This window comes from Eretmochelys imbricata, chromosome 4 (genome assembly GCF_965152235.1).
Source record: "Eretmochelys imbricata isolate rEreImb1 chromosome 4, rEreImb1.hap1, whole genome shotgun sequence".
Lineage (NCBI taxonomy): Eukaryota > Metazoa > Chordata > Testudines > Cheloniidae > Eretmochelys > Eretmochelys imbricata.
The window spans coordinates 96,739,408-96,883,586 of NC_135575.1; the positions used below are offsets into that span (position 1 = coordinate 96,739,408).

General features: G+C 42.1%; 1 protein-coding gene across 2 annotated transcripts; it reads left to right on the forward strand.

Moving 5' to 3' along the window:
• Positions 1 to 36,191: 36,191 nt before the first annotated feature.
• GABRG1 (gamma-aminobutyric acid type A receptor subunit gamma1) lies at positions 36,192 to 111,153 on the forward strand. 2 transcript variants are annotated; one of them, XM_077814587.1, is made up of 9 exons: positions 36,192 to 36,292; positions 64,983 to 65,131; positions 74,506 to 74,573; positions 88,491 to 88,711; positions 91,715 to 91,797; positions 98,468 to 98,605; positions 98,921 to 99,073; positions 102,008 to 102,219; positions 110,875 to 111,153. In XM_077814587.1, the coding sequence occupies exons 1-9, from the start codon at positions 36,192 to 36,194 to the stop codon at positions 111,151 to 111,153; spliced, it is 1,404 nt and encodes a 467-aa protein (XP_077670713.1). The 2 variants fall into 2 exon arrangements, with proteins under 2 accessions (XP_077670713.1, XP_077670715.1); XM_077814589.1 differs by lacking the exons at positions 36,192 to 36,292; positions 64,983 to 65,131; positions 74,506 to 74,573 and adding an exon at positions 102,287 to 102,300 and having other exon boundaries at positions 88,584 to 88,711; positions 102,008 to 102,223.
• The last annotated feature ends 33,026 nt before the right edge of the window (positions 111,154 to 144,179 follow it).

The window sequence follows — 144,179 nt, forward strand, 5'->3', positions numbered from 1 at the left end:
GACCCCAGTCATCGGTGGACAGGATTGAACCAGGGATCTCTGGAGCTTAGTGCATGAGCCTCTACTGCATGAGCTAAAAGCCAACTACTTGTTAGCTAAGGCTGTAGAGCAGACTCATTTTATCTCTCTCTCTATGTGGTCTTGGTGCCACTAGATGGGACAGAACACCACACCCCGAGGTGTGTAGGTTACAATAGCATATAACCATGGAGTTAGACTGCATTCTAATGCACGCACACACACAAAGGCCAAATTCAGGTTGCCATACATAAGCATTTCCTAACGCTTGAATGCTTAACTTTGCAACCTAAATAATATCTGTTTAACATAATTTTTTTATATAATTTCCTAAGGTTATTTTTTAAAGGAAAAAGGTAAAAACAAATTATATTATGTGCAACTGTAGCAAACCCCAACAACATGCATCATCAGGGGGGCTTTAACCCTAACCCTTCAGCACAGACATCTACCCCTTACTTACAGGACTAGCTGCATTAGCTAGCAGGAAAAATGGGTATGAGCTGCTGGTACTGTGTACTGGGACAGAGGATGATCAAGGGGAGCTGCCTTCTCCTTGCCAAACTTCAAAGGCCTGCAAGCAATGGAGTTCTTAGAGCTTCTCAGAAGAATGTAGCAAGCATCCTTTATAATGGAAACTGTTGGGTGAGCAAAAATAGGGGTTCACTGTTAGCTGCCCCTATACCTTTTTGAGGTGCTGTTCCAAGAACTTTTTCTTTACTCAGTTGGGGTCAGATTTTGTCACCCTTATTCTTGTTGAGCTGTACCTTATTGTGCAAGGAACTCCAATGAAATCAGTGGAACTTCTCACAGAGCAACATACTGTCCGGAATGAATAACGAGGGCAGAATTGGAACCTGTATTTTTTTCTAAACTTAGTTTTTGCAACTCTCCTTCTGTTCCTGTGGTTAACATTAACAGGACGACTCACAGAGTAAGGTACTATTCAATGTGAGTAAGAGAGACAGAATTGATCCCTAAGGTTGCAGTAGCAGATCACGAATCTTAGCTTTTAAGGCCAGAAGGAACCACCAGGTCTTCTAGTCCAACCCTTATGTCCAACCTAAACTGCCCTTACTGCAATTTAAGCCCATTGCTTCTTCTTCTATCCTCAGAGGTTAACAAGAACATTTTTTAAAAACCTTTTAGGTACTTGAAAACTGGTATCATGTCCCCCCTAGGTCTTCTCTTCTCCAGACTAAACAAACCAATTTTTTTCAGTCTTCCCTCATAGGTCATGTTTTCTAGACCATCAATCATTTTTGTTGCTCTTCTCTTTTACTTACTCCAATTTGTCCACATCTTTCCAGAACTGAACACAATTCTCCAGTTGAGGCCTAATCAGCGCAGAGTAGAGCGGAAGAATTACTTCTTGTGTCCTACTTACACCCTCCTGCTAATACATCCCAGAATGATGTTTGCTTTTTTTGCAACCAGTGTTACACTGTTGACTCATATTTAGCTTGTGATCCGCTCTGACCCCCAGATCTCTTTCCGCAGTTCTCCTTCCTAGGCAGTCATTTCCCATTTTGTATGTGTGCAACTGATTGTGCCTTTCTAAGTGGAGTACTTTGTATTTGTCCTTCTTGAATTCCCTCCTTTTTACTTCAGGCCCTTCCTCCAGTTTGTCCAGATCATTTTGAATTTTAAGCCTAGCCTCCAAAGCACTTGCAACCTCTCCCAGCTTGGTATCATCTGCAAAGTTTCTAAATATACTCTCTATGCAATTATTTAAATAATTGATGAAGATATGGAATAGAACAGAACCAGACCCAGAACTGATTCCTGCGGGACCCCACTTGATATGCCAGCTTGACTGTGAATCACTAATAAAAACTCTCTGAGAACAGTTTTGCAACCGGTTATGCACTCACTTTATATTAGCTCTATCTAGGTTGTATTTCCCTAGTTTGTTTTTGACCCGTAGCACAAGAAAGTGTATCAGGGTAGCTAGTCCCTGAGGATAGATGAAACTCAGTATCTCTGGACCAGGGCAGGTGAGTTCAATCTAGCCAACATAAAGGGCTGCTTTTGGTTTGGTGTGGGGGACTGATTGGGACAGGCTGTGTCTGGGGAGGGAAAGCCAGAGGGGAGCTAACTAGTGTGGTGGGTCACCTGGAGCAAGGAGGTTAAGTGCTGCCCCAGAGAGGAAGCAGAGCTGGTCAGAACTAGGAACCAGCCACAAGTCTCTGAGAGGGGTAGAGCTGAAACCTGAAGGTAAGGATTGAGTAAAAAAAACCTTTTTCTGTTTGTTTGCTTGCTTCTATTAAGAGAATGAATCTCCTTGCCAGGGACTGGGCATGGCAGTGTATGTTTTGAAGCTAGGGAGTGTCCCTGCCTAGGGACAGAAGATTAGAAAAAAATCATTCAACACCTGAATTAATGGGGAAAAATTATCTTGAAGCAGAAACTCAAAAGAACTCCCTTCCCTTTTAATTTAATAGCAATTTCTAAATAAGTTGTTTGGAAACCCTTGAAATGAATTCAGCATTTAAAATCCACTTAAAAATATTGAACATAATTTAGAAAGTCTCTTTCATCTTAAACTCCCTCCCCCACCCATGATCTACATTTAAAGATACCAATGGTGTTCCTGTTCCTTTGAATTTCAGAAATGATGACTAACTGAAAGAAATGGTTTTTTTTAAACCTCAGTAATAGTTACAACAGATATTTCTCTAACTCTTTTAAACAACTGACCCAAGAGTATGACCAATTTAATGAAATGTTAAAATGGAGTTTTTTGAAACCATGTTCAGTACACACCCATGAAAGAAAAGATCTGCATTTACAAGAAGCACCTATAAGTGAAATATAGAAAAGCCTCAATGAAATAGATTACTGATGCTTTGAGGATCTTTCTGTCATGTATGCTTAATGTTACAGAATATATGAAAACAATCCTGCATTTCTTCTTGATAATCTGACCAACTCAAACAAACGTTCAAAGCATTTAAATATTAAATAAATGTTCAATAAATGTAATGTGGGATCAAGCAAATTTGCATTTCATGATGCATGCTGCTTATTCAGAATGACACGTGTTCAACCTATTGCTAACTAGTGAGTTTTCATTAGACTGGTAATTAGTAGGTGATTTTAAAGTATCCTTGATGCTATAGCTAGAACAATGTTAATATCTATATTTGTCTTCTTTGGGAATAGTTTCAAGAACCAATGATTTAATAATTAAAAAACATGTGGCTAAATTCTGTGTTGTTTTACACCCCATTGACGTTTGCTGGAAGTCTGAAGTCAGCACAAAGTCTGTCTCACATACTCTAATATCTTTGGGCTAAATTGTGACTTAAGGCTCACCACTGAGCACTGTGATTCAGAGACACACCTCATAGTCATAGGTACTCCCCTGCTGGCCTATACCAGCAGCCAATTATAACAACGCTTCCCCAGCTCAGCTGTGCTTAGCCATCAAACTGAGGGGATGGGGAATGGGTGGTATGTTGGCTCTACTTTTCCCAAGGTGGGCAGTAGACAGACAGGCGCACACCAGCTGCTTACTTATACTGCATGATGACCCAAGGTCTGGGAAGTGCTCACTAAGGTGCATAGGTGCTGGAACTGCTGCACCCCCTGGCTTGAAGTGTTTTCCATCATATACAGGGTTTACAGTTTGGTTCAATGGCTCTTACCTCCCCCACTATATAAATTGTTCCAGCATCCTTGCCAGGATGTAAAGCCAAGGATGTGCTGGCTTACTTTGTACTGGCTGGTTGTGCAAGTCACAGACTAGCTAGCTCTTTGTGGTTTGGTCTCCGTGGCAATGCCAATCTGCTAAAGTGTAATATTAAACCCCTTTGGATTCTTATAGCTGTCAAGTATCCAACCCAGAGACGTCCATATAGATGTTCATTATGCATTCTCCTAGTCACTTCAAGTCAATCAGTGGAACACAAGTGGCCCCCAGATGTGCGCTATGTGTAACACTCCAGTGGTTAAGGCAGCTGTCTGTCATTTCAGGAGTTATCAGTAAGATGAGAAGCTGGGCGAATACTGTTTTTTGATTATATGACCTTGTACTGAAAAAAGGGGACTTTGAGCTGAGGGACACGGACATCTTACCTTGAGCTAAAGCACAGAAATGTGGCTACCCTTCTACTGAGCAGAGAGAGAGGGAGATACCAGTATGTGGATAGGGCAGAGACCCCTTTCTGAAGTGATGTTTCACCAGTGAAGTACAGTCTGACCTGTCGTGTGTTAGGAAATGAAATATCCTAGGAAAGGTATCATGTCATGGCTCTGTGAAATGACAGCCCTGCTCAAAAAGGCACTGGCTAAGTTTCCTGAAAACTTGCTATACCTCCACAGTGGGGTAGTCTGTTCTCTCAGCGCAGTGAGCCTAGCCAGCTGCAGGGGTGAGAGGGGGGAGGCTGGTATTGCTACTAGCAGTGTTAGCCCTCCCCAGGTTTCTCTGTGTTGTGAGGCTGAATGTTCTATGCTGTGCTCGGATATAGTGAATGGGGAAGGGTGCAAACTCACTGATGTCAGCAGGGTTACAAAGGTGTAAATAATTCCCTAATAATGAGTTTATTTTTTTTTTTCAAAGATCAAAACCCAGCCCTTTATTTGTACCATTTTAACTGGAAGCTACAATGCTGAAATGCTGGAGAAGTTGGTCAGACGTTATAGCTAGTACTGACCTTGTGATGCACTTTCTGTTTAGAAGACCTCACTCTCACATATAACTTGTCTCACTTTCAGGGCTTGCAAGAGTGCAATTGCTCTCATAGTATCATGAGTGCTAAAGTAAATGGAAGGTTAGCTAACAATTTTGTTGTTTCAACCAAAATGTATTTCATGTTAATTCAGCATTCACATCGCACTCCCCATTAGCTTCCCTGGCCCAAGTCTGGTACCGATGCTCCACCAGTGGATCAAATTCGGTGATGACTCCTCATCACGTACCACCTGAGGCATGTTGTACATACACTAAGACTTCAGTATAGTATATCTTTGTCATATTAGGCACCTAGTAACTGAGGACGGGGGGGCTAAGATCCACAAATTCATAGATTGTGACCTGCATAGGAAATGTAACTGAGTTTCTCTCTTCATCCCCCTCTCCCCCGCTTCTCTGTGATGTATAAAGAAAGCATAGAGGGATTTGTGGAAAGAAAAATATTCAGCTTATTTTACACTAGTGTCATAAATATAAAGGGAAGGGTAAACCCCTTTGAAATCCCTCCTGGCCAGGGGAAAGCTCCTCTCACCTGTAAAGGGTTAAGAAGCTAAAGGTAACCTCGCTGGCACCTGACCAAAATGACCAATGAGGAGACAAGATACTTTCAAAAGCTGGGAGGAGGGAGAGAAACAAAGGGTCTGTGTCTGTCTGTATGCTGGTCTTTGCCAGGGATAGACCAGGAATGGAGTCTTAGAACTTTTAGTAAGTAATCTAGCTAGGTATGTGTTAGATTATGATTTCTTTAAATGGCTGAGAAAAGAATTGTGCTGAATAGAATAACTATTTCTGTCTGTGTATCTTTTTTGTAACTTAAGGTTTTGCCTAGAGGGGTTCTCTGTGTTTGAATCTAATTACCCTGCAAGATATCTACCATCCTGATTTTACAGGGGGGATTTCTTTATTTCTATTTACTTCTATTTTTATTAAAAGTCTTCTTGTAAGAAAACTGAATGCTTTTTCATTGTTCTCAGATCCAAGGGTTTGGGTCTGTGGTCACCTATGCAAATTGGTGAGGCTTTTTATCCAACATTTCCCAGGAAAGGGGGGGTGCAAGTGTTGGGAAGATTGTTCATTGTTCTTAAGATCCAAGGGTCTGGGTCTGTAGTCACCTAGGCAAATTGGTGAGGCTTTTTACCAAACCTTGTCCAGGAAGTGGGGTGCAAGGTTTTGGGAAGTATTTTGGGGGGAAGGACGCGTCCAAACAGCTCTTCCCCAGTAACCAGTATTAGTTTGGTGGTGGTAGCGGCCAGTCCAAGGACAACGGGGGGAATATTTTGTACCTTGGGGAAGTTTTTGACCTAAGCTGGTAAAGATAAGCTTAGGAGGTTTTTCATGCAGGTCCCCACATCTGTACCCTAGAGTTCAGAGTGGGGGAGGAACCTTGACAACTAGAAATTCAGATATCAACTACTCTAGAAAACACCATAGTGATTGGAGAACTTATGGTATCTCAAAGAATAAAACTTGAGTAACTGAGAGGGAAAAGGAGTTTGAATTAATGTATTTAAGCTTTATTTGTTTTGTTACGATTTATTTAATTCAAATGTCTAAAGTACGTTTAGGAGACAGGAAGTATCTGTTAAAGTTTCCACTGTCAACCCCTTTACTCCTTCAGGGAAAGTGTGAGAGCTCACAACAAACATTTGAGGCATTCAAACATCCTCCAAGCAAAGAGACTTGACATTCCTAAGGTGAAGAACAGTCAGAAAGAAAAGAAGTTTTTTTTGGAAAAACAACAACAACAAAAAAACCCTTTCAGTCCTTTTTCATAGAGCGCTTTTACCCTGAACTAGCTATGGAATCAGAATCAGTCTGGAAGGAGTGGGTGGGATGGGAGCAGATCCAGACCAATATTCATCCCCAGTAAACCCCGTGTGAGCATCCTAGAATAAACATGATTTGGTACAGTTTAGATGCCAAAATGATAGGTGCCTTAGAAATGCCTATGAATGTAAAATACCCTCTAATCAGACATTTGCAGTCCTCTTACACTCTGTATTTAGAGATTTAGCATGTTGCTTTTTTTCCATTCAGAAGCAAATGGTTGTTGAAATATTGAGATAACATGGGAGACCACCAGTAATTGTAACAAGCATTAAACAGCCCTAACAGAGCTTCTTGGGTCATAAACTTATGATATTCAGGCCTCAAAACATCTACCATGGGATATTTAACTTACTTTCATTTAATACATTCTCCACCTCCCCCAGATTGCCTGGTGCCTCAAATCATTTCTGAAATCTTGAGTAATGACTAGAATATTAATTCTTGCACTTGAATGCCTTGAACTGGTGTTCAGGGAATTCTCCTTAAGAAGAACATATTGTAATTTTTGATAAACTATAGCTCATACCTTTACCATTTCCTTTATTTTTACCATTTCCCTAAACTGTTCTGAGTCGCTGGAACATAACTGTATTCTTCTTTCCTCTTAACTTGTCTCCAAGGAATTCTTCTCACTTTATTTGCTTGCACAAAATACCTATACTTGTCATAAAGCATCATGAGAAAGTTAAGTGTTCCCCTGTTTTCTCTTTGGGAAATTACAGTAGAGCGAGGATTCTTTTTAAAAATTTCTAATAAATGTTTACCTTTATATCAAAGTATTAATCTGTAGTTTAACCAATACAACTGTAAAATAAGTCAATAAAAAACCTCCTCTAATATTTCTATCTCCTACTCAGAATACATAAAGTTACTATACTGAGTTTTGCCAGTTTCCAAATAATTCAAGTTATTCTTCTAGTGAGACTAACACTTCAAATTATTTTATTTGAAGAGGAGACAATTTCCTCACCTTATATCCTAGTTTCCTCAAATTACATTCTGATTTCAGCAGTGCTGAAGAATGCTTGGAGATAGCACATTCTCAATTCCATTTTATTTTATTTTTTATTTTTTTTCTAAAATGTACTCAAGGCACATACAATCCGATCTGTAGGATTTGAGGGGCTCCCATAGCCTTTTATTCATGATTCCTCTGCTTCAATATTACCTCTAATAGAAGGTTTTGGAGAAAACTCAGCTAAAAGGAACCCCACAAAGTTTGTTGTGTTTTTTTTTTCCTTCCCTGGGCCCTCTCCTAGGAGTTTTAACTCTGGAAGTCAAGATCTATTCCATAGCCATGCACGCCTAGCAGAAGTGATCTAGAATGAATATTTACTTCCTGGGGTTGTATATAGAGTTGTGGGAAAATGATCACATTTTACAAATTTTGTGTGTCCAAATCCATGTTTTCATAATTGGTTTTCATCAAACTCATGGATTCATAATGAAAATGGGAAATCATCACCCTAAACAAATATATGATAATTTGCTGAAATTGACCAACTTGCACTAAGCCAAAATGTTACAGCAGAAATATGGTGAAATTTCATTTTCCCCTATGTCCCATTCCCACCTAGTCAAACAAAGGCAAGACCCATAACAAATATAAGACCCATAGATAACTCCGCAGGGCTCATGCTCCCCTAGCAGCATGCTGCTGATCCTGACCATTACTCATAATCCTTGTTAAAATCCTCCATGCCCTGGTGGAATGGATAAGCAACACAGAGCATCCTTTCAGCTGCTTCCCTCCACACCAGCACCATTAAAAAACAGAAATAGCTTGTCTGCTGTCTTGACCTGTCCTTGCCTGAGCCTTTCATGGGGATAAAACTAATAGGTATACAGAAAATGAGTAGAACTCTATAGAAATTACTTAAAAAAAAAACTATAGAATTTGAGAGAGTTCAAAACATGAATGACTATCTTGTACTGTTCTATAGAAGGGATAGACTTTTTATTAAATTCTACAGCACTTACCCCTGCCTCCTGTACAAGCCTTGTCTTGGCAGCCTATAAAAAGCCCCTGCTCCCTTGGAAGGAACTTCCAGCAGCAAGGCCACATCTCCACCGCTTATAGCAGCGTCTTGCCCATATCTCCAGTTTTGTTCACCTCCCTTCCCCACATCTGCCTCCCGCTCTTCTCACCAGGAGTGCAAGGATTCCAGACAGTTAATGGTCTATAACTGCTTTGACATTACTCTCTCCTTGGGAATTAAGAGCTGTCTTCATTGCCGCTCACTGATGATCTGTAGCGTCATCACCATTAATTGGCTGTATTTCCCTTCGGTTTGCCATTGTTTATTTCCTCCTCTCCATCCTTTCACCTATGTTTTCCTCCTCTTCACCCCTAGTCACCATCACCCTATGTCTCCTTCCCTCCCTCCTTCCTTTTCCTTATCACCTCAGTTCACTGCAAAAAGGAATAAATAAGCAGCAAAGAAAATGACTTTTAAAAAGGACTCATTGAGATAAGCATATAACAAATCAAAATCCCTCTCTTTAATGTTATCAGTAAAATTTTTGTCTCCACTTTAATGTCATGCTGTTTGGCAGAGACAATGTGTTTGTATTGTTTGTAAAGTGACATGAACCCTTCTGGTGCTTTATAAGTAATAATTGTTTGTCCACAGTTGCTAAGTCCCTCCAGCGGCCACCACATCTTCAGAATATTGAAGAATCATATTTTGTGAATTTGCATTCAATTTTAAGTGAAAGAGGGATAGCTTGTTTGCTGCTAAAGCAGTAGTTACAACTATTTGAATAACTCATAGACTCGGGCCATGTCTACGCTACCCACCTGATCGGCGGGTAGTGATCGATCTATCGGGGATCGATTTATCATGTCTAGTGTAGATGCGATAAATCGATCCCTGATCGCTCTGCCGTCGACTCCGGAACTCCACCATGGCAAGAGGTGGAAGCAGGGTCAATGGGGGAGCGGTGGCCATTGATCCCGCGCCGCAAGGACGCGAAGTAAGTGATTCTAAGTCAATCTGAGATGCGTCGACTTCAGCTATGCTATTCTCATAGCTGAAGTTGCATATCTTAGATCGATATTCCCCCCCCAGCCTCAGTGTAGACCAGGCCTCACAAACGTTAAGGTCAGAAGGGACCATCATAATAACCTAGTCTGACCTCTGGCACGTTGCAGGCCACAGAATCTCATCCACCCACTCCTGTAATAGACCCGGAACCTCTGGTTGAGTTACTGAAGTCCTCAAATCATGGTTTAAAGATTTACAGAGAATTCACCATTTACACTAGTTTCAACCTGCAAGTTACCCGTGCCCCATGCTGCAAAGGAAGGCAAAAAACTCCCAAGGTCTCGGACAGTCTGACTCAAGGGAAAATTCCTTCCTGACCCCAAATATGGCAATCAGTTAGACCCTGAGCATGTGGGCAAGACCTCCCCTGCAGCCAGACACCTGGGAAAGAATTCTCTGTAGTAACTTAGAACCTTCCCCAACTAGCGTCCTGTCTCCAGCTGTTGGGGTTTTTGGCTACTGGCAATCACCGATGGGCCACATGCCATTGTAGGCAGTCCCATCATACCATCCCCTCCATAAACTTATCAAGCTCAGTATTGAAGCCAAGTGAGGCACAAGCCAAATAGACCTTGTCAGCTGCTATAGCTTGAAGATAATTCTGCCAAAAGAATTTCTGTTCTGAAACCAGATACTGTGTTCTACCAGATAGTTGTGGTCTATAAGCCTTTAAGTGCTTGGAGGGCTACTATGGTATCCAGCAGGGATTTCTCCTCCCCTCTCCTCTGAGGTGGATTTGCACCTGCACACTCAGAAGCCAATTCAGTCACAAAGAACTTTGTTTAACCTACTACTTTAAACCGTCATTTTTGAATGGTCCCCAAGGGATTTTAGGAACCACGTAAAGTCCTCTTTTATAGCTCTCCTGTGCTTTATGACCAACATAGATACTTTAAAGTGGGCAGAATGTGTGCAAAGGAACTAAAGGGCAAAAAGAAAATAACTATGCGTTGGCAATTTAGAACAGATGCAGGATTAAAGTAAATACATCAGATAAGTATTTGCTAGATCTAATCAAAAGCTACAGTATAGTTCTTTAAAGGAGAATTCTCTGAAGACATTCAGCTCAAGAATTAATCTCCCATTCCAGCCTAACTCAATATTTGAGAACTCTTGTAGACAAGAGACTTCATACACTCTGGGTAAGGTGGAGGATGCACTAACACCCAGCAACATGCTTTGTGGTGCTGTATATTTAGGGATGCTTTGTTTAAAAAAAAAAAAAGTGCTGTGGTGTGTAAAGAACAGATCAAAGTGCCCTCCCCGTAATCGTTCATTGGCCTGACTGCTAATTTTTATGAAGGAATCTAACAACTTCTTCTAAAGGTGTTTAATGCTTTTTGTGAACATTAGCTATCCACAAACTATCTCCAATAGTGCTACATTGTGATTTATCCCAAAATACATGTACAAGTTATGGGGCTTTGTCCATCAGGCCCTTCCATTTGTCTCAGATTCTCCATCTTTGGGATAATAAACTTATTCTTGATCTTCATTCAAATCATTCTCTGGTTGGGAAGGAGATGATCCTCTTGTGCAAAGAGAAGAATTTGACCTTATGGGGGATTACCAATATCACCTGGAAGCATACTTTGGCTGGTGGGAAGTTGGATGCCTGCGACCCTCAGCCATGCTGTTGCAATTTGAGGTACTGGCCCACAGCAACAATGGCACACCCAGCAGAGTGCACATGAACCTTTCAGAAAAGTTACGCAGACTCCAATTTGTGTGTGTGTGTACACATACCTGATCCACTGAGGATCTGATCTGGTACAGCTCCAAGTGCAGCTACTGATACTCTTTGTTCTTGAGGTCCCTACTGTGTCAGTCAAGATATCAGCCATCATGCATGCTCTTCCACAAACTTATTTTCACTTTCACTGTACACAACTTGTGGATGTTTGCAAACAGGGCTCCCTTTGTAAAGACACACAACTATGCACTTAAGCCCTCTGATATGCATGATGATTATTCAATTTAAAAAAAAAATCTGTCTCAGTATATGCCTTTTTCCTCTCAAGAAAATATATGGTTACATAGGATATCTGTATTATGAGCTAAAAAAATGGAAAACACTTAAGCATGGAGATATGCCATATCTGTATGGAAGGATATCAAGTTGCTAGGATGGGAGTACCTATACAAAAACAACTTTATGGCATGTTAGGTTGTGAGAAACTATGCTAATGCCTGTTTCTAGCCTCTGAGTATGTCTAGTGCGAATTAACTCTTTCCCAAGATCATAGCAGATTCACAGAGAGCTGAACGTTTGTGCAGTTAATTAACAGCATTTTGCATTCTCTCCTGACAAACCCAACTCCCGAGTGCTTCTTAAATGTTAGATGGCGTCAAAAGTTATATTGAAATAACAATGGAGCAATTATGTCTAAGTCCACTGGATTTGCAAAATTCCTCACAGAAAATAATGCCAACAGTTAAAACATTTTCTGATCACTCTGCAGGCTTGTAACAGAGTTCACAAGTGCAGTAGAGCAGGAATGGCCCAGTATGCCTCTTACTGGACCTCCGCTTCAAGGTTCAGGTATCCTGGGAGTTGTAAGTGCAATAGGGATCACATGTTGGCAGACTGGAAGCTGGGCCTTCTGGGAAAGGGGCCAAGATTAGAAGAGGTAGCCTCCATCTCAGTAGGGGAGAGACTGGACAGACCCATGCCAGGTTTTGATTCCTGGCAGGGAGAGTGGACAGGAGCAGAAGTAGTAGCTTACTGGTGGGAGCTCTGGGACCAGCAGTGGGGTTCCCTGAGGACGGGTAATTGGAAGAGGAATCCAAGTATAGTGGAGGACTGCTGAGAAGAATGCTCTAAATAAAATGATCCTAGAAAGCTGTGAAGCAAGGTAGATTAGAGTTGAGGATGGGAGCTGAGCCGAGAGTAGAGGTCTGGGTTCCTATTTTGTGCCACCTAGAGGCAGTGATAAAATTCCCAGAGATGAGAATGAAGGACTTATTCCCCATTGTGTAGGGGTAAAGGGAGTGTAAAAACATCTGTGGGACAAGGACTTAACCTGGGGAGGGCAGGAAGAACAGTGAAAGCCCTAGAGACACTACAGGACTGATTAGCTCAGGGAGGGCCATGGTCCACTGAGCCCTGCTGCATGGACTGGTACACGGGGGAAAGGGAAGCCTTTATATTGAAGGGTGAGGGCTTTTTCAGCTTAAGGAGAGCAAAATACTATTGAGCCCCTGTAATAAGGGGATCCCGAGGTCTCTGCAACTACAGGGGAAGGACCTAACAGTCAGACAGACTAGGCAGAGAGCTGTGACCCAAAGAGGGTGACAGATATTGGTGTGCTATTTGAACTTTAACTCAGAAGGAGAGAACTTTGGTTTTGGCTGGAGGTCCAGCACACCAAATCCCCTACCAGTGTGGAAAACTGAGACATTGCCATCACCAGTTGCATGCCTATGAGTAACGCCTATCCCCTAACACTAACCAAGAGAAAGCACAGATGGTGCGGACAATGTCACTTCACCCCATGGCAGGACTAGCAGCGTTTCATCTATGTGATGAAAGATTTTCAGAGAGCAGCCTGGAGCATGAAGCAATAAAGTGGTGGGCTCTCTTTTGGCTGCTTTTGGGAATCAGAGGAATTTTTCAAAGTTTAGGACAGGCAGTACTACAGACTCAACAGGAAGCCATGCTGAATCTATGTGATAAATGCTGGGTGATAGGCAGAACCCACAGAGATCCAGGAGCCCTGCAAGATGATGACAAAGGTGCTCAGATGAATGTTGGCAATTCCTCTCTTCATTTTTAATTGCCTTGCCTACAGTGCCTGCAGGATAAGGGGCTGCTATACTACATGTTCACTCAAGATAGATATATTTATAAATTTGAAAAACCATGACAGGAAATATCTTTTGCCATCAGCATCTCAGAACACTAAACATCCCACTGACTGGGGAACTCAGTAACACACTGTACAGATCTCCAGATGTGATCTCTTAATGAGATATGGGACAGAGGATGAGGATATGGGCAGGAAGGTCTGACTGTGAAATTGCCAGGAACTGAGATACTCTCCTGATTTTATTTCATTTTTAGATACACCGGGGTGGAGGAGGGGAGAACAGTTAATAGGATTGCCATCTGCAGAAAAATAAACTCATCAGAGCCCCACCAAAAATCAATTACATATCACATTCAACCAGTCACCTGCCAAATTTGGCCTCAGATTATTCAATACCCGAGTGCTGAACCATTAAAATATCCAGAGCACTTGAATTACATCTGCTTTGGTGAAAAAATAAAGGGAAAGTTTAAAAATAATTTTATAGGTGATGGGTCATAATACGATTGCATGAGAGGAAGGCTCAGAGGACTCTTGATGAAATATTGAACCTTTTACTTCTGGGTCATCAGGCTGGCCATGACTAAAAGGCATCACTATTGTCATGAAATGAGAAGGTGGTTCTCAGACCACTTCCTAAAGTCTGCAACAGAGGAACCAACATCACATTCAGCATAGCTTTGTCAGCTTGAGAAAAGAAGGCAAGATTGATTAGGCCTAAGGAATGAACTACTTTTTCACCTGTACAGGTAGTCTCTTCACTTCTGGGTTAAGGCACCTACATGGGACAATGTGTAGAACTGTTGCTTGTGCTTCACCAATTCTGTGGATAAATAGAAGAATTCAGTCCCCTGGGCTGTCAGCTAGGCATCTATCGTGAACGCTACATTCACACCGAAAACAAAGGTTTTGCAGCTATACTAGAGCACCTGAGTTTCTTACCTGGCTTTCTTAAAGCATTTTAAAAACATCAAAAGGGATTGGATTAACTGCTACATCTTTAGGAAACTACATGAAGCCAACCCCCATGATTTTTACTGGTTCTAATGGGAGTTTCGCTACTAAAAACCACTGGTACACTTTTTAAAAAATGTACCGATAAGTGCTTATGTTGCTTCTTGTTTGACCTGTGGATTCCTGACCTATTTTAAAACTGCAGTAGGAATGCCATAGTTATAGTTGAGAAGACAGGACCAATGCAGCATAGTACTATTAAGGCAGATGTGTTAATGTAGGAGTGTAGAAGCTTAAATAATTTAGCCAAATAAATCAGGTTGGTTTTAACTCAGTATTTGGTTATTTGTGTAATTTTACCCATTCAGTAGTATCCTTTCACTTGCAGGCGTTGCTGTTTAATGAAATTGAGTTGTCTTACTGAAGACGAGTTATGCCTTGAACAAAGTCAACTTTGATTTTTAGCAATACATTCTAGCAGAGCACAGGGATTGCTCTTAAAAACTTGTCAATTGTTCCTTGGAGTATACGGAAATAAAACAATTTTATTTAGAGTATTTCTCTAAGGAACAATTGGCAAGTTTTAAGGGCAACCATTCTAACAAGGTAAAAGTATACTGAGCTTCCTTGAAATCCTATAAACAAATATAAAACTCAATGAAAACAACATAAATTAGGTAAGAATTTGATAGTAAAAGCCGTACTGTTTTATAGCCCTGGACTTTGTTGCATTTTAGTCTGTAAACTCTTTTTTAATATATAAATACTGTCATGGGCTCAACTAAGATGGTGCTAATGGCACCAATTTTATGACTCCTCGGCAGATACAGCAAATGTTATAAGGATGTTACTGTCCCCCGAAAGAGATAAGCATAAGGATGAAGAACTGGACTTGAACCCAAAATAATAGACCCATTATTAATCTCTCTCACACATACACAGACACACACAAAAGTCATAAGGAAGGCTTTTGATAATCTCTATTTGGCCAAGGGACCACACCCATTCTTTCTTGACAACTATATGGGAACTGTACTATATGCGTTTATCACCTTTAGCTTGACTTCTGTGATTCTCTCTGCCTGGGGTTTATGACCTAGGCTATAGTTCATGCATAATGTGCCAGCATTCCTTGCTGAGAGACGGTCTGAATGCTTCCCTTAAACCTGTGCTCTGCTCTCCCCCCGTTTCATCCTCATTCTATTCTGGGTCCAAGTCATGGTGTCGGTGTTGACTGACAAGGCTTGAAGCTGACTGGGGCCAGACTAACTCAAGAACTGTATTCACATCCACGACTCACTGAGAATACGTTGGGGCTGATGCAAATAACAAGATCCAGAGTGAAGGTATCAAGAACTGGAGGCACAGAATTCTCACCATACGGCCTCGTAGACTATGGAACGAATTATCAGAAGAGAACAACCTGAGCCTAACCCAAGCAATGTTCAGGACAGACATGTCTGTGCACTGGCCTTCCCAGAAAGATGAGCCTTCAGAGTATTGGCACCTCTTTGTTTCTCACAGATTTTTATGTATCCAGTACCCTTTCAGTAATAGCATCCTACAGAGTGCTGAACTCCTTTGTGGAATTTCCTATAACCTTATGCCAAAATTAGTGGTTCTGTTATAGATAGGGACACAGAGAAAATGTAATTAGAGGGAGAGGGAAGTTGGAGAATGGAGCTGTGAAGGTGCAGTGTCAATGTTAAGTAAACTACTTTGAGGCGGAGAGTGTAATAGAGTTTGTATTGCTTTGTAAATCAACACCAGGACCTTGATTTGCATCTGTAACAGGATGAGGAGCCAGGGATGTGGAGTACGGATGTGAGAGAGATCTCCAGCTAGGGTATGTGCTCCTGCATTATGCATGAGCCTCTCTGTGTCCACCCCATCATAAGCCAATAATGGAGTGACACCATCAGAATGGTTGATGTTAATACACTCCAGTCTTTGCACTGCTTTTTTGGGGGCAGTTCATTGTCCTTGTTTGTTGTTTGATGCCAACACCTAATGAACGCTGACTAGTGCAAGAAACCAAAGAGAGAACCATTTAGAACAAATATATGGAAGCAATTAAAGGAGCTCTGAAGTGTTACATAAATCATTACTTCTTGCAAAGTATTTATTATCTAGCTGTGACAGGTGTCCTTCAACCATGGCAGTAGGTGTTTCCATGATTTGTACTTCATTGACTTAATAGCATGTCTTTCATAAATCATAGCAAGTTATGATTAACTTCCGTCTTCTGTTGAAAAGTTGGAGTGTAAATGCCCTGGTGACCACTTACTGTGAAATATTAGAAAATCAGTATCCATTTTTAAATTCTATTTTATTTAACAGAAAATGATAGTTTATATTTTTATCCCAGGGGGAGAATCTGTATTACACAGTTAGTACAGCACACCAACTATAGTATGCAAAGACTAGATTTTGCTAGTTGTTCTGTATCATGCAGCGGGGGATTAGGCACTGGGATGATGTGGCCCATGCCCATGGGCCCCAGCCAATTAGAGGGCTCCAGAAAAATGGGCGCCCCAACCCTATTTCCCAGCAGGAGTGCTGGGCAGATGGAGTAGGGCAAGCCCCTGTGCCTTGACCCTGATCCCCGGCACTCCTGCAGGCAGAAGGGGTCGGGAGGGGCCCCCACTCGCTCTGGCCCAGGCCCCACAAAAGCTTAATCCACCTCTGGTACCATGAATTGACATGTGTGAAAATAAAAACTGATACTTGAGACGTACACAGGGGTGATGGTAAAGTTCAGGGAATAATTTACAAAGAATAATTATTCACAAATGTTACCTTTTCCCTCTTTATAAATGGTTCATGAACAGTTCATAAAATTCTCAAGTGAGTTCATTATGTGGAATTGCACATTTCTTCAGCAAATAATTATTGATCTGCAGATCATTTGCATAGAGTTTATTGAAAATATTTGCAATTTGTGCTGTTATTCTCGTAAGTTGTGTGATACTGAGTGATGACTTAGGCAACCAATGAAAATAGCACAAATTGTGAATTTTAAGATCAGCACACACATAATCTTATCTGGAAAGTTAAGTTTTAGTATAACTACTGACAGAAGAATATTTTAGCATTGTCACACATCATGACAATAAATGTATTACTCTTTAACAGACACACAGATCAATGCACATCCATATAGTGACTGGTTATTATGGGCTAGATAAAAATTCAACTGAAACTGAGTATACACATTGCTAGTTAACTTGTGCTTGGCAATTGATCTACAACCATCTACCCAAAGATCTAAAAAGAAAACTAACAGGATTTGATAAAAGATATATGCTTAATTGGTCAGAGAAAGTCCAGTAGTTTTCCCCAAAAAACATTCTCACATCAGCTGTCTTCAAACATGAAGAAAACAAACTTTACAAAGGAGTTTATCAGTGTAGTAATGACTGAAGTAAGGTTTGTTAAGAATTCTATCTACAACCCAGTAAATCAGGGTTCACGTAGGCCAATGTTGTGGGTGAAGCTTCATGAAAATACACAGCACTTTTAACAGTTATTACTCTTGATTTTTTTCATATTGTAGCATCCAGTATAGGATTAGCTAGACTGCTGAAAGGTAGGATAGTGTGAGTATCACCAATCTTGTCAACAAGATAATTTAAGGAGATGCTCTCAAGACAATGGACAAATAACTGCTGGGGAATGGTTGTATTCCATGACAAAATAGAATGGTTGGTTTGTTGGCCCCAAATTAAATGAGACAATGATAATGAAATCTGGCCCTCTTGAGAGCATACCATAAACTATCAGACATGTGTCAGTCCAGATATGTGACTGAATAGTTGCATTTCTACAACTCTCTGGCCTATGCAGAGCAACAACTTTCAGCATTCTAGCACGATGAATTTTCATCATGCATAGATGCTTGACTTCCAAAGCCAATGATTAAAGAGATCTGCAGTGCGCCTGGTGATAAGATCAGATGAACTAAGACTTAGGTTGTCTACACTTGGAGCTATGGGTCTGATTCTCAGCTGTTGTTGATATACTAGCACTAGCTGTCATCAAGCTAAAGCACTAAACATAGTACTTTGGCTGTGGTAGCAGGGGCAATATTGAGCGGTGGCATGGGTTAGCAGCCCCAAGTACAAACCCACCCCTGACCCCATGGGTACATATTCAGGACAGCTAGCCCATGCCACTGCTTATTGCTGCCTAGGCTATCAGGGCTACACTACTATTTGGGGTACTGGAACCATTTTTATAGTTGGGGTTCTGAGAGCCGTTGAATCAAACTGTAAATCCTATACATAATGGAAACCGCTTCAAGCCAGGGAGTGCAGCGGCACCCGCATCACCATTACTTTCAGCTACTATTTTTAGCATGCTAGCTCAATGTTAGTTAGCTTGAGTAAGTCTATGTGAGTTGGGAATCACAGCTTTAACGGCAAGTATAGACATAGCCGTAGGGTCTTCTGTTCCTAGCTTTAAGAAGCTACAAAACTAATAGTACTTGAAAGACCAAAATGTTTTTATTTGTATTGCCTTGAGAGCATATATAAAAATTCAAAGCACTGGCAATTGTGAGGAATTAGAAAGTAAGGGGGATATAAAGTACAATTAGCTTTTAAAAAGTGAACAGTATTACTGCTTCATATACAATGAAATAGGGGGAAAAGGGAACATTCCTAATTTAATTTTTGTATTCTTTAAGCTTCCATCTTCCTTAATGTTCCTTAAAAACAGCCAAATATGAGAGAGTCAACAAATGTGGCTTAACGGTTAACTGTTTAATAAATTGATCTGTATTTTCTTTCCAAAATCCAAACGTGAGCTATAATGATATACTACTTTTCTTTTCAGTAATTAATCTTGAAGTTATACTAGCTTTCCATATTAAGCTTTGGTTTTGACCCATCTCCTCTAACTTAAGCAAAACCTTCTGAAACCATTTTCCATATGTGATCAAATATCACATTACAAGGAAAGTCAAAGATCTGAACAATTTTAATAAAAATATTTTTTTCACTACTTGAAAACTTTTCCAACTTTTTGCGGCTTATTGATTTGGCCTAGAAACTCAAGGGACTGGACAGCCTCTCCCATAGAAAAACTCACAGAAGGTTGCTCTGGTGAAGGAAATCTCTGCAATAGTCTCCTCAGAATTCTGATAATTCATTTGGGTCATGGGAAGACTGCTGGTTGCAACTCCTGTGGATTAGACAAAGTGGCTAGCCTGGAATCCATGGAGATCTTGGAGTACCCGTGAGATTCCAGAGTCATATCTGCAAAATCCCTCTGTCTCTGAAGCTGTTTTAGCCTCTGGCACTGCCTCCTAAGCACTCCCCTATTGGCAATATATCTCCATGTTTAAATGAACATAAATGCAGTTAAGGTTATCCAAACAATAGTAACTGTCCCCCCATAACTATAGCCGAATACCACACAAATACTATAATCACAATATGCAGTAACCCAGTTTGCATTTGCAAGAGCGACACAGAAATCTAGCGCCCGATACTTAATTTCATACCAACACCAAAGAAATAGGCAAAGACCTTTTCACACTGCAAACGGAAGACAGAGCTACCATAAACGGAGACTGTAAATACCTTTTCAACCCTCTAGAAACAGTGGCTGTTTGGGTACGTGCAGATGCAGTTAATTTACAAATGTATAGTTTTCTGGATTTGCTACATACATCGTGCTATGAGCTGAGCTTTAGATGATTCTAAACGTATGTTCCAGCCTTCATTATGTCCATTTGTGAATGATTTACAAATAATGTTTGGGGGATTTTTTTAACGCCCTCAGGAGATATAACACAAAATAATTGGTGGAATGGCAGTGGATTCAGCAAATGACATAGTATACCACAGTGTTCTTCATTGCAAAGCCCGCGAGCCAGTGGCGGCTCCCATCGATCCTAAGTGCCGCTCCTTAAGTTCCTGCTAAGCTGCACAGCCACACAGCAGGCTATAAATAGCTGTGTGTCAGCTCTGAAGGGCCACGCAGCAGGGACCTGGAGAGAAGAGAGATAGGGGGTGGGTGGGAATTGGGGAGGGGAGCAAGCTGGGACTTGCAGGGCTGCTGTGGGCCTCTTCCCTGGCCCTGGAGCTCCCTGCTGCCAGCAGGGGGCAGAGAGGGCCCCTTCCCCTGGAACTCCTGTGCTGCCTGCCAGCAGGGAGCAAGCTGCAGGGAGTCCTCTGGCCCCAGCCCTGGGGCAGCCTGCCTGCACTCCAAACTCCTCATCCCGAGCCCACACACCCAGCCAGAGCCCTCACCCACTCCCTGCATCCCAACCCTCTCCCCAGCTCTGAGCCCCCTCGTGCCCAGCTCCACCCTAGAGCCCTCACCCCCAGCCAGAGCTCTCACCCCTGCACCCCACCCTTTACCCTATCCTGGGCCACCTCTCACACTCCAAACTCCTTGGCCCCACCCCACGTGGTTCTCATATTGAAGGTTTTTTGCCAAAGTGGCCCTCACTTCAAAAATAGTGAAGCACCAGATGAGGTGGTGGACATGTGTTGGATAGCAACAATAACATCCTTCGTTTACACTTGCTTAGTGTGTCAGTTCACTAACTGACTCTCTGGTTTAATCAGAACAGCAATTCTCGAGAGAGTATATTGTCATTCATTAGGCAGACTTCATTCTTATCAAGATACTAGTAAGTTAATCTTTTTTAGAAGTCTGTGATAATGCAGTCTATTTACATGATAAGGAAGGCTAAATAGGTTGGGATAAAATTAAAAAGCAATTAAACTTCCATTCAAAGCTTAACCCAAGTATGAACTGAATCTTTTTTGATGTTGAAAAAAGTTCAGCTCACAATCTTTCCCTGCACCATTATTTTTCTTTTTCTCATGTCTCTATCCTTACTGATTCTGGCTGGAACAGTAAGTGCCCATAGTATTCAGACAGAACAACTGCCCTGTTAGCCCCTAATGAAATAAGGCCAGAAAGCTAATCAAATATTAGCCTCTTGAGAGCATCTTTAAACCATGAAACAATTTTTACTTCTATCCTCTCATGACATTTTCCATCAAGAATGGAAGCGGGAAACATCAACCAAGGTGGTAATCTCTTTAGGGCAAGCACTGTCTCTTTACGAGATATATGCAGTGTTTTTGTAGCCTTGTTAGTCTCAGGATATTAGACACAAAGTGGATGAGATAATATCTTTTACTAGACCAATTTCTGTTGGTGAGAGAGACAAGCTTTCAAGCTTACACAGAGAGATGGTTTTTACAGCACATAACAAATGGAGCCAGATGCCTTACAGAGGCCTCTATGTGCTACAATTATTAATTACAAATCTCCTTAGAAGTCTGTTGTCATGACACTTTTAGCCCTGTTTTGCAGACTCAAGATTCTGAGGTGCTTTTCCAAAACTGATCCAAACTATCTGAACTTTTATGTGCTTAGTCAGGCAAAATCTTTGAATCTCATGTGGTTTGCTCCATTCTAGTCTCTACCTTTTTCTTATTTGAAAATACAAATCTTTGAATAGATGTTGCCTCTGCTATAGGCAGTGTTGGTAAGAATGCTCATATTTCAGGTTGCCTGACATGTTCCATTACAAGACTATTTTCTCAGTTGTTTATACCTTTGCCAGATTTTAAACATTTGGGCTGAAAATTTCCCTTCACTGTGTGTCTCAGGCTGAATTGTTCAGAAAATTTCTGCCATAATGGGTCAGCCACTTCTCAGAATGAGGTTGGGGGGGAAAAATGTCTTGTTTTGACCCCTTAAATTCTCTTAATTGAGAAGCTCTAGCATCTCCACATTTTGGAGAATTTACTTGAAATTTGGCAGGGGTGTGTCTCCCTGGTGTCAGGGATGAGCCTTTTTCGGTTCCCATGAAACAGTGTCCAAATGTGGCCAAGAGCCTCTGAAAAATGTCGATTCACACATGCTCAGTAGAGATTTGATACAGTTTGGTAACTGAATTCTCCAACAATTCCATCTGATTTGCTCCTTCTGGCTGAGAGGGCTGTTGTGGTGCTGGCACAGAAATTGAGAGCAGGGAGACTGTGTCATCTATGCTGTCAATTCTCCCTCTACTAGCACCCCGGCATTGTGGTTGAGAAGGAGAAAACAACCTAACTGGCATACAAAGGCATGATGTGTCAGGGAAGGAGACTGGGATGTGGGAGTGGGAAAAGGCGGGGATGCGAATCTGGACCATGGGGGTATAGATTAGATTAAGACATGAATAGGTTGAATGGGTGGGGGTAGAAAGCGTCAGACTTGAGGCAGACAGGGGCAGCATGGTCTGTAACTACTAGAGTACGCTCTCCTCATAACCTGGATTAAAAGTTGGAATTCATGAGTCTCAACTTTTCTTTACTGTCAGCAAATAGGTGTAACAACCAGTGGGCAAAATGTGTGCCTTATCTCTCATTAGCGGCTGGTCCACAGAGAAGATGGCAATCTACTACTGGTACCAGTTACTCTGATAGTAGCTCAGTGACAGAGGTCTATGCTGTGGATCTAAACATTTTAACTCTGCTAATGAACCAGGGAGAATGAACACTGGTCCGCATGTTGGAATTTGATGGGGAGTGTTGAGTTTCCTTTTCTCAAAACCTAGGAAATTGAATTCTACAAAACCGTGCATCTAAAGAAATGTTAAAATTGTAAAGTCAAGCACTCAAAAGTTAGAAAACACCAAAATTAAGTTTGCTTGGGCCACCTTAATTCAGCCCTCTTGTGTGTATGCATTATGGTACAGACTTTAATTACCTATCGTATACTGTGTTTTTTTTTTTCCACAATGCAGTGCTGTCCTGGAAAGTTGAATTCTATCCCTGTCTCAGCCACAGAGTTCCTACGTGATGCTAGGCAAGTCACTTAAACCAAACTTTTCACAGGTGATCACTAATATTTTTGGACAAATAGGTTATTTGCTGAAAAATGCAGTTTTGGTTGACCAGAAACTATTTGTGAATTTGACCCAATTAGGTTTGATTGGGGAGAAAGCTTTCTAGGGCCAGCTTCTGGAAACCATGTGCATGTCTTAGTTTAGTGGTTATGACATTTGCCTTGGAGATGGGAGACCTAAGTTTGTATCCCCACTCTGGAGCAGGGACTTAAACTAATAAATCCCCACTCCAGGGTGAGCATCCTAATCAGTAGGCTATGCAGGAGTATGAGTGCTGTGCTCAGTCTTTCCTGTTGAAGCTGTTCCACTTTGGCCCAATGATTGATTATGCATTTATACAAAGAGAGAGACTTTATAGCCTGATGATTAAAGCACTCACCTAGGAGGTAGATGTGGATTCAAATCTTATTTAGGGCTGATTCAGAGGAGGGAAGTGAAATAGACTTTTGTGTGACTCAGAATGGTCTTCTCCAACTTGATGACAAATTCTAAAAATAAAAATCAGAAATGAACTGAATATTTTTTCTGATTTGTTTGCTGGCTGAACTAAAAAACTGCCGTTCACTACAGGCCTCCTAAATATATTAAACTAACTCTATACAGTCTGCTGTTCAACTGCTTCATACCTTGTATAGCCTTTTGCACTTGTACAAGTGGAAGTAAAACGCAACCATTTTGATTTGGCAGGGTTTTACACCCACTTTGCATAAGTGTAAATGCCTTCATGTGATGCAAGGCAATGGTTAGTCAGGTCCATAATATGACTTTCCCACTGCAAGTCAGAATTACTAATAATTTAGATGTTTGATATTACAGTATTTGTAGATATCTCATTCCTAATTGAAATATAAAACCATTGTAGAAGAGTGTACTAGCCGCTTTAAGAGCAGGCACCACTAGCCCTCTTTTTTCTGGTATTGGCTATTTAAAAAGAGAAACTCTGGACAGTATAATTCTCCAAGAAAGCCCAGAAATCAGCTAAACAAGAGGCAGCACGTGACTTCTAGGCTATATAAAGAGAAGCCTGTGGCTCAGTTGGAAGAAAAGACTTCCACAAGGTGAAGCTTAGAGACACACAGAGGAAAAGTGTGGGAAAGGGGCTGTGGGAGAAGGCCAAGAGGAGGTAGGAAATTGAATGGCCACAAGAAGGAAAAAATGCCAGGGGCCTAGATTTTCAAAGGTGCTCATTCTTGCCCTGTTTAATGTACTCAGATGAATGTACCTAAGGCCTCATGGCATTGTCATAGCTGACTCTATCTGTTCCTTACACCCCTATGCCACATGTAGTGAATGGTGATACTTGTCAGTGCCTTTTGACTGTATATTAGGCACACATGAGTGGTGAGTAGTCTAAGTGCCCAGTGAGCCAGCTCCAAAGGGCAAGGGAAGAAGCCAGGGAAAGCAAGACTACCTTATACACCTGCGTCCATTTCAAACAAATTTCTTCCGTTTTGGCATCATCTACAAATATTGCAGCTGTGACATGCACAAGGCTAGTCTCATTAGACAGGATGATGGGCAAAATAAGCTTGTTAAACAGCTTCCCTTTGAAAATCACCTTTATCACGGATTTCCCCCAGGCCGCTGGATTGTATGCACTCTGGATCCCTGGTCCCAGATAGCTGAGGCAACATCCAACTCACATAATAGTGAGTCAGTCTTTCTCTTTCAGTTAAGGCTGACCAGTAGTTGGCAAGGGCAGGGGGAGTGGACAAGAACAGGTTGTGGGAGAAACTGACATAGTCGACCATATGCAGACTAAATCCAGCCCTTAATTCTCAGGCACAAAGGCTCCCTGGAGAGCAGCAGCTTGATCCTCAGAGGAGAGTTTCACTGTTTGGGGCAACTGCACCTGTATTCTCCCTCTACAGTCCAACAAGGGCATCCACTCTCAGGCTTCTAGCTCCTCAGCTGTCACCACTTTTGGGCAGAGATCCATATCTCTCCTCCTTCTGACTAGGATATTTCCAGGCTGCAGATTGTGAGCCTAATCAGCCCTGCTTTGCCTTCTCTTTCTTAGAGGCTATGAACTGTTGTAATTGCCATAATTAAGTTACCATCCAGCTCTGTCTAAGCAAGCACATTTATTCTTAAGGTAAAAGCATTACAAAAATATTTTAAAACGATAAAAGAGCCTACCGATGCTAATAAGCTTACCAGAGATCACCTCACCTCCAACAAGGGATCTGGCAGTTGATGATCAAGGGGTTTTTCTGTTCTTACACGATCATAACAGTTTTGGCTCAGAACAGCGAATCATCAAATGTGTGTGTTTCTAGTGGGGTCCCCCAGGGAGCTGTTTTTGGCCCTATGCTATTTAAGATCTTTATTAATAACCTAGAAGAAAACATAAAATCATCACTGATAAAGTTTGCAGGTGACACACAAATTGGGGGAGTGGTAAATAAGGACTGGTCAATGATACAGAGCAATCTGGATTGGTTGGTAAACTAGGCACAAGCAATCAATGTTGTTGTTTTTTTTAATATAGCTAAATGTAAATGTGCCATCTAAGAACAAAGAATGTAGGTTATAGTTACAGGATGGGGGACTCTATCCTAAGAAGCAGTGACTTTGAAAAAGATTTGGGGTTTGTGGTGGAGAATCAGCTGAATATGAGCTCCCAGTGTGATGCTGTGGCCAAAAAAACAAATACAATCCTTGGGTGCATACAGAGGGAAATCGCTAGTACAAGTAGAGAGGTTATTTTACCTCTGTATTTGGCAATAGTGTGATCACTGCTGGAATACCATGTCTACTTGTGGTGTCCACGATTCAAGGAGGATGGTGATTGATTGGAGAGGATTTAGAGAAGAGCCATGAGAATGATGGAAGGATTCAAAAACATGCCTTTATAGTGACAAACTCAACAAGCTCAATCTATGTAGCTTAACAAAGAGAAGGTTAAGGGTTGACATGTGTACTGAGGGGTGTGGCCTCCCTCTGAGATTGACAGGAAGGAGCCATTCTCCCCACCCCCCCAGTGGGCAGAGCCAGGCAAGCCAGACCCACCCGACCAGAAGCAAAGGGTTGGGAATGGAAGTTTAAAAGGTGGGCCCTGCTGCTCGATTGTGTGAGAGTCAGAGAAGGAAGCAGATATCTCTCTCCTGCTGCCAAGCCCTGCTCTTGAGATGGAGCTCTGCTGCACCAAGGACCCAGAGGAGGTGCTGGGACTCCTGTTGGACCAGAACCTGGAGGAGCTACTAGGACTATTGCTGAACATGTACCCCGGGGAAACAGAGGAATCCCAGGAGACAGAGGTACACTCCAAAGGGGTAGTAGGAAATTAGTCCAGTTGAATTGCCAGAATTCAGGTCAACGTGTTTTGACAGGATCCCAGCTGACCAAGTCATGGAACCATCCACCACTGTTAGAGCCCTGGGCTGGGATCCAGTGGGTAGGGTGGGCCTGGGTCCTCCTACCTCTGTGGCAGGCTACCCACTTTATTACCCTTCGTTTGTCTGCTATCTGCCTGAGCCAGAGGGCCAGGCCCCCCGGGGTTGCCAGTTGCTTGGCCCTGGCCAGAGGGCCAGGCATCCCGGGATTGCTAATTCCCCATTGAGCCTTGCCTTTATAGATATGTGGTAGCAAGGGGGCCTGGCTTCCCACCGAGACTGACTGGGAGGAATGGTTACAGACCCTACAACATCCGTACAGTCTGTAAGGACCTACATGGTGAACAGATATCTAATAACAGGCTGTTCAGTCTAGCAGAGAAAGGTATAACATGATCCAATGGCTGGAAGTTGAAGATAGACAAATTCAAACTGGAAATAAGGCATAATCTTTAATGGTGAGAGTAATTAAATATTGGAACAACTCACCAAGGACTGTGGTGGATTTTCCATCACTGACAATTTTTAAATCCGGGTTGGATGTTCTCCTAAAAGATATGCTCTAGGAATTATTTTGGGAAAGTTCTACTGCTTATGTTATACAAGAGGTCAGACTTGATTGATCACAATGGTCCCTTCTGGCCATGGATATATGCCTCTGTGAATATAACTCATGGGAAATAATATAGGAGGGCGCATGCAATGGCAATCGTTAATGTGTTGAGATGCATCGCTGATACCAGGGAAGTGGCCCACATGAGCTTGAATGAGCTAAATGCATATAAAGAGTACTTAATTTGGCAATTATGGGTCTTATGAGGCTTGTAGTTTTACTCATTTTTTGTTTTCTGGAGCTTGGAGTAGTTCTTAATGCCTCCTGCAGCAGTCTGTCCCTTGCAACTTGTTTCAGTGCTACTTTGGCTGAGCTTCTGCACCACCTCCTCCTGGGTTCATCACCACTACTCTCCTTTGTACTTCTGCTATTTGACCCTGAAGGTGAAGATATTCCTTTTTGTGCGGCTGTGTTGTGGAATATAGAGTGTGCAAGGAATATCTTTCCCAAACCTAGTGGGTCAATGCTGTGATGTCCCACATGTGGAAAAAGGGAACTGAAACATATTTTTAGGATATCAGAGGCTCTCGTGGTGACCATTTTTGATTTGTGGTCATAGATAAACCATCTTTCGCAGACAGAGGCGAGATAATGGCGATCAGGAGTTGTGGTCAGACAGAGTGTCCTCTGTCTCTTGTGAGGATAAGAAATCATATGAGATCAGCTGTCAGGATAATGAAGCCCATGGTTTAGTATGTGAAATAGACAGTGTAGGAATAGGGGCTGGGGGCAGAATGGGAGCTGCTGATAGTGGGATAGTAGTCCAGTGGCAGGTGGTGGGAAGGCAGGGAAAAACCCCATGCATCACTTCTTATGTAACAACTAGCCCTCCAAAAATTCTCCATTGAAGACAGACCTGAGCTGGACCGATTATATATGTTGAGGAGACAGCCTGGATAGCTGGTTACCACTTCCACGAATACCAGGCAAGCATTGTACACAGCCATCATAATTACAGAACAGGTCCTTTTTCTGTTTCTGTAGAAGCCTGTCAGCTGGGGGTCCTAGGATTAATGTGAGTCTCATCCATTGCTCCAGATACTGATGAGGAAACTAGTGATCTCACACAATCTCATGGGGAAATCAACAAAAGTCCAAGGATTGACTGACACCTGTGGTTTGGGTAATGGCCCACCGAAAGGATCCTGGTCTCAGGATCTGGTGACTCTGACAGACACTGATTCCTTTGTCATGGTGAGAAATAATGGAAACCCAATTGAGAGATGCTTCTGGATACAGACCTGCTTGACAAGGCCAAGGAAATTCTGAAGGGGCTGATGCATGTGAGGGGGAGAGGGTTGCCTCCTTGCTTGTGCCTGACATACACACCTATGTATCTCTCCTCTCTCTGCCAGCTGCTGTATGACTAAATTGTTGAACATGTCTCCTTGCTCTCTGGTTGATCCTTGTTCTCTCTGCCACCTGCAGACAACCCTCCCTCACCCTGTCCCAGCCCTCACCACCAAGTTATATGTTCCTTACCGTGATACTGCAGGATTGACGAGGGGGTGGGGAACACAGACTGCCAATGGCTCTCAAAGCCATTAAATAAAAACGGGTCCCAGTACTGAGACTCCAACCTACTAGTGCTATGTTGCCCCAGAGTTAGATTTTTTCAAAGTTATCTGCACCAAAAGCAGCACATAGCTCGCAGTCCAGGTGCATGTCATTTTCAGAAGGCCAGTTATATCCCATACAAACACACACTAGATGCACAATGTTTTCCACAACCAGGAGGCAGTGCTTGGGCAACAATGGCATTTTCAATGCACAGGAGGTGCGACTGCCATTACTTGGCCTATGACTATTCCTATTCCGTTTCAGCTTTGCAAACAGTAGTATTTTCAGCATGAACTAGCAAAATGGCAGCAGTGCAATACTCTGGCATTAGGTGCAGACCCAAAGGCCTCTATGAGCCATTGCCATTTTCAGAATGGGCATGGGGAAGAGAAGAATGAGGCATGGTGATGCATCTAAGAGGGTTTCATATGTTTGACAACTGTTACAGCCATATTTTCAAAAGTTAAGTCTGTGCCATTCTGTAAACATATCCTGGTGAAGTGACACACACAGATTTCCAGTGTGAATGTACATAGCAAGTATTTTCATATCCCTACCCCGCTAGCTGGCAAAATGTGTCTGCAGGAACCTAACATACATGTGTATTGTGCTCATAGGTTGGGCAGGCACAAATGCATATGAAGTAGTGTGTTTTTTGAAAACGTGGTGCACAAATAAGCTGTTGGATGGATCCAGCAAAGTGGCATTAAATATATAATTCATGTTCAAACCTACATGAACATTTATTGTATATGAAATATTAAAAAAATAATGCATTGTGGTGGCCCTAATACTGCTTTAATAGCTGTAAAAAAAAACCTCTGAAGAATATTGACCTTTCTTATTAAAATATGGCACTGACATTTTGAAGTGTAATTGTAAAAATGAGGTGGGCAGAATTTGGGTATGAAGGGCATAGAAAATAGATTGTAAAAACCACATCACTTTGACGCAGCATTCATATTATGATCAAAACATGAAACAATTATGTTCAGCCAAATAGTCAACATTTTAATAGAAAATAATTTATATAAAACTTTCATTTCCCAGAGCTAAATACCCTTTTTAATTAAGATTCCATCTGATACATTAATTGCCTCACTCACGTTAATCATTAAATGATTACCAACAGTATGATTATAGCAACACTTACTAATTTTAAAAGAGATAAACAATACCAAGGAGAGAGGCGTGTATGCATGTAGGGGAAATGAAACAAAACAGCCCTCATGATCCCTGACTTTTAAAAAGCACTTAAGAGACGATCCTTTTCAAGAGTAGCTAGGATAAAAAGTGAATCATATGCAGTATGAGAAGGCAGACATAAAGGTGACATGAGAGACAAGACAAAATAATTACCTAAACTAGGAGGAGTGGACAGTGTCCATAGTACCATTTCCCTGGAAGCCTGTGGGGAGGCACTATGTAAAATAATGCTGAGCCTAAATATGGATTTATTTATCTCCCTTTGATGTAAACAGGTTTCAGGAGCAATGGTTTATGGATCAATGCTGCTATGGATTGTGGAAAAATCAGGTTACACTGCAGAGGAATTAGGCCATCCGGTGGGTGGCCCTGGACTCCACAGATCTTGGGGAATCTGATTTTGGGCACCCAAAACACTTGCCCATTCTATGGTATGAGGATGCAAACATCTCCCAGCAACAGAGCTATCTGGTGTGAACCAAGTTTCCTCTCAACCTCCTTGGGTTCTTGCTTGGAACTGCCAACTTGCCCTCTGTGACATTGCATTCCAAGTTTTATGGAAATATGTTCATGAGTGTGAATATGATGTAACTGGAATATGCTTTATGCAAAAGGTCTCTTGTCAGGTATTACAACAAAGGTTATAACCTACTTAATATATTCGTCCTATTTGTATGCATGTATCATTCTTTTATCTGAAGCTAGAAACACGAAGTATAACTCTGAGGTCCTATTATAATTATGCAAAGTGTGGGCCATTAATGGTGATTTAGAATCTTGATGGCTCCCATTGACTAGGACAATTCGTTGTAAATGGTTTATTTACCTGCACATCTTCCTGTATACGTGTGGGCTTACATTGACATGTGGCCGTGTCATATGATGCTGGAATCCATCTTAATCCTTGTACTTTTTCCATTGATGGGGCGAGGGTGGGGACAAGCAGAGACAAGATTCTCCCTTGTGCCAAAGCTATAAAAGGGGGTGGATCAGGACAAAAGGGGCTGCCAGTCATGAGAACTCCTGCTTATCACCTGAGATGTCTGCTGGATCTAACAAAGACTGTACAAGGGTAAAGGATTGGGACCAGACTAGGACGGGGTCTAGTCTGTGAAAGAACCTTATTGGAACATCTTTGAGGGTGAGATTACCTGTAATCAGTTTCTTAATGTATTAGCCTTAGATTTGCATGTTTTGTTTTATTTTACTTTGTGACTTACCTTGTCTTGGCTGTTATTACTTGAAACTACTTAAATCCTACTTTTTATATTTAATAAAATCACTTTTGTTTATTAATAAACTCATCGTAAGTTATTAATACCTGGGAGAGTGAACAGAGACAGATGCACAGCTATCAGTGATATAGAGGGCGAACAATTTACGAATTTACCCTGTATACGCTTTATACAGAGTTGTCATAAATATAAAGGGAAGGGTAAACCCCTTTAAAATCCCTCCTGGCCAGAGGAAAAATCCTCTCACCTGTAAAGGGTTAAGAAGCTAAAGGTAACCTCGCTGGCACCTGACCAAAATGACCAATGAGGAGACAAGATACTTTCAAAAGCTGGGAGGAGGGAGAGAAACAAAGGGTCTGGGTCTGTCTGTATGCTGCTTTTGCCGGGGATAGAGCAGGAATGGAGTCTTAGAACTTTTAGTAAGTAATCTAGCTACGTATGTGTTAGATTATGATTTCTTTAAATGGCTGAGAAAAGAACTGTGCTGAATAGAATGACTATTCCTGTCTGTGTGTCTTAAGGTTTTGCCTAGAGGGATTCTCTATGTTTTGAATCTAATTACCCTGTAAGGTATCTACCATCTTGATTTTATAGAGGTGATTCCTTTACTTCTATTAAATGTCTTCTTGTAAGAAAACTGAATGTTTTTTCGTTGTTCTAAGATCCAAGGGTTTGGGTCTGTGGTCACCTATGCAAATTGGTGAGGATTTTTACCTAACCTTCCCCAGGAAGTGGGGTGCAAGGGTTGGGGGGATTTTGGGGGGAAAGACATGTCCAAACTACGTTTCCTAGTAAACCTAGTTAAAGTTTGGTGGTGGCAGTGGATCCAGGGGCAAAGGATAAAATTAATTTGTACCTTGGGGAAATTTTAACCTAAGCTGGTGAAAGTAAGCTTAGGAGGTTTTCAGGCAGGTCCCTAGATCTGTACCCTACAGTTCAGAGTGGGGAAGGAAACTTGACAAGAGTAAAACGGATTTATTTGGGGTTTGGCTCCCATTGGGAGCTGGGTGTCTGGGTGCTGGAGACAGGTAAACTGCTGAGCTATTTTTAGTTAGTCTGTAACTTTGCGGGTGTGGCCCAGATCCTGGGTCTGTGTTGCAGCAGGCTAGAGTGTCTGGCTCAACAAAGCAGGGTTCTGGAGTCCCAAGCTGGCAGGGAAAACAGGCTCAGAGGTAATTTCAGCACAGCAGGCGACAGTCCCAAGGGGATCTCTGTGACAGAACCCGTCACATCCATAATATTTTGGACTTGACTTTCTGTTTTTGTTTTAGTAAAAGACGTTTGACATCTTACACTGGCCAGCATGGAACTTCATCTGCCATTTTGCTGTCCCTTTACCTCATTTTTGTTAGCCTTCTCTGAAATTCCTCACTTTCTTCTCAGTTTTGACTGACCTATATAGCTTTGTGTCTCCCACTAATTTTGCCACATCACTGCTAATCCCCGTTTTCCTTGCCAATGAGAAATAGATTAACTGACACCCATCCTAGTACAGAACCTTGGGACACCACACCGTTAACTTTAGCTATGCTAACCTTTGACCATTTATTCCTATCCTTTGTGTCTTAGCCACTTTCTAATTCATAACAATATTTTACCTTTCATCCTATGACTGTGTAATTTCCTTAATAGACTTTTGTGATGGACTTTTTGAAAGACTTCTTCTTTATCCATTACTTTATTGACATGACTGAAGAATTCTAACAGATTAGAAGCCATGCTGGTTTGTCCCCAGTACACCATCTGGGGGTCTTAGAATTCTAGGTTTCAGTTGACATAATCAGTTTTCCTGTTTCTGAGGCAATGCTCTTTGGCCTAAAATTCTAAGGATCACCCCTAAAACCTCCATATTTTTTTAGTTCTGGAATAAGTATTTTCCCAACAACCTCTCTTATTTCCTTATTCTTCTCTATGGTTTCTTTTGCTCACTTGTACTCCAGTACATTTTGTCAATCTCTCAGGATTCCTGTTTCTGATAAGCAGCAAGACATTTTTAGGATTTTTTTTAAAAATGTCTTTAGCTACTTACTCTTCAAAACCCCTCTTTGCCCTCTTAATCTTTCACTTTTCACTTAATTTACCATAGATTGTCCTCCTTTCTGGTGTTTCCATGAAGGATTAGTTTCTACTTTTTCAAAGACAGTACAAGGAAGGAAGGCTAAGGCTTGGAGCTACCTTGATCTACATTTATCTCTGTGACAAACTGAGCACATATCAAGTTTGCTTGCTTGCCTTTTTGGCGTGATCTCATTGGTTTTGGTTTCAACTTTTTCTTCCCTTAGATACCATTTTAAAATTACAAATCAGATGAAAATGAAACCTGTGCTAAGTACATTTTTTTTTTTTTTTTTTTTTACTGTCAACTTTAGTTGTTTGTTCTTGGTACATACTACAGTAGTGTAGTCCTAATCTTTGCCTGAGCTTGGCATTTCTTGAGTATGCACAAACTGCTATGCCTTCAGGGAGCTGCACTGAAGTCCATGGGCCTCAGCACAGGTACAGCAGTCTCTTCATATTTATCTATTTACACTTCATACAAATTTTCTCCACTAACAATGTGTCTCTGTTTCCTGTTATGACAGCATGGGCGTAGGATAACATTTTTATGGATTAGCAAGAGCCTTAATGGTCCAAGTCAAATGATTGAATGTAGGCCCCTTGGAAAACAGTGTGTGTGTGCATCAGTGCTATCCATAGACAAGCCTAGCTGGGAAATGAGAGCGGGTGTACTGTACATGCTGCACAGGGCAAAATTGTCTTTGAAGTCAACACAACCAAGAGGGGAGCTTCTCTGTATCCATTTTCATTAACAAATACATGTTTTGTGGTGACTGAGCTCATGCTAGTCAGTGTCATCGTTCCCTGGAGGCTCTACTTTCTGCCATCACCTGCCTGTCCAGCTACTTATCTTCAAGTCTTTGAATTTTTCACTTGATATACTGCATCTGTCTGAAGTGTATTGTAAAAATTCTTATCCTTTCAAGAAGATATAGTTCTCAAAATACAGTAACACCACCCCACAGAAGGAGACAAGAATGAAGAACCCACTACTAGCCAATATTGAAATAAGCAGTAGCAAGAAGATTGAACTACACTTCAATATATTTTCCATCTTTTGAGTAATATTTAACTTAGATTATCAAGATTAAAATGGGTCACTCTAATGAAGTAGGGCAACTTTTAAAAAAAATTAAATAAAATAACCCTATGTTGACCTGGAAGCTGGTGCAACTACACTGATTTCAAAGCTGTTTCAAATTTAAGCTCTACCGTGTAAAGCTCTGTACTGTGTAAAACTAATCTAGATTGGAGCTTCTGAACATGAAAACAATGCAAATAAATAATAAAGTACACCAACACGTGCTGTAACATAATTTATTTTTTATTTAGACTTTTCCTGCAAATACTTACCATCTCATTAAAGTCAGGGGGACTAATCACTGTATAAAGTGAAGCCAATGTGTAAATCTTTGCAGGAGTGAGCCTTCATCTCCAATCTGTTTAATCACTCATAGCCCACCCTACTTGTTTAAAAAAAAAAAAAAAAAAAAGCAACCCCCCCAGCCTTATATTTTCCTTGTGCTATATTCAACACATTGAATATCCCTAGTCACTTTCATACACCTGCATCCTGGAATACTTTAATACTTTCCATCCCAAAGCTCTTCACTGATTCATATTTGTAAAGGCCCACAATATTCCAGCCAGGTAAATAATATGGTCCCCCTTCATTAAAGGAGGTGGAGAGGTGTTGGGGAAAGGGAAGCAAAGAGAGGGCGATGGCGAGATGCCAGCACTCCCCTCTCTTCAGCAACTTGGCCAGGCTTCTTCCTCTAAATCATACAGCTCGAATCAATAGCAGCAGCAGGAGAGATGAAGAGAGACGTTTGCAGATGAGATCAAAGGCGATGGAGCCTCCTGGGCGGGGGATCACTCACTTGGTGGTGGGAGGGGGCGCAGCCTGAGCGGGGACCGTCCCGCATCTTCCAAACTCCTGCAGGAAGGGCCGGGCCAGCCACATCCCCATCACGCAGCCGGACCTGCCCTGAGTCGCGCCCCCAGAGGCGGGGCGGATGAGGAACTGCAGGTGCCCGCGTTGTGGGGCGGCAGCAGCCAGCAGCGCAACCCCCGCCCCGGCCGGCTGCAGGGACTGAGCGCGCAGGGCAGAGCCAGAGCGGCGGCAACCCGCGCGCTCCGCCGCCGCTGGGGCCCGGCTTTCCCCATCCCCATGGCAACCGCCCGGGCAACAGGCGCTCGAGCTCCGCGCCCCTCGGCTAGCACGGCGGGCCGGGGGAGGGGGGAGCAGCCTCGTCGCCGCAAGGGGCCTGCAAAGGGCGCGCGCGGGGGGCTGGATGCAGCGAGCAGGGGCGGCAGGTGGGCGCAGGGGGAGCCACGCAGGGCGCAGCCGGAGGCGGCTCGCTGCGCTAGCCGGGCGCTGAAAGCAACTGGCTTCCTTGCGCTCTGCCTTTGGGGGAGCGCATTCAGCCCCCGCGCCGCGGGTGGGCACGAGCTGGCACTCTGCCCCCGGGAGCGCTGCCCTCGGCAACGGACAGCCCCATGCCGCCCCCGTCCCGTTTTGCTTTAAATCCTTATCATTAAGCAGTTGCAACTTCCTCCCTCTGCGGCGGTGCCGAGCTCTGCGAGGAGCTCCTAGCTCCCCCCGTCCCCGGCTCTCAATCAAGCAGCGCCGAAGGGACCCTTCTCCTCGTGCGAGGCCCTCTGTGGGTGGCTTCTTTTTATTTCGCCTCCCGTTTAAAAAGACGCCAACCTGTCTGCTGAGCATGTTTCCCTTCTAGTAAGGAAGCTCCACCTCTGCGAGGACTTGATTCGTCCAGCACTTTTTAAGATAATTTATGGAGCAACCTGAGGAGCTTATTGGCCAAGTTGCATGGTCCTTTTAGAGTCGGATCCTACCTGGCTGGGGGGTTCTCTCCCTCTCGCTCCTACGCGCTGGGGGGATGCCGAAATTGCAGAGTAACTACTAGAGAGTGACTTGTAAGAAAACCAGAGAAGAGAGACTTAAAGCCAATGGATTCATGGAGGCGTCCCTCCTTCCCGTGGCCTCTGTGCAGTCCCCGCAGCAGGATGAGGCTTCTGCTCCTGCTGTTGACCGTGCGATTGGGGAACTGGTAAGTACAAGTGACAAGGGGACCTGAAGTGGCTCTGCTTAGCAGCCTCTCTCCCTCCTTTATTGATCGCTTTGGGTTGGGGACGTTGCATAGTAGCAGCCCATTGTAAGTCTGTCCAACTCCCCTCCGCCCCCATCACCCAACTCCTCCTTTACGTTTGTTGTCGGATCACTTTCTGCTTGGACTTGCATCACTTTCACCTGCCCGAGAGCACTGTGTTCTCTAGGAAGGGGAGTGCCCTATTGTTGTTACAAACCTTAACCTAAATTGTAGCTCTTTTGCAAATGACTCTCTGCAACCACCTCTAGTGAATCCGACATTGATAAAGTAAAACTTTACTTGATATGTTCGTCATTTGAGTAAGAAGCGTTTGTGGAGCCCCTGCTTCAGTTTAGCTGCAGTAAGTGATCTTCAACTTACCCTTCCTTTAAAATAATGCATTTTTCTTACCACCCGATATTCACTGTATGGGGGCTGTGGAAGTCAGTACAGTTGGGAATTTATCAGAGCTTGTACATATTTGCCAGCATCGGTTTCCCAAGAGGACCTTAATACTCAACAATAAAAATTGTTCCATGCAGGCTGCAAGTTATCAGAGTTTCATCTTAGGCAATTAGTTTTATGCATTTTTTTATTTGGTTTAGTTTATAAAAAATAAATCTTCGTCATCTGACAAGTGGCAGGTTGCTGTTCCTGTACCTGAAAAGTACTCTGATGTAAATAAATAATACAAATAATTTGGCAAATAACTTAGTTTGATCATTTATTTGCAAAAGAAATAAACCAATATATTTCAACTGCATATCGTATTTTAGTTTTCCACCAAACTCTGGTACTATCTGCATGGCTTTAGGACATAGGTCCTGATCCTGCACAATTGAAGTCAATGGGAGTTTTGCCTTTGTCTGTAATGGGATCAGGATCAGGTCCATTGTGCACATGTGGAACAGCTGGGTAGGTTCTGAGGTGCTGTTGAAGTTGTGAAGCTGAAAATGCAAGCTTTAACAGGAATTTACTAGACTGATCATACAGGCTCTGAAGAAGACATTATTTTCTACCTTGTCAATATGCCATTTATAAATGTCCATGAAAGATGTAACAATGATTTTGTTTTCTTTTTATCTTTCAACTCCTTTAATAATTCAGAGGTAACATTTTTTATTCCTTACTTTATGCATTAATAAAAATATTAAGTAGCTATAATAGTACAATAGAATATTGCCCTGTGTGCCTATCTTTAACTATATGCATCAAATGATCATTCATAGATATAGCAGATGTGCAGTATCTAGGATGGTAAGAAATCCATTAAAAGTTAGACCCCCCGACGCTGAACATTTTAGTCTGTATGAAGATCTTTAGCTTATCTCTCATCTTCAGAGGACTGCTGTGTGATCCCAGTTAGAAACACCACTGATTACCCTTTTCTTAGGCATGTATTAGTGTCCGTTTCTTTTAAAATTCTTGTCAGATTAAGGTAACATTTTTCAAAGGCATTGATGGAAATGATACCAGCACAGCTGTGCATCTGCAGAATGTTTTTTAATGAACACGTTACGCCTCAGGTGTGAAGGAAATTACCAAGCGGTTTGAGAGAAAAGAATACATATGCTCATTTTATCTGTTCAAAGACTAAGTTTCAAAGACAGGAAAAGCCATCTTAAAAATAGTTGCAGATGTTATTTCATTTTTCACTTATTAAAAATAAAGTATGATAGGTTTAGAGGACTAGGTATGGATTTTTAATCATATATGTAATTAGCAATAGATTTATAAATAAGTTCATGAAGAACCCTCCAATAAGAGGAAGAAATGCACTTGGATGAATTATTTTATTCTGGGCTGCACCATCTCTTCCCAGATAAAATGGAACCTTCAATATAAATATGTATGATATCAGCTGTTTTCAGGCTTGCTTTTCATTCATTCATTGTTGAGAGCTTTTTCAAGTGACCACAAATGGATGTTTTCCAGAGACTGAATCTCTGATGTGTAGTTTGTTACAGCTCACTGATGTTCTACAGGGAGCTTTGTGGGACTTTCCAGAGCCCCTTCTTAACATTCTGCCACTCAGTTGAAAGAAAGTTGGGAGGAAATTTTCTGCTTCTCTGCATTCTGTTCTAATCTCTGTCAGAAATGGCTTTTCCTTTAAGTAAAAAACATTCTAAAATGCAACATTTGCCTCCAGAATAGACCACAATGCCCCAAACTGCAGATACTTTCCAAAAATTGCTCAGGATGGGAGATCCCCAAACTCCAATACAAGGTCCCCACCTCTCACACCACTCAGACTTCAAAGGACCTAAATTGGACATTCTCTGTTATATGTGTATGCTCGTATGTGTAAACACCCACAACCCCCACTCTTAATAAAGGCTGCTCTAAGTAACATACTTAATGCAAACCTAAAAGCAAGGAAATGAAAAGTTGAGTACCAGTAGAACATACCTTTTAATCTAGACAACCACCTAGAGATGCACATGCATCACAACCTTAACTCTGCCTACAGATACCAACCTTCCAACATCCGATCCCCAAATCTTATGCAACTCCAGCCACTGTGTTTAACTGCAGCATATGTATACCCAAACAGACCATACCTCCCTCCCCTGCTGTCCTTTCTGCACAGTCCTCTGAAATTACACATGCTCAGGTTTGAAGAAAGGGGTGTTGAATGGTTGATACCTTTACTGGGGTGAAGATAAGGTTGTGGTGCTTTTTCTATGCTGTATGGTGGTTGTGCTGGAACAATGTACAGTAGAACCTCAGGGTTACAAGCACCAGAGAGTTATGAACTAATCAGTCAATCACACACCTCATTTGGAACCAGAAATACACAATTAAGCAGCAGAGATGCCTCCACCCCCCCAAAAAAAGAAGGAAATACAGTACTGTAAATGTAAGCTATTAAAAAAGTAAGGGAAATCAGCATTTTTCTTCTGCATAGTAAAGTTTCAAAGATGTATTAAGTCAGTGCTCAGTTGTAAACTTCTGAAACAGCCATAACATTTTTTTCAGAGTTACAAACATTTCAGAGTTATGAACAATCTCTGCCAAGGTGTTTGTAACTCTGAGGCTCTACTGTAGTTACCTATCAGTCACTTACTTTTAAATGCTTGTGTTTTGTAATAAGATCAAAATTATTATGCTGTCTAAATATAAAAACACAGTAGTTATAAACTAATGCATATCACCATGACACAAAAACCTTGACTATAACCCAATAAAACTAATTTTCTTTTATTAGTAATCTCTAAATACACACACAATATAAAACCCTTATGGAAAAGAAACATAAGTTTTTACTACACGTAAGCAATATATGTTGATCAGCCTCCAATGCACATAGTTAGTGTGGCAGAGCTCCGACCTTGTCCCCATGGGTCCCGCACTTCTAGGCGGTTTATGCTAGCCTCAGTGGCTCACCGTGACCTTCCACATAGCCCTTCTCTCTCTCGGGCCAGGGTTACAGTCTACTGAGCCCTTTTCGTCATAAGCCAGCAAGGAGGTTGGTGAGAGAAGTCCCACAGTCTCTGTTGTCCCTAGGGGCTTATTTCAGAACAGTTTAGACTCCTGTCCTGACAGAGGCCTGTCTTCCCCTCCCAGGAGGTGTTTCTGAAGTGGCAGGTTGGGGGGAACTCAGGCCCACCCTCTACCCCAGGTTCCGGTTCAGGGACCCTAATGGTGACAGCTGTTGGTTGCTGACCATTCACTGCCAGAGTTGCTACATTTCCCTGAGCCAGTTCCCCACAGTTCTCCCGCTTCTCTCTTCTTCACCCATACCTTAGGGCTCCCTTACTGATGGCTTGAGGGTGCCTTCATTAACCAGCCCTTCAGCCACACTTTCTCTCCCCTGGCTCTCCTCAGCCTGACTGGAGTGAGCCCTTTTATAGTATCAGAGGGGCCTTAATTAGAGTCAGGTGTTCACATTACCTTAATAGCCTCACCTGACTCTTTGCAAGTTAATTGGAGTCGGGTGTTCTCATTAGCCTGGAGCAGTCCCTGCTCAAGTCACTCAGGGAACAGAAACCTGTTCATCCAGTGGCCAGTATATTTGCCTCTACCAGACTCCTGTACCCCACGTGCCCCTCCGCCCCATCCTGGACTGACCCCCTGTAACAGCCTGATCGAGAGGGGCCATTTTCCAACAGCTTGGCTCCTGGGGCCCAGGATCCTACCTATGCTCCTCTCCCTGGCTCTGCACCCAACCCCTGCCTTGCCCTTATTCTGAATCCCTGCCCTGCCCCTGATGTCAACCCCGCCCCTGTTCCCCCCACCTCCCGTGTTGTCACTGCCGCCCCTGGGGCCATCATCTCCTCACTCCTAGAGGATAGCCCCCAGGGAGCGGCTTCTGTTTTCCCCAGTCCCGACTCACTAGGGGCTACTACCTTCCCTCCGCTGCCCCCACTCGAGCCAGGGATTGAGGGGGGCCGCGTGGCGCCAGCCCATCGGGCGCTACGTCGGGGGTCTGCCCCTTGCCTGCCCGTTTCGGTGGGCCATGGGGCTGTGTCAGTAGTCCCTCCGGAGGACAGCCAGGGGCTAGTGGCCCCGGCCCCCCCTACGCTGCAGGAGGAGCTGCGGGAGTTCCTTGAGGACGTCCGGGGCTCCCATAATAAAGTGCAGCTCGCCCTGCAGCGATGGGGGGATTTCCATCTCATCCTCCAGGCCGCGAGGGGAGGGTAAAAGGACCGGGAAGCAGGCTGCCGCGACTTACCAGCGGGTCCGCCTCTTCCGTGACTCCCTAATTACCTACGGGGTAGGTCACGGATTGTTGCGCGGCCCGTTGGGTGAGGATCCCCCTCCAGCCCTCCTTATGGAACCTCTGACCATCATCATGTTAAACACCCGGGGCTGTAGGATGGGTCTCCGCAGGTGCCAGGTGGTCTCCTTCCTTCGGGAGGGGGGGAACTCTGTGATTTTCCTGCAGGAGACCCATACGGATCCGGCTGCCGAAGCTAGCTGGCGGCTGGAATGGGGGGACAGGGTCTACTTTAGCCATCTCACAGTTCGTACGGCTGGAGTGGCAACCCTGTTCTCCCCTGACCTACGGCCCGAGGTGCTGGGGGTCGCCGAGGCTGTGCCGGGCTGCCTGCTGCACCTCCGGGTCCGTTTAGAAGGGCTCGTGGTCAATCTTGTCAACGTCTATGCCCCGACATTGGGCCCAGAGCGGCTACGCTTCTTTCAGCAGGCGTCCGCCTTCCTCGGCACTTTGGATCCTCATGAGTGCCTGGTCCTGGGCGGGGACTTCAATACGACCCTCGAGGAGCGGGACCGCTTGGGGACCGAGCAGTGCCTGGCCGCCGCGGACATCCTCCGGGAGATAGTCGACCATCACTCCCTGGTGGACGTCTGGCGCGACCACCACCCGGACGACACCTCGACGTTCACCTTTGTCCAGGTGGAGGCCCATCGGGCGCGCCACTCCCGGTTTGACCGTATCTATTTGTCACGCTTCCATCTCTCCCAGGCCCACTCCTCCAGCATCCGGCCGGCCCCGTTTTCCGATCATCACCTGGCCACCGTGACAGTCTCTCTCTGTGTGGAGAGGCCGGGGCCGGCCTATTGGCATTTTAATAACAGCTTGCTGGAGGACGTGGGCTTCGTGGCGTCCTTCCGGGAGTTCTGGTTGGCCTGGCGAGGGCAGCAGCGTGCCTTTCCCTCGGCGCGGCGGTGGTGGGACCTAGGGAAGGTGCGCGCCCGGCTCTTCTGCCGCGACTACACCCGGGGCGCCAGCCGACGGAGGGATGCGGCGATGGGGCAGCTGGAACGGGAGGTCTTCGAGCTGGAGAGGCGTCTGGCCGCCAGCCCTGAGGATCCATCCCTCTGCGGAGCGTGCTGGGAGAAGCGGGAGGAGCTCCGGGCCCTCGAGGACCATCGGGTCCGGGGCGCTTTTGTTCAATCCCGCATCCGCCTCCTTCGGGAGATGGATCGCGGCTCCCGCTTCTTCTACGCCCTGGAGAAAAAGAGGGGGGCCAAGAAGCACATCACTTGCCTCCTCGCAGAGGACGGCACCCCCCTCACGGATCCGGTGGAGCTGTGCGGGAGGGCCAGGGCCTTCTACGCAGCCCTTTTCTCCCCGGGTCCGACCGATCCTAACGCTTGCAGAGTGCTCTGGGATGAACTCCCGACGGTCAGCGCGGGCGACCGAGACCGGCTAGAGCTGCCTCTCACTCTGGCCGAGTTCTCGGAAGCCCTCCGCCGCATGCCCACCGATAAATCTCCGGGCATGGACGGGCTGACCGTGGAGTTCTACCGCGCGTTCTGGGACGTCCTCGGCCCAGACTTCGTTACTGTCTGGGCCGAGTCTTTGCAGGGTGGGGTCCTCCCTCTTTCGTGCAGGCGAGCCGTGCTCGCCTTATTGCCAAAGAAGGGGGACCTCCGCGATTTACGGAATTGGCGTCCCGTCTCGCTCCTCAGCACGGACTATAAGGTCGTAGCAAAAGCCATCTCGCTGTGGCTGAGGTCTGTGCTGGCGGACGTGATCCACCCAGACCAGACCTACACCGTCCCGGGCCGCACCATCTTCGACAACCTCTATCTGGTCCGGGACCTTTTGGAACTCGGGTTTAGGGACGGTCTGTCGTTCGCCCTCCTGTCCCTGGATCAGGAGAAGGCGTTCGACAGGGTGGATCACGGGTATCTCCTGGGCACTCTGCGAGCGTTTGGCTTGGGTCCCCAGTTTCCCTGGGCTTTCTCCAGGTGCTGTACGCCTCCGCGGAGTGTCTGGTCAGGCTCAACTGGACCCTGACCGAACCGGTCAGCTTCGGGCGGGGAGTACGGCAGGGGTGCCCCCTCTCGGGCCAGCTGTACGCTCTGGCGATCGAGCCCTTCCTCTGTCTCCTCCGCAGGAGGTTGACGGGGTTGGCGCTACGGGAGCCGGAGCTGCGGCTGGTCCTGTTGGCATACGCCGACGATGTACTCCTCGTGGTCCAGGACCCGGGCGACTTGGCGCGGGTGGAGGCTTGCCAGGCTGTGTACTCGGCAGCCTCCTCCGCCCGGGTCAACTGGGTCAAGAGCTCTGGCTTGGTGGTAGGGGACTGGCGGCAGGCGAGCTCCCTCCCACCCGCGCTTCAAGCCATCCGCTGGAGCGCGGGTCCGCTGCTCTATCTCGGCGTCTACCTTTCTGCCACGCATCCGTCTCCGCCGGAGAACTGGCACGGTTTAGAGGGCAGGGTGGTAGAGCGGCTCCGGAGATGGACAGGACTGCTCCGGTGTCTGTCCTTTCGAGGGCGGGCACTGGTGCTCAACCAACTGGTCCTGTCCATGCTCTGGTACCGGCTCAACACCCTGGTTCCGGCCCCGGATTTCCTGGCCAACCTCCAGAAATTGATTCTGGAGTTCTTCTGGTCAGGACTGCACTGGGTCTCTGCAGGGGTTGTCCATCTGCCCCTGGAGGAGGGAGGGCAGGGCCTGAAGTGTCTCCGCACTCAGGTCCATGTCTTCCGCCTCCAGGCCCTGCAGAGGCTCCTTTATGGTGCAGGTAGTCCGGCGTGGAGCGCATTGGCGCACGCCTTCCTGCGCCGCCTCCGAGGGCTCCGATATGACCGGCAGCTCCTTTATCTCCACCCGAGGGGTCTTCCGCGAGACCTCTCCGGGCTGCCGGTCTTCTACCAGGACCTGGAAACTGTTCGCAGCGACCAGGTCCGTGGCGGCCTCCGTGGGGGAAGACCTCCTCGCGGAGCCCCTGCTACACAACCCCCAGCTCCGTGTGCAGGCGGCGGAGTCCCCCTCGGTGCGCCAGAGGTTGGACCTGGCGGAAGTCACCAGAGTCGGAGACCTCCTGGACTATGCCCGGGGTGACTGGCTGGATCCCCTGATGCTCGCTCAGCGCATGGGGCTCTCCAGACCTCGTACTGCCCTGCGCGTACTTCAGGAGGTGAGGGCCGCTTTGCCGCCCGCTGCTCGGGTTTACCTAGACCGGGTCCTGCGAGAGGGTGCGCCCCGCCCACCCTCCACCCCAGGCCCTCCGGACCTTTTCATCGGGCCCCTGCCCCGTGGACCCGACCGACCCCCCCGCCCCTTTACCGTGAGCCGGCTGCGCGAGCTGCAGCTGGTCCAGTTCCAGACCGCGCCAAAACGACATCTCTACACGCTCGTGCTCCACACCCTTCATGTCCTCACCCTCGCGTCCCGCCCTAACACAAAGTGGCGGGACCTCCTGCCACCTCTAGAGGGTGAGGAGCCCCGGTGGGCCAGCCTATATTCCACCTTAGTGCCGAGGCCCGCCGGGGATATCAGTTGGCGGCTCCTTCACGGGGCCGTGAGCACGGGCGTGTATTTGGTGCGGTTCACCCCGATTCCGGACACCTGCCCCTTTTGCGGCGTGAGGGAAACCCTGGCGCACGTCTATCTGGAGTGCGCCAGGTTGCAGCCCCTATTCCGGCTCCTCACCAATCTTTTGTTACAGTTTTGGTTGCACTTTTCTCCTCACCTTCTTATCTACGCACTCCCTGTCCGTGGCCCCACTAAGTCGCGGGACCTCCTGGTCAACCTCCTCCTGGCCCTGGCTAAAGCGGCCATCTATAAAACCAGGGTGAGGAGGTTGGCCGATGGAGTCTCCTGTGACTGTGGGGCCTATTTCCGATCCTCTGTCCGTTCACGCCTCTGGGCAGAGTTCCTCTGGGTGGCGTCCACTGACTCCCTTGACGCCTTTGAGGAGCGGTGGGCGCTGTCCGGGGTTCTCTGCTCGGTGTCCCCGTCCGGTTCCCTTCGTTTGACCCTTTGACCGCACTCCCGTCCCCGTTTTTCATTAGTTGTCCCCCGTAATTATTTGGCTTCCCAGGTCCTGTGGATCACCCCCTTAGGCCTGGCGGGGGATCCTTTAGCAGTGGGTGAGCTTCGCCCGCCCACTTCCTGGATCCCAATAAGACTACCCCATCCCCATCTGGTTCCCTTCGTTTGACCCTTTGACCGCACTCCTGGCCCTGTTGTTCATTAGTTGTCCCCCGTAATTATTTGGTTTTCCAGGTCCTGTGGACTCCCCACCTTAGGCTGGGGGGGGGGGGGGGGGGGGCTTTGCCCGCCCACTTCCTGGATTGCAATACGACTACTCTGTTGAGCCCAACTGGCCTAGAGGGAGGAGAGAGACTGCTGCTAGGCCTTGGGCTTTTGCTGCTACTGCAGCTGCTCCCCTGGCTGGGCCAGACACCATACCCCCACCCCCACTTCTCTGCTACCTGGTTGCTGGCTAGCCGCTGGACCACCACCCCCACCCTTGGTTGCTGCCACTCCAGCCCCTTGGTGGGTGGGGGGTGGCTGCTGGCCCGCTCCCCAGAGGAGGGGAATGAGGGACTCCAGGCCTGGCCGTTGCTGCTGTGGACCGTACTACCACCACCACCACCTGTGAGGGGTCATTTCTGTCTGCCTGTCCACTGGACTGTGGCCTGGAGCTGCTGCATTTGCTGCGTGGAGCTGCTGGAGCCCCGAGGAGAAGAAGAGGCCATCTGCTGCTGGGGGAGTGCACAGGGACTCTACAGACCGCTGTGGAGGGGGCTTTTAAGACCGAGTAACTTTTGAACTGTGCTCTTGTGGTGGGAGTTTTGACTGTGTTTGTGGGGACACAGGGGGTGTGGCTTGGAGCCTGCCCCCTAGTCCATCCTCCGACCCTGGGGAAGCCCTCCCAGCCGGCAGGAAGGACCAGGGTAAAAAGAAGGGTAAGGGCCCCGCAAAAAAGTCTAAGCCCTCCATGGCAGGGGCTGCCCCCACTGCCGTGGCCCCACCACTGGCTGCGGCATCCCTCCCCGCTGTTCCCTCCACCAGCTCTGTGGGTGCCCCGGCCCCCAGGGTGTACGCCCAGGTGGCGGCAGCGCCCCCCGCCTGCCGCTACATGATCTTTCCCACCCACCGCCTCCGCTACCATCAATAGCGGCCGGGGCCCCTTCCCGACCTTGACCAGGAAGCACGGTGTCCGTTGCCTTCTGGTGCCCGCCTTGCCCCACGTGGAGACCTATGTGCAGGCGTTGGTGAGGGTGGTGGGGCCCACGGCCATTGTGACAGCCTCCAAAATGTACGGAAAGGTCTTCTTTTTAGCATCGGAGGCTGCCGCCCAGGAGGCAGTGGAGAAGGGCTTGGTGGTGGGGGGCGTGTTTGTCCCCCTAAAGCTGCTAGAGGACTTGGGCGTCTGCCTGGTCCTGACCTTGTCCCTCCCTTTCTTCCCAATGCCGCCTTGTTACCTGCCCTCTCTACCCTGGGGAAACCCATCTCCATTGTCAGCCCTCTCCCACTGGGCTGCAAAGACCCCTCCCTCCATCACGTCCTCTCGTTCCGCTGGCAGGGGCAGCTTCAACTGCCGCCGGCAATGTGTGACAGAGAGGTGCTCGAGGAGTCATTCTTGGTCCCCTACCAGGGGGCCCATTACCGGGTGCACTATTCCACAGGGGAGGCCCGGTGCTACCTCTGCCGGGCAATGGGGCACGTCCGGAGGGACTGCCCCTTGGCCCGGCAAGGAGGGGCATCCGGGACCCCCGAGCTCCGGCGGGGCGCCGACCCTGTCATCGCCGGCACCCCTGGCTGCCCGGCACCTGAAGCTGCCCCTCCTCCTCAGTCCACCACTGCTCCCACTCGGGCCCAAGGGAGAGCTCCGCCTTAGCTGCTTGCAATCCGGCGGGGCCCCTAGAGGAGGGTGCAGCAAGGATACCGCTGAGCATGGGAAAGGGCCCGCCCCAGGGGGAATCTTCCCTCCCTCATGCCGTCCCACCGCTGCCTCCGATGGTCCCTGAGCCATTGTCCCTGCCCCCGACCCGACCCCTGTTAGTCGGCCCCCCGATGATGCCATGGAGGGCTGGGCCCTAGTCCAGGGGACGCGGGGCAAATGGAGGGCTCGAGCTCTGCTCCTTTCCATCGATGCGGAAGCCCCCCGAAAGACCAGAAAGGGGGGCACCGATGCCGAGCCCTCTGCCTTGCCTTCAGGCGCGTACCATCCCCCGGTACCGGCTGGGGAAGACGTGGCAGCACAGGAGGGCAGTACCGTCCCTCCATTGGAGTCCCTTCCCTCCAAGGCCCCCGATGGAGCCCCTCCTGCTCCGTTACCATCCGGAGCCCCTGTGAGCCCCGGGGCGAGCGTCGCTTCGGGCACTGGCGGGGAGACCTCCGGGGTGGTGGAAGGAGAGCTCCCTTCCATCTACGAGGAGATCGGGGCCCTGGGTCTGACCCTGGTCACCCAGGGGGAGGACGACCCTCTGCCAGCGGGCCTCGATCTGAGCGACCTCACCCCGGCCCCGCCTTCTCCATGCTCCCTCCCCAGCTGCTGCTTCTGCTCCTGCCTCTGAGGGTTCCCTGGGCTCCTCCATCTGCCTGGCCGCAGGTGGCACCCTGCTGTTAGCCGCCGAGCCCACCGAGGTGACCGCCGGTGCCATGCGGCTGGGACCCGAGCCCCACGGGCTGTCCCTCGTGGGCATGGGGCAATCGACCTCCTTCCCGGGCAGTTCTGCAGAAAAGGACCTAGGGGTTACAGTGGACGAGAAGCTGGATATGAGTCCACAGTGTGCCCTTGTTGCCAAGAAGGCCAATGGCATTTTGGGATGTATACATAGGGGCATTGCCAGCAGATCGAGGGACGTGATTGTTCTCCTCTATTCAACATTGGTGAGGCCTCATCTGGAGTACTGTGTCCAGTTTTGGGCCCCACGCTACAAGAAGGATGTGGAAAAATTGGAAAACGTCCAGCGGAGGGCAACAAAAATGATTAGGGGAGTGGAACACATGAGTTATGAGGAGAGGCTGAGGGAACTGGGATTGTTTAGTCTGCGGAAGAGAAGAATGAGGGGGGATTTGATAGCTGCTTTCAACTACCTGAAAGGGGGTTCCAAAGAGGATGGCTCTAGACTGTTCTCAGTGGTAGCTGATGACAGAACAAGGAGTAATGGTCTCAAGTTGCAGTGGGGGAGGTTTAGGTTGGATATTAGGAAAAACTTTTTCACTAGGAGGGTGGTGAAACACTGGAATGCGTTACCTAGGGAGGTGGTGGAATCTCCTTCCTCAGATATTTTAAAGGTCAGGCTTGACAAAGCCTTGGCTGGGGTGATTTAGTTGGGGATTGGTCCTGCTTTGAGCAGGGGGTTGGACTAGATGACCTTCTGAGGTCCCTTCCAACCCAGATATTCTATGAAGTGTCTCTGCACTCAGGTCCATGTCTTCCGCCTCCAGGCCCTGCAGAGGCTCCTTTATGGTGCAGGTAGTCCGGCGTGGAGCGTACTGGCACTCGCTTTCCTGCGCTGCTTCCGAGGGCTCCGATATGACCGGCAGCTCCTTTACCTCCATCCGAGAGGTCTTCTGTGAGACCTCTCCGGGCTGCCGGTCTTCTACCAGGACCTCCTCCAGACCTGGAAACTGTTCACAACAACCAGGTCCGTGGCAGCCTCCGTGGGGGAAGATCTCTTTGCGGAGCCCCTGCTACACAACCCCCAGCTCCATGTGCAGGTGGCGGAGTCTCCCTCGGTGCGCCAGAGGTTGGTCCTGGCAGAAGTCACCAGAGTCGGAGACCTCCTGGACTACGACTGGGGAGACTCGCTGAATCCCCTGACGCTCGTTCAGCGCATGGGGCTCTCCAGACCTCATACTCCCCTGCGCGTACTTCAGGAGGTGAGGGCCGCTTTGCTGCCTGCTGCTCTGGTCTACCTCGACCGGGTCCTAAGGGAGGGCGTGCCCCGCCCATCTTCCACGCCAGGCCCTCCGGACCTTTTCATTGGGCTCCTGCCCCGTGGACCCAACCAACCCCCCCGCCCCTTCACTGTGCGCCGGCTACACAAGCTGCAGCCAGTCCGTTTCCAGACTGCGCCAAGGAAACATCTATACACGCTCGTACTCCACACCCTTCATGTCCTCGCCCTCGCGTCCCGCGCCGACACAAAGTGGCGGGACCTCCTGCCACCTCTAGAGGGTGAGGAGCCCCGGTGGGCCAGCCTATATTCCACCTTGGTCCCGAGGCCCGCCGGGGATATCAGTTGGTGGCTCCTTCACGGGGCCGTGAGCACGGGCGTGTATTTGGCGCAGTTCACCCCAATCCCGGACACCTGCCCCTTTTGTGGCATGAGGGAAACCCTGGCGCACGTCTATCTGGAGTGTGCCAGGTTGCAGCCCCTATTCCAGCTCCTCATCAATATTTTGTTAAGGTTTTGGTTGCACTTTTCTCCTCACCTTCTTATCTGTGCACTCCCTGTCCGTGGCCCCACTAAGTCGCGGGACCTCCTGGTCAACCTCCTCCTGACCCTGGCTAAAGTGGCCATCTATAAAACCAGGGAGAGGAGGTTGGCCGATGGAGTCTCCTGCGACTGCGGGGCCTATTTCCGATCCTCTGTCCGTTCACGCCTCCGGGCAGAGTTCCTCTGGGTGGCGTCCACTGACTCCCTTGACGCCTTTGAGGAGCGGTGGGTGCTGTCCGGGGTTCTCTGCTCGGTGTCCCCGTCCGGCTCCCTTCGTTTGACCCTTTGACCGCACTACCGTCCCTGTTGTTCATTAGTTGTCCCCCGTAATTATTTGGCTTCCCAGGTCCTGTGGATCTCCCCCTTAGGCTGGAGGGGGGATCCTTTAGCACTTCCTGGATCCCAATAGGACTACTTTGTTGTACCCAACTGGTCTGGGTCTATCACAATAGACAACTGAAACATAAATCAGTAATGATACTCTCCTACCAATATACCTTCTTCTCAAGAAATAGCAATTATACTTTATCAAAAATGTAATTTAGTTGATAAATATATTTAACTAATAGAACTTTTCCATCTTGATGTATCCTTTATGGAAAATATTTATATACTGAATTACAGATAGCAACAATTTCCCGTTTTTCTCACAACAGTCCACCAACAAAAGTGTTCAGTCTGATAATGATAAAATGATGATATGATAATGATAAAATATGCATTTCTTAATAATTTATAAGAATAATGTATTTGTATTGACAATAAAATATTTATGATGTTCGTAACAGTTAATTTCCATTTATGTGCTTGATATATGATGTGATGAGAAACGACACTGTTGTCCATTAGCAACTGTAAGTTTTTTTTTTTAAGTGAAGGTTGTTTTATTAACATTTAACCTCATTTTAACATTTTCTTGATTTAATATACAGTGTATCTGGTCATAGTTAAGTACTGAGAAGAAACTGTTCTTAAAATAATCGTACTTTTCTTACAAGTGACTTAAAAGGAAACTTTCAAAGTTTGGCAAACTAGATGAAAGAGGTTATTAAAACTTTGCTAGTCACTTTTAATATGAGGGTCTTGTGACATATACCTGTATTTGAATAAGAGGTTCTATCCATTCAGGCAGAAATCCTGCAAAAAGAACCATCCAGGCAGACCCCCATTGTCTTTAGTCAGTCTCCATAGGGATACAGGGGTCTATCTCTGCAGTGTATCTTGCAGAATTGGCACCCCAGTTTCTGCTTGAACCCACAATGAAGTTATAATTTCTTGTGTATAACAGAATATCTGGTTTCTGTGAATTCAAGAAACTAAACTATAGGAAATGCTATTCAAACCTGAAGAGTTGGGGTACCTTGACACTGCACTACCATCTGGGTGACCAGTCACGAGGACTCAACAGCATTATGTACAGATGTATTATCTCAGCACGAACTTGGCAAAGCAATGTCAATTGAACTTAAATCACATCTAACTCCTCCCCGTTTCTGTAGCATCACCTACAAAAATCATTGTTTGTTTTTTTTAATTACAAAGTATAAACAACCATCTTGACTTTAGCAAAGCTCTTGATACGGTCTCCCACAGTATTCTTGCCAGCAAGTTAAAGAAGTATAGATTGGATGAATGGACTATAAGGTGTATAGAAAGCTGGCTAGATTGTCAGGCTCAACAGGTAATGATCAATGGCTCGATGTCTAGTTGGCAGCCAGTATCAAGGGGCTCGGTCCTGGGGCTGGTTTTGTTCAACATTTTTATTAATGATGATGGGATGAATTGCACCCTTAGTAAGTTCGCAGTGACACTAAGCTGGGGGAGAAGTAGATATGCTGGAGGGTAGGGATAGGGTCCAGAGTGACCTAGATAAATTGGAGGATTGGGCCAAAAGAAAAGTGCATAGTTCTGCATGTAGGAAGGAAGAATCCCATGCACCACTACAGGCTGGGGACCGACTGGCTAATCAGCAGTTCTGCAGAAAAGGACCTGGCGATTATAGAGGACGAGAAGCTGAATGTGAGTCAGCAGTGTACCCTTGTTGCCAAGAAGGCCAACGGCATATTGGGCAGAAGATCAAGGGAAGTGATTATTCCCCTCTATTTGGCACTGGTGAGGCCACACCTGGAGTATTATGTCCACTTTTGGTCCCTCCACTACAAAAGGGATGTGTAGAAATTGGAGAGTCCAACGGAGGGCAATGAAAATGATTAGGGGGCTGGGACACATGACTTACAAGGAGAGGCTGAGGGAGCTGGGGTTATTTAGCCTGCAGAAGAGAAGAGTGTGGGGGGATTTGATAGCAGCCTTCAACTACCTGAAGGGGGGTTCCAAAGAGGATGGAGCTTGGCTGTTCTCACTGGTGGCAGATGACAGAACAAGAAGCAATGATCTCAAGTTGCAGTGGGAGAGGTCTAGGTTGGATATTAGGAAATGCTATGTCACTAGGAGGGTGGTGAAGCACGGGAATGTGTTACCTAGGAAGGTGGTGGAATCTCCATCCTTTGAGGTGTTTAAGGCCTGGCTTGACAAAGCCTGAGGTCTCTTCCAACTCTAATATTCTATGATTCTATGATCTAACTGCACTTAAGCCATTGACTTGTGAGTATGCCTTAACAGAATAACCATGTTGTCATGTCAGTTCCCAGTGGCAGAGAGGAGTGGTGATAATAAATAGCAATGTTTATAATGCTGAAGGGAAGCTTCCAGTGTAGGATGGTGTAGAGGAGACACAGAAACTTAGTTTTATTTAACATTAATGACCATAGGAAGGAGTAAGCAATGCATTGCGTCAGTCAGAAGATAAAACTAAAGTATTGGTCCTGCAAAGTTTTACGCACATGAGTACTTTTATGCATGTAAGTAGTTCCAATGAATTCAATTAATCTACTTGCCTGTGCAAAGTTAGATTTGTGTAAGTGCTTGAAGGACCAGGGACTAAATTGATAGTAGCTGTGAGGACACTGAAATAATACTAAAGGACCTTGGGAGACTAGAAGTGTTGTCAGGAAATAGCAAGATGAAATTTAAATGGCAAAAATGCCAGGTAATATATCTAAAAGGAGAGGAGAAGCATATCTAGCACTGTATTTTGGATTCCTCACATCAGTGCAATGGCAGAGATGAATTCAAGTATTTTTTAAAATTCAAGAGGTTCTTTAAAATATGTTTTATTCATAGATTTCTAAAGTAAGAAAGCTCCATTATGATCATGTACTTTGACATCTTGGATAACATGGGCCACATAATTTCACCCAATAGTTTCTGTATCAAGCCCATGACTTCTGTTTGAGCTGTACCATATCAGAAATATATCCAGTCTTCAGTTAAAGACTGTAAAGTATAGCAACTCTACTGTGTCCCTAAGTAAGTTGTTCCAAGGTTAATTACTTTATTTTGCTGTATTTCTAGTTTGACCTTGTCTAGCTTCAGCTTCCAGCCATTGGATCTTTTTATGCTTTTTATTCTAGATTAAAGAACTATATGTTACAGCCGGTCCCAGTCCTCATCTCTGGATGGTCTCCAGTTTGTTCTGAGTAGACCTGACCACTGGATCCCACATGCTTCTCACCTTCCCATCCCCCGACTCTGGGTAGTGACTATTCACTGTTTCTAACTCTGGGTCTCAGACACAGTGTCAGGTGTAGACTCCACATCTGACACACTTCCTTGGGATATGGTCAGGGGCTTCAGAGCCCATCTGCCTTAAACCTTAAAGGCAAAGTTTCAACCCACCTGAGCCCTTAGTTGCTCACATACACTCTCTCAGATCCACCTCACTGCAGGCACTCCCAAGTTCTTAATTAACTACTTCAGGAACAACATGGCAGGCAAGCAAGGAATACAGGCTAAGCAAAGGAATTTCTTAACCACCTTTACTTTTATTCTCAAGAAAGTACTAGAGAGTTACAGATTTATGCAAAATAACATACTGAAACACAGCCTCGTTAGTGTCACATCACTTCCGAGAGTCTGAGGTCTGGTCAGCAAGGCACTGTCCTTCTTGCCTTCTCCCTCTCTACAGCCAGGTCTTCTGGCATAAGAACATGTATGGCCCCTCTTGCTCAAAAAGCCCCCTCCTTAAGTACAGTCTGCTCCTTTTTGCCCATGTGCTTCATCTGGGAAATTCCAACCTCTTCTTCCAGTCTTGTTTCTGTGTAGAGAGTCCATTTGCCCATGATGATGGGCCAGTACTTGAAAGACCATCAAAGTTGATGGTCCTAGATTGCTCTATGATGGTTTCTCAGCCATAGACATTCAACTAGGTGTCACACCCCAAATAATAAATGGATGTTATAATCTAAAATAGAAGGATACACTACAAAATAAAGGTCACAGTGAAGGTTACAAATCAAGATGGAGGTTGCAATACAAAACGGAGTTCACAATTTGATACAAACACATCCCACTTTGTCACACTGTATACTGTTTGAAATCTTTTCCAATAATAGGTAGTTGTAAACTATGATGACGTAACTCCTTACTTTTTTTGGATAAACTAAATAAACTGAGCTTCTTAAGTATCTCACTATAAGGCATACTTTCCAGACGCCAAATCATTCTCATAGCTCTTTTCTGGACCCTTTCCAATTTGTCAACATCCTTCTTGAAGTGGGCACACTAGAACTGGACATATAGAAGTAAAACCACCTCCCTATTCTCACTTGGTATTTCTCTGATCATGTATCCAGTGCTTTCATTCACCCTTTTAGCTACAGCATTGCCTTGGGAGCTCATGTCCAGTGGTTATCTACCATGACCCCTTAAGTAATTTTCAGTGTTGTTTTCTTGTGTGCCCTACATTCTTTGTTCTTAGATGTATGATGTTGCATTTGGCTATATTAAAATGCATGTTGCTGAAATGGCCTCACTTTACCAAGTGATCCGGGCTAATCACTAATAACTCATCTGCCCCATCCTTATTTGCCAGTCCACCAATTTTTGTGTCATATGCAAATTTTACAAGCAATGATTTTATATTCTTTTTCAAATCACTGATAAGGCTATTGAACAGCATTGGGCCAAGAACAGATCCTCAGTGGTCCTCACTAGAACCACTCTCATTGGATGAAGATTCTCCATTAACAAGTACTTTTATCTTGCTTATATGAAACCCCCAGAAGATGTGATCCTGTTCTGGACAACATAAATTTCAGATACACAAGGATTTACTATACTTCCAACTTCATGTCTTCAGCATTCATGGAATATTATATCCTTTCTCTATACCTTTTTCCCCTTCACAATTGTAATTACTTAGACTATGTAATTACCTAGGGCTATCCTTTTATCTTGGGTCCTCTGATGATTCTCCACTTATTTATCCCTGTTTGGCTTGGGTGGGTAGTTCCATACAGAGTGTAGAGTTTGTCTACATTTAATTACTCAATTAATTGCAGGATCTGCCCAAAAAACAGAAAAATTAATTACTGCAAAAATCAGAAGGACCTTTCAACCTAACTCATGTGTAGTTGATATCAGAAACTTCAGAAGGCTATCAAAGCATTAGAAGACTTGCCAATCCATATTTCTCTGTTTTTCTTATATTCACTTGAAATAAGTTTTCCTAAGCAGAATTTGAGAGGGCACACTCCTCATTGTCAATTAAATACTTTTGATGACTACTTTATTCATCATGCTAGGATAGATATTTTTTTTCTGTTTGCATGATATATATTGAACGCTGACTTCAGAAAGTACTTTGTGGAAAAAGTTGAGATGATTTTTACTACAAGAGGATTTTGCAATTGAAAATCCCAATCACATTTACACTATCCAGCTGTTCTTTGGCACAGTCAGAATAAGAATTCTACTGATGTTCAGGTATTAAAACTATCTGAATAGGAAAAAAGGAAGAGCTTCCTTGTTGAAAATAATGAGCACTCTCAAGTACCTTGCTAAACAAAGACTTGCTTTAAGGGCCATGGTAATGAGACGGGCAACTTCAGTGAGTTTCTCACAGTGGGTGCAGATGTGTGCCTAGAATGCAAAAGTGGATGTCACAATTATCAAGCTGCACAAGTTTTGACATCCAAAATAAACTACTTGAAACATCTTCAACAAGATTACAGTGGAGGGAATTGACATGTGAATATGGAATAGAGTGAGAAACCATTGCTGCTGTCATCTGTGATGGAAAAAAAGATATGTGTGGTCTTCAGTAAGATAGCATTTGCACAGTCTTTCCCAATGAAACTTTTTCCAGGAAGATTTTTTTTTTAAACCAAGCCACAGAAACCATATGAGAAGATATTTCTTACATTTTTGGATGTCTTCTTGGGACTCTGAGAGAGTAACCTAAGCTGACCCTGATAACGTAATTGGCCAAACAATGTTAAGGTTTGTGTGTGTGTGTGGGAAGAGAAGGCAGCTGTTATCTCTTTGTTCACTTTTCAGCATATGTTATTTTAGTCACACAAGAATCTTATTCCTTATCTCAAATTATGAAAGAAGGGGATGCATGAACAGCTAGATGTTGTCCTTTGTAAATCCAAAATACTGGAAATAAGGTTTTGCAAATGCTCGCTAAAAGCCCTGTATGCAAAAGCAGCCTATCTGAAATCCCTCTGTCAATCAAGGTAAATTGTTTTGGGATCACAAAATTGAGCAGTTTTGAAATCAGCACAAAGAAATTCTCATGGTTCTGAATAGAGTTAGTTAAATGAAAAACTCAACTGACTTCTGGACAGTTATGTAAAATGGGCAACATTGTTAAGGCTTCAAATCACTTTTAAATTGATTTGGGTACTTCAGCTCCTGAACAAAGCTTTTCAAGAGAAATCAGAACATACATGGTAAAAAAGAAGTGGTCATTATGGAATGGCTCTGCTACATTTAGTCCAATGATAATTTCAGTTTAAAGTTTTAAAGCTGCTTAAACCAATAGCAATAATAACCATCGGAGGTCAATTTAAAATTTATTACAGACAGTATCCACCTAAAAATATATGTAAAGCAGGAGAGAGCAATGTATAACTTCCTCAGAACATCATTTAAATGGAATATCTTTTAGAATCTATTCTTCCGTGAGTGACTTTGTTCACAGATTCAACCAAGATTTTATGAAAGAACTAGTGAAACTGGAACAGTGAATATTTACTCGAAGAGATGACAGACAATGTCCTTGTTCAGTACCCAGAGATAAGTTTGGTTGTACTGAAAGTTCAGTTACCTATGTTCAGATAGACTTTGTTATGCAAGCATCACAGATGTTGAAGGTCATTTAATCAGAAATATAAGAAAACTGTTTCAAGTGAAGATCTTGCTGTGACTAAAACTTAAATTGCTGAGCTTATTATTTGTGGGAGAATATTTTTAATGTCCTTTGGAGATATATTGCTAATCTGTGATGAATCAGAAGAGGCTTGATCACCTTGGCATACCCATTAAGATACTGCAAGCTTGATTGCCTGGGCACTTAAAAAAATTGGCAAAGGATTTCATTACACAGAATGATTGAAAGATAACTGAAAGGGTTTCTATTAGAGAGCTGAGTGTTTTTGATTTTGAAACAAAGTTTTTAATATTTAATGTTAAACAATTTTTTGTTTCTATTATATCCTCTAAAACCTCAACCATTCCTCCTGCTCAATAAAAGTGCTTCTGATTTCTGTGTACAATATATTTTAACAGTATATTCAGACTTCCTCTTCCTTTAAATTTTTCTACTGCCTTAGGGCCAGATTCTTACATTGTAAAGCACTGTCTGCAAGTCTGCAAGCAGTCTTGTTTGAAATTATTGGATCCGCTTGGGGAGGCAATGTGAAAAAGGGTGGCAGAACTGATTATTAGAAGTTATATGTTTTGAGCAGAAAAAGGCTAGTTATATTCAGAACATTTCTAAGGCCTTTATTTATTCATATACAAGGACACACTGATTAGTATTTAAATCTAACCCTAGCTTTTCATTATATTCCTCCATAACATAAAATATGTAGCCATTATTGTCAGCTCTTGTGACTTTATTGTGACACTTGTGATATTTGGGGTTCCTTTTAAATGGGTTTCCATGAATGTCTAACTTCAAGCTCATGAAGTTTAGGCTTTAAACAGAATTGTTGCATCACATTGACAATAATGGGAGATTGCATTTGCCCTCAGCAAAATGACCTCCATGTCCTTTTATTCTTTGCAGGTGAAAGTGAGGCTGCCAGCTTCCATTGTTTCCAAAGCCAGGCTGCCACTGGAAAATGAGACTGTGGGAGCAGGCGAAAGGGAATGTTTTAGGGGATAGGACAGGAGGTTATGAGGAGTCAAAGAAATGTGGTGCACAGGAAGCAGAATGAGGGGGATGCAGGATAATGTGGGGATCAGGGAATAGAGGAAGCTGGAGGCAAATTGAGTGGAATGTAGGGGCATGAGGTTGACTAAAGAGAGCTGTCGGGGAATGTAGAGAACAGGAAGAGCCACCGCACATCCCAAGGAATGGGAGAGAGTGCATAGGGTTCCTTCTGAGTAGTAAACATGGAGGTCTGCCTCATGTCTTTTGAACACTAGAGAAGGTAATACAGGTAATGCATCAAAAGCAACATAGAGATTACCTCATATATATGCTCCAACCTTTGAATCAAACTATCGTCTTTGATTGATCTACTCTAACATACTTTCTAAGAATGCCTCTCTCTCTTCCCCCCCACCCCCCCAATACGGTTAGTTCTCCAATTGCAGCCACAGAGGTGGGAAGTTCTCTGGATTAAGTACTCATTGCAATGAAATAATACATATTTACTGATGAGTAATATTTTTGTATATCCAGGACTCCCAGCTTTTCTCTAACCCCTGGAAGGTATAGTTAGTCCATTTTGGTTTCATATTTGCCCTTAATGGGCTTCGGATCAGGTCCTGTTGATGATGTGACCTTTGGCCAATTCATCCAATTTCTGAAGCCTCATTACCAGGCCATGAAAAAGAAATTCTTTATAGTATAGGACCATTTACAATGCTCTGGAGTAGGATAGTGGCTGTTTAGGTGTCTGACCAGCTGAAAGCCGATTCTGGAAGGCTTATCAATAGAGCCTTATTGTATATATGTAAAATATCCCAAACTGAATCATTAGTCAGGATGGTTATTTGCCATAATGAAAAGATGAAGAAATCATAACTTTGTCAAGGCAAAAAGGCAAAATCACATTTTTAATTAAAAAGAAACAAAGTAATGGAGGACAAAATTCTAATTAATACAGTCTAGATTACACAGGAGGCTGAGACAGAACACAGTGGGAAGCCCTAAAAGGAATAACTAGTGTTGTGTTATATGATTGGCTCACTTGTGTGCAGCATGGAAGAAGGGTTTTACCTGGTGGGACTATAAATGAGTAACAAAGTGTGTGTGTGTTGAACACTGGAGCTGTTAATTTTGTTAACTTAATTTGTTACTCCTGTGAATCTTGTTCTTGTAATGATTTTTATTTAGTGGATACATTCACACTCTTTTTCTGCTTTATAACCACAAGGCCTTTAAGGATAGAGCACACAGGAGGCAGGTCTTGCTGTTACTTACTTCCAGGTTCTGTTAAATATATTTGGGCTCTGGCCATATCTTTAGTTATCTCTAAATGATTATGCATTGTGAAGCACTGGCTTTCCCTTTTCCGGTCTGCCCAATCTGACTGCACTGACACTGCAGCCTCTGCCAGCCTATCGAGCAAAGGAACAGAACCAAGACTGGGTCTTCTTAATGTAGTTGTACTCTGGTGTCTGCTGATCACACAAACTGTTCCTTTTGTCTTCAACGTTCTCCTTGGTTCATTCATATCTAACCAGTATCAAATGTCCCAGGTATATGGAGGTGGAATGGGGGATGTGTTATGAATACCAACGTAGTAACTTCAGTAGACTGTTAATAGATACTGAAGTACAGTAGAACCCCAGAGTTACAAACTGACCAGTCTACCACACACCTCATTTGAAACCAGAAGTATGCAATCAGGCAGCAGAGCAAAAAAAAGAAAAAAAACCCCAAAAAGCTCCCCAAGTACTGTACAGTACTGTGTTAAATGTAAACTACTACCCAAAAAAAGGGAAATTTTTTTAAAACACTTTTTGACAAGATAAGGAATCAGTTTCTGTGCTTGTTTAATTTAAATTAAGATGGTTAAAAGCAGGATTTTTCTTCTGCATAGTAAGGTTTCAAAGCTGTATTAAGTTAGTGTTCAGTTGTAAACTTTTGAAAGAACAACCATACCATTTTGTTCAGAGTTACGAACAACCTCCATTCCCAAGGTGTTCGTGACTCTGAGGTTCTACTCAGTGCAATGAAGGGGTTAACACTGGGCTTTGACTAAAGGTAAGTGCAATGCTAGTAATTCTGTTCAAAGCAATAGTGAAGGTAAGTGCAAATTTCAGCTCTTTTAGAAGAGCGTTGACCTGAAATGTTGACCCAGTTCTGACCACCTTACTGACATCTCATCATAACTTTTTATTATAAGTATTATTCTGTGTTAGGAAGGAAAGCAAAGTCTCCAAGTTCATAAAGTCATAGGGAACACTGTACACTCCCCTGTGGCTTGTGCACTATTAGTTCCCATTATCCAGAAATAAAATGTCTTATCAACCACAATTAATCATTTAATTCATTTATGAAAACTCTAAGGTCACTTTATCTAAAACATTTAATCTTTATGGTCATTGATTGCGTTTAGGCACTTACATTTATAGGATGCGTATAATCCGTGGTATGGTACCTAACCTTACTTATGCTGCATCTGGCAGAAGGAGCAATATCACTGCTCTATTTTTTATAATTCATTGCATAACCTGACAAATGTTAATTACAACTTAAAGCTCATCTGATTATTTCCCCTCATATTAAAAGTAGAACAAAGACCTATGATATTAAAGTCTAAAGATGAACATGCTGCCTGATGCTGAAAAGACTTACTCAGTCATTAGTCACTTATGCTCAGGGATTTATTAGTCATGGTAATGTCTCTAATTAGTTGGAGGGTATAAGCATAATTAGGGCACTTTTTATCTAATTACAGTTAACCATATATATGTAGTTACTGTTCAGTTTATCATCATAGCCACTGTAATAAAAACCTCTGTTTAGAAATGAAATTACTTTTTATTTATGGCAAGACTTATTTATGCTCTTTCAAGTTTATTTTTATTTTAAAAGAATTCATAGTTAAGTCAAACTCAGCATCTGAAGTATAATGGGTGATAATTAGTGTAGTGCCAGGGAACAGTAAATTTTTAATGTTTGACAGTCTATCAAATTCATTCTTAATCTTAGTGCCTACAAACATTCTCCAAAGGCTGCATAGAGAGTGGATCTTGTTGAGACAAATCATATTTCTTTTCCATTACTTTACACTTACAGTAATACATAGGAGGAAAGAGATGTCATGCAGTGGAAGTACTGAAATGTTCTGTGACTAAAACTGGAAGAAAATAAATATACATAAAAAAGTAAAATTGTCCTCCCTCCATTGTTTTAGGAATGGGTAGAGTTCTAGTAGTAAGGATTGTGGCAGAAGATGGGAGTGAAGGGTGGCTTTAATATACATGAGTATTCAATAATTTATTTTTATTATGGCACAGTAATAAAAAGGTTTCTATCCCAAGTCTGCCCTTGCCAGATATTCAAGCTACAGCCTTTAATTCAACAGTTTCACCTCTATGCCATAGAAAAAATATAGCCACCCAAGAAAATGAACAAAAATACCCCTTCCTTGCCATTGGGTAGGGCGAGTATTGAGCGTTTTTAAAATATAGACCCTGGACCAATAATCAAAATAAGAAATGTGACATCTAATAAGAATCATACTCATTGGATTTATTTAAGTGAATTTGAAAAAACTGAAGGATGCCAGGATGGAATTCTTCCATCTGTTTTCCTAGTACCATATTACTGATGAATGTTGATGTTAGTAGCTTATAAAAAGTTATATTTGTATTTGTAATATAGAGTTTTGAAAGTTGAGGGGAGGGAATGTTCCCATTGGTTGGGGGGATAGTGAAATAATAAAAAAAAATATATTCTATCCTGTGTTTAATGTATAAAAGAGGTGAGTCTATGGCAGAGTACATCAAAGTACTATAATTTAGAAAAGTGCTAGAATCAGTCAGACCTTTTGGTTATATCCTTACCACTTGACCTAAAGATATAACTCCTTTAGCTATGAGTCGGTGGCTCTTAACATTGGTGTGGGAAGGTCACTAAAAGGGGACATGATCCCATTCACATCATCTCTTCCTTCAGAATTTAATGAAAAAGCACTGATGCTTAAAGTGGCTCCACTCGAGCAGATCCCTGCACCTGCATGGAGCCCTGCTGGTTTTGAGTCATTGGTAGGTGCAGGTTCTGTCTGCACGGAGTCACATTTGCAGGGCTGGAACCTTTAAATAAAAAAAGAAGAAAAGGCCTGCTCCACAGCAGTGATATCTCCATCCAATGTACATTTGTTGTAAATTCAGTCTAACTACTCATTATCCTCAATGGGAGAAGCAAAGAGAGTACAGAGCCCCTATACTTTTACTAAATTGAAGCAGTGATTAGAGTAACCAAGCAGGTCTAAACAGGGACAAAACATAAAATAATAGCAATTGGTAGTTCTGAAAAGATGCATGTACAGTTGTGAGACTTCTGTTATTATTCATTTTAGTGTTCGGTATGGAATTCCACTAATGGGAATCTTTAAATAATTAATAGCTGATATTGTATAATGTCTGTACAGTACTATAGAGATGTTTAGTTCCTTAGACTTGAAAGGCATTGCATAACACTTAAGTGATTTCCACACTATTGCAAGGGGGGCTGGCAGTGACCCCTGTATCTAGGTTGCCTAACACTTTCTATTATAAAAGATTCTTACAACTTTTTGCATAGTTATTAACACCTCTGTTGTTTGCTGTAGGCCTTTTGATTTTTCCCAGGAGGCAAGTGTTGAGATCAGAGAGGTGCCTTTTGCTCATTCCATGAAAATCCATTCAGCTGTGGCTCAATTCTAAACCACTGAAAATAGCAATTTCCCTCTTGTGCCTGCTTAATTTTGGCAGCAAGCCAAACACCATGAACGTTCTATGGCCTTGTCCTCACAACCGCAGCAGCAACATGTACTGCAGTGGGAACCCCCAGGAACAGACTGAGCAGCCACAGTAGTTGTAGCAGGGAGAGGGAGGAGAAGAGAGCAGTGCGGGGCTCCCCCTGACCACCTGGACATCCAGCACATAGCCCTAGCAGCCCAGTCTTCCCTCTAGGGGCACTAAATGAGCAAAAAGGTCTTTCCGCCTCCCAAAGTGAGACACGGAACCAAGCTAACGTTAATCATCGTCCGAAAGCCAACACTTTCTGTGAAAAAAAAATAGTTTAGTTTTAATCCCAATTTTCAATTGGAAAAAAACAGTTTTGATAGAATTTTTTCAACCAGCCCTAATTATCTATTTTGAGAAATGGTAGGAGATCGTCTGATTAAAGACTAATTTGGGATATCTATACAAAGGAGCAGAGTTAAGTCTGAGCATTCATATTCTTGCAGTGTCATTTCCTGACTTGTTTGGATACTTGACTCTATAGGCTTAATGTTCTCTCCATGTAGAACTTTTTCTTTTTGATTCTATTTTGATGGAATATAATCAAGAGGACTTGATTTATATGTGCAGAATACTTTTAAGTTAGTTTAGACATTTAGGACTTATGAACTTCGAAAATTCCCTTTAATGATTAAAAATATGCATTGACTTTTGTAATCTGTTGGTCATCATTTATAATAACACATCTTAATGGCATTAATTCACTATAGAAAAGTAAAATGTTTTAAAACTAAATATGGGATTTTCCAAATCACCTAAGTGACTTTCAGTGACACTTGTGATCATTAGTCACTAGGATATATCTACGCTACCTTTTAAAACCTGCAGCAATGACTCTCAGAGCTTGGGCGTAAAGGCCCCTGCCTCAATATTAAAAACAGCTGTGTAGATTTCAGGCTTGGGCTGGAGCTCTGGCTCGGAAGCTCAGGCAGCGTGGTGGGTTTCAGAGACTGAGCTCCAGCCCAAACTGTAAGGTCAACCCTGTTGACAAAAACCCCATGAACCCATGTCTGAAGGCCTGGTCTCTGAGACTTGCTTCCATGGGTTTTAAAATGCATTGTAGATGTACTCTTAGGCACTTCTGAAAATCTTATCCTCAGAGTACAATGGAAAGCAGTAATTTTTTTAAACAGTATTGATGTGCAACTTCTTCCAAGGATAATAATATAACTCCTTTTTGTTGCCTAAATACCTTTGCTTATCTTAGCATTGAAACTATGACTTTTATGGGTTCCATATGCTGTATTATAATTAATGCTAGCCATTGTCTCTTTGTCAAGGTACATTGTATGACTCCCATAGTTACTGCTGAGACAAGGTGGGTGCGGTAATATGTTTTATTGAACCAATTTCTGTTGGTAAGCGAGACAAACTTTCAAGCTTACTCAGAGCTCTTCCAATAAAAGGTATTACTTCACCCACCTTGTCTCTCTAATATCTTAGGATCAACATGGCTACAACAACACTGCATAGTTACTACTATCAGTTTGATGCACTTTGATTAGAAGCCCACAGCAATTTCCTTGGGGATGAGTAACATAGATTGCAAACATTAGCAATGGAGAAATATTTAAGTCCACACTCATTTGATTCAAATGGAGATGAAAATTACTTCCAGGCATTCGCTGGTGTTTTGGAGATCATCTGAGTGGATCTATAGACACACATTTAAGCCACTATCATTTTTCTTCTGAATCAGTGATAAATTATAAATGGCTTCTTATCTAATTGAAAGGTAGATAATAAATGGGCATGTAATTGTTTTCCTTGTGTATTTCTTCCATCTTAATAAAATGTCCTGATAACAAATAATTTGAACTAAAAGGAATAATATAGCACTCTTGCTGCTGTCTGTTTAAATGTAAATAAACTAATGACACACAACTTTTAGCTCCTAACTATGAACATTTAGTCATAAAAGAATGCACACATTAGGAATCCTTGCTCATGGTTCGGACTAAGTAAAATAAATGTGTTCTGTTTTAGAATATTCTGAGGCTAGAACAAAGTATTACCGTATGGGAAATCTTGGTTTGGGAATCTCGTCACTGGGCACTAGGAGAGTTGGAGACATTAAGGTGATGGTTTTGATTTCTGAGGGACACCTACTCTCATGATTCACCATCCCTTAGAAAAATTAACATAGTGATTTAAATACAGCTGTTGAATTGGGAAAAGCTTAAGAAAAAGCTCAAAATAAAGGTAAAATTGCTGTCAAGATTTCATTCAACTTCACTCTATTTGTGATCTGAGTTATTGTATCTGAATGGCAAACTCTCTTCTTGACACATTTCTCAGGTGGATGAGATACTAGGTGCTCTCTGCTGCCGAAAAAAATAAGCAATAAAATATATCAATTAGGTATAACTATGTGCTGGCATCAGAATATGTTCAAATCTTTATTCTACATAATAATTAGGTTACCATGTTTACTCTTTTTGTCATTTCATTCTTCCTGCAGAGTGTATTTTGTTTCACTGTTTTTCTTCCCTCATGTTTCATTGAACCACCCTTAGTGCTGATAAAGCAGATGATGAGGATGATGAAGATCTAACAGTGAACAAAACATGGGTACTTGCACCAAAGATACATGGTGGAGATGTCACTCACATACTGGATTCCTTACTTCAAGGCTATGACAGTAAACTTCGGCCAGATATTGGAGGTAAGTTCATCTCACATTATCGTAAATAGAAAATATGAACCAGAGAATGCAGACATTGCATGGGCTTTAATGAAATGGTGGCAAGTAGCTGTTTAAAAGTCAACTGTTCATGAATTAATGTATCAAGCTAGACAAACAGAATGTAAATAAAATGGAATATGTGAAAATAAATTTCCACTTTTTTATAGCAAGTACAATAGAAATTGTATATATATATATCTGTTTTTTGTACTATGTAAAGTATTTAACTTTTGAGGCTGTCATAAATATAAAGGGAAGGGTAAACCCCTTTGAAATCCCTCCTGGCCAGGGGAAAGCTCCTCTCACCTGTAAAGGGTTAAGAAGCTAAAGGTAACCTCGCTGGCACCTGACCAAAATGACCAGTGAGGAAACAAGATACTTTCAAAAGCTGGGAGGAGGAAGAGAAACAAAGGGTCTGTGTGTCTGTCTATATTCTGTCTTGGCCAGGGATAGACCAGGAATTGAGTCTTAGAACTTTTAGTAAGTAATCTAGCTAGGTACGTGTTAGATTATGATTTCTTTAAATGGCTGAGAAAAGAACTGTGCTGAATAGAATAACTATTTCTGTCTGTGTATCTTTTTTGTAACTTAAGGTTTTGCTTAGAGGGGTTCTCTATGTTTTGAATCTAATTACCCTGTAAGGTCTCTACCATCCTGATTTTACAGGGGGGATTTCTTTATTTCTATTTACTTCTATTTTTATTAAAAGTCTTCTTGTAAGAAAACTGAATGCTTTTTCATTGTTCTCAGATCCAAGGGTTTGGGTCTGTGGTCACCTATGCAAATTGGTGAGGCTTTTTATCCAACATCTCCCAGAAAAGGGGGGGTGCAAGTGTTGGGAGGATTGTTCATTGTTCTTAAGATCCAAGGGTCTGGGTCTGTAGTCACCTAGGCAAATTGGTGAGGCTTTTTACCAAACCTTGTCCAGGAAGTGTAGTGCAAGGTTTTGGGAAGTATTTTGGGGGGAAAGACGTGTCCAAACCACTCTTCCCCAGTAACCAGTATTAGTTTGGTGGTGGTAGCAGCCAATCCAAGGACAAAGGGTGGAATATTTTGTACCTTGGGGAAGTTTTGACCTAAGCTGGTAAAGATAAGCTTAGGAGGTTTTTCATGCAGGTCCCCACATCTGTACCCTAGAGTTCAGAGTGGGGGAGGAACCTTGACAGAGGCAATATCAAATAGGTAACAAATTACTGCAATTCCATGTTTGTTTGTTTTTTCATTTTGCTATTTTAAATGTGATACCTTTGAGAAGAGGGTATTCCACATTGAGTGTCAAAAATCTACCCTGAAATCTGCAAATATTTATTCAAATGTTTCTACCCAGTATTTTTAGTCCTGTTGGAGATAACACAATGCAATCCGTTTCAGGAACAGGTTTAACTCAACTCACTGTTACTAAAAAGAAAAGGAGTACTTGTGGCACCTTAGAGACTAACCAATTTATTTGAGCATGAGCTTTCGTGAGCTGTAGCTGTAGCTCACGAAAGCTCATGCTCAAATAAATTGGTTAGTCTCTAAGGTGCCACAAGTACTCCTTTTCTTTTTGCGAATACAGACTAACACGGCTGTTACTCTGAAACCTGTCACTGTTACTACTGATTTGTATCTAATCATGGAACACAGTAATACCAGGGTACAAAATATATCAGGAGGACACAACAGGTCATGCTGGTTGGGGAGTGTCACTATATGTGGCAGAAAGTGTAGAAGCAAATGAAGTAAAAATTTTAAATGAACCAAACTGTACCATAGAATCTGTATGGATAGTAACTTCATGCTCAAATAATAAGAATATAGCAATAGCGATATACTACCGACTACCTGACCAGAATGGTGATAGTGACTGTGAAATGCTCAGGGAGATTAGAGAGACTATAAAAATAAAAAACCCAGTAACAATGGGGAATTTCAACTATCCCCATAGTGACTGGGTACATGTCACCTCATGTACATGGATGAGATGCAGAGATAAAGTTTCTTGACACCTTAAATGACTGCTTCTTGGAGCAGCTAATCCCGGAACCCACAAAAGGAGAAGCAATTCTAGATTTAGTCCTAAATGGAGTACAGGATCTGGTCCAAAAGGTGAATATAGCTGGACATCTTGGTAATAGTGACCATAGTATAAGTAAATTTAATATCCCTGTGGCGGGAAAAATACCACAGAAGTCCAACACAGTAGTTTTAATTTCAGAAAGGGGAACTACACAAAAATAAGGAAGTTAGTTAAATAGAAATTAAAGGGTACAGTGCCAAAAGTGAAATCCTTGCAAGCTGCATGGAAACTTTGTAAAGACAACCTAATAGAGGCTTAACTTACATGTATACCCCAAATTAAAAAACATAGTAAGAGAACCAAAAAGTGCCACCATGGCTAAACAACAAAGTAAAAGAAGCAGTGAGAGGCAAAAAGCATCTTTTAAAATGTGAAAGTAAAATCCTAGTGAGGAAAATAGAAAGGAGCATAAACTCTGGCAAGTGAAGTGTAAAAACAGAATTAGAAAGGCCAAAAAAGAACTTGAAGAACAGCTAGCCAAAGACTCAAAAAGTAACAGCATTTTTTTAAAGTACATCAGAAGCAGGAAGCCTGCTAAACAACCAGTGGGGCCACTGGACGATCGATATGCTAAAGGAGCACTCAGGGACGATAAGGCCATTGCAGAGAAAATAAATGAATTCTTTGCATCAGTCTTAATGGATGAGGATGTGAGCCATTCTTCTTAAATACAAATCTGAGGAACTGTCTCAGATTGAGGTGTCATTAGAGGAGGTTTGGGAACCAATTGATAAACAGTAATAAGTCATCAGGTCCAGATGGTATTCACCCAAGAGTTCTGAAGGAACTCAAATGTGAAATTGCAGAACTACTAACTGTAGTCTGCAAAAAGAAAAGGAGGACTTGTGGCATCTTAGAGACTAACAAATTTATTTGAGCATAAGCTTTCATGAGCTACAGCTCACTTCATCGGATGCATTCAGTGGAAAATACAGTGGGGAGATTTATATACACAGAGAGCATGAAACAATGGGTGTAACCATACATACTGTAAGGAGAGTGATCAGGTAAGGTGAGCTATTACCAGCAGGAGAGCAGGGGTGGGGGGGAACCTTTTGTAGTGATAATCAAGGTGGGCCATTTCCAGCAGTTGACAAGAACATCTGAGGAACAGCTGGGGGGAGGGGGGGGAGATAAACATCTTTTAAATCAGCTTCTGTACCAAATGTCTGGAGGATAGCTAATGTGATGCCAATTTTTAAAAAAAGGGTTCCAGAGATGATCCCAGCAATTACAGGTCAGTAAGCCTGACTTCAGTATCAGGCAAACTGGTTGAAACTATAGTAAAGAACAAAATTGTCAGACACATAGGTGAACATAATTTGTTGGGGAAGAGTCAACATGGTTTTTGTAAAGGGAAATCATGCCTCACCAATCTACTAGAATTCTTTGAGGGGGTCAACAAGCATGTGGACAAGGGGAATCTAATGGATATAGTGTACTTAGATTTTCAGAAAGCCTTTGACAAGGTCCCTCATCAAAGGCTCTTAAGCAAAGTATGCTGTCATGGGATAAGAGGGAAGGTGCTCTCATGGATTGGTAACTGGTTAAAAGACAGGGAACAAAGGGTAGGAATAAATGGTCAGTTTTCACAATGGAGAGAGGTAAATAGTGGAGTCCCCCAAACGTCTGTACTGGGACCAGTCCTATTCAACATATTCATAAATGATCTGGAAAAAGGGGGAAAAAGTGAGATGGCAAAATTTGCAGATGATACAAAACTACTCTAGATAATTAAGTCCCAGGCAGACTGCGAAGAGCTACAAAATGATCTCACAAAACTGGGTGACTGGGCAACAAAATGGCAGATGAAATTCAATGTTGATAAATGCAAAGTAATGCACATTGGAAAACAAAATCCCAATTATACATATAAAATGATGGGGTCTAAATTAGCTGTTGCCATTCAAGGAGGAGATCTTGGAGTCTTTGTGGACAGTTCTCTGAAAACATCCACTCAATGCTGCAGCGGCAGTCAAAAAAGCAAACAGAATGTTGGGAATCATTAAGAAAGGGATAGATAATTATACAGAAAATATCATATTACTTCTATATAAATTTTGACTACTGTATGCAGATGTGGTCACCCCATCTCAAAAAAAGAGATATTGGGATTGGAAAAGGTTCAGAAAAAGACAACAGAATGATTAGGGATATGGAACAGCTTCTGTATGAGGAAAGATTAATAAGATTGGGACTTTTCAGCTTGGAAAAGAGATTACTAAAAGGGGATATGATAGAGGTCTATAAAATCAGAAATGTAGAAAGTAATAGGGAAGTGTTATTTACTGCTTCTCGTAACACAAGAACTAGGGGTCACCAAATGAAATTAATAGCAGCACATAGCATAGTCAGCCTATGGAACTCTTTACCAGAGGATGTTGTGAAGGCCAAGACTATAAAAGGGTTCACAAAAAAACTAGGTAAATTCATGAAGGATAGGTCCATCAATGGCGATTAGCCAGGATGGACAGGGATTGTGTCCCTAGCCTCTGTTTGTCAGAAGCTGGGTGACAGGGGATGGATCACTTGATGACTACCTGTTCTGTTCATTCCCTCTGGGGCACATCTCACTGGCCACTGTTGGAAGACAGGATACTGGGCTAGATGGACCTTTGGTCTGACCCAATATGGCCATTCTTTTGTTCTTATGGATCAAGGCTCCTTTGTTCCTGACTTTGTACAAACACACAGAAAGAGGTGACCTTGCTCTGAAGAGTTTACACTCCAAATCAGTGGTTTTCAACGTTTTTTCATTTGTGGACCCCTAAAATATTTCAAATGGAGGGTGCAGAACCCTTTGGACATCTTAGCTATAGTCTGTGGGCCCCCCAGAGGTCTGTGGATCACAGGTTGAAAACTACTGGTCTAAACTGATGAGACAAAGTCCAAGAAGGAAAACAGAGGCACAAAAAGGTGAAATGACTTGTCCAAGGTCACTGGTAGGGCCAGAATTGGAATCTAGGTTTCCAGACTCCCATGCCAGTGTGCCTTATTCATTAGCCACATTGCCTTTCTGTTTCTGAGAATCTTTTTTCTCCACAGACTTTTGTCCCTGAATAAAGCATAGGTTATCACATTGTTTCCTCTGTTACTTCTCTCCAGAACCAGGAAAACTTGTAGCCCCGTGCTTCACTGGCCTCAAAATTTGACCCATACAAAGAAATACAGACTACACCTTCAACTCCTGTCCTGATGCTTATTGAAGTGCAGTATACATTTAACAGAGAAAGAAACAAAATCAGTTATTAATGCACTCATCCGATACTCCACTTCAATTATGTTGATAAAATCTGGTGTTGGTTTCAACGTCTCAAGACTTGCAGAAAAAAGTTACTTGACTGGGATTATCCTTAACTTTCAAGGTAATAATATCCCACAGAAGAATGTTTGCTGTTGAATTAATTTGACTCATTTATAGTAGCAACATTTTTGTCTCTGAGCCTGAAGCTCAAGGGTTCAAATACCAGAGCAGGATTTGGTCTCTTCCTGATGTTGACACAGCATTTCAGCATTTGAGAACAAGGGGGAGTGCTGTACTGTTAAAGGTAGAATCCTTTCAAGGAGACACTGGGTTCCCTTTTCTGCCTGTTTCTGGTGACTGTCCAGATGAAAGTTGAGAATCCTATGATAATTTTGAAATTTAATAAGAGAAAACACCATTGTGTAGCCAGTCTTTCTCTGTCCCTCTCATTCCAACATTCATGAGCTGTGCTGACTGCCTAATAACCACTTTATTTATACATTCATTATTACTAACTTTGTTGTTTGTACTTTGAAATGCCTACAGCATAAAGATGCCATTCTAAAACCATATTTTGTTCTTAACAAAGAACTGCTGGCTTCTAGATGGAAACAAGGTTGTATAAATCCAAATTACATACAGACATTACTTTGTGGAAGGTTTTTATTATTAATCTGTATAAATTAGGAAATCAATAAAATGCAAGTGTGGTAATGCCTTGCCTTGCTTTTTGTTTGCTTGTTTCAGGGGGTTTTTAGGTTCATTTGGCCCTCCTGAGTTTACAGTGATCCATGTTGTTCCATCCTTAGTCCCATGTGTGATGGGTTTGGTCACAGAGACCCCCTTGTGACTGTCACCTGATGTGCTGGAATTACCTCTGAGCCCATTTTCCCTGCCAACTTGGGACTTCCAGAATCCTGTCTTGTTGAGCCAGACACACTAGCCTGCTGCAACACAGATCCAGGGTCTGGTCTAAGCCCCCAAAGTTTCAGACTTAACTGAAAACTGCACAGCAAATCATCTAGTTCCCAATGGGATCCAAACCCCAAATACATCCATTTTACTTTGTATAAAGCTTACACAGGGTAAACTCATAAATTGTCCACCCTTTATAACACTGATAGAGAGAGATGCACAGCTGTTTGCTCGCCCTGGTATTAATCACTTACTCTGGGTTTATTAATAAACAAAAGTGATTTTATTAAGTATAAAAAGTAGGATTTAAGTGATTTCAAGTAATAACAGCCAGAACAAAGTAAGTCACAAAGCAAAATAAAACAAAACACGCAAGTCTAAGCCTAATACATTAAGAAACTGATTACAAGTAATATCTCACCCTCAGAGATGTTCTAGTAAGCTTTTTTCACAGACTAGACTCCTTCCTAGTCTGGGCCCAATCCTTCACCCTGGTACAGTCCTTGGTAACCAGGGGTTTTCTCATGACTGGCAGCCCCCTTTGTCCTGCTCCACCTCCTTTTATAGCTTTGGCACAAGGCAGGAATCTTTTGTCTGTGCTTGTCCCCAACCCCGTCTCATCAATGGAAAAATACAAGGATTAAGATGGATTCCAGTATCTTGTGACATGGTCACATGTCACTGTAAGATTCCTAGTCTCCATTCTTCCTGGGTTGGCTCACATGAACTCAGGAAGGTTTGCAGGTAAATAAACCATTTACAATGAATTGTCCTAGTCAATGGGAGCCATCAAGATTCTGAGCCACCATTAATGGCCAACACGTTGCATAATTACAATAGGACCTCAGTGTTATACTTTTTATTTCTAGCTTCAGATACAAGAATGATACATGCATACAAATAGGAGGAATATATTCAGTAGGTTATAACCTTTGTTATGGTATGTTACAAGAGACCTTTTGCATAAAGCAAATTGCAGTTACCTCATATTCACAACCATAAGCATATTTCCATAAAACATATGGAGTGCAACATCACACCCTGTATGGTCCGTTCTCAAAGTGACAAAAACATGGATTGAAATGGTTGATATTTTCAGAATTTCCAATGTGAAATACAAGAGAAAAAGTAAAAATGTTCACTGTTTTCATCCCCCCCACCCTTGTCCCTGTTCCCTCCACCCCTATTTTTTACCTGTTCTATACAGGCACTGCCTAGATCCAAAAGAAAAAGTGACACTCGTAGACACAGGGTCCAGCTACTAAATGGCCATGCATGAGATTCACAAGGACCCTCAAAATGCAAACCTGCAGTATGAAAGGGGGCCATACTCCCCCAGTCAGAAGCTATTACAGTGTTCACTAATTCTTAGATGTTTTAGATTCTTTGTGACGTTTTCCCTAGCCTGCCAACTTTACTTCTGTCTTGTCTGACTTGGGTACTCTGCATCCTGATATCATCTAAACTCTGATCTCATTCTGAGATTAGGTTATCTATTTTGCTGGATCCGCTGAAATGGGATCTTTGCCAGTTATTTCAGTGGAGCCAGGATTTCACCTCATGTCTCCTGGCCCATTTAACAGCATTCTGAACACGTTGAACTGGAGGAGGTAGGCAGATGGAACCGTGTGGCACCTCACACGAGGCCCTTGAGGCTGAGGAACAATTAGTGATCTCATGGATCTCTCTCAGACTAGGAGAGGCCCATTCTAGAGACCACAAGTGTGCCCGCAGTATCTCAGCAACCCTTCATCACCTCCATACAGCCATGTCACATGACCTCAAATGTTCTTTGGAACTGAGAAAATAGAACTCCACTTGGATCAATGAGAAAGTGGAAAAATGAATTCTATATTAAATACTTTCCTTGTGGCTCTTCCTCCTTTTCCCCCATAAATCAGCAGAGGGACAAAGGGGCTTCATTTTAAAAATCTTCCAGCCCACTCCCACCACATTTTTATATTGCCCAGTCCTCTTGGCTAGGGACAATGAGGCTACAGGACCTTAATTCTTAACACTTACTGCCCTGTTGTGAGGTGCTGCATGACATGTCCTTTTCCCTTCATGTATATCTTCACCCACTCTGCAATATGAGGTGGAAAAAGCAAAAATTCATAGTAACAATGTTTTTAAAAACAAATATTTCTATTGCTGAGTCCTGGCCTCTCTCACTCTCAAATTCCCATCCTATAAATTAGGTGGGGGAAGTTCATGGTCTCTGTGTATATAATGTCTTCTGCAGTTTCCACAGTATGCATCCGATGAAGTGAGCTGTAGCTCACGAAAGCTTATGCTCAAATAAATTGGTTAGTCTCTAAGGTGCCACAAGTCCTCCTTTTCTTTTTGCGAATACAGACTAACACGGCTGTTACTCTGAAACCTGCATATCCTGTGACACCTATACGACAGCAGACCTTTATAAGATAGCCAGGTATTTTAAGAAACTATCCAAGTAAACTGAATGCAATTCTATCCTTCCTCTGTTAGAAGATGATCTCTTGAAAGAAGCTAGTTTTTGCTGAACACTTTAGACTGTCTTCTTTGTATTAAGAAATGAAAGTCATTGAAATGTTAAATATTTTAAGAGTTCTAAATTTTGTCTGTGAAGTGACATATTGATCTAGTTGATAAGGATTATTAATGCATCTTCAGGTATGCTTTCGTTGGAATATAATTACATAGGTTGAAGAAACCTGGCTAAAAGCCAGTTTATTTTTCCTACACATCTTCAATAAGAATTGACAAATTACACATGATTTTTCCAAACATTTTCTTCTTTCTGTTTATGATTCAAATTTTATTTTGGAGGATGAATCGTTTTAATTTCTTCCTCTACCTGACCTTTTCCATCACTGCTTCATATAGTCACGAAACGTATCAGACAAAGGTACGTTTTCCAGTGTGAAACAAAGATTCATGTTGATGACTGTAATTTAATGACAATGAAAAAAGGGAGTTATGTTCCATGTGATTCTGTGCACAGTGATCAAAAGCCAATCTTATGCAATGACTACTCCTTCTGTATTTGATAAAGGGATCACTTTTATTCTTATTTTAATAAATAAGTTACATTAACAGCATACAGTATATAGAGTTGATTACATATGTAATTATTATGGTTGCTCTTTTGTTTAGTGAGAACTACGGTAATTGAAACAGATGTCTATGTTAACAGCATTGGCCCAGTTGATCCAATCAATATGGTAAGTCCTGATTGACTGAAAAATATGTTTGGATAAATAAGAAATACCACCACTTTTATTCAAATTATTGCCTTTAACTCCTCTAACTTTCATCCAATTATAGTGTGCCCCTGTAGTGTTAAAGAACATTTGTATTATGTTTTTAAATTGAATTATGATACCATTATGACAGAAGCTGAAGATTCTCTGTACTTGCCAGCAATTGCCATGTACATTGGCCAAAATGGACAGTCTCTATGCAATTAAATGGACACAAATCTGACATCAGGAACCATAACATTCAAAAACTAGTAGGAGAACACTTCAACTTCTCTGGCCACTCAGTAAAAGATTTAAGGGTGGCAATTTTGCAACAGAAAAGCTTCAAAAACAGACTCCAATGAGAAACTGCTGAGCTTGAATTAATATGCAAACTAGATACGATTAACTTGGGTTTGAATAGAGACTGGGAGTGGCTGGGTCATTACACATATTGAATCTATTTCCTTAAGTTAAGTATCCTCACACCTTCTTGTCAACTGTCTAACTTGATTATCACTACAAAAGTTTTTTTCTCCTGCTGATAATAGCACATCTTAACTAATTAGCCTCTCACAGTTTGTATGGTAACTTCCAACTTATCTGTGTATATATATATATATATATGTTCCATTCTATGAATTTGATGAAGTGGGCTGTAGCCCACGAAAGCTTATGCTCTAATAAATTTGTTAGTCTCTAAGGTGCCACAAGTACTCCTGTTCTTTTTATCTAAACACAAGCTCTCAAAAAGCAGGAAATGTATGCGTTGCTTACATACCAAGGTAATAGATGCCTTAGAAAAACCTAAAGTAGACAGTATGACCTATGGCCAAGGATATACGTTCTACCCTAACAGCCTTACAAGTCCAAGGCCTCTGTCATGAACTGCAGATACTGTCGGGGAGTCACTGTCTCTGACTGGTTTCAGAGTAACAGCCGTGTTAGTCTGTATTCGCAAAAAGAAAAGGAGTACTTGTGGCACCTTAGAGACTAACCAATTTATTTGAGCATGAGCTTTCGTGAGCTACAGCTCACTTCATCAGATGCATACCGTGGAAACTGCAGCAGACTTTATATATACACAGAGAATATGAAACAATACCTCCTCCCACCTCACTGTCCTGCTGGTAATAGCTTATCTAAAGTAATCATCAGGTTAGGCCATTTCCAGCACAAATCCAGGTGTGGGGGGGTGGAGGGTGAGAAAACCTGGATTTGTGCTGGAAATGGCCTAACCTGATGATTACTTTAGATAAGCTATTACCAGCAGGACAGTGGGGTGGGAGGAGGTATTGTTTCATATTCTCTGTGTATATATAAAGTCTGCTGCAGTTTCCACGGTATGCATCTGATGAAGTGAGCTGTAGCTCACGAAAGCTCATGCTCAAATAAATTGGTTAGTCTTTAAGGTGCCACAAGTACTCCTTTTCTTTTTGTCTCTGACTGGGCTATATGGGAAAGAATAAGTGAAAAGCCTCTGAGAGGGGAGAGCAGAGGAGCAATGGGGTAGTGGAAAGCTATCAGATCTCCACGCTCCCTGTAGCAAGCTTCTGCAACCCCATCTGTCTGCCTATTGTGGCCTCCTTTCACCTCCTCTCCCGACACCTAGTTTCCCTTGGCAGTCCCTGAAACAGTTCACTGTGGCAACGGCATATGTGGCTAAGCAGCCACCTGTCCAAGGTTGTAGCAAATAGTAGCCTCTTCCATCAGACACCAGCATCAGTGGACAGCAATCTAATTTCAGTTGTTGGGTTTATGTGCAGATGCTGGGTGTAGTGTTGGTGCCTGTAATATACAGGAGGTCAGAATAGATGGCCTGGTGTCCCTTCTAGCCTCAGACTGCATGTCTCTAATATCTCTTCCTCCCCATTCTGTATTTGTTCATGTTTCAGTGCTCTTATTGGGCCAGATTGTGATAGGTGCTTGCTACCAGTTCTATACTATTTCACACCATGAGCAGTCCCACTGCAGTCAGTAGGGCTACTTAGTGGAGCAAGGTGCTAGTTAGTGGAGTAAGAGTATTACAGTCTGGCCCTGAAGAAATCGCCTGTGTTAACGTTGTACCTTTTCTACTTTGGGCCCAGACTGTGATCTTCTTACTCGTACTGTTGAGCAGTTACTAACTAGAGTACTCCCATTGAAGTCAGTGCAACTGTTCATGTGAGTAACTGCTGACCAGTGTAAAGACAGGTGGAGAGAGTGTTGCAATTTGGCCCATGTCAACTATAGCTTCACTTATTTATATGAAATACATTAAAATCACCATCCTCTTTGGTTTCTGAAATATACTAATGGTGTATGGCTTTGAGTCAGTTATCATGCATTTCATAAAAAATAAAGCTTATTATGAAAGGAGAAACTACTGATGCTGGAGACAGACAAATCCACCCCTCACCCCACCAAAAAAAAATCAAAGCCCTTTTGTTCCCCATACATTTTTAAAATCAAGAAAGAACTAAATATCACAGATATGGAAGAACTGTAACCAGAAGTTTAGAAAGACATCCGTAAGGCATCAAATTCCACATCCTGTTCTTAACACCAGTGTTTCATATTCAATTAGTTCCTGTAAATATTCATAGAATTCTCTTTCCTATCAAGTGTTGCACATTTATTAGGGAAGGTGATTTTGCTAGAATTCAGATACTTATGCCTAATAAAGGTCATTTAATTTCAAAACCTTTCATTTTCCAAACTGGTGATATTTTACAGGTAAGAATCTTTTTCAATAAAATATTTCACTTTCTTTGCATATCACTTAGTCATAAGTGGAACACTGGGTGCTAAAGATATATTACTTTGAAAATTACATTAAGAGCTTCAAATATGAGCAAATAAGTACAGTGTAGAAGTTTATTACTGGCTTTATTTTCTCTCATGTGGCCTGGTATATTGATCATCCATAAGCCTTTGTCTTTTGGGTTTCTTGCATAACTTTACATAAATATATAATTCAATCAAACTTTTACATCCTCAGTGAAATAGAGAAATATACATCTAAAAATGTGCAGCTGTAAAAAAAAAAAAGGGGGGGGGGGAACATACGTTGTTATAATAAAAAGTATAAAACTGGGAAAATGCAGAGGACTGTGTTAGCAACCTGACAGCGGGCAACACTGTTTCACAAGTATGTAACCCACATCTATTCTGTGGTGCTTTGTCTCCCTCCATTGGTGGCTGAGGTTGATAAGCCTGCTATAACTTTACCTAAGAGAGGTGGCTCTTTCAGTGCAGACAACAGAGGCTCATTGTTTCAGGTCCAAAGGTCACAGGTTTGATCCCCGCTGCCAATGACCCACCCAGGGACATTACATTGCAAGAATATTTACACAACTTTATCTGAGTTGCTGTAATGTCTCCCATAATGTTTTATCAGGCGTAAATAAAACAAAATATAACAATCTTGATTTTTTTAGCTGTTACTACCTTTTCTCTCTCTTTATCTGCCACTGTTCTTCTTTCATGCCCCTTTTTCTCTCTTTCCTTCTATCCTAAAACCAATAAAATGCTTAGTTTCCCTCTCTTAGTTTCTCCATTCTCCATCTCCTTACTCAAACATCTCATTCATTGTCACTCCATACACCAGGCCATGATTAGATAAAGAGGATATCTCTGCTCCTGGGCTAGGTTGATTTCAATGTGAAGGAAGACTCTAAGGTGCTGGGTTGAAGACAAGGCTCCACTCTGTACTCTCACGGCATCTGTTGGCTTTTTTGTCAGCCTCTGCTATGCAGTGAGTGGCAGACTTCACTTCTGTTAGGAAGGAGTTACCAGGGAGGCAGATTTCTCTTTCAATTACTTATTTCAAGTTAAACACCCAAAATTCTACAGCTTTTTCAGCCAGTAAATCTCCAGGTTTGGGGGCTAATATGCTGCAGTTAGAGCGATGTTTGGAGGATGCTTTCTAAAAAAAATACTTTGTAGCTTTGAAGTGTACAATCCATATTTGAATTGATAAGATGTTGTTATAGCCGCTGAAAAAGGATGGTAGTACCTTATCTTCTAAAGCCTATTAAAGTGCTTTTGGTATTTAGCGCCCAGGAAAATGGGCTGATCATTGACCACAGGAAACACCAAGCTGAGCTGCATGTAGCATGCCGGTTGTGCTCAGTGGTGTAAAATATGTGAATTCAATAAAATTGGACAATTTTTCAAAACCTTCTGTAACTTAGTGGTACACAGATGTAAAGATCACACAATTGAAGAAATTGCACCTCTTCCATATATACACGTATTGTTACATGTAACACATTATATTACTACCCTAAAGAGATTAAAGCAAAATAACTTTTGTCTCTTTTCTAGTCTGTACATTTTGACAACAGTTTGTATATCATCAGTTTCATTGTTTCCACTGTATAAGCAATTAGTCTACTCTGTAAAGCAAAAGGGGGAGGGCGGGGGTGCGGGGTTGTAATATTTTAAAAACATTATTGTAAAACCACCAAAATTGGAAGGCATAATTCATGACAATATTTATGATTAACTTATTTTAGAAACTTGTGGTGTCCTTCTATTATTTAGTCTGCTCGTACAACACAATATAGTCAGAAACAGCTTCTTTGTAACAGAATATAACACTGAAGTGTTATGTCACATGATCCTCTGTTTCTGAACTAGTTTGAAAGAAGAATGTATATTATGAAGAGGAAACCAATTACCTTACTGATTTTAGCCTTTGTCCCCCAGTGCTACCTGATGAACACACTTATACTTGCATGAAAAAAGAGGCTTAAGTGTATGTGAGATATTTGGTAGAATTTGTCTTTGATTGCACCATTTTGTAGATGTTGGCTTCCAGGATTTAATTTACTGAAGTTCTACACAAATTTTAAAAGATGTGGACATGATAATCATTCTCTTGTGCCTATGGCTGTGAGTATCTACAGACACCAGGTGCTTGCGTAAATATTTTCCATGTACAGTACTGGTACAATTCTGTCTAGTCTTTGGCATCATACAGTAGCCACACAAGATATGGCTAAGAGCATTTTGAATTACCAATGCCCTGGTTACAGCAGTAAATTCTGCTGAGGCACAGGTTCTAGCAGCATAGAACTTAGGCCCAGATACACGATGAGTTTCCAATTCTCATCCTTCTGCCTTTTCTTAACCATGTTCTAATATCTGCTGTTGCGCATAAGTACCAAATTCTGCTAATGCTATACAATACCATGTGGCCCTCTTCATAGCCTTCACTCCTCTCTCCTTCTTCTATCCAACTTGCTCCCCACACAGACAGGCTACTTGGCTGCACTGTGGTAATTTTTTGTGTGATTTCAGATCAGCCCCTCTCTCTGGTGATCTGTAGGACAGACTCACTATTTTTAATTTCTTGTACCATTTGTAATACTTTCTGAGCTATCCCCTACATTGTCAATTAGACAGTAATATATCAAAAATACCCCTGTCCATTATGACTACTCCCTAGCCTTCCTGTGCAAATATTGCCTTGTGATGTTGTGTTCCAACTGTGAGAATCATTGTACCAAACTTAATTTCTCTCTATTAAGTTTTCACATTATCATGCAATAGTTACTTTACAGTTCATCTTGCCTAACTAACATTTAATATACACTTTGAGATCCTTAGAAGAAAGCCTGTGTTTATGCCATCATGTACACAAACTACACTGGTCAAGAAGTAGTGATTTCTCATTGTAGTTGCATTTGTGCACCATAGATGCTTACAGTGAGTACACTATATTTTGATTTCTTTTTCTTTGCTTATTACTTTTGGTTGAGTCTTACACGTTCTTATTACCATGTTTTGTTTTAGATGCTGTGGAAAGTGCATCAGTGACATTTTAGTTCAAACAGTTTTGGGTTTTTTGCTTTTTTGTTGGTTTGGCATAAAATAATTTATTGAGGTTTCAGTTTTTTGAAGTATCAATAAATATCTCTGTACATCATAGATCAAGTCTCATTTTAATAGAGGTTAGTTCAGAATGAATTTTGAAGCATTTTTGAGATTTTACAGCATAATTGAATTTGTGCAATTTGTTCCCTTAAAATTTGCACCCACATCTTTGTGTCTTCTGCTCAATTATGAATGATTGGGCTGCTTGAGTCTCTCTAGTTACATTATAGTGGGTGTAACTCAAGAAGTCAGAGGTTCAGCAAGGGAACTCCTGTGTGTTTTAAAACAAATAAATAAAATCCAAACTCTCACGTGCCATAACTGCAGGAAGTACCCTAATAAATATTTCAGGTAGACAAATAATTAACTGCCATGATATTTATTAGTAGTCTCTAATTATACAGAAGAGTCAAAATAACTCTTATTATTTATTTATACAACCACTTATCTGTTTTTCACATTCATAATGACCCAGATTAGTATGTACACCAGATGTAACAACAAAGAATATGAATTTATCTGCTGTATTATTACAATTTAGGGAGTCACACATACTTTTTCCTATACACCTCTTGTAAACATGTCATTGCAGTATTATTTCCATTAGTCTGGCATATGTTCACATGACAGCCTATAGTAAGATCTGTTAATGGGAATGATCTGATTGGTTTAAAGTTTCCAGCCGTTGATGAAACTCTGTTCAATAAAGTTCCCGGCTGCCTCTCCTCCCCAACACAATATCAAAAATGTCAGATTTATAGGTCAAAATCTATTGCAACTCATTGGGCTTCCCAGATGTGCCCTTAGGGTCTTAAGGAAATAACCAAAAGTGTTTGCTGAAACAAATAATTTAATTTCAGCTTCAGTCCCAGGCATGGGTATCTGTTGTTGATGAATCCATTGCTGAGCCTGAAACAGTTCCCATAGTTTTAAAAACAGGGGGCTTTAAAATAACTTACCAAAGAGAGCAGCCACATTTTAGAACTTTTGTTAGAGTAGCTATAAATGAAAGTCTGCTAAATATTTTAATACTGGAGATCTTGCTTAAAAGCCCTTGTTTGACATGCAGGTAGAGGGTGTGTGTGTGTGTGTGTGTGTGTGTGTGAGAGAGAGAGAGAGAGAGAGAGAGAAAATAAGTGCTCAGGGACAGTATGCTGGTGATAAAACAGCTAATGCTGACAGCTTTATTCCATGCATTCCTGCCTCTTGGATCATATTTTCACTATTTTGTATTTGACTGCCTTGATCGCCTAACCCTTTTATCCCCATACCAAACTGTGTCTGTGGAATTTAGTAATATCTCTCCTTATTGATAAGGACAGAATGCCAGTATATTTTCTTTAACTTTCCTGAAGAAGAATAAAAAATGTTCCTCTATTTTTCTGGAAATCTCTTGCTGAAAACGCTTTCTTTCTGTTTAAGTCTTCAGCCAGAATCAACCCAAGAGGGCAATGACCTCTAGACGGAACTGAGCTGATATGAATCAAATGGGTTTTCTTCTTCATCTCTGCAACTTGTTTGAAGCAAGCTGCACTGCAGACCTTTGCTGAATCTTCATCTCAGACTTTGGCTGAAGCAAGTCTTATGCTATTTCTTGGACTTTTGGTTTAGGGAAATATGGTTGCATTTGTATTTGTCCCATAAAGAATCAGGACATTTTTACTCTTAATTTCCTGTTTTCCATATAAAATACGCTCCAGTTAGCACATCGCCACTAGCATGTCAGACCCACTTTGCTGCACATTACTCTTTAATACACCCTTGTATTGTGGAATAGAAAATCAGTTATGAGACTACTAGAAAAACATTAAGAAACAGTTTCCTTTTTTGTTGGATTTTACTTACTCTTTGAAGTCACTGTACTCCTCAGCATGCTGGAATGACACATGGTTTCCATCACAATGCTTGTAGTTAGGCCTTAGAATCGATGTTGTTGTTCCAGATGCAACAGCTGGTTTACAACCTGTGCAATAACTTTTGCAGAATTAGTTACATCCACGTAGAACATCAGAGAACATGGTCTGTTTCCTTTTCTCAAGGCCTTCCAACAAAAAGTCAAGTGTCTAGCTGTTCTTGAATGCTGACTATGCATGTTTTTTCATTTGCTGTTTGAAATCGTGACAGATCTCAGGAGTTGTCTTATTTAAATAGCATGTAGTGACTGTTCCTGATTTTCTTAGTGCAGTTACTTTTTATTATTGATTGATTTTTTTCATTGGCACTACTCAGCTGAGTAATTGCTCAACCATTCACAATCTGGCTGTCTGATAGTCATCCATCACTATTCATTATTTTCTCCGTTTTGAATTATGTCACAGTGCTGGAGAATAATATTTGTACCACAGTTGAAAAGAGATGCAGAAAAATTGAGGTAAGCTTTAAATAATTAGGCAGGCTAGCTCTTTATTCAAGTTATGGGAGAGCAGAGTTCTAAAGAGTTCAGTGTCTAATCAAATGGCTAACATATGTCATGGTCATTGAACCCTAGGTATAATTTGAGGCTAAGTGTGAATGAACAAACATTTTGCTGTGGCCATAGATTAAATCGGTTTTAGTTTGCATGGCTATTTTATCACTCGTTTCATTTCAAAGAGAAAGCAGTAAACCATTTTTATTTTAACAATGTGGCACTGAAAGGCAAAAGGTTTGATAAAAAACTAATGGAAGAAGTGATAGAATTGTTAAATGTAACTTTCTGTACCAAAACAAGAGAGATTAAATAATCATCTGGAGAGAGATGCTGCAGTACAGGAGTATACCATTTTATAAATCTAAAATACTGTTCTGCTGGGTGGTATAGAAGTAAACTATTAGTTTCTACACACACTATGACCTTCAATCATCTGGTTGTAGCCAGCACTGCAGACAGGATACTGGTCTAGAAGGATGTTGGGTCTGATTTAGATCGTAGGAACTGCCACAGTTATTCATCAAATTTTAGGAGCCACACTTCTCCCTCTTGTAGAGAAATTACAGGTCCTTCAGGAAACAGGGAATGAAATCGGTAGCGGTTTCATCTTCTAGAATTCATGAATCCACTAAGATCAGTGCAGATATAAAGCCAACACCAGAGGCAGGATCTTTCTCTGGTCTTTCTCTTCCTACCTCTCTTTAGCACAGCCTTCAGTACTGGCTGTTGAACCCAAAAACCTCTTGAAAGTGTCAGTCAGCTGTGCAGAGGGGCTCTGTAGGAAAGTAATGCAGCCAGAGAATATATTATGGATCCTCACGAATAGCAGTCTTTCCGTGCAGATGAGGAAAGATAAGAATGCTTTGGAGGTGGCAGAGAAAGGGAGTGAGTTGCATGTGGAGGGCCCCCCTCTGACATCCTTTCTCACGGATCCATAGAATTGGGTCCAATGCTGCACAGCAGTGAACTATTCAGCAACAGATTATTAATTTTGTTGTATTATATTTTATGCATTAAGTTGTATTTGAACGGTGATAAATGCTGCATGCAAGGTGTTAGCAAGGTGTTAGCAAATATACGACTATGTCTAGAACTCGTATTCAGAGCTAAAATGTAAGATAATATAAGTAGCTGGCTTGGTTCCCTTGCTGGAATTCCTGTTTTCCTTCAAAATCTTCTAGTAGTTTTTCTTCCTTTTTAACCTAAATTTGTTGGAGTGATAAGTGTTCTGCGGCTGTGTGAAATTTTCCTGCTCTGGTGGGTTTGACAGTAACGTTACTTTGACATATTTCTTGTTTGCAGTTCTACTGTGAAAAGTGAATATTTAAAATGCCACCTTCTCACTCTCCTGATCTGCTCCTGTTGTATATTGAAAACATCATCTGTTGACTTCGCTCACCTAGTGACTACTTTTTACTCCTGTTAATGCTGCAGAGGTAGCTCTAGGAGAGGGAGCTGGTGCCTGTTCTTTTCTTATGTGTCTTCAAAAGAATTACTTACTCAGTTTCAATTAAACTTGTGCAGCCCATTGAAGTCACTTGAGGGCGGTGGGGAAGTTCTCCACTGTACTGTGTTTTGTGTGATCATTTACACAAGTGCAGAGTTAGTGCCAAAGGCTGCCTGTCATTCTGACTTGGTAGCATTTTGCATCCACTTTGAATTGCTGTAGCTGACTACACAAAGCACAGGCAAATGGAGAGTCAGGCTTTGTTTTGAAGGCAACATTTAAAGACAAAGGGATTGCACAAATATAACCGATGGCCTAATTTGACCTGTGGAACCACAACTGCTGGTGATAGTAGCTGTCAGGAAATAAATTAGACTCTTAGATCCAGATGATCCCAGGTCAGTCTGCATGATTAGCAGTTACAGGCCCCCCAGTCTCCTCCCTCCCACCTTTCTCCTTATACACTGATGATTTTTGAACTGGAAATCACTCAAGGACAATAAGCAAAGCTCCACAGTGCCTTATTGGCAGAGTGATTTTTCAGAAAACAGAGACACTTCAAATTGTAATTGTGTTTAAAGTCTTTGCAATTTCTGACAAGATTGTGGATGTGACTGAGACTTGTTTCACCCCGTGTAAGGGGCCATATAGCTACTCCACCCAGGAGCAACCCAGGAAAAGAACAGTGATACAGATGATAATAATTCCTTCCCTGGTCTCCCGCACCTTGATTCAGAAGGTCAGTAAGTTTTACCGCTATGCCATCCTCATGCTAGCTCAGCTGTGCAGGTTGGCATATGGGGCAAGATGGAGGGAAGAGAGTAGGGGCAGGGCATTCTCCACACATGTAGACCCACAGAACCCTTCACAGGGTGAGGGAGTGGGTCTGTCCTTCTATTCCCTTTTTCCCATTCATGACATAAAAGGGCAAGTCACTATCTTGCCCTGTATCAGTTACGTAACATCTTTAAACTGTTATAGACCTAACTTGTTCCAAGTGTGTTATATTACAATTATTCAGCTGATATTTTGTTTTTCCCCTGGGCTCTTTTCCTACCTCTCTTTTCTGTGTTTTCTTCCATTCATCCCACTCGCCCGGAATCCTCTCCTTGGTTTGCCTGCTTTGTCATCTCTCCCACAACAAGGCACTTCTGAAAACATATATCAAAGTTCAGGGCAACTGCATTTGTATTCCCCTCCATGGTCCCTCAAGAGCACTGACTCTAGGCTCCTGGTTCCTCAGCAGTCACCTCTCTTGGGCAGTGACCCACATTTCATTCCCTCCTCAACAAGGTTTTTTCCAGGCTGCACAGTTCCCTGACTGTGTTGTGATGTCCACAGCAAGCCAGCATCTGCACTTTGCTTTCTCCTCAAGGCTATGAACAGCATAATTGCCAGCAGTTATAAGTTGCCCCAAAGTCCTTTATAAGCAAGCAAATTTATTCTTAAGGTGAAAGCATTGTACAGAAATCCTATTAAAAACAATAAAAGAACCTACACACATGCAACTGAACTTACCAAAGATCACACCCAGACTCCAACAAGGGCTCTGGTCAGAGTCAGTCCTGCAAACTCCACAAAGGAGTTTTTCTGTGATTATAACAGCCTTAGCTCAGAAAGCCATTGCGCCATTATTAAACACAGTCTTTTGAAGTTCATATCACTTCCAACTGTTTGCACAGCATCTTCACCCCAGAGAGGTTACATACAATCCCAGTCCACAGGCATACATAACCTTTGCATATGGTACAATGGACTCCAAAGATACTTAAATTTAACTCAGTAAGGGTTTTTTTAGAAAATTGCCATATCTGCCACAACATACTTAATCAAAACGACCTTCAAACCCTAGTTCTCCCCTCAATGAAGTGTGACCTTTTTCTTTTTTATATAGGCAGCTAAACAAATGAAAACAGCCAGCAGTTGAAGAGTAGGATTAGCAATATGTGCCAAACGTCATGATTCAATCATATGCCTTTTTCCTCCACCCTAGGGTGCAAAAGCAACGTTTGAAAATTAGGAAGTGCCAGAATTAAGACTGTCTATGCAACGTTAATTCTGTTCCCTGCATGCATTCTGATACAATCTTTAATTATATGATCACATACTATTTTTCCACCTGTCCCCCCGCTTCATTCAATGCACAGGATGGACAGTGCTCAGGGAATGAGACAGCTGCTCCATATTTTTATCATCATCATTCAATTAGTGATCCCTGCCATATTTACTGTACACCATCCAAAACCTGCACTGAATACTGAATCATTCATTTCCTTGTAGTCTTTTCTATGGCACTCATTGCTTTTGTCTCTGAGTGTTTCACAAACATTAAATTTAATCTTAACAACCTTCCGGGAAACAAGTATTAGTATCCCCATTTTGCAGAGGGGGAAACTAAAACTAAGACAGTGACTTTCCTGAGGCAGTGAATCAGCAGCATCTCTTATTAATCTTTTGTTTTATGTTATTAGATACAGGAGGGGGCAGATCTCTAGCTGGTGTCAATTGGCAATGGCTCTATTGACTTCAGTGAAACGATGGCTAGTTTACACCCACTGAAGATCTGGCCCAAGGTTTTTATTTAACAAGTATTGTTTCCTTCTTCCTTCTTTCCTTTCTTTCTTTTTTGTAAAATCTGGCTGATTTTTATGTTGCTGGAAACGCATTGAACTGAACATATTTTGGGTATATTAATTTCTTAGAAAACAAAGACATTAGTACCTCTGCAGTCAGTTTTACTTTTATATGACTGACATTGTATCTTGTTTTCTGAAGAGACCAACATTTAGAGGCGGTATTTGAGTGACCCAGGTCAAATAATTGAGCACTACACATAAGTGGAGTCCACTGTAATTGATAATACCTTCCTTTCTCATGGCATTGAATTCTATGCAAGACAATTTATATTATATAATAGGGCAGATTGCCCCTCCAAGTTAAAACTGTGGTGATTCCCCCACCCCAGGAAATGGTGTTTTGTTCCCCTCCGTGTCAAAACTAGCACCTCTACAAGAGACCAAAGCCAGCTGCATGAAGACCCTGTGCCCCTACACAGGGTCAGCCCCTGCGGTCACACTCCCCATGGCTACAGCTGTCCCTGGGACAAGGATAGAGAGCTGTGTGGAAAGGTACACCTCTACCCTGGCCTTCCAAGTCATCTTGTTCCCCAGAGCAGACCCTGAATGCACTGAAAGCCTGTGCAAGGTCTCTGTGGAGAAAGAAACATTGTTGCAGACACTTTCATTCATGGATGGTCCCTTCCCCGTGGGTCTCAAGGGCCTAATATGGCCCTATGTCAGTAACAGAACTCTCTTCAGAGGAGATGGTGTCAAGTTGCTCCTTTGTCTTAAGTGCAGAGCAGCCCTGAGGGATTTCTGAAGAACAAGTCTAACACAGCCATAAAATTTCTCCCCTCCCACGCTGTACAGTTATTACTGTCATATGTAGATGCAGACTGAATTGTCTAATGAGAATCCTAGTTTCTTATTACCATTCTTCTGTTCTGGACATAAAATATCTATTAGGGAAATTAGCTTTCCATCAAGATAAGATGTTACCTACAGCCTAAAATGGATATGTGGTTTTCTTTAACAAAGTTTCCTTCCTACTGTGAACTTCTGGAGTTGTCCTCCCGACTCCTTATGCAGTTCATGATCAAAATTTACATGGCAAATGGTGAGGTTCATGAATTTTTCAAAATGTGTTTATCTTGACTGGTAGACAAATTCCATATTTTTTGTCATGAGACATTCATGGAAATGTTGAAAAATGACCACATTTTACCCATGGGAAAACTTTTCACAAAATGGTCAAGATAATTTAAAAAACAACAACAACCAGGCCTACAAACTCTGGTCTAACCAAGTTATGCTTGGTGAAAGAGTAGTTCTATTTGCATTGTGAACCTTGGGGCTGCTCTATCTCACATTTAGGTACCTATGGTCCCAAGTGGCTGTTCTGGCAACTGATTTAGGGATGCTCCAGTCATGTCCCCCATTCCTCAGTTACTCCTTTTATATCAGAGGCTAGAAGTGCTGTACACTCCTCAAGCAGTGCAAAGGAGTCCATAGCAGAATGAAGGAGCTCACCTTAAGTTTAACTTTTAAAAAAGTATATTTGGCATATTGGCTTTGGTTGTTTGTGTGTAAATATAAAAAAAATATGGTTTTTCTTTTTGTAGGAATACACCATAGATATAATTTTTGCCCAGACTTGGTATGATAGTCGCCTAAAGTTTAACAGCTCAATGAAAGTGCTTATGCTTAATAGCAATATGGTTGGAAAAATTTGGATTCCAGACACTTTCTTCCGGAACTCAAGAAAATCTGATGCTCATTGGATCACAACTCCAAATCGATTGCTTCGAATCTGGAGTGATGGACGAGTATTGTATACTCTGAGGTAAGGGCTCATGAACTGGATGCAAAGGCGCTCTTCATTAATATTTTCACTCATTGTTATATTCTGCAATCCATTACAATTAAACCTATTGATTTTACAACTTTAATAACAATTGCAACTGGCAGAAATAAATGAATTATCATTACTAATATTGTGAATGGGACTTTGAAAGAATTATAGTAAGAAGTAACTTCCAGGTCCCTTTCGGTTTCAAAGTTCAGAGGCTCAGAAACAAACGTGGAGATGCATAAGTTGTGGCTTAGTCAAGTGGAACATAAAATATATGCTGTTGTAATGTACTGCTCAACAAGAAATTAAATAGGAGCAGGGGGCAGATTTGTTTTATTTAGGTACAAGAAGACAGTAAAGATAAATAAGATTAATGTAATGTGACAAGCCAATACCGTAATTTGTGTTTAACTCTTCAAGTGTCACAATTCCAGCTGTACACTGGACAGCAGACTCACTGGACTGAATTGAACTCTTAACTGTCCCCTATAGCTATTTTGCACAAAATTATATTTGAATAAAAGAAAGCACTCAGTTAAAATATTAGTCAAAAATACCTTATTTATATATATGGGGTAGGAGTGCCCATTATGGGAAATAGTTGTTTGCCCGTATAGGAAAGTATCCTGTAATAATCCTTTAGAAGGAAAAATAATCTAACATAATTTAAAAGGACACTGTTAACTTGATTTTTTAAAATGTCTTATTTTGAAGAGTGCAGTTTTCTGATAGAGCCTTCTGGTGGAGCCCTCTTTAAAGAGTATATCCTCTTTTGCAGAATTTCCTGTATAGAGTTTTATGCTCATCTGCTAATGTTTAAAATGTTTGTTAGCTTTTTTGAGCACCACCACCAAACCTGCTCAGACCCATTTCTTCTACTGTCTTCCAGCCAGCTTGCTGCCTGTCCAATTGCAGTTCCAGGTTTGCTGCTGCTGTTTCTGGTTAATATTCTTTTAGAAGGCCTAGGGAAGAGCACTCATGTAAGCTGTCCATGAGCAGTGGATGAGAGTGATGTCACCAAGCTAGAGTATGAGACAGGAACTGTAATCAACCTTCAACAAAACCCAGTGCTGTCCAATGTACACGTTTGTATCAGGGAAAAAGATGGCCTAAATTTGGCCTAAAGTGGAAGTAAATGGAGAAAAGCAAAGTTCATATGATAGCGAATGATGGAGCAACAACAGGATCTGACAACACATCACGCCATTTGGCTACAATTACCCCTATTGGCCTTCACCACTTCCCTTTTGGCACTTTATGGAGCAGGATTGGCACTTCTTCACCCTCAACTTCATAGGCAGGCTGATTTTCTGCCTCCCCTGAAATTGGTCAGCTGATCTCTTTAAGACACCCATCTGTGATCCCAAACCTAATTTGGGTTGTCTTAAATAAAAGCTGATTTTATTGGTTAACTATCCAAAAAGAACAAATAACAGAAAAGAAAACACAGGGAATAAATGCATGTACTGTAGTTGGCTACTTAAAAAAAAGCAAACAAAAAAACAAAAAAACACATCACGCAGTGGATACAAAACTTTCAAATTGAAATATAGTATGTTTTCTGCAGCATGGTAGAAGTCCTTTCCTTCTTGCATCCTGAAGTCTATCCATCTGTCTCAACTGGTCAGGTCAGATTTCCAGAAAGGCCCCAAAGAAGTGTGTATATAAAATAGCAACTTACTTCATAGTCCTATTTTGCTTGCCAGCTTCTCCCCCAGCACCTCTCCAAAAACACAGGGATATTTAAGCATGGTATTACTCTCAGAAATCAGTTTACCTGACTCCTATCAAAAAGAAGGGGAGATTTAATTGCACAAATAGCAGTTAGGTGCCTAATTCCCAGTGGAAGTTAATGGGAGCTGGGTGCCTAACTTGTGCCTTTGAAAGTTTTCTGCATAGATGTAAGGTATAATTTTCAAAAGCCCCTAAATGACTCAGCAACCTAACTCTTATTTTCTGGAGTTATTTAGGGCACTTATGTTCTTGACAATATTGCTCCTGGGCATCTTCTCTTTAAGAGCCTGATCTTCCTACTTATATTGGGGGGAGGGATAGCTCAGTGGTTTGAGCATTGGCCTGCTAAACCCAGGGTTGTGAGTTCAATCCTTGAGGAGGCCACTTAGGGATTGGGGTAAAAATTGGGGATTGGTCCTGCTTTGAGCAGGGGGTTGGATTAGGTGACCTCCTGAGGTCCCTTCCAACCCTGATATTCTATGTTTCTATTAGTACCACTAGCTTCATTGAAACTACCTACATGAGTAAGATCTGCAGGATGGGGCCCTATGTACACAATTCCACTATTGCACATCTAGACATCAGGCATAATGATTCTGAATCTCATGTTAAGAGAAGCCATTAGAGTAGGTTATTAGGTGTCTAATATATAACCATCTATCAATGGCTTTCACATAAAGAACATGTGGTTTAAGACTTCCAGAGCGTGCAGTGGAGGGAGCACAGCTCCGGCTCCTCTGCTAATGCTGGTGGAGAGCTCTCCCAGTCTTGGGTAAGTGGCACTTTTCTACAACTCCCCCTCCTCTTTGGTTAGTGAGGGGAGAACTGCTCCTCCTATTTTAATCAGCTCATACTAGTGAAGAGTTGAAAGGACACAAAAATAGAATGGCATACTTGATATACCTTGTGGGTAGCATAACTGGTCATGCAAACTAGCATGACCAGACACACGGGTCTTCAAGTAGTATTTGGCGCTCACGAAAGCTTATGCTCAAATAAATTGGTTAGTCTCCAAGGTGCCACAAGTACTCCTTTTCTTTTTGCGAATACAGATTAACACGGCTGTTACTCTGACACCTGTTATTTGGTGATGGATACCATTCTTTAGAAATGATATTGAATACTTTTTGTACATGGTCAGTTACCTATCCCTAATACACATTCACTGGCCAAAACGACTTGCATGTACTCTAATATGTAGTACAAAGGGTCTAGGTGCTTGAACATAACCTCACTCATAAAACTTTTTCTTCTAATTAGGTTGACAATTAATGCTGAATGTTATCTTCAGCTTCATAACTTTCCTATGGATGAGCATTCCTGTCCTCTGGAGTTTTCAAGCTGTAGGTGGTAAAATACTTCATAATTTTATTTTCTATTATTTAAATTCAGACACTGTTGATTGATAGGCTGCAAAGCAGCAGGTCCGTGATTGCACATTAAATTCTTGCAGAACAGAAAACAATTAGCTGTTTATAGTTTGCTTAGTCTTCTCTTGAATTGAATGAATGATGTTACACTTCATTTCACTGCAACTTTAAAAGGTTAAAAATAATCCTACCACTTAGGGGCCTGATACAAAGCCCACTGGAGTCAACAGCCATCTGCTCATTGACTTCTTGGGGCTTTGGATCAGATCTTAGGAGAGGAAGAAATATATATAATCTGCAAAAATTACCAGAGTTTAAGTGACTACATGTAGTATATTTAACAGTATAAAATTACAGGATCAGGTCACAACAAAGTAACACTTAATCCTTTTATACAGTGGGCCTAGTTGTGGTGATTAAGGCCTGTTTTACAGTGCCCTCCACCTACCAGACCTAGTTTGGCTCTTGCTGAGTCACTCACTTCCTGGGTTAATTCTAACTAAACTCTCAAGGAATTCATGGAAGCAGTTTCCAGCAGGGTTAGTTGTTTGATCTAAGCTTTCTTAGCAAACAAAAACAAAACCTTGCAGACTCTTCCCTCAAATGTCTGTGCAGGCTGAGTCATCCCTTCCCCAAGTCTGTTCTTTGCACCGGTAACTCCAGTGACCAAAGTTTCCTTGCTCTAAGCTCAGAGCCTCAGCCATAAATGACTCCACATAGTATCCCTTCTGCCCATTTGGAGCAAATCATATCTGCAGTAGCTACAGTAGCAGTCCACTGGAAAAACTGTCCCTGGTCTCAGCTTTCTGGAGGGTATTGCAATCCCTGCCTCCATTTCCTGCTGCCCTCTTTTATAAGAGTCAGCTAACTAAGTTCCAGACCTTTCTCAGATGCAGAGAGTGGGGCTAATCATCCAGCTGCAGGCCTCTGCCCCCAGAGGAATACTATCCCTGATACCTTCACATACCCACCTGCCTTGAGTGGGCCTGTCATGGCACTTACCACAGGGCCTACTGTGTTCTTCAGTTCTTGAAAGCAAGCCTGTATTCCAATGGTCCTTCCTAGGCCAATACTCTATTCTAAATTGAAAGGGTTGAAAGTCTAAGTACCAACTTGTCACATGGGCATTTGAGTCCTTTATGATTTGGAGCCATCTTAATGCCACATGGAAAGGATGTTGCAAACAGATAATATCTCAGTGCCTTTACAGCCTAGTGTATGGCCAGGCATTCCTTCTCAAAGGACAGAGTACTGGGTTTCCTGGGCTAAGAGTTTTCTACTTATGTAAAGGGCAGGGTGCTCTTCTGCATGGAAACTTTGGGGTAGCACTGCACCTACAGTGTAATGCAAGGCGTCTGTTTGTAGGATGCATTCTCAAGTGAAATCGGGGCTATGGAACACTGGCTTGTTGTAGAGAATCTGCCTAATTTTCCGAAATGCTTGATCACGCTGGGGGGACCCCGTGACTTGTCCAGGGGCTGACTTTTTTAAAACCAGGTTGGTAAGAGATGCAGTTAATAGGGCAAAGTTGGGCACAAATCTTCTATAATACTCTGTTAGGTCTAGGAAGGCCCAGACCTGCTTTTTGATTCTTTGTTTGGGGGGTGTTTGCTAGGGCGTCAACTTTGTCAACTAGGCATCGTACCTTCTTGTTCCCTACTAGATGAAAAAAATATTTTTTTCCTTTCCCCACTTTGCAGTTCTTTGGGTTTGCTGTTAAATGGGCTTCCTGTAGGGCCTGAAGGACAGCTGCTAGGTTCTGGAGGTGGGTGGGCCAGTCCCAACTGTATACCAGCCTCTCATCTAGGCAGGCCATGGCATAGTGATGGTGGGACCATAAAACCTGATCCATTAGCTTATGACAAGTAGATGGAGCCTCATGCAACCAAAAGGGCATGGTAACAAATTGGAATAGGCCCACTGGGGTAGAAAAGGTTGTTTGTTGTTTTCCTTGGGAATCGAGAGCAAGGGGAATGTGCCAATAGCCCTTTTGTTAGATCTAATGTTGTTATAAAACAAGCTTCACCGAGACAATCTAGCAGATCATTGACTCGGGGCATTGGCTAGGTATCAAATTCAGAAATGGCATTTTTCTGATAGAAATCTATATCAAACTGAATGGTCCCATTCAGCTTTAGTACTAGAACTACCAAAGTACACCAGGAGATACAGGAGTCCTTGATGACTCCCAATCTTAACATTTCCTGTACTTTCTGAATGAATGGGTTTTTCATCTTCTGGGATTTGATATGATTTCTGAATGGGCTTGGCCCCTAGCCCTATGTGGATGTAGTGAGGCACCATGGAGGTTTGTCCCAGTAATAGGGAGAACACCTCCTTTTAAGATCTTAGGGTGTTGTTTATTTGCCTTCTCTGCCCATTAGACAGTCCCTTCCCAAGTGCTACTTCCTCTATCCTAATTTTGGCTGAGGCACCAGATCCTCTTCTCCCTCCTCCAGGTGGATACAAGGCTTTCCTGTACCTTCCAGGGTTTTAACAGGTTTACATGATAAATATGCCTTGTTTTTTCTGGTCTGGGCCGTAAATTTCATAATCTGCGGGTCCCACCTGATGGAGTACTTCATATGGGTCCTGCCCTTTGGCCAAGAGCTCATATTCCCAGCTAGCAAGGAGCAGGGGCACTTGGTCTCCTGGTTGGAATTCCTTAGCTCTAGCCCCTTTATGATATTGCTGTGTCTAGGTCTGTTGGGCCTAAGAGAGGTTAGTTTGGGCAAAGAGGCACAAGAGTTCTTATCTTTCCCTCATTTAACTGACATATTGGAGGACACTGGTAGGTTGAGCTTCCTAAGACTCCCTAACTAAGTTCAACATTCCTTGAGGCTGTCTCCCTTAAAGAAGCTCAAAAGGAAAGAAGCCCATGGAGGTTTGTGGTACTTCTTGTATCGCAAACAACAAATATTAGGGGGAGCAGCTAGTGCCAGTGTTTGGCCTTGGTTCCCACAGGCTTGTTTAACGTATTCTTGAGGACCTTATTGAACCTCTTCACCTGACCATCAGCCTGAGGAAGATAAACTGCTGGAGTAGTCACACTTTCAATAGTGCCCAAACTTGTCACTCGATTAGTGACTACTTCCAATGGAAGCCCAGCTTAGAAAACCAGTTGGTGTAGCTCTCACTCCAGGATGGAGGCAAAGGTGTTTCATAAGGGAATTGCCTCTGGATGTTGAGTGATATAGTCCCCAAGAACCAAAATGAACTTGTGATATCTATCACTCTTTTACAGAGGGCCTATTATATCAATCCCTACCTGCTCACAGTGGGTTGTGATGAGGGTAGGGGGATGAGAGTGGCCTGGCCCTGACCCTTTGGGGCTCCTTTTGGTAATCAGGGCATGGCAAGCAGAAATCAGCTGCCTCTCTACATATCTCCAGTTAAAAGAATTGAGCTAACAATCTTTCTTGGGTTTTCACCTTACCCAGATGTCCAGCCATGGGAAGAGTATGGACTAGCCATAGGAACTCCTGCTTGGCAGATTTGGGGATTAGGAGTGGATCTCTGGGTTCTTTAGTTTATAGGTGTCTCTCTACCCAGTTCAGAATTTCATCCCATAATTCAAAGCAGGGAAACTGGTGAGATGTGTGTTCAAAAGTAACTGTCGTGTTGGCAGCAGTGACTTGGCTGAAACCTTCCTGAAGTGTTTGGTCATCATCCTGAGCTGCCACAATATCAAAGGTGTCACTCAAGACACTGTAGTCTAAGATGGTAAGGGTATCTGCAGTGTCCATGGGTAAGTGATAACATACAGACTGTTGGGATGTTCCCTTCACAGAGTTTACCCTTTGGGAAGGTCCTTCTCCAAGCTCCATGGAGTCAGCTCCAGGATAGGCTTAGGCTTCTGCTTGATCCTGAGACTTCCCTGAATGTCTTTGTGAGCTCTGGGACCTTCACGAGACTTCAAAAAGATTGGATTGAGCAATGGGCAATAGATCCTAGCATCCTCAGAAGGGGTCTTTTCTTGAGGTAGGGGGTCTGAGTTGGAGGGAACTGATTCTCCTTCCAGGAGAGTCAGAAGACATTTCCAGTCACATCCCAGGATCACTATCCAGGGTAGGTGATCACCACTCTACCTGGAAGTGCCCTGACTGATCTGCTAACTGCAAAACAAATGAGGCCATTGGGTATGTACAGATTTCTCCATGAATGCAGGAAATTCAGATGGATCACTCTGGATCCAGGGCTTTGGGTGAGACTAAGTCCCTTTGAAGTAGAGTTTGTCCACACCACAAGTCTATAAATCCCTCCACTCTGTTTGTCCCTATTTTTATAGGGACCATGAAAAGCCTTGGGGTCAGTCCTAATGGTTGGTTTGGAGTCTCACCTGCTTAGCCAAAGAGGCATCCTAAAAAGTCATATTCCATCACAGGGAATTCCCGTTGGCTCTGCCTAGGTTGCCCAGAATAACATATCGGGCCCTTCATGGGAGGGTGGTGGTGGTCCCTTGAAAGTCTGGGACTTTGGAGCCCCTATTCCTGGTGTGCCTGTGATGAGCATAAAGTTTCATTCGCTCAGGGCAGACTAGTACTATGACCCTCGGTGGTTTGGCAGGTTATTGTCCCTTGAAACTGTTCTAAAGAGTGGTCAGCCCTCAGGGGGACTGTTTTTCCTACTCCTAGGCAATTTGGCCTCCAAAAACCTTTCAGTTGTCTCTAGTGACTTCTGAATGGATGTCAGGTAAAATGGTCAAACCCAGCTTTGAACACTATAGGGAGAATGTTCAGGTATTGTTGTAGGACAGTATTGTCCATAAGCTCCACCACAGTCTTTGTCTCTGGGGTTAGCCATCAGGTAGCGGAGTCCTAAATCTGTGGAGCTACTTGCCTGGGGGCACGCTCCCTTAAGGAATGGCTCTGGCTGAAATTTCTTTTGATAAGCCTCTGGATTTTGATAAGTCTGTTCCACTCATGCTCCGCCAGCTGGGCTTCCTGCAGGCATCACTGGGTGGCCAGAAGTGCCATCGGGAACTTCCTTTCATTCTCTGCATGCTGTTGATTCACCATTATTTGGAGTATCTTCTCCATAGCCCTTCTTGATTGAAGGGGTTCAGGGCAGGCCCCTGTCTGGGCTCTACTTGTAAACAGATTGGGGCCTGTCTTAAAGCACCCTCCTCCTACCAGCATTGTTCTTGCTGAGTCACTCACTCCCTGGGTTAATTCTGTCTGAGCTCTCTCAGGGAATTCTGGGAAGCAGTTTCTAGCACAGTTAGTCATTTCATCTAAGCCTTCTTAACAAACAAAAGCAAAACCTTGCAGACTCTTCCCTCAAAAGTCTGTGCAGGCTGAGGAGTCCCTTCATGCCAGTCCTTCCTGCCAGTAACTTCAGTAAGTAAAGTTTCCTTGCTCTTCCTTCTGTCCATTTGGAGCAATTTCTCTCCACAGTAGCAGTCCATTGGGAGCACTGTTCCAGCCCCTCAGCTTTCTGGTGGGTGCTGCAGTCCCACCTCTCCATTTCCTGCTGCCTTCTTTTATAAGGGTCAGAGAATTAAGTTCCAGTACTTTATTAGGTGCAGCAGGTGGAGCAAATCAGCCAGCCAGCTGCAGGCCTCTGATTCCAGAGGAATGGTATCTTTTATACGTTTGCATATTGCTTTCAGTGGGACTAGTTTTTATGAGTAAGAATTACTAACTTACAGGATTATCCCCTTTAGTATAAACTCTGTTAAGCATATAAAATTAATTTGTTCCCAAGGACATTGTGCTACCATTGGTAAAATAAAACACTGAACACATCTAAACAATTTATTCCTTAATGTACAGTGGAATAGGAGATGAATGTAACTACAATGAAACTTCTTAAATGAATATTATTGCTTAATATTTGCTTCGTAAATACTTCAACTAAACATGCTTTCACAGCTCAGGCCTGTTCTACATCTAAAACTTAGGTTGACCTAGCTATGCTGCACGGGGGTGTGAAAAAGTCACACCGCTGAGAGATGTAGTTAAGGTGACCTAAACTTCCATGGATCTAGCTACTGCCACTTGAGGGAGGATGGGTAGATTTATTATAGCAGTGGAAAAACCCTTCTGTTGTTGTAGCAAATATCTACGCAGCTGCAGCTGTGCCACTGTAGCATTTGTAGTGTAGACATAACCTCTGTCTTCTGAAAGATTGAATTGGCCTAGTGCACCTAAAACTGGATTAACGCAGTTCTGAACTATTTCTGTCCCAAATAGTCAGCATGGAAAGGCAAATAAGTTTCCAAAAGCATTTATACCTTTTAAAGCAAATTAAGTATGAAATAAATAAAAGTAGCTACCACATTTAAGCTTTAAATATGCTTCTCAAATTATGCCCCTCTGTTGTATTACATTAAACTATCATTCTAAAGAAACAGAATCAGTACAAGCTAAACTTTTTCATATTTGAATATTGCATTATTAATTTGAGACATACATTTTCCTTAAATGTCTGTATTCGCTATCATTTTGGTCGGTAGTACATTTAGCCACACTTAAAACTGAGACATTTGCAGGCTAAAACTTAATAGTACATCACGTATGTTATGGAGCAGTTGTTTTCTGACCCAGTTATTTGGGTTGTATCTAATTTCAGAGATCACAAGTGAAAGAATTCTCTGCTGTATACTGTGAATGAATACTTGGTTTGGTCTACTTTGTTCTAGATGGATACCCCAGAAATGAAATTGAATACAAATGGAAGAAAACCTCTGTTGCAGTCGCAGATCCCAAATACTGGAGATTGTACCAGTTTGCATTTGTAGGGTTACGAAATACAACTGAAATTTCTCATACTCTGTCTGGTACGGAAAAATCTGATGTTTTCTTGCATGCATTTAGAGGATTAGCAGCCTACGCACTTTCATTCTTTGCCTAAATTGTGCAAGGAACCATTTAGTTGTTGTGTGTGCTACTAATGTCTAGGGCAAAACAGAATTGCAGCTGACCTGTTTTAATGGATAAAAGTCCTTTGGCAGCTTTGTTTAAAAGGAAAGTACATTATGTTTCCCATTGTAAATTTTACAACATGGTATGTATTTGGAACAAGAATACCAAAAATTATGGGATAGAAAACCACTTGCAATGTCTAATTAGAATTGTGGGCTTTTTCCTCGTAGGGGACTATATTATCATGACAATCTTCTTTGATCTGAGCAGACGTATGGGATACTTTACTATTCAGACATACATTCCTTGTATACTAACAGTTGTTCTTTCATGGGTCTCATTTTGGATTAATAAAGACGCTGTGCCTGCAAGGACATCATTAGGTATGTATGTTCCCCATGCATAAAAATCTTCAGAGAGAAATAAACTAATCAAAAATATCCATGGCTTTAAAATTATGATTCTGGGCTTGCACCAGGGGACACCCCAGCAGAGACTGAAAATCCTCAGGGAATCTTGATCCAACCCCCCTGGATCTGTAGCTGTGCACATAGAGGAGTTTTCTATATATTCTCTTCTTATCATCCAGCATGAGGGCAGCCTGGTTAATGATTAGGCTGAGAGGCATGATTTTGCTGCAGTGAGAGTTGCAGAACACAGGGGCAGTTAATCCAGGAAGATTAACTAATACCAGTTTTTAACCTATCTGTGTCTTTATTGGCCTGCGACCACAAGTTTTCTGTTCTCTGGCTTCTTTCTCAGAGACCAAGTCACCCTTTCCTTTTCTGTATGCAGAAGGGGAAGGACCCTTAAACATAACAGTTGTTCCTGTCTACATATGCCTGATTCTCCTCTCACACCTGGACAAATTGGGAGTAACTCAACTGAAATTAATGACGGAGTTAAACTTGTGTGAGAGCAGAATTAAGCCCCATTTCTGTTATTTCCATGGTTTTGCTGTGCTCCATGCCACGGAGCAGACTGGAGACTATAAGTCTAAATATATTATAGCCTTTCAATATTGGCTCTGTTTTAAAATTTGGTTAAGGTACTCATCCGAGCTCATTTAATTAAATCAGTTTAAGAATAGTAGTAGCCAAAACAGTTTCTAATTTTAGTGGTGCTAAAGAAACCATATTTACTCTTGTTAACATGTTGCAGTTATTTATGCTCTCTTCAGAAGTACTGGTTTATCAGAATAAATACTTTCACTCTGTAGGAGAACACTTGCAAATTTGGTTACAAAGAAATATCATTATTCAATATACTACTATTTACCTACTGGAGTATGAGTAACAGGAGTTTACTGACAGCATTAATGTACAGGAAGAACACAGGAAGATCTAGATTTTTTTAAAAAGTGATGAATTTTTTCACTTAGTTCTATGCTATTTAATTAACAAAAAGTTCCATAAAATGTTAGTGAATAGAGTTTAAAACCTAATGATTTGACGTCTCATGATATTTAGAATCTATATAAATTACCTCTAAAGTATAGTATTTAAACCTCAGCATGGGCACAGTCTGAAAAGAGAATGTAAATATGGTTCCCGATTCATTGTCTCTTGCCAACTGCATATTCAATTTGTTCACTTTACAAGGTGTTTCTTCTAAACTGCCAGCCCTGAAAACTTACCCTAGGATATGACAATCAAGCTAGTATTTTTCCAGCTCTCATATCAGCAACAGTAATGCTGTTCCAACTAAAATGTGTTTCAGGTATGTCATAGAGGTTTATAGTACTGCACTATAACTCATGCCGGTTGGGTTAGTTACTGTTGACTGATGTGTAAGCAGTAAAGAACCCTGGTTGACTGTCAGATCCCAGGATGATTTTGCTGACTGGCAGATGGAGTGGTGTGGTGGTGGTGGTCAAAGATTTTACTTGTAAATGGAGCTAATTTGATATGAAATCATTGGGGCGGGGGAGAGACACAAACCAGAATACCCCACCATGCTGTTTTTTTAGAGTTACTCTTCTGAGTATAACCACACTTTAACTCTATTTGACAAACAAAGCTCCTGTGCTAAAGTTTATTTTGATCATTAAAGGGCTGAGCTATGAGGAAACTGTGTTGCATCCATGGGGACAGAGGAGCAATCCAGACACCTCTTGTCCCTGCCCCATCGCCACTTGTGAGCAGCCATTCCATAGCTTCACCATAGCAACATCTCTACTGCTTTCATTGTGAGGAACACTGGGAACGTTTGCTACCGTTCCGTCTTCCCCTATGGAACAGGACTCTGAAACTAGAACAGTGGGAGGGTACAAGACCATGCCCATCCCTTACCCACTGGCTGTTGCAGTAGGAATGATGCACTGAAGAGGGGGACTTGCTAATGGATGGAGCTGACTGCTCACCCCACCCACATGTATGGCAGAACGTTGGCAGAAATTGTGCCTTTCCAAAGCACAGTGGTTCAGATTTTTGAAGGCACCTAAAGATGCACATAGGCACCTAATGGTTTTTTTAAAAAACACCTATTGGGAGGTAGGCATTTTTGAAAATCCCACTAGATACTTATCTGCATTGTCAGGTGTGCCAATGTGACATTGGAGTAGCCCTTGCATTCTAAAGTTAATCATGAAGCAGAAAATATAATACAAAATTGTTGTATTACATTAATGGAGTGTGGGTTGGTGCGGATTTTGAATATATAGTTACTAAAGCCAGCTCTTCTGTGTGATTGGTTCATATGTCAAAGGCTGAGCAGCGAGTCTTCAGTGGAATGCCTCTTCTGTGAATTAGAACTTTCATAGAGATGAAGGCCAGAAGGGATCATTAGATCATCCAGTCTGACCTCCTGTATATCAAGGGCCACTACATTTCACCCAGTTAACCCTTTCTTCTGAAGAATCGATGGTTAAGTAGTGCACCTTTTCCCTAGATATTAACATTTGTTCCTTATTCACATTTTAAAAATATTTAAAATCTGAATAACATTACGCTGTATAAAATGTTGAAAATTTCACAGTCCTTTACAATTTATTTAACTGCAGTGTGTGGGAGAACAGAGATGATTTGAACCGAGGCTAAAATCATCTCGCTCTCTATAGCCCCGGTCTTGCCATTGGATCCATGGGGATGGACTCTTGTGCTGGCACATATATTTATGCTCATGTGGAGCCTCATGAAAGTCAGTAGGCTGTGTGTAGGTGGAAGAGTCAGTTTGCTCAGATCCGACTGTAGTACTGGGGAACACTGGGCCAGTTTGATTGCTTTGGTACTAAAGGGAATAAATTAAATGCTTCACAACTAAATTTGTCTGTAGTATCACTTATTGAAATACCTCCCTTTGTTTCTGTTTTTGAACAGGTATTACTACAGTATTGACTATGACAACACTAAGTACAATTGCTAGGAAATCTCTCCCTAAGGTTTCATATGTGACAGCAATGGACCTTTTTGTTTCAGTTTGCTTCATTTTTGTGTTTGCTGCCTTGATGGAATATGGCACCTTGCATTACTTCACCAGCAACAAAAAAGGGAACAAAGAGAAAGAGAAGTCATCAAAACACAAGCCAGCTGTAAGTTTAAGCAATTTGGGAAAAGCCTGCTTAGTTGTAATGTCTGTATTTTATTTTTTACAAAAAGTTATTTTTTTATTTGTATTATCATAACACCTGGGAGTCTAGTCATGGACCAGGAACCCATTGTGCTAGGTGCTGTATAAACACTGAACAAAAAGATAGTCCCTGTCCCAAGAAGCTTGCAATCTAAAGGGAACGTTTAAGAGGCTAGCTGGCAAACTGCGAGGCTAACAGTCAAAGGTAGTTAACATGACAGCCTTTCCCCCTTGGATTCATTTCCTGATAATGGCACAAATAAACATGAATGTAGGCTCATCCTACTCTCTAGTGGATATAAGTTAAGCCAAAAAGCGGTTGAACATAATTTTTCATGGCTGCAATGGAGAAACCCAAGCTTCATCAGGATCCACTACTGCGGACCCAGTAACTCACTGAGTGATGAATCCCACTGAAGATTCAGCATGTGTGCAGGGTCCATGCTAACACATCTAGGCCCAGGATCAGAGCACAATACTGTAGAAGCAGAGGTGTTGTAGGTGGATTGAGGACACTTGCATAGAAAACATTATAATCAACTTCAGCCAGAATTCTTTATTCCTTGCTTTCATGAAAAGCAAATTCCATAGCCTCATTCAAGGATTTTTTTTTAATTGAATGAACACCCTGGTATTAAAGTCTGAGATTTGTTGAGTGTGAAGCTCCGCACAGCAGAAGTACAGGAACAAATATTAATGAAGCGTGTGTTCTAATATATAAAACCTGTTCAGTATACTTTTCAAAGAATCTAATACTAGCAAAGAGGAAAAATACTTCAAACTAAACTTTACATTTACAAAACATTGAGATAAAGGCATTGAATATCTTGTGCATTGAAATACAAACTGAAATAGCCTTATTTCATAATAATTGAAGCTTGGTCACCACTTTCTTTGGGAAACCTGGCAGGAGGACAAGGAAGAGGCAGGAAAATGCCCCAAAGCTACCTTGCTGCAAAGCCCCCTTCCAAATCATTGAATTAGAAGATGGTACAGCTTGGTGGCAATACCACTGCAAAGGTGACTGACACCTCCTGCTTTTTTCCTCCAGCTTGAGGAAATCAGAGAATGACAGATAGAGCATCCTTTCGTGACCAGATCAAAGAAAAAGTTTCTAGGTATTGAAGGTGAACATTGCTGTTGAGATCAGGTTCTCTAATGTGGCTGAACTGTGTTTGGGATAGGTCTAGGATGGAGTGAGGGGGAATGTAATTTTAAGTCACCTTTGCAGCCCCATGATTCTAGGGCAGTCCAGCCCAATCAGAGAGCCATGGGAGCAGCAGGGGAAAGGAAGGCTTGGAATCTCTTCGACCGAACTGGTAGGAGGACATGCAGTCACAGATGGAAGGGGAGCCTAAGCTTAATTGATGGGGGGTGACAAAGATAGAGGCTGTAGGTGATGGTGTGTCTGAGCTTCACTTTTAGGGCATGACTCCAGGGTGGTCACTGCAATATGTGTCTACTGGTCACAGTAGACTGAAACAGGAAGGGAAGCTCTCAACGTACCGACGAGGAAAGGGAGCTCTGGGGGAATGCTGCCTACCCAAGGAAGAGAAACTGCCCTTCACTTTAACCTAGCTAATCTGCCTCCATCACCAGTGGAGCTGAATGCATCCCATGTATTTTAATAATAGAAGTAATAAGAATCTCTTCTTTCCCAGCCTATGGGAAAAAGAGTTGGTTAATTTTATATATTTTTTCCATAACAACCTTTTATTAGTATTAAATGTCTTCTAATATCAGAGTCAAAATATCTAAACATCTCTTTTGAAATAGCGGCTGACCAATATCCATTAAAGTAACGGAGGTGCATTGATATAGAATTCCCTTTACTTTACCCAGACTTTACTGAATTTGCTTTCATAAACTAAGCATTTGTGTGATATTCTGCCAAATGATACAAGACTTACAGCACCTAAAGCAATATAAAATATACAGTATTGGTGAGGCATACATAGAATCAATTACTGAATGTGTAGCTAGAGATTTATCTAAGATGAGAACCAATGATACAATATCTAGAACACTGTTTAGTTATGTGTTTTCCTTTATAAATGTGCTTTGTTTCTTATGGTCTGAGAAATGCATACATCTGTTCATCCAGATTTCTTCAAACATGTTTATAGCAAACTAAAAATATCTGAGAGCTCATATTTGCTAAGTGATTAATCTGAAAATAGAGGAATAATTTTTTAATTTCATGTATTAGTTATAAAAATACCAATCTAATGAAAAATATAGTTTTTGCTCAGCGACATTGTTTAAATGCAGTGAGTTTTCTAATTCCAAATAGAACAATTAAATTAGCAATCTATTTAATTACAGAGAAGCCATACAGTTACAAACCCTGATGTTTCTTCAACTGCCTTTCTTCAAGTTCTCTATTAATTCCTTTTTTTCCTTCTGATTATGGGTGTACTATTTTAAAACCAATTTAATTAAAAAAAATCAGTTTAATTCTTTATGAAAAGTTTCATTCATACTTGTTCTGGAAAGATGGCTTATAGGAGTCTATTTCCAGGTGGGTATTTAGTAAGAGATTACTACTCCTGGAGTTTAGTCCACGAAGATGCTGATAATATAGCATTTTATCAAAGGGCAAGATTTTGCAGCTGATTAAAACTGTGTTTATTCTACAGAGTACTTACTAACATGCAGGGGCAGGAGTTGAGTCCATCAACAGCATTTTACTTCATTTGTTAGTATTCACATAGCCCTTTCAGTGATGGTTGTAAGGCTAAGTTAATTTTCATGCCCAGAGAAAAGTTATCTGAGTCATTATAAAAAAGAGGTTACTTTTTCCCTTCAGTGAACATAATACACATTTAATAATCCCAAAAGGGTAAACATAATAAAATATTAATATGCAGCATATCCTTATGCAATATATAAATATATAACCATGGCATATAAATAAGCAAAAGGATACATCTTGTCTGTATATTCTCACAACAGCAAGATTACTACAATATATTGAGCTGAAAACATATTTCCATGAATAAAGGAGTTTGAATGAAAAGTTATTGTCTTAGCAACACTGAATTGGTAAATGGCTTTCTGAAAGTATAATATTCATGAAGTTAAAAATTTCCCAGGATGTGGGAAATAGGCTGAGTAACAAAGTTCCATATTTAAAAAGTTCCTTGTTATGTGTCAGATGGATGCATATTACACAAAAGACACAGCAGGGAAATTTCAAGCAGCAAGGTGTATGCAGTGTTGTTCTTACCGTGTTGGTCCCATGATTAGTGAGACAAGGTGGTGAGAATATCTTTTATTAGACTAATTTCTGCTGATGAGAGAGACAAGCTTTCCAGCTTACACTGAGTTCTTCTTCAGGTCTGGGAAACATACGTGCTGATTTACACCAGCTGAGGATCTGGCCTTTCCTTAGCTCTAGATTTTAATGTTTACTTTTTTCTTTTTACGGTTTTCTTTTATTTTGAGCTTTTCTGCTCTTTTCTCTCCCCTTTCTCATTCTCAAGCTATTTCTTTTTTTCCTTATGCTATGTTTTCTTTTTTGTTGTTGTCTCCATTGATTCTCCCTCCTTTGAAACTCTGTGCTATGGAACATTCCAATTATTGTCATTCACTTCTTTGAGTCCATTGGTGGAACATTCTCACAACTAGACTGATCACAGTTGTGTGACTCAGGTCTCTCATTCCTTCTCCATCTCCTGAATGAGTTTGAGGACATCGCATCTCCAGCATTCTCAACGCTTTGCTGGCCTACGGAGAGAAAGACCAGTAGTGATTGTACAGCCTGATTCTTCCACATGTTGTGTTCTTTGCTGTGGCTGTCTCAGTCATATACTGGAGCAAAAGGAGCGTTTTAGATTGTGCACACTATTTTTTGTAAATGGCACTTACCCTGGTGGGCATGTGCTGCCGTTATATCTTCTAGGCTAGACACAGATTAAACTGTATCTTGCTCCTAACAGTGGGACATACCTCTTCCACTCTCTTAAATCCATTTGCTTCTTCTTCTTCTACTGTTCCATCTTTCACTTACTGACATGCTTAAACCATAACCTCTTCTCCTACAAAATTTGATCTTTATGAGCAAGAAAATCTCAGAGCAAGGGACCTAGACATGCTTCAGATACCCTTTTATTCTTGCCTAAAAATAAAAGTATCAAGCCATTACATATTGTAACTGTTTGGGTAAGTTATGTGTGTGTTACTTTACTGAATAGAACTGCTCAACAGAGCATCTGAAACCCTTGCTTTCGGTAGTTTCAAGATTCTTGGGTATCTTTTTATACAAATAGTCAGGACACCTCTGGCACTGAATAGCTGTGCCATCTTGGATAAATGACTTGACAGCTCTGGGCCTAAATTTTCCCTTTTATAATGTGGGTATAATAATACTTAACTGTCTTACAGAGGTGCTGTGAGGCCATAATTAATTAACGAGATTATTGAATGTGGAAAGGTATACACTGTTCTGACCACAAAACAAGGAGGCCGGTGGCACTTTAAAGACTAACAGATTTGTTTGAGCATAAGCTTTTGTGGGTAAAAACCTTACTTCTTCAGATGCATGGAGTGAAAGTTACAGATGCAGACATAAATATACTGACACATGAAGAGAAGGAAGTTACCTCACAAGTGGAGAACCAGTGCTGACAGGGCAAATTCGATCAGGGTGGATGTAGCCCACTCCCAAGAATAAATGAGGTGTCAATTCCAGGAGAGGCAAAGCTGCTTCTGTAATGAGCCAGCAACTCCTGGTCCCTATTTAAGCCCAAATTAATGGTGTTAAATTTGCAAATGAATTTTAGTTCTACTGTTCTGACCAGTTTTGTGCTTCTGCTGCTTAACACTTTAATACATTTTTGAATTATTTCATAGAATATCAGGGTTGGAAGGGACCTCAGGAGGTCATCTAGTCCAACCCCCTGCTCAAAGCAGGACCTACTCCCCAACTAAATCATCCTAGTCAGGGCTTTGTTAAGCCTGACCTTAAAAACCTCTAAGGAAGGAGATTCCACCACCTCCCTAGGTAACCATTCCAGTGCTTCACCACCCTCCTAATGAAAAAGTTTTTCCTAATATCCAACTTAAACCTTCCCCACTGCAACTTGAGACCATTACTCATCATTCTGTCATCTGGTAACACTGAGAACAGTCTAGATCCATCCTCTTTGGAACCCCCTTTCAGGTAGTTGAAATCAGCTATCAAATCCCCCCTCATTCTTCTCTTCTGCAGACTAAATAATCCCAGTTCCCTCAGCTTCTCCTGATAAATCATGTGCTCCAGACCCCTAATCATTTTTGTTGCCCTCCACTGGACTCTTTCCAATTTTTCCACATCCTTCTTGTAGTGTGGGGTCCAAAACAGGACACAGTACTCCAGATGAGGCCTCACCAATGCCAAATAGAGGGGAATGATCTCATCCCTCGATCTGCTGGCAATGCTCCTACTTATACATCCCAAAATGCCATTGGCCTTCTTGGCAACAAGGGCACACTGTTGACTCATATCCAGCTTCTTATCCGCTGTAACCCCTAGGTCCTTTTCTGCAGAACTGCTGCCTAGCCACTCGGTCCCTAGTCTGTAGCAGTGCATGGGATTCTTCCTTCTTAAGTGCAGGACTCTGCACTTGTCCTTGTTGAACCTCAGATTTCTTTTGGCCCAATCCTCTAATTTGTCTGGGTCCCTCTGTATCCTATCCCTACCCTCCAGTATATCTACCACTCCTCCCAGTTTAGTTTCATCTGGGAACTTGTTAAGGGTGCAATCCACACCATCCTCCAGATTATTAATAAAGATATTGAACAAAACCAGCCCCAGGACTGACCCTTTGGGCACTCTGCTTTATACCAGCTGCCAACTAGACATGGAGCCATTGATCATTACCCGTTGAGCCCGATGATCTAGCCAGCTTTCTAGCCACCTTATAGTCCATTCATCCAGCCCATACATCTTTAATTTGCTGGCAAGAATGAGTAGTCAGTTAAAAGAAAAAAGCTTCTGAAAAAAGCATTTTATTTCTGTACATTCCATAGAAGTAAAAGCTGAAAGAAGTGGTTTTGGTTATTTTCCTCATGACATAAAGTTTAGAGACCTCACCCCCCACTGCACCCTTTATGCAGCCCTCACCACTGTTCCTTGAATTTTACACCACTGAAACCAATGGAGTCAGGTTGGTGCAAAACCAGGGTAGCCCTATAATGAATCAGGCCCTGTATCTTTCTACTTATTGGTTTAAAATAGTGTAATAAGATGGCCGATGTTAGTCTGGTGGGTCCTGCGCTTTTCTTGGCAGGGAGCTAAGATGCTACCCCTTTCCCCTGTTCTTGGGGCATCAATAGCCCCACTAGTGGCCCAGGAAGGTGGTAAAGGGGGGAAGAAGGGGAGGGGTCTGGGTTTGCTCCTTACTCTGAGCCCCAGCCCCCTCTCAACTCCTGTGCGTTCTTACCCTCTTCCCCCTTGGGTGGGGTACCTGCAGTCCTTAAATGCTGGGGAAGGGAGTCTCCCTCCCCTACTGGGGCAGGGTCCCCTTTACTTCAGTTCTCTGATTTTTCCAAGTCTCACAGCACACCTGCAAGCTCCAGTCCTCTCACCTTCCTCCTCCCCTGTCTGCCTGAAGCAGGGGGTTTTATTAGGTTCCTAACAGGACCTTAATTGACTGCAGGTGCTCCAATTAACCTGCAGCCACCTTCCGTAGTCTACAGGGAACCACGCCTTAATTAGCCTTGAGCTTATATATTTCCCCTCTAGCACTCTCCCACTGCTTCCTGGCCCTCCTGTATCACAGTAGTAATAAACATTAAAGTTGAACTGCAGCTTTTATTTCTCATTTAAAAACAAACCTTATTTGTATAATTGAAAAGCGGGGAGAAACCTCTAACTGTTGATTGCTAATATAGTTAGTATTGTATTTTCACAAAATTGGAGACAATTAATTCCTTCAGGATAATAATTAGCTCCTGTCCAAAAATGAGAAATAGCAGTCTCTGCAAAATGGCCGTGCTTATGATAAAGTTGATATAAAATATTAGAATACATTATTTAAATAATGTTTCTGGAGGCTTTGGACAGTGCCAGTGACTGCTGGCCATTGTATCACTTCAGTACCAACTCATGGAGATTACTGGCTGCAAGGATGCACTGGCACAAATCACTCTCTTAGCAAGGAATCGGAGACCTACACAATGTTCAAGGTAGAGCCTTGTAAGTGGTGAAACAGCACCCCAAAAGTGCAAGGTCCCAAATGACTTTGCTTCCCATGTCTGTTATTGGCCATCTTGTATGTTTGTTTGCTTGCCCCCACCACGTGACCCCACAAATCTTTCAGAGAGTTTCCCTTCCATATTTTCAGGTACTAGGGATATAAATGCTTTCATTGCAAATTTGTGCTCTCTTGGTCTATCTTCTAAATGTATCTCTTTCCATTGCTTTCTGCCTCATTCCTGTTCAGTATACCAAGGTGCTCAATCAAAGTGCTGGAAGAGGAAAGGGAACACATATGAGCATTATATAAGGAAAATATGAAGGATCGCTATTTTTTTTCTGCCTAAAGATGCGGAAGGAGACACCAAATCTGAGGTTGGAAGAAACAAGGAGAGTGAACGAGAGGACAAATGAGGAGTGTGGGGTTGAGGTTGGAAAGAGGACAGACTAGGGAATGAAGAAGAGTGGGAAAACATGTGACAGAGGAATGATGGGGAAAGGAACTAGGGGACTGAAGGTGAGAAATAACATGAAAAAAAGGAGACTAGTAGAAGGAGGAAAGAGTAAGTAAATAGTGTGAGTAAGAAGAAGAAAATTCAGGACAGTAGAACAGAACATCCTTTGTATAGTCCATTATTTATTATTTATTTTATTATTATATAATATCAGGTGATAGGGTTTCCATCACTTACCTGATGAGATTATCTACATAACATATTTTACCAGATTGTAGCAAGGTTGCCTTTCTGTGCGGCACATGTCCATTCAACACAGTTAACACATGGTGCCATATTAATCACTGGTTCAATTTCACTGACTTGAATAGAGTTCTGCTGGGGAAGAATTTGGCTCTTGGTTCCTAACTGCCTGGGTCTACCATTCACCAACTTTAATTCCAGAAGAGACCATTAGATCATTTAGTCTGACCTCCTGTGTATAAAGGCCATTAAACTTTCATACAGTTACCACTGTATTGAGCCTAATAACTTATTTGGCTAAAGTATATCTTCCGGAGAGGCATCCAGGCTTGATCTGAAGACATTAATAGATGGAGAATCCACTATTTTCTATGGTAGTAGTGTTCTTATCCTGCTTGTGAACAAGTTTGTGACCCAAGTTTCAGGCTGCAACTCTGTTCCAAAATGTTCTTTGCACTTTATAGATGGGTCACCTAACTCTGTCTGTGTAACCTATTTATTCCTGCCTCACAGAACAATCCACTGTGCATTGCACCATGTGGAAAATATTCATGATCCTTTGGCCTCATCAGTTAATTATATAAAATGTTTCATAACTGCAAAAGTTTCCAAAATTGATTTCTTCAAACATGAAATTCTGTGTATTGTACTGTAAAATATTTGTAGTTGGACATCGCCCAGGGAAACATAAGGGTTATTTTTTTCTCTCTGACTATAACCAACATATTGTTCTCTTTAGAAATCGTCTGCAATTGCTGTCCGTCCTGGATCAACATTAATAGCAATTAACAACATTAATCACCTCCAACAGCGTGACCAGGATTATGGATATGAGTGCCTCGAAGGCAAAGACTGCACCAGCTTTTTTTGTTGTTTTGAAGACTGCCGCACAGGTTCTTGGAGAGAAGGAAGAATACACATCCGTGTTGCCAAAATCGACTCCTATTCTCGAATCTTCTTTCCAACAGCCTTTGCCTTGTTCAATCTCGTTTATTGGATTGGCTACCTTTACCTATAAATTCCAGAGGTTTGACAAACTCAGAAAAGGGATAAGTTAACACCGATACTGTTTAATGTATCTCAGTGAACGATATAGACTTAGAGCTGCTCAAAATTTCTGAAATTTGCATGAAAATTGAAATTTTTGAAAAAATGAAAGGAAATAGAATGACATTTTCATACTTTTCCATCTCTAATTGATCAATTATATAGATAATTTTTAACTTTTGAAATTAGGGGCGAAACTTTCAAAATACTTTTTCTGAAATTCTTTCTTTTTTCCAGCTCTAACAAAAATGCAGAGAAACCAGTGGTTAAATGGCTGAATCAGGCACCTCTTCATAACTTTTAAGTTTTGTTTTTAAATGGAATAACAGCTAAACATTGTAGCATCTCTTACACCAAAGTTAACAAAGCCTTAATAAAACAGGTTTAGCGCCACTGTTACTGAATCATTCTCATATCTACCTTTTCTACCACAGAGTGACTTTTAAAAATAAAAAACACCTGAACTTTTATAAATTCCTATTTTAAAGAGGTTGGCATGGAATATTCCTCTGGTCCATTTAACTATTTGTCCTCTGCATAATACTGGTTACAAGTATGTGTAAACCTGAATGCACTTAATTAGCACTTAATGAAAGCAGCATGAAACTGACAGGTTATACAAAGGCAATAGTAATTCTGAACTGGTGTGATCCTGACCATCACATAAGTTTTGTGCTTAAGTTTATGCTTGTACTTTTTCCATCATTACTTAGCTATTGGTAGTTTCCTAGGGTTCCGAAAAAAGGGCAAAATCCTGCAGAGATCCTTAACTAATGTAAATTGGTGCAGCTCTACTGATTTCACCAGAACTATTCCACTTTAAACCAGATCAGGATCTGGCCCTGAACATGGTGCTTCTCCTTCCTCTCTCCTGCTCCCTTCCCCCAACTAGTCTCATTCATTTAAATGGACTACCCATAGTTGTAAAAACCATTGTGCTCAGTAGAGTTTGTAGGACTTGGGGCCAGCTATTGTTCTCCCAAATTCTGCCACTGCCACATGACATTCAGAGGCATTACTTTCCAACTCCAGCCCTCAGAGCAAAGGGCATGGCCGCCTTCATTTCATCAGAAACCCATATTGTTTACTGGTTAATCCAAAATTGTAGTGCTTCTATTGATTCTGTTTGTCTCTGTGTGTCTCCTTCGGAGCCAACACTAAAAAGCAGCAGTTTTAGTACACTTATAATATGAATTGTTTCATAATGGCTATTGTAACAATTGTATGTTTAATTGGAAATGTGTGGCGTTGAGAAAGAAAAAATTATGCATTTCAGGTAATTCTCCATGGTGCGACACATCCCTAAAAAGCATAGGACCCTGTCATGCACCCCCTCCTCACTCAGATGTCCCATTGACATTAGAGGATATTGTGCAAGTGGTGGACTTTCCAGACTGAGCTCACTGCTTGTTGGCTGGCTAAATTAATTAGCACTTTTACATCATCAATAATTTTGTCTTCACTGCAGAAAAGTACAATCCTTTCTGCTTTCTGACCTTTCATAGACAATGAAACTGGTCTCAAGCTAACCCACAAAAGTCAGCTGTGTAATTGAAGAATTCCTTAACTAAAAGTCAAACAAGAGAGTCCTTGAGGATACTTTAAAGGGGATTTATGGGACAAGGAGTTGTCTACTATAGATGGGCCTTAGTGAAGACTTCACTGTGTCAGAGGATACCTCCACAAAGCATAAAGAAAATAACTGATAGCTTGAAGTAGACAAAGATTTATCATTTTAAAGGGGAAGACCAGAGAGTTCTATTGAATAGCATACCTTCTCTGGATGTGTCTCAGAAACATACTGTATCCTTATAGTCGCTGGTACAAGAAACAATATGGCTTGATATAAATTCGACACTGAATTCAGAGGTCCAGATCCTGAAAAATATGTAGGTGCCTAACTCCCATTGAAATCAATGGGATTTAGGAGCCTAAACATCTTTTGAGGATTTGGGCCAGAGGAACTACTCATGTGAAATTTGAAAACTGCATTTGACCTCTGAGTTCAATGAAGAATCAAAGGCCAAAAAAAACCAACCCAGTGATTCTGGGGGGAAAATGTATTGATGGACACAGTTTAATGCAAACTTTATTTCAATATTTAGCTGATAGAATGTAGAAATGATCAGGAGAATTTGAAAGACTGCCACTGACGTTGTCAGATTTCTTTTACGGGGTAACCTTTTCAGAGCTCAGAGCTTCTCCTACCTGCTAGAATGAGGGTAAAAGTGATGCAGCATCTAAAGACATTTCTTACTCTACTGTCATTTTATTATTGCTTAACAGGCCAGTTTCTGGGATATGTCCAAAAAAATTGAAATGAGCCAGTTCCAACTACCAGTGCAGTTGTGATGTTTTCACTGTGCATTGGGAATGTGGTGAGGGTGGTTTCCATAGCAGTAGATTAAAGGAAAATGAAGAGTACCATGCTTACTATACCACTAAAGGCCCCATCCTATGAAGAGCTGAGCTCCACCAACTCCCGTTTAAGCAAACGGAGCTTAGGGAACTCAGCCCTTTGCAGAAGGAAATCAGTACTTCACTGTTGCAGAGGGAACTCTCTCTTGGCACATCTGGTTAGTTATTTCTATTTCATTTAGTTGTCAGTTGCCAATCAGCTCCAGTGAATGAATTAGCAAAGAGAGAACTTCCTGAATTGGCAGGGGATTGACAAGAAGTCTGTCATCTCTAATTTGTATGAAACAATGTAATGGAGTATTAAAGCTATTGAATGTTAGGGCTGTTTGGTTTATGAATACACTTGCTTCTGTCTGTTAACCAACTTTTGTGTGTACCTCATTTGTTTCTGGTGAAATCATTTCAGGTTTTCATAGTACTGTGTGTGCAAACAGAAATGAGAATGCAGTGAACTATAACTTGGCATGCAATAAATGTGTTGATTTAGCCCTACATGTTTCCTTTCTAGTCTGCATGGAATCACTTTCCCTAGATACCAAGACATCTAACTGAACTTAATGAAAAATGACAGAGATTAGATGTGATCATCTTTCAAATACACATAGCTATAAAATGGAGAGTGGCTTATTTGCTGAAGTATGCCATTGTGAGATCTGGAGGTTTGGAGTAGTGCACTCTGGCCCCAATTCAGCATAGCACTTACATGCATGCTTAAGTCCATCCCTGTTCAGAACAATACTTGGCCTGGATTCAGGAAAGCACTTATGCATGTGCTTAAGTGGTCTCAAGAATAGAGATGCTTTTTCTAAAATGAGTCCTTAAACATGTGATTTCAATAGGCAGCACTTAAATGACTGAGCCTTAACAACATGATCCAAAGCATATTTAATGTGATGGGAGGTTTTCTCATTGATTGCAAAGGTCTTTGGAGCAGCTGCCATATAAATGAAGACGGGTGGGAAAATGGAAATAGAGAAAACTGCATGAAACTGTGCTTCATAGGCTTGGGAAATTTCTGAAATGTTTCTTGTGAAAGACCTTAAGTGATACTTTTATAGTCAAGTGATCATCTCTCGATTGTGTAGTTAATGCAGCTAAATGTGTTATTTTGCAGCAAGGTTTTGTGTATTTGATTGTATTTCACTCATTACCCTCAGTGTTTGAATGTTTTATTTTATGTAGTGACAGGACCAAGCAAAAAAAAGTGAACTCTGATTACTGTGCTTCACACAATTTCTTTCAGTATGCTTCACAGGCCTGGTCCCTTGTCTGATGACATGGAATGTTGCAACATTTTAAAGAAAAAATCCCTTCCGACAGTGTTGTTTTGCCACTGTAATTATCTGTTGCTTACTTGTTATGTTAATGTACGGTTTGTTTGATATTTGAAAGATGCTTTGTAATTTGATCATCATGTGAACCCTTAGCCTGTCTTTCGTATCAAAAGCTCACAGAAAAAGATTATATTTATTTTTTAAATATTTGTATAAAACCAGATATTTTGTTTGTATCCTTCACCATCACAATTCATATTTTCAGATTTACTGCAAATAAGCCTAATTTGTGTTTTTTTAAAATCCTTATCGGTGTTTAAAGTTAAATTGCACACTGTTGTAATTCTTCTTTGCATAGTCATATTTTCAAAATAATCTTTTATCTGTTTTTATGGTATCCATCTAAAAATGCAGCTTCTAATGATTTGCATACAGCCAATGGAAAGCAAAATCATTGTCCACGAGCTAATTAAACAAGTTACTAAAATACAAGAACAGAACTTGACAGTATTACTTTGCTTTCATTTCTATAGAAGCTTAAATCTCCAACACACCTTGATAAACATGGCAAGGAAGCAATTCACCGAGGTGTAGAAGTTCCACACTGGCAGGTCTGCACACGTAAAGCATCAACATGGCAGAGTACATGCACTGTAAGCTATGGAAGGTCTCTGTCCTGGCTTTTAATAAACTTGAGATTTTCAAAAGCATTCAGCGTTGGCCTAATTTTGTTCTTAGTGACGTCAGTGGGAACTGTACCACTGACTTCAATGGGACAGAATTAGGTCACTTTTGAAAAACTTCACCCTAACTCCTGGCCACTGTATCATCTTGGCTTCTTTTAGCTTTAGAGTATCTTTCAGAGGTGCTCAGTGTGACACTATTAGTCTCCCTGCAGGTTAATTGACTGTCTGTTTTTAAAATAGCATCAGAAAAAAAATTGTAACCAACCAGATTTAAAATAAGAAATAATTAAACAACATCCAGGTTTTTTTCTAGAGATTAATGACTGGCTGGAAGGAGTTAACGGCATTAACCCCACTGGTCGTGAATTTCTGTGAAATATCCTGTTATAGGGATACTATTGTTATTATGATTTTAAACTAAGGTGGAAAACATTTTTGTTTTATGGCTGATTGTTTCAATTGGCATTTACAGGGCCTTTCTCGAGAATTAATGCCATCTACATTAAGCCAAGAAGATTGCACGAATCAAATCTCATTATCTCATAAAAAATGTTCACTGTATCTGCACAAAAAATCAGACTAAGTAAATAAATTGTTACATGTATTTTTGAAAATAGTGTATAATTTACCACACGGAAATTGCCCATGCAATTTTTCAATGACTCACTAGAGAAAATCAGTTCACTGTGTAATAGAGTTATAGAGAGACTATTAGGTGTCAAATCAAAGCAAAAGTGTAGATAAAAATAAAATGGATAAATGGCTCTAGGCCTTGTTTTCACAGAGAGGTTTTATTAATAAAATCGATAGTAACTTGTTTCATAACAAAATCCAGGTGAACTGTGTTTGAAGTCTCATGGCATTTTTAAGGAAAAATGACTAACAGAATCCCTAAGCTTTTGGAGTGCCCACTGCAGAGGCAGATTAGGGTTCCATCTCCAAATGTCTGGTAACGCTGGATTGACAAAACTTGGACTATATGAGAGTGAGCCATGCTGACTCTCTGCAAAGCACTCCAGACGTGAACCACTAGAGAGAGAAGGTGGGGTAGTAGCAGGCCAACTAGCTGGCTAGATCTAATGGTATACTTGTCAGTAGATGAAGGGACATTGAGGAGAAGGGTTGCTCTCTATCCATTATCTAAAAATAGCATCGCTCCAGAACCCTCTGATCCCAGAATTGTTTAGGTGGGCAACTAACATAGCATTTGGAAACCAAGTTCTTCTGTGGCCGAATAGGAGAGGCAGAAATTTCAATCTGGTGGCCAGAGCAGATGGCTGGTGGGCATGGAAAATTTTGCTCTGTGACTAGGGTTACAGTTTCCACCAATCCATAGGTCTATTCACTCTCTCCTCAAGAGGGAGAGGAGTCAGCTTGCAGTAGTAAGGTTTCCCTCTCATACAATCTCTGTAGTAGTTGCTCTCCCATTCACCCCTTAATTGTTTTCTATTAGTGTTTAGCCAAAACTCAGAGATGATTGGGAGTGGAGATCATTGTATTGTGTTGTGTTGTATGTCTACACTACAAGGATAGTAAAATGGTTAATGTGGGCTGGAGAGGCCAAGTTACCCACCTGTTTGAACCTGGAGGGTGGGCAAGGCCTAATTAAGGATGAAGCCCAGCTGGGGAGAACTGGGTACTATAAAGAGAGGAAGCCTAAACTAGATGAGGGAGCTGCTGAAGGAGGAATTGGTAAAGATATGCCTGAGAGGGAGAACTCAGGTGGGACCCAAAATGTGAGGGGTGTCAGTGGTAAGTCTACTTTTTTTTTTACGTGTTTCCTGGCTTCACAGACTGATCTTGGTCAGTGGGCTGGATTTTTGTTGACAGCCATGTATGGGGTCAAGGAAGAATGTTTTTCCTTGAGGCTGATTGGCCAGGGCTTGTGTGTGGTGGTTTGCCATTCTACAGCACATCTGGGAGGTGACTCTTAGATTCTTCCAGTTGTGAGGCGTCAGGATAGCACTTTGGGTTGCAAAGTGCTTTATGGATTATGGCTGGAAAAACTGTTTGTTGCAATGTTGACCAGTGGAAGTACTAGTCCTTTTTATGCTAAAATATACAAAACTCATGTTTGTGGTTGGTTCAGGCATGGGAAATGGTAGAATGAGTCTTTATATCTGTTCAGAAATATGATGCTGGCTGCTGCTGCCACCGCCACCTTCCCCTTGCCTTGAGAAGACTGATTAGGGGATCCTTGTTGTGAGACCAAATCTCCTGTAGACAGTGGGCCATGATCTCTTTGAACCTAAGAAGGTAAAGGTGTGTTTTTTCTGTCCATCATGTGATGGCAACAGAGATATAGGGGCTGTCCTGTTATGGCCCTGATCTTCAAAGTCAGGTATGTGCAGAAACTTGTACTGGCCCTGTGAAGAGGCAAATACCTGATCTGTGCTCACATATTGGGCATTCACATACTTAAGTCAATCACAATTGTCTGCATATGCTTAACTTTGAAAATTGGGCTTTATTGCCTCACATTAGTCTTTAAGGCTTTTTTGCAACATTGCCCATTGTGTGCTAAGACCTTTTGTGCATAAAGGACTAGATTGGGATACTCTTGTTTGTGTTGAATCCACAAATAGTCCCTTTAGAATCAACAAAACTATTCAGTGCGAGGAAGGGCTTCAGAATCAGGCCCAATGGAAATCAGGATTCCTGCCCTGAAAAATTTACTGTGTTTACTGATCTTCTTAGGTCTTAATTCTTTCATAAGGCTGACCTTTGAAGTCTTTGTTTTCCCTGTCCCTGAAGTTGTGCTAATCAATTTTAAATTGATTTTAGACTTTATTTTAAAAAATAACCAAACAAAAGAAACCACCTCCGTAGCCGCCTAGCAATGACAATACTCAGCATTGTCATTATTTTATTTGGGGGTGGGAGACTCCGAAAAGCCCCAATCAGGAAATGAGACCGCACTATGTTAGCATGTGCACACATGCATATGAGGTCCCTGCCCAGAGTTATAATGTAAGTAGTATTTCATTGGTGCCCTGGCTGCACTTCAATTTAATTTTCAAATTGACAAGTCCTTTCTTTCATTCGGTTTTCTTTTTTTAAAAAAAAAAAAAAACAACAACTATTCCCTCCCCAAAGCATTGCATAGGCCTCCTTCCTGGTGTTTGCAAATTGGAATGGCTTCTCTTTTCTCTTCCCATGGGTTGGGGGCCTTGGATTCTTTTTCAGTGCCTGTCTCCGCTCATGGTAACTCCTTTCTGTGCCTGAGACACAGCGAGCGCTGTCCCTGTGGAAAATAATCAATACTGTGACTCTCTTCACAAGGAATATAACCCAGTACATGACCAACACAGTACACTAATACCAGCCCCAACCAATGAAATGCCACACTCAGAACAATATAACAGAGAGAACTGCATTGGGGCTGAAAACAAAGGATCAGTACTAACTAAAACATCAACCATATAACACATTCCTCACCTCCCTACATCTGCAACTGTACACAGACCCCAGCTCCCTCCCTAGCATTATTCCAGGTAGATGGGACACTGAGGATAAGTCCTGCGATGAGTGCTGCAGCGCTGTGAATATTTGCCAGCTTACACAAAAAGAAAGGGCTCTCCTTTATGGTGTCTTTTGCCCTGGGTAGGGTGAGGTGTTCTCCTGGCTTCCTGGTCTGGAGCCCTGTGGAGGTTTTAGCTGGCACTGGGCTTATTCTCTACCTCCTTGCTTGCTAGTCTCAGTAGGGCTTGGTGCTCCCAGATAGCAGGTTAAATCCCACAATAGCTAAGTTCCCCTTTCGGGGGGGAAGTGGGAATTGAATAGACTTCCCAAATTGCACTGCTCCTCTCCCAGCTCCAAACTCAAACAGCCCCAAAGTGAAACCAAAATGAATCCCTCATTCCTTTTGTCTCTGTGGCAGCCTGCCCCCTCCCATGAGGGACTTAGCGATCTTAGCCTGTCATTGGTTATATGCTTTTGTAGGAGTTTCTACTCTATTCTGTGCCATCCCAGACCCCAGGCAGGCTGGAAACTGCTATCCAGAGGCTCTGGAGCCATTGTTGCTGTCGTCCCAGAGGGTAGGCCCCCTAGAGGCTCAGTTCAGTGTTGCAGGAGCTAGCAAACTAAAGGGAGTCAACAAATATTGATGCAGTCTGACTCAGGGTGTTGATTTACGCTGGGTTTTTTCTACCCCCATATATCTTGGTGGTACCTATTGAACATATATATAGATGTACAGCTGGACATTACTGTCCATCAGATTTTCCTGTAGAACAATAAGTGGGTAGTTCTTGTGGAGCACTTAATGTTGGAACAAATGACAATTTACATGGTTTCCTCTCTAATATGGAGAGATGTCTATTTACACCTGCTGAGGATCTGGTCCAATGTACTGTATGTGTGTCTATGTATAGACACACAATTCTATTGCAAATGTAAACCTGTACTCATACCAAAATCTATTCCAACAGCCCTTCTATTGCTTCAGTTTTGCTGGTCTCCCTATGACTGTACTAATACGTCCATTTCTGTTGGGTTGCTGGGTACAATTCCAACAATAACTTTGGTGTTCATTCAGCCACTATTATATTCAGCTACACAAAGCTTCAGAGTATCTCAGCAAGCTTTTAATATGATTAGGCCATGACTTGTTTCATCTCTCTTAAAAGATCATGGTCTCTCAGTGCCAAAACTAAACCACTGGCAAGTATTAAATGGAATGTTATGTGATTCTCCGTTGTGATAAAGTATTTTTGCCAAGTAAGAATCCTGTCCAAGCGTCACTCTTTTAATATTTGACAACATTATTAAAGGTAGTGACTAAGCTATTGGAATTCAGAGCCAGTAAACAAAATAAAATTGTGGCCAAACCAGGCCTATTTGAACCATAGTGACTATAGTATAAAGGAAAATGAGAAATTGAGAGACATTTTTCTTTAGGATGGATGGGAGAGTTTACAACTTTTACATATAGATCAATCTCTGAACTAACATTCTGATATGTTTTGGGGGCATATTTTCTTATACTACTGTGCACTGGAATAACTTTTGGGAGGAAGGTCTACTCTACTTATGTGGCAGTTCAAGTAAGAAGACTCTAGGAAATACAACAAAAGGTGTTGTCAAGGTTCCTTCCCCACTCTGAACTCCAGGGTACAGATGTGAGGACCTGCATGAAAGACCCTCTAAGCTTATTCTTACCAGCTTATGTTAAAAACTTTCCCAAGGTACAAACTTTGCCTTGTCCTTGAACTGTATGCTGCCACCACCAAGTGTTTTAAACAAAGAACAGGGAAAGAGCCCACTTAGAGACGTCTTCCCCCAAAATATCCCTCCAAGCCCTACACCCCCTTTCCTGGGGAAGGCTTGATAAGAATCCTCACCAATTTGTACAGGTGAACATAGACCCAAACCCTTGGATCTTAAGAACAATGAAAAAGCAATCAGGTTCTTAAAAGAAGAATTTTAATTAAAGAAAAAGTACAAGAATCACCTCTGTAAAATCAGGATGGTAAATACCTTACAGGGTAATCAGATTCAAAACACAGAGAATCCCTCTAGGCAAAACCTTAAATTACAAAAAGACACAAAAACAGGAATATACATTCCAACCAGCACAGCTTATTTTACGAGCCTTTAAACAAAAGGAAATCTAACGCATTTCTAGCTAGATTACTTACTGACTTTACTGGAGTTGTAAGGCTGCATTCCTGATCTGTTCCTGGCAAAAGCATCACACAGACAGACAGAACCCTTTGTTCCCCCCCCCCAACTCCAGTTTTGAAAGAATCTTGTCCCCTCATTGGTCATTTTTGGGTCAGGTGCCAGCATGGTTACCTTAGCTTCTTAACCCTTTACAGGTGAAAGGGTTTTTCCTCTGGCCAGGAGGGATTTTATAGCACTGTATACAGAAAGATGGTTACCCTTCCATTTATATTTATGACAGGTGTTAATGCAACATGTAGGGCTGCACAGTAAACTAGATGGCGCATAATGGCTTACAGTTGCGGGGAGGGGGGTTAAGGTTTTTTTTTGGCGGGGGGGGGAAGAACATTGCATTTAATTTTCTTTTTTTATTATAAAAGAAAGTGCCTGTTTGAAGGTTAGCACTTCAATGGCTTCAGATCATCTTTGAAATTCAGATCTCAGTGAGGGGTACGACTGGTGAATTCCCACTCTTAGTGCAGCTGTTATGTGGATGAAGACAGATGTCTTTTTGCAAGCTTGTGCTTCCAGAGCAAAAGTGCACACTGCTTTACACAGGGATAGCTCTGTCCACAATGGGAAAAGTTTGATATTTAAGCCTAAATTTTCAAGCATGATTACTGATTTTTCTTTTTTTTTTTAGCTGCCTATATTGTTTGGTGTCCAATCTAATATACTTTAAAGGGGCCTGGTTTTCAGAGAGTGGGGTATTCAGCACTTGCTGAAAGCCAGGTCCATTAAGCTTTCTCAAGTTGGGCACCCAAAAATGGAGGCAAAATAATTGGTCAGTTCTGAAAAATTTAGTCCTCTTTTTTAAAATAAATGGAAAGACCAGATTACTTCAGAATACAGCAGAAGCTGCCAACAAAGCTTAAAACCCAGAAACCCTAGCTTTAAAATTTTTGTTGTTGTTTTCATGCCTATCATATTCTTTTGTCTGAGAAACGGGACAGAGGAGGAAGGAGGGTTTTGTTCTCTCTTACTGACACAGTATCCCTCATGCATATTGGACCACCAATTACCTGAAAGCAGCAGGCTGCTGCTGCTTGTGTGTCTCGGTGGGAAAACAGCAGCCCCTAGAAAGAGAACATGGTTTAGTATTGGATGGAGCAACATTAGCCTCTATTGACATCTCAGCAGGTGCCCATTAGGCATAATCAGATATTTTTCAATGTTTTATTTTATTTTTCCCCAGACAGAACAGATTCCAGTCATTGGTGAGGATGAGATCTATGCCAGTATGGAATTTTAGAAGTTTTTGCTGTAACACTGCTAAAAAAGTGTGTAGTTTTATTTGAACAATGCAGGATTTTTTTAGTCAAATGGATGACATATCTCAAAATGTTAAATCTCCTTCAAGCAGAGGTAAAGCCCAGAACACTAAAAATATTTAGCTTTGTCAAGGTTCCTCCCACACTCTGAACTCTAGGGTACAGATGTGGGGACCTGCATGAAAAACCTCCTAAGCTTATCTTTACCAGCTTAGGTCAAAACTTCCCCAAGGTACAAAATATTCCACCCGTTGTCCTTGGACTGGCCGCTACCACCATCAAACTAATACTGGTTACTGGGGAAGAGCTGTTTGGACGCGTCTTTCCCCCCAAAATACTTCCCAAAACCTTGCACCCCACTTCCTGGACAAGGTTTGGTAAAAAGCCTCACCAATTTGCCTAGGTGACTACAGACCCAGACCCTTGGATCTGAGAACAATGAAAAAGCATTCAGTTTCTTACAAGAAGACTTTTAATAAAAATAGAAGTAAATAGAAATAAAGAAATCCCCCCTGTAAAATCAGGATGGTAGATATCTTACAGGGTAATTAGATTCAAAAACATAGAGAACCCCTCTAGGCAAAACCTTAAGTTACAAAAAAGATACACAGACAGAAATAGTTATTCTATTCAGCACAATTCTTTTCTCAGCCATTTAAAGAAATCATAATCTAACACATACGTAGCTAGATTACTTACTAAAAGTTCTAAGACTCCATTTCTGGTCTATCCCCGGTAAAGACCAGCATATAGACAGACACACAGACCCTTTGTTTCTCTCCCTCCTCCCAGCTTTTGAAAGTATCTTGTCTCCTCATTGGTCATTTTGGTCAGGTGCCAGCGAGGTTACCTTTAGCTTCTTAACCCTTTACAGGTGAGAGGAGCTTTCCCCTGGCCAGGAGGGATTTCAAAGGGGTTTACCCTTCCCTTTATATTTATGACAAGCTTAAAAATGAATGGTTCCAAAAGTTGTGAAAACAAGGTGTGATGATGCAAACTGTTTTACTACTTCAGTTATAGCAAGCAGTGCTTCAGTACATGGTGAGATCTTAAAACCAACAATTCAGACAAGTTTTAGTTATTTTTTAAACACTTCTTAAAAAGGCTATCCTGCCTATCTGACTGCTCGGGGGACTTGTTCGGGCTCTGGCACAAATTATATTAACCTCCTGAGGGTTGTCTATCGGCTGCTTCTCAATCCAGAGCATCCCAAAATCCCCTGTAGCCTCCTGGGCTGTAGCTCCCACTGGTATGCGTCCCACTACCCTAGGCTTGCAAGGAGCTAGAGTATGTAGAGGTGCTGGTTTGGGGGACAGAATCTGTGTATTCCTTTTGTTTTATTTGAAGTATCTAGTAATGCTAGGGCTCAATTTTACCTTCTCAAGATTGCCAATGTGCTCTGTTAGATGTACATTTCAGTAATGTACTGCTGCTACACAATACCATGTCCCTGAGAGCACAGTGTTGTTTAAATAGCCTTTTACTTCCCAAACTAGCTTCTACAGTTTGGTTCTTTTGAAGTAGTTGATGGATGGGGTAATATGGGCAATCTTTATTACAGGCCTCAAAAGCAAATTCTGTCACCTATATTTTTTAGAATGAGTTTTCAGCAACAGGTGCCTGGTAGAGATTGAAATGCATTCAAATCCTTGGAGCAGCCCAAAGAACAATGGGGCTGGTCCTGCTTGAGGAGGGAGTTGGACTAGATGATCTCCTGAGGTCTCTTCCAGCCCTAATCTTCTATGATTCTATGTTTAATATTCCTTTCTGCAAATTCAGGGTGCTGAGACTTGGAAGGAGAGAGCAGATCGAGATCATTCCCTGGACTGACATGCTCTGACTAATAATAAGTTATTTATTAAACATTAGTGCACTGGATGCAGTGTGCAGTAACACACAGGAACATACAGTCCTTCCCATATACATCTAATTTAGACAAGCAAAGCAGTTCAGATGCCTAGAGCATCATCTAAGTACAAATGGAGGTGTGATGCCAGAGCTGAATTGAGGTTTTCTTTTAATATCTAGAGTCAGAATTGGTCTTTTTTTTTTTTTAATTTATCTTTTAAAATCAAGTGTGTGTATGCTCAATTCCTGAAGTGAAATATCTGGAGACAGACACCCTCTAGCCACACAGCAAGTACATCAGTGTCATAAGGTATTTCACGCTACTCTGGCAATGTGTCTCAACCCTGACATAGAAGAACCATTGCTAGTTATGAGACAGTCGTTAAATGTACAGGTGCATTCAGTCCTTGGCTTCTCTGGGAGTGCTAGCTGAGTTGCCATTTGCAATGGCTATTTTTTTGTGATCACCTGTCTATTGGGAACTGGGCTGCAACCATCAAACTCATTTCACACAGGCCAGAACAACACTCATTTGGTAATGACTTTTAGTAACTACCAGCCTGAGCTAGATTTGAATTGGTAACTGAGAAATTACAGGCTCTATAGCCCATTACATATCCCCTGAGCCATATAGTCCACAATTAACTGCAGCCTGGCTCTCTGTCCTCTTCCCACTCATTCTCTCCTTCAAGCAACATTGCTTCAGACTTTTCTTTCTCTCCTTGCGTATAGCTATCATCTACCCTTCTCTTCACTCCTAATCTACCCATCACAATTCCTTGGTCCCTTTTCCTTTAGCTGGAGAGAACTGTTAGAAGGGAAAAAAAATCTTATTTGACAGCCTTTTAAATGGTAGTAAATATGGTAATAACTGTCTTAGGGAAAAGAGAGGAAATTGGTTATGGGCTCAGGCTGCTGCTGTTAAAATCTGATCCAATTTTTTAGACTACAAAACAAGACAAACTCTCTCAAAAGAGAAGAGAACCGCAAATATAGAAAATGCATTTTCTATATCTCTGGCGTTGACTCAATTTCAACCTCACTACTGGAAAAACAAGGGCTTGGCACATGGTCTTATTAGCCACTCTGAGACCTGACAAACTTGTACCACCATTAGGCTGTTTAGGGCATTGCTTTTAGCTGGCTCTCTAGTCACAAACTGACAGCAGTGTGGCAAAATATGCCATCTTGTCTGACTAAGCCAGGCTTTTATAAAACAGAAGGCAAAAGAAGAGGGATAGGAAAGAGAAGAAACAAGGTTGGGGGCGTGGAGACTCAAGTCTCGTAGCCTAATGGCATTTGGGATTTAGTCAGAGCTAGAGGAGATGGCAGTGTCATCTGGTCCTCTCTCTAGCACAATCTGGTCAGGCCATCTTTCACGCAGTGGTGTGAAGGTGGGTCCAAGAGATGTGGAGGTGGCACCCATGATGGTGAAGCTCACTCCTTTCTATTTTCCCAACTTCCAGTCAGCCACCCTTTTTTAAGGATCCCAAAAGGGAGTGATGGGTGGACTAGCCCATCCCCTTGATTATTTTGTTCACCAATTAGGCCTAACTTGGGACACACCAAATTTGATTTCCCCAACTTCTTTTGTTTACCTGGTATGATCTTAACAGTCCTTGAGTTATACCAGTAGGCCTTGTCGTTTAGACTTACTTAGTCTGTGTCTTCATTTTGCATCTTTCCCCATCAACCTTTATTGTTCTAGGTCAGTGGTTCTCAACGTTTTCCTTTCTGAGCCTCTCCCTCTCCCCACCTACCCCCAACATGCTATTAAAAGGTCCAAGGTCCACCTGTGCCACAATAACTGGTTTTCTACATATAAAAGCCAGGGCCAGTGTTAGGCTGTAGCAAGCAGAGAAATTGCCTGGGCCCCCATACCACAGGGCCCCCCACAAAGCTGCATTGCTCAGGCTTCAGTTTCAGCCCCAGGTGGCGGGGGTCAGGGCACTAGACTTCAGCTCCATGCGGTGGGGCTTCAGATTTCTGCCCTGGGCCCCAGGAAATCTAACACCAGCTCCCCTTGGTGGCCCCCTGAAACCGTCTTGTGGCCCCCCAAGGGGCCCCAGACCCCTGATTGAGAACCACTGTTCTAGGTTATTGCAACACTTTATAAAAGTTGATGCACTTTCCCACAGTTGAGCTTACAATTAGAGTGAACTTGTAGACCCAGTTATTACAACAATGCACCAAGCTAAAGAGGTTCTGTGAGGATACAAGGTCCCACTTGTAGTCTAAATGAAGTCAGTGACAAAAATCTAATTCAGTGGTGTGGAGCTGGGCCCCAACTGATTAGCCTAGATTATTTAAAAAGTGTGTGGGTCAGAGCCTATTGGTATAAACTCCATTGGAGCCAATGGAGATACACTGATTTACAGCATCAAATGATATGACCTATGGAATGAAAAGAGAATCGAGAGCCATGGACTAGAAACTTGATAAGTAGTCAGTAGTTTTTTGCATTAAATTCCAGGGCTGTTTTAGTGTAGCTAAGAACTACCTTTTTGGCTTCAGTGAATGGAAAACACAGGCACCGACTTTCCGATGTGCCAGGGAGAGCTCGACCCCTGGCTCTGCCCTAAGTCCTGCCCCCGGCTCATTCAGCCTCCTGCCCCGATGACACCCAGCCCTCACTCCTCCTTCCTCACCCAGCACCTCCTGCATGCAGCAAAACAACTGATTGCAGTGGCCAGGAGGCATGGGGACAGAGGAGGAAGTGCTGATCACTGGGGCCCACTGGCAGGTGGGAGGTGTTGGGTGGGACAGGGAGGAGTTGATCAGTGTGGGAGGTGCTGGTGGGGAGCTGGTGGGGGACTGCTGGTCGGTGCTCAACCCCCATCATTTTTTCGCATGGGAGCTGCAGCCTCCAAGCACCCATAGAGTCGGCACTTATGATGGGAAACCAACTTGGAGGTCACATGGTGACTGTTTGTAGTGCCAATATACTTGCAGTTCTGATCTTGTCAGTGATCATGTACATGTTCCAATTTGTGTTATTTAATGAGTATTTCTGTAAGGAAGGTGTTGCTCCAGAGATGGGGTTGATCTTTAATTTATTGTACGGAAAAACAGATACAGAAAAAGCTTTGCTTTGTTCTGTTGTCCTGACCAAAATTCATCTCTCGTGCTGAATTTATAGGCTCAGATTCTTCCTTATACAGCCTCTAGGTCTGGCATAGGGACCAAAGGGAGGCAGCTTATTATAGGAGCAAAATGCCCTGGCCACTCCCCCTACCATTTCTGACACACCCTGGAATGCCCCCTGTGCCAGGATGTTGACCTGTGTAAAATGTTATCACTGGCATGACTGGAGAATACAGACCTGGTAGCATTTCACATTCACTTGGCAATGTGCAAGACTGGCTTTTTTTTTTAAGTGCTAAAACATCCTGTCTAAGACACAGAGTGCAGCTGATATTCATTAATGTTGCTGCCACTGACCTAAACCTAGCTAAGTGGTCTGTTTGGACTAGTGATAAAAGAATCAAAGATGCAACTGGAGTTAAATCTCAGTCATAATGTTTGTCATAAAGGGAAGGGCAACAACCTTCCCATATACAGTACTATAAAATCCCTCCTGGCCAGAGGCACAAAATCCTTTTACCTGTAAAGGGTTAAGAAGCTCGGGTAACCTGGCTGGCACTGGACCAATACGGGGACAAGGTATTTTCAAATCGGTGGGCGGGGGAGGTTTTGATCTGTCTGTTCTGAGTGCTTGCTGGACACAGATCAAGGAAGCAAGCAATCCAACTCCATTAGAATCAGTAAGTACTAGCAAGGGAATGCATTAGCTTATTTTTGATTTGGCTTGTGATTTTTTTCTCTGTGCTGAGAGGAAGGTGTATTCCTGGTTTTCTTTTTGTAACTTTGAAGTTTTTGCCCAGAGGGAAATCCTCTGTTCTGAATCTGATTGTCCTTTAAAATTACCTTCCATCCTGATTTTACAGAGGTGCTTTTTTTACTTTTTTTTTCTTTATTATAAAGTTCAGGTTTTTTTTAAGAATCTGATTGGGTTTTTAGTGACCTACAAACCCAAGGGTCTGGTTCGTGCTCACCTTGTTTATTTTTCAAGCCTCCCCAGGAAAGGGGGTGTAGGCTTGAGGGGGGGATATTTTGTGGGAATAGGAACTCCAAGTGGTCCTTTCCCTGATTCTTTGTCTAAATCACTTGGTGGTGGCAGCATACCTTAGTCCAAGGACAAATAGAGACTTGTGCCTTGGGGAAGCTTTTAACCTAAGAAGGTAGAAATAAGCTTAGGGGGTCTTGCATGTGGGTCCCCACATCTGTATCCTAGAATTCAGAGTGGGGAGGGAACCCTGACAGTTTATATTCAATCTTCTTCAAAATTAGGACAGATTGGGGGGGGGGGGTGTTCCAAATCCATCTTTCCTAGAGAGATTCAAATAAAGTTTAGGATCTTGGTCAGATGTTCCCCCACCAAAGTTTGGAGAGGAGGTGGCTTGACTCTCTCACTAAAGATGGCCCCAAACCAAAAAGAAACGTGGCAAGGAATCTATACTTCAGAATGGTGAGGTTTTTTAGGGCATGGTCTCTGGGGTCTCCCTTCCCACTAAACATGAATTGCTTTTCTAGATCTCCAGTTACAAAGCAGGTTGGTTTTGTTTTTGAATTATAGGTAGATGTATGTGAATAATGTAAGTATTGAATTACACGAACACTGCATTGCAATTTGCTATAGTTCTCTTCAGTCCAAGTAACATGTGATGTTAACTTACAGATTTGTGGATGCCTTTAGGTGACACAGTGCCTTAAAATTCTAAATGATGACTTGGCTAAATGGGAAAATTGCATTACAAACAACCTTCACACTTCCCAGCAGCCACAATTGAATGTGATGCCCTGGCACCATTCTAAAATGACACTAAATGAAGTTATACATCGAAGCCACATGGTCCTTGAAGCCACTTGAGATAGTAATTTTTCGATATGTGCAGACAGCCATTAACAATGTGCTCGATGTTACATGGAGTATGGGGAAAATATCAGATGCTTGCAAAAAGTTTTGAAGTGGCTACTAAGTTCAGTAGAAGTAAACACTATGTAGAAGTACTTCTACATATTTCTACCATCTACTACATTTAATCAGTGGAAATAATTAAGGTCTCTGTGTGATAGCATTGTAACTCCGTGGTTATTTTGTACATTGTGTCCTCAGGATCCTCAGTGGCCTCTTAGGAGCAGAGTCATCAGTGCCTTCCCTAGCACAAGATCAGTGACCACACTGTCACTGAAATTTTTTACCTTCCTCTAGAAAAAGAGAATAGCCACTATGCTTTCCAAGATGGCACAGTATTCTAAAACCAGATTTGATTCAGCAGCCTTGTTTGAGCTAAACAAAGTGGACTAGTTATAAACAAAGCTGGAATGGAAATAAAATATACTTAACGGAACTTAAGTTACTAGAGAGGACTGGCAGTGTTGTATGGCTATTTGATCGAGGCCTGTTTGCAGTGGAGATGCTGGTTTTAAAACTGGTTCGGCTAAAGCAGGGGTTCCCAAACTTGATTTGCGGCTTGTTCAGGATAAGCCCCTGGTGGGCCGCGAGATGCTTGAGCATCTGCAGGTATGGCCGCTCACTGCTCCCAGTGGCCCCGGTTCGCCATTCTTGGCCAATGGGAGCTGCAGGAAGTGGTGGCCCGGCCCACGCTGCTTCCTACAGCTCCCATTGGCCGGGAATAGCAAACCACAGCCACTGGGAGCTGCAAGCGGCTGTACCTGCAGATGCTCAAGTAAACAAAGTGTCTCGTGGCCCGCCAGGGGCTTATCCTGAACAAGCCGCAAACCAAGTTTGGGAACCCTGAGCTAAAGCCTTCTAAAACCTATTAGAACCAGGGTGTAGACCCAGCATGGGTTGTTCTCTTTTGGCTTTTTATTTTGCAAACCAATTTCAAGACCATCAAAGGTATGGCCACCTTAAACCATTTCAAGCCATTCTACAGTTCTGATGGGCTTGAAAACTGTAAGTTTACTGATTTAGAAAATGTCCCCATGGGCATGGAATTGCATCTCTAGCATGTTTCCTCTTGTTTTGGGAGTATTTCCAATATATCATATTCTAACTTGGCAAATGCTTTTCCCTCAGACACCTCTAAATTCCTTCTTTTCCTGTGCTGGGAAGGCCTGACATCTGATGACTTTGTTTATCTATCTCTCACCTCCGTTAAAGACACTTCTCCTACCCAGTCTCTTCAATTCCTTTTTTTTTAAAGATCAACAATTCTAAAACTTCACTGTGGTGCTTGGACAGAGTGTTTGAGTTATCCACTAACGGTAGCAAGGCAGTGTAACTATTCTAATATTACAAGTACAAAATGAAAGCTTGTAGATACAGACTGAGAGGTTATGACCTATTGCAGCATGTCTTCCCTGAAGTAAAATGAAAATAGTTCTGATGGTGTTATATGCTGCAAAGGGTAGATATATTAGATTTTTCCCTAATGCTCACTTGGCCAAAAAAAGGGGAGGATGTTAAAATGAACGTTGAGGGATGGGGGGGAGGGGGTAGGAGGAATTGTGGCTTAGGGCTCCCAGGAGCACCCAGCCCAAACTAGGAATGCTGCAACATCTGAGGAGAGACACTCCTCCCTTGGCATAACAGCAAGTATAGTATTAATACAGTGACGAGGACAACCAAAGGGCAGTTGCAGTGAAAGTGAAAGGGGCTCTGACCCCTTGCTCCTGGCAGCTCATCTCTGCTTCTCTGCTCTGCATAGTGGAAGCATGAAGTACAGATTTGAGAGACCAACAGGCTGTGATTGCTTGGCCCCATCCCAGCCTCTTGCCTTCAAGAGGTGTCTTCTGCTCTCACTGACTAGCTGCAGGGAGTTTGGAAGGAGAGGGATGATCTACATTCCCCTTTCCTCCACTGCCTCCCCACAAAAAGCAACTTTATAAATAGCCATATTAGCAGTTTTCAGAGCAAGATGGACCAACACTTTGAAGGGGAACTGAAAATGAATCTCTTAGGCCATACAGAAACCCTTTCACTTTGTAAATAAACATCCATGTTCATGTATAGGAGTGGTCATCTTCTTTAAGGTCCAGGGAGTCTGGGGCTAGCCAGCCTTGTCTGATTATCTGTTCCGGTTGGGAAGGGATCAAGTGGTCTCTATAAAAGTGGAGAGAGCTCAGGTGGAGGAAAACTGTAGGAGGGAGCCTTGTTCCTGTGAGTCACCCTGGAGCAGAAAGAGGGAGACAGAGTGAAAGACTTCTGGACCCATTCAGCTTGGGTTTGTTAGCGGGAAATAGGGTGGTGGTTTTTCTGTTAATAAACAAAATAAAATAAAACTCTCCTGAGAGAAGAGCCAGAAAGATCTGAATGTGTTTAATTCTTCCTTGATTGGTAAAATGGGCCAACATCCCTACAGTTCACTTCAAGGAAGTTTAAAATTAGGGGGTGGGTGGGTGGGGGTGTGTGTGTGTGTGTGTGTGTTGGTGGGTGGGTATGGTTGTTTTGTTTTTTAAATAGACTCATGGCTCCTGACTCTCAGCACCAGCAGCTAAACTAAAGTTTATTATCTGACAACTTCTCACCTGTGTTTCTGAACTCCCTGCTCCCCCCATACAAGGTTCTCTTATGAACTAGCACCTGAAGATGACTTTACCTCAATTTTGCTAGCAACTTTAATGGACATTTAACCTCTGTCTTTTGTTTTCTCTGTTAGTATAAATCAGTCAGGTTTTTAAATCCGCCTCTTAAATGGATCATAGCACAAACTCAAGTGAATATCTCTTTTTCTGGGTTTTCCCTGGCATGTACTCCTCTGGACTGCTCAGGGGAAGAGAATCTGGGCTTGGTGTAATTTAACTTCTGTTTTACACTGTCTGAGCTCCCTGTGCTCCCAATTGAAAATATTAGCCGTGAGGGCTCACATTCACTAAAGGGATTATTGTCAGAATAAGCTACTATAACAATAAACTGCTTTAGGTCAAAATAACCTTTTTTTGGCTTACAGCACAGCAGAGAAATGATAGTGTTTTTTTGCATTTTTTAACATACATACAGACAATGAGCTGTAATAGCCATTACCTAGTTGTAAAAGTCCAAATTGGGGCTGGCCCTTCTATGGCTACTCGGTGTGGGGTTGTTTCGGGGGCGGGGGTTAAAGGAGATATGAACAGGGAGGAACGAGCCTTCCTCTCTGTGACATTACACTCCATATTCTTTATGGAAATATGCTTATGATATGGATATGATATAACTGAGATGTACTTTATGGAAGATGGCTCATGTAAGGTATCATGGGAAAGGTTATGATTTACTGAATATGTTTATCCAATTTGTATGCATGTATCTTTATTTATCTGAAGCTGGGAATATTGACCATGTCTCTGTATTTCAAATGTTCTACACTGGATGAGGCCAAACAATGTTAATGGCATATTGAAGAAATGCACACAAGCATAAAGATTAGCCCAGGAACTGTGTGCAATAGAAACCTCACAAAGATAGCTCTGCACGATGGGAACTGTTTGACCCAGGTCAGATAGCTCTATACATTGGGAACTTTTGACCCAGATCACAACAAAAAAGCTTTCCAGCAAGGGAGGGGGGATGGGGAGGAGATATAAAAGAGGGACAATTACAACATGGGGGGGGGGGATCCTCACTCTTCCTACTACAACACACCTGAAAACACCTGAGGAACAAAGACTGAACTGTGGGAAGTGATGGTCCCAGGCTGGAAGGATTTTTAGCCTGTGTAAGAGAATCTGGGAAAGCCAAGGCAACTCTTACCTTAAGAATCTTCCAGCCTGTTTATCACTCAGGCTGAGAATTTGTTAATTTGTATCCTACCTATCTAGTGTGTTAAACTCAGTTTGCAGCTTTTGTTTATTTACTAAGGTCTTCTGCTTTGTTCTGTTTTCTATCCCTTTAACCACTTAAAATCTACCTTTTGTAGTTAATAAACATTTTGTTCATTAAACAAAGTTTATGTAATTTCTAACTGGGGTGGGGGGGCAAGAAGTCACGCACATCTCTCTTCACATTGAGGAAGAGGGCAGATTTTTATGAGCTTGCACTGTGCAGATTTTTCTATACAGTGCAAGACAGTATTATTTTGGGCTTAACTCCCAAAAGGGGTGTGCACATCAGTGCTGGAGAAGTCCTCTCACATAGAGCTAACTTCAGTCTGTGGCTGCAGCTGGGTGTGGCCGTGTGTGTGCGTGCTGCAAGAGGCCAGAGCCTAATTCAGCAAAACAGGGTGTGGGAACCCACACCAGTAGAGGCTCAGTGAAATCCCAGTACATCAGGTGGCACCCCGGAAGCAGGGTCCAATCCATCACTCTCCTTGTGCTTTTGTGCTGGCCACAAAGAGGCTGCCCAGAATAGCCCCTGTATGGTTGCTCCCCATGGGAGCAATTCACTGGATAAGGTGAGTGTGCAAAGCAGGAGGATCCATGGTGCTAAGCAGTGAGGGAGCTTTAAAGAGCAGGGTTGTGGCAAATTTTCTCCTTCCCCTCAGCACAAATCCAGGTTGTGTCAACAGACACTGTGCCTCCTAATGCTCTCCCAGAACAATGCAGCTACAGACACATTTTAGACCCAAATTGAGGAAAACTCAGAAGTTGGATTCCTCATCAGTTAATCCAACATGTGTACATGAGGTTGGGGTTTATACAGTTCCACCACCACTGCTAAATTACCCTATTGGTATGAAAGGTTCTGACTTTACTGAAAGGAAACACTTTGAGAAGATCAAATGTTTAATTTTATAAAAAGTTCCAAGGGTTTTGACTCTGGTTTAAGCCTGAATAGGGACAGACTTTGAAATCTTAAATTTCCTGTGGGATGGAAATTCTAAGGTTTTGGCTAGCTCCATTCCCAATATATGTGTAACAGGGCAAGCTGGCCTGTGGAGAAGGAACTATGTAGATTGGGAAAATGTTTCCAATGGGATGCTGTCATAGGATAAGTGTTGAGCAAAAAAGTGAATGAAGCAAGATATAGACACTTCTCTCCCGCCACCCAGAAACAAAAAGCAAGCCCCTGGGTACCCAGACACCAGGCTTTGGACTCCTGCTCATTTGGAACTTTGCGAGACTAATTTGAAGGATTGTCTACTGGCTTCTGACGAGAGGAATCATCGATTGGCTCCTGTGAGGAGCAGGACCAAAACTAGAATGTGTCCCTGAGGGGAAGCACTGCTGGTCTCTTATTAGATTAGGCTATTTAAGGTATTGAAAACAGTGTTAAAATTACAAGCTAACACTTAAACTTAATTTAGGTTGCTTACAGGCTAGATGGCCCTGGAGGAAAGTATGGGATCAGAGCCAGCCTAGAGAAAATTGGGATGAGTTGTGCCATTCTATTTAGGAAGAAGCCTGCTGTGTGTGTTTCTGGTTTGTTCTTGTGTGTTATCATTCTGAATTTTAAGATATAAGGTAGGGTTATGTCAGCCTTCCAGCAAGTTTCAGAGTAGCAGCTGTGTTAGTCTATATTCGCAAAAAGAAAAGGAGTACTTGTGGCACCTTAGAGACTAACAAATTTATTTGAGCATAAGCTTTCGTGAGCTTCAGCTCACTTCATCAGATGCAGCATCTGATGAAGTGAGCTGAAGCTCACGAAAGCTTATGCTCAAATAAATTTTAGTCTCTAAGGTGCCACAAGGAGTATCTAACTTCTTTGTATGTGAGCCTGAACAAAACAGGTTGTCCCTAGAAGTAGAAAGATTATTGAACACTGCTGTTGGGATAAGTAAAACTTCTGTGGTTTTTGACTACACCTCCAATATCGGGGTTTGACAATCAGTGGGGTTTGCAGAGTTCTGCAGGGCCCTTAAAATGGAGTTAAGAAAAGCAGCCAAGATTGCCTGATATTTACAGGCAAGTGTACTGAAAAGAAAAGAGGGATTAAAAGGGTGGTACTAGTGACCCAGAAATACAAGTGTTGAATAGGGTGTGTATGTTCAGGAAGTGGCAGGTCATATGGCCCTCTAAAACAGTCTACAGGACTGGCATGGTCCTGTTCCCAGTTCATCCAAGCACAGGGGCATTCTGGAACTTGTGGTTCCTGTTACGGTTTGAGTTAGATAGTTGATCAGTTGTCAGGTAGCTTTGACTAATAAATGCCAATAGAACTAAGATAAATCAGCACTAGTCAGGCAAATACATACATTATATCAATCTGGGAAACAGCATGCAGCTGTTAGTTTGTTTTCAAAGTATGATCTTAATCCTACCCTTCTTTTGTATCTCACTTGATTACAGCAGGTGGAAAGTTCACAGTTAATACAGACCTTTCTTCTCTTACCTAGTTTGTACCTCCTGTTTTTTCAGGGTACAGAGATACCTACCAATTATTTCTAGTGCCTGCACCAATTTTCCCTAGATCATGATAAACAAATCATGTTCGTTATATTTGGCCTTACTTCTGAAAGGTTCTGCATACACAAATGGGTTACGTACAGTTCACCTGCATGGCATGAGTAACAAAGCATACTGGGAGCCTGGTTCATGGTTAGCATAAGTGTATAAAATACAAAGTCTTATAAAAATATATAATATTGGCTAACATTTCCACAGTAATGACTGTTAAAGACACAGCAAGAAATGCCAGGAATATAGGAAGCAGCCCGTTCAACAGAGCACAGAGAGACTGGTTCCTGCTTTCTCTACTAAAAGACCCTGGATTGTGCCAGGGCAGTGGGGAAATATCACAAGAGAGCCTGGGAAGGAGAAGTAGAGACCCAAGGGTGTAAAGGAGGCTAGGATTATCCCAAGGAGTGGGAAGAGCGCAGGAAGTCATATTGGAAGTAAAATGGGAGAAGAATGGATGGCTTCTACTTCATTCAGGGCCTCATGGGTGGAGCTCACAGAAGAGGAAAAGCATGAGCTCTCTTGCGCCCCAAAGGAAATACCAAGGGGTGCTGTCAGACACTGAAAGAAAGGAGAACCTTGATAGACCTTTGAGGGAAGGTAGTGGTCCTCCAATACTAGATGGGGATAGGTGGAAGCCCCTGTTGCATTCCTGCATGAGAGGAAGACCTTTCAAACTGGATTTATAACCCTATGTGTGGTGGTGGTAGCAGTGGGAAGGTTGATAGCAGTGGGAAGCCTTCATCAAAGAGGGTGTGGCCCATAGAGGGAGAGAAGGCGGAGAAAGACTGACTGATAGCCCTCTTGGCCAAACCAAGAATTTAAAACTATTCTAACTACCCACCAAAGAGTGAAACAAAAGCATAGTTGCATCTCCATGCCAGAGAGGTAAGGTCCTCATTATAATACTAAATAAATTTTCTAATATTGAAGAAAATTAGCTATATTTAAGAATCTCTCCATGAAACTGGCATTTCATCTGCTCTCAAAACAGATTTCACACTTGTTTGTTCCATTTCTGAAATTTAGACCTAAACTGCTATAAACTTCACTATGAATCTTTAAACTGAAAACCACTTTGGTCTGAGAAAATGACTCAATACTTTATATACAAGAACAAAAGGTAGTTCTGTAATAACTTCAATGGTGGAAGAAGTGGGGGAAGGGATGATCATTCTGCCAATTGTTGTAAAAAATGGCTTGCATAACAGTGGTTTCACAGTTGGCTATGTTGTATGATGAGTAACGTTGCTATTGAGCACTTATCAGGGAAGCAATGTGAGTGTGAGTCTTTCATGTTGCCACTTTTGATTCTGAATTTAAAGAAATACAAATATTCCACATGAATATGAATGAACACAACAGTGTTATGCCAATCAGATACACTGCCTGAGAAAGTTGACTACATTTTCCAAAATATGATAACTTATTCTCTACTAAAACATGCACACTTTAATCAATTAAAATGTTCATTTTAAGGATTTTGTAGATGTGCACCATAAAAGCCGCAAGGCACTTTTAGATTAAAATGTTTTCTTCAGAATAATTAAATGACACCTCAAATTAAAAATAAAAGAGCAATCAAATTAACGGCTCGATTACTTTGGGTTGTGCCTAAAATCACAGTATAAACTGCAGCACCTCAGGAGTGGCCCGGGAGGAATTGTGTCATGGACATGCTCCTCTGAGGTAAAATTCATCTCCTGACCCTCTCTTGCTCCATGAGGAAGTGAGTTACTGCAGCCTTTAAAAGGGTTCATTTTACTTCCTCATGCCTGGACATCTAATTTGGCCTCATGAGTAGAGGGGACAAAGCCAAGACTCTGCTCTTCCCACTGGAGCAGATGGGCAGTGAGTGGGTGCAGGAACTGCTTGCTATCCATCATGTCTGGACCCATTTTCTGGATAGCCTCTGCAGGGGCATTAAGCGAGTAAGGGGGGGGGAGAGGGTACATAGCCCTCCTAGTCACAATCTAGCCCCAAAATAATGCTGGTGAGAGTGGGGCAGACAAGGAAAACATAGAAGCCTACAGCTAAACAACAATTTTAATGTATGCCCCATACAGGCTAACTTAAAGGGCCAAATGTGAACTTACTCCATGTTTTTGGATATTAGATTAATAGCTTAGGATAAAGCACACAAAGCTATTATTGGCATGAATAGTAGATTTGGAATTCATCAGTCTCCAGAAAAAAAATACCTAGGATCCAGTTCTGTGATACTTAAATAGCCCCAATGAAGTCTGATGGAATGACATGTGTAACTCAAATGTTGTATATGACAACAGTTGATTTAAAACCAAAAGAAAGCAGTGGGGAGGAGGAGGAGACTTGCCTGAGTCATGTCTCTATCCAAGAGCAGAGGGTTTCTCTGCTTGAAGGCCTGGAGACACGAGAAGAATGGTTGTAGTTATTAGTCATGCTCAACCGTTTCACTGTACATTGTGTTCCAACCTGCTGTGAAACTGGTGTTAATACAGAAATGTTCATCCTGTCTGCTCCCTCTCAGCTGCAGCTCCCTTCATGTTTAGTGATTGGTGAAGGAACATGGGAGTTCCTGCCCCTTTTATTTTAAAGAGTAGTCTTGTAAGAGTTTCTGGTACTGAAACGGTTATCTGTTGGAATGTGTTCAACACGTCTATGCTGAGAGATAAACAGATATAGCTACTTACAGAACAAGTGGGATTTTCTAACTCTGCTAAGGGAGTTGCATTCCCAGCACCCACTAAAGTTCGGTTTCCAATTATTTTAGGTGCTTTTGAATGCCCTATCCTAAAAAAATTAGACAGCATTTGCTGTTTCTGCACAAATAACTTGTGTCCCTCACCTGGGGCCTTTCTCTCTCATCCTGTTTCTGAGTTGGGTTGGCAGGCTGAGAGGCATGATTCTTGGTTCAGAAAGAGAAATAATTAGTATGAAATTACCTGGATAACTGAAGTTTCAGTGAGTAAACCCTATTTTCCCCATGCTGTGTTTTCTGAAGAAGTTGTTGGTACCCAGACAGGCTCAGTGGTTTGAGCATTGGCCTGCTAAATCCAGGTTTGTGAGTTCAATCCTTGAGGGGGCCATTTAGGGATCTGGGGCAAAAATTGGGGATTGGTCTTGCTTTGAGCAGGGGGTTGGACTAGATGACCTCCTGGGGTCCCTTCCAACCCTGATATTCTATGATTCTAGGCTACATTGAGGAATGCAGCATAGGTGTTTCAGGAGAACTTATTATTGTAAGCCATTCTACATAGGAATGAAGCCATACATCTGGAAAAAGCCCTGATACAAAATGTAGCAGCCATATTTGTTTAGCCGCACAAGTCACAATGAATGCATCGCCACAGGAAATTTTATTTAATTTTTGTCCTGGGATCTGATTTTGGCATCACTCCTGTGACACTTTCTTTGGGTACCCAGGCTGAGTCACCTTGCAAACTGCCTGTCTCCAGTGATGGAGATACTTGCTGTCATCTCTGATGCCATCAGCCTGTTAGCCCAAAGGAGATAGTCTTTCTTTGCCTTGTATGCTAACAATAGGTGCACCTCAGTTTCTGAGTCCCTTTTGAAGCATTCCCGTGTGATTTCCAGGCCCTGTCACTGGCTATTCACAGAAATACCAGGTTTGCTGTCCCCAAGGGAACAGCATATGCACGAACTGGACTGATTCAGCTTAGGTTCAGCTCCTTGTACAATAAATATAACTCAGTGTTGTGGTATAGCAAAAACAATCCTAAGCCTATTACCACAGATCAAGAGTTTGTGATCATTAAGGAAAACAGAAATAGATCTTATATAAACAATTATAATAGGCATTGTAGAAATTAAACTTAACTTTAACAGGCTAACAATCTGTCTGAAGCAGTCTTATCTCACCCAAATGTCCTTTGTAGCATTTCCAACCAAGGCTAGTTGGGATCCCACTTTCATGAATGTAAACTGCTATCTATTTCCTCAGATGCAGGAATGAGGGGTGGCTTTTTGCCTTTTCCTTGGATCCCACAAAGTTCATTGTTCATCTCCAGACTCAGGATGCACCCTCTTCCCCACCAAAGCTTATACTGCAGTGTGCTAACTTCATACATACATGGGGCTTCCATTGTGTTGGCTTATAATGATAAATTTACATGTTACCTGCTTGCCTCAATTCACTATACATCCTTTATCTGGCAAAAACCTGTTTTAATCAACCCAATAACAGTTCATGGAGGATGGGTCAATCAATGGCTATTAGCCAGGATGGGCAGGGATGGTGTCCCTAGCCTCTATTTGCTAGAAGCTGGGAATGGGTGACAGGGCATGGATGAATTGATGATTACCTGGTCTGTTCATTCCCTCTGGGGCACCTGGCATTGGCTACTGTCAGAAGATAGGATACTGGGCTAAATGGACCTTTGGTCTAACCCAGTAGGCCATACTTAGGTTCTTATGTATGCCTTGATTCACACTTCCATGGTATTTGCACATACATTTCACAATGGTATTAATAACCAGTGTGTCTCTAGCTTTTATGAAAGACCTTACTGAGCAATCCCTGGGGCACTGTGGTGCTGCAACTACCCCTGCTCAGGGCTGGGCCTACAGGCACCAATTTAGCCTTAGCATAGACGCATTGGGCAGGATATGTGCCAGATCCTAACTGGTGTAAATTAGGATAGTCCACTGACTTGGGTGAAAGCCAGGTAGTACTGGGGTTGGGAAAACCTGGTTCATATTCAATAAACTGCTCCAAATCTTTGCCCAGAAGTTGAACTGATGACTATCCATTTGGGGGTTCCAAATCTTTCTTCTACCTTTGTCTGAATGTGCAGTTCCTGGGTTAAGAACAAAAGTGGAAGTACCAAAGGTGGTTATTTTCTAAACTATTCCTATAATACTTCCTCCTCAGCTGTAACCGAGGAGTATGGGAAATCTCCCAAGAAATCCTGCTCACATAAGGCTTGCAGAACAATGTGGTTACAATTAAGCTTTGGGTAAATATTCAAACTTTAAACGTCTTTGAACATTCAAACTTTGGGTGGCGGGGGCAGGTGGGCACTAGTTCATTAAGAGCATACTGGTCAGGAGAGAACTTGTATACTACAATTGGCCCTTTTCACTTTGAAGGCAATCTTACAAAACCTTTTAATAAAATATATATACAAATCTCCTTAGAGAATAAATGTCTAATTTAAAAGTACTACAATAACCAGGTTATCTTTCTTCACGAGCAAGACTCGCAGTCCAAAGGTTCTGTTCTGCAGACTTATCTCACTTGAGCCCACAATGCCCTTGATTTCTGTATATTTCATCTTCATGGGCCGCAATCTGATATCTCAATCAGCAATAAATTGTAGATACTACAAGTAAAACTCTCAGATTCTAGAGGCAACTCCTGATGCAGCATACTTTGCTGATTCATACTACTACCATGTACAACGCCCTAAGCTGGGAGCAATATAGCAATGTTAAGGAAAGCAGACCCATTGTTAGTTAATTGTTGTAATACAACCCAATTACCACTTCCATTTGCCCTTGGCAAGGAAAAATATCTATGCTGTTTTGGTATTCTTTCAGATGGCATTGTTTCCACTTGTCATTGCAAAAACCTGTTAAGTTGTCATCTTTTGAATCCAGGATGCCTTTTTTCATGAGACTGATTATTTACCATTTCAAAGTCACAGCCATCCTGGATAAGGTTTGTTAGTATTACTAAAACATGAAGAGCAGAATTGCTGCAGTTTAGAAAACATTGGAAAGGAAAGGACAGATTGTAGATCAACCTGATTGCAGCGACATGTTGACTGCGGAATATTTGTTTACTGTTTCTACTTACTAGGCTGCTCCAAAAAGTGCCACTTGTTTAAAGCAACCTGACATGTGCATTACATTAGGCTGTATATGACCTGGAGAAATACGAAGGGGTGTGTGTGTGTTGTATATAGGTAGGCTAGACAACTTAAAATAGGAGCTCCTAGTCAGGGATGTGCTTTGCAAAAGGATTTTTGAGGTCTAGTACAGTTGCTGCAGGAGGGATGAAGGGAATTCAGACTATATAAAGGCTCAAACACACTACTTCAGAAAGAGCAGTGGCCTCTTCAACTCAGTCAGGGCCCAAAGCATGTTCCTGAGGTGCTCAGGCTGATTAAATCCACCTGAAAGTGATTTGCCTTAATTCAAAATGGTCACTTAATAAAATCAGTGGCTAGAATGGTGAAAAAGCATCTTAAAATAACCAGGACCATTCTGAAGGTTCACTACCTGCTTTCCAGTCAGTAACATGAACTGAAGTTTTAAAGAGTAAAGTTAAAGGGACACTGCCAAGATTTCTTAAAGTTTTGGTTTCCATTATTTCTAATATCCTAGTAGATGCTGAAAACATTTTTTCTTCCCCTCATATTTTGTCCTTTTTTATTAACCATTATCCCCGCCCTAGTAACCAAGGAGTACAAAGTTAGCAGAAGTTTGTTTGTTTACTTGTTTACTCACCAGCATTACTGATGATGACATTAGCACAGCTGGTGTGTGTACTGAAGTTGGGTCAGAACCACAGCATCAGATCTGAGGCATCCTACATCAAACCCTTCCCTTCAAACGTTGGGGTTATTTGAAATCTGAACCAAAGATGGATCCAAATTTTGCATTTAAACATTTTGGTATTTACGTACCAAATTTACATTTGGACTAAATAGCCCTCACCTAATTGCTCTTAAAAGCTGTAAGTAAACAACCCAAACAGAAAAATAATGTGGTAAAGGATCCTTCATGCCAAACATTCCTTCCTCTCTATCAGGGTTTTATTTTCTTCCTATAAGGACATGTTCTCTAACCTGTTGCCATGTAGGTCCACACAGCTCATTCCCTGCTGTGGCCTCCACAGCCCTGATGCTGGGTACCCACTGGGAGTGTCAGCCTGGCCATTCTGTGAAGCAACAGCAGAGGTACCCAGTAGGAACAACAGCACTATCATGGGCTTTCTAACTGCTTGCTCTCTCTCTCTCTCTTTCAGAGAGGTTTCAGAGTAACAGCCGTGTTAGTCTGTATTCGCAAAAAGAAAAGGAGTACTTGTGGCACCTTAGAGACTAACCAATTTATGCTCAAATAAATTGGTTAGTCTCTAAGGTGCCACAAGTACTCCTTTTCTTTCAGAGAGCTTTATTATACAGATAACTGATGGAATGGCAGTTAGACTTCTAAATAAGACTCCTAGTGTTCTGATTAGTATCAAAATTAATATCGGACTCTGGAAATATTGAAGGGAAGGAAATTCAGCAACAGCAAATGAGCAAAATAATCTTTGTTGGACTTGGCCAGTTCAAAGAAATGAGTATCGGACTCTAAGAGAAAAAGCAAATTTCTTTTGGTATATGAAAAGACAGAAGGAAAGCTAATCATCATTAAGATGAGAGACAGAGGCACAATCAATCAAATCTTGAACGCAGATAATCTCACAAAAATATTGCTGGCAGTTCATTGGAAATAACAGAACTTTAAATCCTGGGCTGCAAAAGTAGAAAAAAATCAGAGTAAAGAAAATAATGAATTAAATATTTTGAAATCGACTACCATTTTCTAGAAAGAAATTCATTATTTGAGTGGACTGGCCATCTGAAGAAAGTTTACTTTTGTACCATACAGGCTAGCATTATGGAATCTTAAAGAAACAGGCAAGAAGTCAATACTGACTCCTGAGGAGGTGAATATCCAGTTTTATTGATGTGGGATGTAAATATTGTGTGCCCAATACTGTTGGGCCTGTTTATATTGTAAGTTAAACTGGATTTGGCCAATTGAGTCCATGGCTCAGTGAATGCCATGATTTATCACTATTCAAGGTGAACATTGGCAGTTACATTTGGAGCATCTTCATCAGCAATGCATAGAATTTTCTGTTTAGAGTAAGATATATTTTTAAATGCTACTCCGCTAGTATTTCTTTAGAAGTCTGTCAGAGTAGTTTCACACCAAGTAGTAAGGCATCTAAAAGATGCAAGTGCAAAGAAATGTTCCTGAAATTATGTGCCTGTATTTTTATTTGCAGAATGACTTTAAGAAATAAAAATAAGGGCAGATAAGCTCATGGTTTTTGCCTGGCTACTGTAGTGTACAAACTCAACGCACTTCTATTTAAAATATATTGCATATAATATGTATATGCTCTGATCAGAGATGGACTTTGCGTTCTACTATGGTAGAATCTGTCTGGAAGTGTACCTAAGTACAGTATCTTAATTTCTTTCTCTGACATTTGCGAAGAGCATGTGAAAAACATAGTAATGGGAGCTAATAATTCACAATTGCTTTAACAACCTGCACTAAGAAAATCTGGTAAAGCTTACAGTGCTAGGTAAGCTTTTGAATATGCTACTGAAGAAATATAGCAGTATCAACAATAAATGATCAAATACACACAGTATGTGCCAGGTATTATGTTGTGGGACATATGATGTGAAATAAAACCAGACTCCTACTTTCCGACATATTCTTACTTGAGATTCAGGCACTTCACTAGAGTATTAGGCTCCTCAATAA

Excerpts from the sequence above, each read along its gene's own strand:
- GABRG1 (XM_077814587.1), top strand. The coding sequence starts at position 36,192 with ATGGATTCATGGAGGCGTCCCTCCTTCCCGTGGCCTCTGTGCAGTCCC. Across the intron at positions 65,132-74,505 it reads ACTTCGGCCAGATATTGGAG|TGAGAACTACGGTAATTGAA; the intron begins GTAAGTTCATCT and ends TCTTTTGTTTAG. Across the intron at positions 74,574-88,490 it reads CAGTTGATCCAATCAATATG|GAATACACCATAGATATAAT; the intron begins GTAAGTCCTGAT and ends TTCTTTTTGTAG.